The 129,880-nt window shown below is 43.5% G+C and overlaps 1 protein-coding gene across 4 annotated transcripts; it reads right to left on the bottom strand.

The window, feature by feature from the left end:
* Positions 1-19,056: 19,056 nt before the first annotated feature.
* On the bottom strand, positions 19,057-95,061 carry LOC147425872 (golgin candidate 1-like). Of its 4 annotated transcripts, none has more exons than XM_086497895.1 (21): positions 94,639-95,055; positions 33,910-33,981; positions 33,767-33,819; positions 33,132-33,680; positions 32,984-33,046; positions 30,057-30,134; positions 29,767-29,970; positions 29,606-29,662; positions 29,420-29,494; positions 28,759-28,830; positions 28,059-28,121; positions 27,809-27,907; positions 27,017-27,094; positions 26,826-26,894; positions 20,443-20,490; positions 20,274-20,369; positions 20,120-20,202; positions 19,850-19,895; positions 19,678-19,770; positions 19,557-19,601; positions 19,057-19,479 (listed from the first exon to the last, which is right to left on the bottom strand). In XM_086497895.1, exons 1-21 carry the CDS (start codon positions 94,664-94,666, stop codon positions 19,387-19,389), a joined length of 2,064 nt encoding a protein of 687 aa, XP_086354021.1. In that variant the 5' UTR covers positions 94,667-95,055; the 3' UTR covers positions 19,057-19,386. The 4 variants fall into 4 exon arrangements, with proteins under 4 accessions (XP_086354021.1, XP_086354024.1, XP_086354023.1 ...); XM_086497898.1 differs by lacking the exon at positions 94,639-95,055 and adding an exon at positions 34,614-34,722; XM_086497897.1 differs by lacking the exon at positions 19,850-19,895 and having other exon boundaries at positions 94,639-95,061.
* Positions 95,062-129,880: the final 34,819 nt, after the last annotated feature.

The raw sequence follows: 129,880 nt of genomic DNA, 5'->3' as shown, positions 1-129,880 counted from the left end.
TGAAGGTGACTCTATTTTTCCTCTTGAAGGTGATTTGAAGAGTGGCTCTAATTTTCCCTTTGAATGCCATAAAGAAACCCCCCTTTTCTTTCTATACAAATCCACATGGAGCCCTCAAATTTGAAGGGTGACTCTATTTTGAAAGTCTATCATTTTAAATATTTATAACAATACTTAGAAGTGTCAATATGTAAAAACCACCACCTGTACATAAGCCTCATCGAGAAATTACCATTGCCATAAGGAGAAAACACAACTGACCATACCATTTCACAAGGCTATCTACAAGGAAGCGTAACCCATAAGCATGTACATGTATTGGTGCCACCACAAGGCCATCTCATCACATTGAGGAACATTGTGCTCATATGAATACGGACCATGAACCATACAAAGCAAAAGGAGAAGAAGACCTGAGAACGTGTACATTTCATGCTACAACTTCACTAAAAGAGGCAAAGTCAGACGGTCTTGCAGTGATGTAGCACGTGAGGTCTCAAACCAGGCTTGCTAGAAACATTTTTTCGAATCGAACTAATTTGCTAGGCTTGCCAAAAAAATCCTACTGAAAGTAAAGAAGGGCACAATTAAAACTCTTTTGGTTTTTAGGCCAAAATTTGAGAATTTATCACTAAAACTTACAGCTGTTTCCAGTTTTTTTCAATGCAGGCTTGGAATTTACCAAGATTTTCCAATTTTAACTAGTTAAAAATATAGTAAATCTTGGTATTTTGCAAACATTGAAAACATATAAAGGCATAATAAAAGCTCTTTCAATTTTTAGGTCAAAATTTGAAGAATTGAAAATATTAACACTAAAAATTGCAAAATTTTGCCGGTTTTCTTCAAGGAAAGCTTGGAATATAGCCCAAATTTTGTAAATTTATCCAGTTATAAATATAATAAACCTCGGTTTTTGGTGAGCATGGGCCTCAAATAGCCCCAAAATGGAAGGGCATGATGGATATAGAGGAGTTGGAAGCTCCGTACATCCATTGTCACTCTCTCACCACCCTAAGGACAATACGTGACAAAAGGAGGAGTGCACCTGTCAAAAATTTGTTACACCCTCACGTGGGGCACCGACATGAGAGAGAGAGAGAGAGAGAGAGAGAGAGAGAGAGAGAGAGGAGAGAGAGAGAGAGTTTCCCCAACAACTTGGTAGCCAGCCAAAAGCAATGATGTATTGTTTCAAGAAAGAGGGAGTCAATTCTATGATAAGAAATGCTTCATCTACTTATATTATGTTTCCTAATTGTAGTAATTTAACAAATAAGTACACAAATAAAACCCTTCTGGTCTTTAAGTTAAAATTTGAATAATTGTCGATATTTTCACTAAAACTTGCAAACTTTTATTGATATTCTTCAAGGAAAGCTTGGAGTGTAGCCTGGGTCTTACAATTTTAGCAGGTTAAAAATACAATAAACCCTTTTTTTAGTGAACACATGTCTCCAATAGACCCAAAATGGAAGGGCATGAGAGGAATTGAAAACTTAGATGTTTAGTACATCCACCATCACTCTCTCTCCACCTCAAGCACAAGCTATGCATGAAGACAAGACTGCACATGTCAAAAATCTATTAAATTCCCGGATGGAGCACCGACATGAGTGAGAGAGAGAGAGAGAGAGAGAGAGAGAGAGAGAGAGAGAGAGAGAGAGAGATTTTCCAACAACTTGGCAACCCTCCATAAGCAATCACATATTGTTTCAAAAAAAAGGAAGTGAATTCTACGATAAGAAATGCTTCATCTACTTAGATATTTTTCCTAATTGAAGTATATTAAAGGGCACAAATAAAACTCTTCCAATCTTTAGGTTAAAATATGAAGAATTGTCGGTATTTACATTGAAACTCACAACATCTATTGATTTTCCTCAAGGCAATTTGGGAATGTAGCCCGTGTATTACAATTTTAGCCGGTTAAATTTTTTTTGTAGCACAGGTTCTAACAGACCCATGTTTCTAGCAAGCATGGTTTGAGACCTCACGTGCTACATACACACAAGCACGCGCACATACGCATGCACAAAAGGCTCTTGAGAAGAATGTATTGATTGGTCTAGCACAGCTGTCTGAATCAAATGCCGAAAAGAAAGCATGAATTCTGAAAATGAAGGTGCTTATAGCATATTTTCCAAGTTTTGTTTCTTCATTCAATTTACACAGAACAATGTAAATGTTGAATACACTTTTGAAGATTGAATTGTACATTCCTTTTATGCTATACATAAGCAAAATACTAGTATGTGCGCACACACACACACACACACACACACACACACACACACACACACACACACACACACACACACACACACACACACACACACACACACACACACACACACACACACACACACACAAGCATACACATACACAATTGCGTGCACGCACACATAATCGAATACATTTGAATCGGAAATTTCATATACAAATTAATCAGCATTTGTCAATGATTTCGTGACTACACCAAGATGTCGACACCACGGGTCGCTATTATTGTGGGCATGCGGAGAGTGAGGCAAGGGTGAAAGTCCGCCTCCTCTCCACCTAGTTGGGCAATCCACCAAACAACATTGCAAACAGGCCTCCATGATGATCTTGAGGAGTATGTTCCTCTTTCATGGGGATGATGGATGAAGCAATGGCAACTCCTTCAAAATTAAGCGTCAAGGCTAACCTCTCTCAAGTTGAGGATGACCATCCATCCGACTCTATGCTTCAAGACAGTTTACATGCGAGTTTACAGGAGGACATGTCTCTCGAGGACACGACTACACCAATTGGGAATGCTTCCACACCAGTGGGAGACACCCAAGGAACCACAACAACTGCGAAGGGCTCCAAGCAGCCAAGAGAAACCGCTGTCCACTGGGATGATAAGAGTACACACACTCTTTTGCGAGTGTATGAAGAGAGTTGGACACACATCAAGACAGGGAACTTCCGCTCCAAAGCTGGGAGGACCTTACCTTTGCACTTAATAGGGATGTCAACGGCAACTACAATCTAGAGCATGCCCAGAATCGCATTGACATTTTGAAAAAAAAACACGCAAGAAAGATCTTAACAAGAAAAATTCCTTTGGTGCATCGCCTAGTTCTTGGCCGCTCTTCAATATTTGTAATGCGCTATGGGGAAGGACTCCAAAAGCGAATGGGATTGCGGGTGCCTTTGATAGTGACAGTCATGGGGCTACATCAGCTATGCCCATGGACACTCCGATTGATGTTGAGAACCAAGAAGGTGGAGCCTCATCTCAAAATCCGCAAGTGGATCCCTCATTTGCTGAAGTAGATATTCGCAGAGTGTATGGCAAGAAAGCAAAGACGAGCAAGTCTGCCCTTAGGACATTCACAAAGACTGTGGGTACTCAATTGCAAGGGCTCTCATAAGCGTTTACAAGGGCAAAAGCGAATAAGCTGTCCGCATTTTGTGAGATTGAGATGACACGCATGGAGCATGATCTCAAGATGCAACAAAATTATCTAAATATGCAATATGAGATTGCGAAGCTCATCGCCAAGAGGCATGACTAGTAAGTTGATCATTTGTAAAAAGTTATGTTTATGCTTTTAGTTTGTTCATTCATAAGTTTTTAACTTCAGTCACGCTGTGTTTTTTTCAGGGTTTTTGCATTTCTTCTTGTTGGGTCCATTAACGTGGTTGCTCCACTGATAGTTTGGGTGAGCCCCTTGACTCTTCTTGCTGTCTTATTGCCATCAAACTTGTGAGTGTTAATGAATCACGATGTCTATATGCTTATCCAAAAAATGTAGGGTGGAGGATTGAGAAATGATGATGACCATGCTCTCTACCTTGTTCAATGTGGCAGGGCCACATGGTGCACATCTCTCTCAGGAGAGCACTCATTCCATAATATTGATGGTGGTTGCTTATGTGTGTTGTGGAATGTTTGCTACGTTAAAGCCAATTGCATGGCATTATGCATGTAGATATTGGTGGACCTTCCTCCGCCAAATGACCTTTTATGAGCATGTGCATAAAGTCCTTTGGTCACATGCTCGATTGGAGTGCCAACATCACTTCTAGTTTGCTTACAGGATGTCATATGAGTCCTTCCATGCATTGTTAGATGTGGTTGTGTCGCTTCTACCTTCAGAGTGCACTGCATGATATGTCAGACAACCCACAAAGCCTGAGAAAGCTCTTGCTTGCGTTTTATGGCGGCTAGCTCAAGGCCCTAGCTCAAGGACACTCCTCGCGAACCATGGTAGAGCTGTATGGTGTAGGCGAGAGCACAATAAGAAAATATGTGAAAATTATTTGTAGCATTTTGAGTATTGAATCCTTCCTTCCATCAAAGCTATTTGTGTCAATAATGCATATTATTCAAGCAACAATCGTGGCTAATCTATAGATAACAATGTTACCAAGCGGTGTTCTGGTGGAACATTTGGATTTTTCTTTTTGTCTAGCCGTGTTGAGAGGGCTACTCTGTTGGGTATTTTGCAGGTTGCTTGACAGAGGCGATGGTGGCCATCGTACAAATTTACCGTCTAGCAGCTTCCGTCAGACGTGTGGGCTACAATGCACCAATGATGGTGGGATTGCAAGAGATGGGCGAGAGGGAAGGCCATGTGGATGAAAATCCACGCTAGAGAGTTGTGTTTACAGCATTTTAGTCCCTACCAGGTCTCGCATGGCGCTCCACTTCAAAATTTCAACTATGGTACTATTGGGAATTTTCAATAGCATCTCTCTCTATCTCTCTCTCTCTCTCTCTGTCTCTCTCTACAAAGGTGCATTATGAGGAGAAACTGAATTAGGGTGATATCTACACTGGCACTGCCTCAGGATTATTTGACACCACTTGTGTCAGGTGGGATCAATGGTCGCTATGAATTGGGGGCGGCAGGATTGGTTTTGCACCATCCGATGGCAAATTAATCCCCAAGTGATCATCAATCCCAATCGAAGTGAACCCCAAGGAAACTCAACATGAACATCAAGTGATCGCCAAGTGATTGCCGTGTGATTCCCAATTGAGATGTGATCACCCTGTGAACCTACCTATTCCAAAGTGACCACCGTGTGACCCCAACCATTCTAATGTGATCTCCAAATGATCACCGTGTGACCCCAACCATTCCAAAGTGATCTCCAAGTGAACACTTTATGATCAGCACCCCGTCACTTTTGCCATATCATACTATGTTCTCACCCTCTTTTCAAGTGGCACGCGATAGCTTAATAGGAGAGACGACGTCTCTAGTGTGGGAGATGGTGGGTTCAAATCGCTGGGGACATGTCGATCGAAATCTTTTTATTCTTGGGAATAAACGGACAATCCACATCTTTTAGAGATCCTGGAGTGCCAATCCCACCTGACAGGGTGGTGTCAAATAGTCCTGTGGTTGGCACAGGGAGATATTCCATTTGGCCTCTCTCTTCTCTCAGCCTCTCATTTGTGTGCTGGCTGCTTCTTTATTTCTGTCTTGCAAGTGATGGATGCACTGCCATGAAACGAGAGGGTTAATTGATGGTATACCAAATTCGCTTTCACATTAGAAAATGTGCCTGGAGATGTTCAAACTACATGAGGATGCATTAGCTCGCTATTGATGTTACTTGAAGAGATGTTAAAAAGCTCTTCATTGACGTACAATAGCTCTACAACTTAGTTTTGCTTTGGGGGAGGAGGAGAAGAAGAGGTAGAAAAAATCTATATGGGACAGCCAAAGGCTCCCTGGTGAAGTGAGGAGATGCATGTGGCTCAAATGGGGGACCAAGCTTGCCTCAACTGTTTATCTTTCTCTGCCAGTCTATGGCAAAGTATGTAGCTATTCATGATTCACGAGCACTCACCATCTGCACCTCGACCTTTGGTACCTTGGGCTCACCTCAAAGACACTAGCACACTAACTTGGCTATTGGCTCCTCTCTCTCTCTCTCTCTCTCTCTCTCTCTCTCTCTCTCTCTCTCTCTCAGTCTGATAACTTTGAGTTTGTTGTTGTTGTTATATTGCAGGCATCCCATTTCTAGCTTGTGGCTCCCTGCTTCACTCTCGCTTGCTTTGATTACACACTACCTCTCGAGCCGCATGTATGTATAGGTGGGAGGTGTTGATGTAGGCAAGAGGGTTAGTCATGACTGGCTTGGCAAGCGATAGTATTGAGCTAGCCAAGGTAGCGATGAATATTTATGTGTCGAGGAGCTTGGATAGATTTTCCAAGTCACAACTCATGAGGTTGCCAATTGGCAAGAGGATGAGCAAGAGGAGGGCAATAGGCTATGGGCAAAGGATATGTAGTTGGGTGAGGTGCATAGCATAGCGAGTTTGAATGGCTAGTTCGGGAAGTGGCAATATTGAGCTAGCCAAGGCAGTGATATGTGGTCGAGAAGCTTGGATAGTTTTTCCAAGTCATGACACACGAGGTTGCCAACTAGCAAAAGGACGAGCAAGAGGAGGGAAAAAGCCATGGGTAGAGAATAAGTAGGTGGGTCAGGTAGATAGCACAATGAGGTTGGATTCTAGGTGCTTGATGTTGACGCAACAAAGGATGGCTTAGGGTCCAAGGCAAGCAAGGTGCACGGTGGTGGTTGAGGCCCTGGAACACAACACGCAGAATCCAAACAAGGAAGAAAATCATGACAGGTTGGTAAAGTGGTGAGAGAGGCGATCACGGGTAGTGCGATGCCTAGCATGGGAAGCTATGCAAGGCAACAGAGTAGACCAAGGCCTATCAAGCAACATGGGTGGGCTAAAATCCCGCGTGAGCATGATACTTGGAGCACACCACCATCTACACCTTGCTCAAAGACACTAGCACACTAACTTGGCTATCATCTCTCTCTCTCTCTCTCTCTCTCTCTCTCTCGTTCAACTCTCCTTGTTGGCTAGATCTTTAAGGTCTCTTGGGAGTTTCCTACAACATTAAAAATCTCTTCTTCTTTCTTCTTCTTCTTCTTCTCTCTCTCTCTCTCTCTCTCTCTCTCTCTCTCTCTCTCACACACACACACACACACACACACACACACACACACACACACACACACACACACACACACACATGAGCGCACGTGTGGGGTCATGGATCTACCTCTCCTCATGTAGGCATTGAGTAGCATAATCTCTTTTCTCTTTGTAGATATCCTCTGCATCCCCCACGGAATCGAGATCACAAAGAGATAAGATACATTTATCAAAAGGTCCCACTCATGAGTAGAATCTAAATAAGTTGGTATGGAAAACAAATTTGTGATAAATAGCTACAAATTGGGTTGGCACTTTTCCTATCAAATGCAATTGCTTCTTAACATTGACCACATGTTCTTCAAAGCCACAAGAAATTTTCTTACCCATGACTAATGCACTTTCTGCAATATATTAAGTAAATTGCAAGTCCAAGTGACCTTCCACAAACTCATTACCCTACAACTAGTGATGGATCGTGTCATAAAATTTAATATCTAACCAACCCAAATAATTTTCTCATATTAAACTGATCATTTAATGTGGGATAATAAATGGGAACAAGGGTTAGAATATAGACATGTGCTTACGGGCCTATCTCAACACGGGGCCAATGGTAAGGGGTCCAAATGAGAGATGTTTGTCAAAGAGCAATGCTACCTAATGGAGCTTAAAAGACATTAGGTTTAGCTTCATTAAAGACTTCCAAAAGTTAGTGTTAAAAAGTCCTTTGACCTTACGCAAGCTAGGGCTAATCTCGAGATGGGAATCGTACCCAAGCATGAGTTCCTAAGACGCTTAAAGTGGTTGTGGGAACCTTGCTTAAAGCTTGAGGTGATTTTTATGCTTGAGTGACTAAGGTTTTTGAAATGTTAAATTCAAAGATAAGTTCTCAAGAGGCATGAACGTCCAAGCTTGATTGACTAAGGCTTGAAGTATTCAATACAAAACACATGACTTAAGAAACATAAAAGACACATGTTTGCTTGATTGAATAAGTCCTTGAAGTATTCCATTCAAACAAATGACTTAATAAGCATAAAAGACACATGTTCAAACGATCCTCTACATGTGGCCCTCATGATGTACTTAAATGCAAATGGTTAGGTTTTAAAGATGTCCAATGAGAATTTAGATACATAAAACTAAATAATTAAGTTCTTTCTCTCAAAAGAGGAAAAAGAGGGCACATATCCAAAGGAAATAATAAAATAATACGAGAGAGAGAGAGAGAGAGAGAGAGAGAGAGAGAGAGAGAGGTGGACCAAGCATGAGAGGGGGGTTATACTCTCCCACACACACACACACATTCTCTCATTGTGTGGAGTGCAAAATGCAAGAGCTCCATCTCCTTCTCCAAGTTTGTTGAGTGTGGAGAGCCTACACCAACACTCTTGGCTATGGAATGCAAATCCAACCAAGAGCCATGCTTCAATGCTTAAGCTTGCCATCTTCTTCATCTTCATTACTATGCTATTAGGCTATGCTAAGCAAGAAGAGTGATGATAAGTGAGGAACTATTTCTTTCTCCTATGGAATGTTTCTTCTTCCTCTTCCCTACCCTCATTCCCTGCTAGCTCTCTCCACCTTCAAAGGGGTTTGAGGCCTTGGGACTGAGGCTTGGGATAGTTAATTATTTGTAAAGTTTATGTTAAGCTTGTGATGCATGAAGCTTTCCATCTTCATAGCATCACCAAGGTCACAAGGAACACAAGAATTATTTTGTAACAAAGTCTCTCTTGATGGGAGAATCTATAATACAAACGCCTTTTGGAGGGGGGACCGGCTCCAAGTAAATCCATTCCTCATCTATTTTCATGTTCTTTAATACTCTCTCTCTTGCAAAAGTATTGTTTATGCCAATTTAATTAATTACTATGTTTATGTTGCTACCATCAATTAAGTTCACCCTACAAGTTCTCAAAGTGATCTCACAAAAATGCTCACTCTAATTCTCTTAATTCCGCTATTCTCAAAATTCATAGGCCATTTGCATTACAGATCAAATGGCTTTCGATTTAGTGTGTTGAAGTTATTGGCACAAATTAAAAAAATAGGATGTTAGAGAGAGAGAGATAGAGAGAGAGAGAGAGAGCAATCTTGTTTTCACTCCTTATATGCGAGGTTTAATCACAATAATATATACCTCAATGGGCAAAGGTAAGAAAGAGCACTAATACAATTTGATTGTGGACTGTCCCACACTCCCAATTGCATCCCAAACGATGAAGCTCCCAAGTGTCCCTATCTACTCCTGCTACCATATGCTTTGCACACCACTTTCAAGCTTTGCACAACACTTTCTAGCTCTACATAGTCCAACGCCCCATTGCACCATCTCACATCCCGTATTCCACTTCACTCACCTCAACCACCTTGAAGCCCTACCAGTGTCCATGACAAAGAATTATCGCTCTTTCTTTTGCAGCCAAAGAAGAGCAGGGCAGGTCGACTGGTAGGCCGGTCTATAATGCTAGTTAGTAGTGTGTAAAAAAAGTAGAATAGCAAGAGTCACGTGGAGTGATGAGAACACAGAGATTCAAACAAAGCTATTGTTCTAGCTAAGTAAACACTCTAGTGTTGCTGCTATGTGCTCACAATTCACTATTTTTAAAATATACGTAATGGTAAAGACCAGAGATATCTCAAAGGATTGCTTCAGCACCAAGTATTGCATTCATTATGGGAAGAAAAAAGCACACTAGGTCCAAGTTGGACTTTATTTTCTAGGGAACCACTATAATTAAATTTTTGCTTACTTGTCGCCCATTCTAGGCTCTCTTGACTTTAAAGCAAGGACCAAGTTATGAAGGTCCAAATCTTGCGAGGGTGTTGCATATGCAGCAACCAAGACTAGCTCCATGAAAGCAGTCCTTACGGGCCAAAAGATGGTTAGAGGTCATCCATCCTTTGCAACCTCAATAACTCTTCTTTCGGTAAGAGATGTCTAGAGCTCATCCATCCTTTGCAACCTCAATAACTCTTGTTTTTGACAACACCAAGAAGTTACTTTTTGTGAAATCACTTGTTAGGTGGCAAACAAATTACATATTACTTGTTTGCCACTTGTTAGGTGTCAAACAAAACTTCATAACAAGTGGCAAAACATAACACTTCCCTTTGCCGAGTAAACTTTACATACTATTATTAGATGTGAGTGGTAAAGGAATATATACAAGTTCCAAAGGTGAGATTTCAACTACCAAATTATATATTTCACACTATATGAGTGCATGTTTTTGAAAAAATCGCAAGTTTGAGGCATCTTTTGAGATATCATCTCATGCTTTTACCAGAGGAGGCACATGTATTGGCTTTTCTCTCTCAAAGCTTGCTTCTGTCCATTTTATCTCTTAGCCACACTTTTTTTAAAATAGTAATATCAGATTGAATTGCTAATGGGAAACTTCAAAACGATAAAAACCCACAGAAAACATTCCATGCGGTAAATAAAAAACAGTTAAAGTAGAGCTCATAATGAAGGGAGGAGAGCTCATCCAAGTCATGGGCAAATTTAATAGATTGTTGAAGAGAGGTTTTGAAGAGGAATACATAATCCACATGAACCTTCTGAAACTTGAGAAAATTAGGTGCTCCCCAAACTTTCCAAAACACCCAAAATCTAACCCAATAAAAAAAGTATGCATACGATTGAAGTAGCGGTGTACGCACTCCAAAAAGCTAAAAATATTGACCAAAAGGTATCTCAAGGAAATGAGTGTGAAGACATGTTGAGAGGTAATCCACAAACTGCTGTGTATGATAACAAAACCATAATAAATGTTGAATATTCTCAGTGCTGGCACCACAATGAACACATCGCGAGGAAGCCATTCTTTTGAAGGGAAGAATTTTTCTAGTCGGGAGAACCCCAATGATACATCTACACATAAACAATCGCTCTTTCAAGGGAAGTTTAGCTTGCCACACTTTCATGACTTTGTTGCGCCACCATGTAGTACCTTTATTCATATTCCATGCCATATTGCATTGTTCCTCTAGCCAAGAAGATAATTGCAAATGGCATTATATCTTTTCTGCACATAAGAGAGGATAGAAGAACCAGCATAATGCCAATCACAAAGTGGATCCTCAGTAGCGAGTGACGGAATGGGAGATCCAGAATCAACAATATCCTGGATGATCTTCCATGTGTCTTTATAATGCATTCCAAGACCAAAAGTAAGAGTAGCCTGTCGAAATGAAAGTACATGCCCATTGGTGTCGACAACATCTGATATCCAATCAATGCATCTCTGGGAGAGAAATATGCTAGACAAGGGTTTGATAAAAAACCAGACTCCAATGCAAACTCGAGTTTGAACGAATTGCCATGTGTCGTCTAGACCATGCCACAACAACTGCTTTGTGACTTGTTTCCAATCAGTTACAAGACTGGAAACAAGGAGGCAGCCGAAAATGAGTGCGAAGACATGTTGAGATGTAATCCACAAACCGCTGCGTATGAGAACAATACCATAATAAATGTTGAATATTCTTAGTGTTGGCACCACAATGAACACATTGCGAGGAAGCCATTCTTTTGAAGCGAAGAAACTTGCCAGTTGGGAGAACCCCACTGATACATCTACATATAAACAATCGCTCTTTCAAGGGAAGTTTAGCATGCCACACTTACATGACTTTGTTGCGCCACCATGTAGTACCTTTATTCATATTCCATACCATATTGCATTGTTCCTCAAGCCAAGAAGATGATTGCAAATGGCAATATATCTTTTTCACACATAAAGAGAGGATAGAAGAACCAACATAATGTAAATCACAAAATGGATCCTCAATAGGGAGCAACGGAATAGGAGATCCAGAATCAACAATATCCTGGATGATCTTCCATGTGTCTTTATAATGCATTCCAAGACCAAAAGTAAGAGTAGCCTGTCGAAATGAAAGTACATGCCCATTGGTGTTGACAACATCTAATATCTGATCAATGCATCTCTGGGAGAGAAATACGCTAGACAAGGGTTTGATAAAAAACCAGACTCCAATGCAAACTCGAGTTTGAACGAATTGCCACGCGTCATCCAGACCATGCCACGACAACTGCTTTGTGACTTGTTTATAATCAGCTACAAGACTGGAAACAAGGAGGCAGCCGGGAAATGAGTGCGAAGACATGTTGAGATGTAATCCACAAACCGCTGCATATGAGAACAAAACCATAATAAATGTTGAATATTCTCAATGTTGGCACCACAATGAACACATTGCGAGGAAGCCATTCTTTTGAAGCGAAGAAATTTTCCAGTTGGGAGAACCCCAATGATACATCTACATATAAACAATCGCTCTTTCAAGGGAAGTTTAGCATGCCACATTTACATGACTTTGTTGCGCCACCATGTAGTACCTTTATTCATATTCCATACCATATTGCATTGTTCCTCAAGCCAAGAAGATGATTGCAAACGGCAATATACCTTTTTTGCACATAAAGAGAGGATAGAAGAACCAGCATAATGCCAATCACAAAATGGATCCTCAATAGCGAGCAACGGAATGGGAGATCCAGAATCAACCTTGATGATCTTCCATGTGTGTTTATAATGCATTTCAAGACCAAAAGTAAGAGTAGCCTGTCGAAATGAAAATACATGCCCATCAATGTCGACAACATCTAATATCCAATCAATGCCTCTCTGGGAGAGAAATACGCTAGACAAGGGTCTGATAAAAAACTAGACTCCAATGCAAACTCTCGAGTTTGAGCGAATTGCCATGCATCATCCAGACCATGCCACGAAAACTGCTTTGTGTCTTGTTCCAATCAGCTACAAGATTGGAAACAAGGAGGCAACAGGGAATTGTAGCTTCAAATTTTCCAAAAACCACATTCCAATATGAAAGCTGCCAATGACCAAAAGTGGGTGTAGAAACCGCATGAGAACACAAAAAAGCAAACATCAACGCCCAGGGATGTTTTTATTCCACCAGTACCAATAACAACGTGGCCTTCCTTGCAATAATAGGAGAACTCAAATGTAAAATATTTAGACCACCACAATGCTTTGGAGTACAGAATTTATCCATATCCTAGAAGTTGCGGCCCTTTTTTGTGGGAGAAAGTAGATCAAAAATGGTCCAAAATTTAAGACATAAAAGCACAAAGACGATGGAATGGCCAATGAACACTAGTAGAAAAAAAATGCATATATGTCATCAAGATGGAATGCACTATTCTGAGTCGTACATGTAGCGGCCAGGTAGACAATTACCAATACTATAATTTAGATATAATTTTATGCTCAACCCATCAATGCCCATGGATGTTTTTATTCCGCCAGTACCAATAACAACGTGGCCTTCCTTGCAATAATAGGAGAACTCAAATGTAAAATATTTAGACCACCACAATGCTTTGGAGTACACAGTTTATCCATAGCCTAGCAGTTGCGGCCCTTTTTTCTGGGAGAAAGTAGATAAAAAATGGTCCAAAATTTAAGACATAAAAGCACAAAGACGATGGAATGGCCAATGAACACTGGTAGAAAAAAAATGCATATATGTCATCAAGATGGAATTGACTATTCTGAGTCGTACATGTAGCGGCCAGGTAGACAATTACCAATACTATAATTTAGATCTAATTTTATGCTCAACCCAAACCAAACGTTTGGCATTGTTCATCGACCAAGCCAAAGGGTATCCAAGATGCTGCATAAACTAATCTGGCTTCACAGTCTGACTTGGCCATAACATAGAATGTCAATCCATCTGATGCAATGGCGAAAGTTTAGATTTTCGAACATTAACATATAAACCAGCAGCCAACCCATAAATGTGCAATGAGAAGGTACCGTCAAGGAGTTCAAATAAAGCAATAGAGGATGAGTGGCAATAGCATACAGTATGGCACTTAAAGGACATCCTTGCATTGCTTCAACCATATTTTGGAAGGCTTGATGCGAAAGATATGCATTATGCAATAACCGCTTGCCGGGAAGAGGAGAATCATCAGAAGATGCATCAAAATAAACCAACAGCCAAAGAGGAAAATGATCAAAGAGGGTAAAAGAACAATCAACTCGTATATTATCATATTGTTGAGTACCCAGTAAATACCAGCGATCCAACCATGCTCAATACCTTGAGTGAGCATCATGGATAAAAGTATAACCCCTCTCTGTAGAGCCAGTTAGGGCCCAAACATCCAAAATACCTCATTATTGACCATATTATCCCAAGAAGAACGCTCAAAACTCAACAAATGTGAATGACAAGATGCATTGTCAATGTTTGGAGGTGCATTATTAAAATCCCCACACCAAAATGCAGGCGATCGCTAGGGATATTTAGCTAAATCTCGCCGAAGGTGACTTCTTTGGGTCGAAGCTATATAAGCATATATACCAGCAAATTCCAAAATATTTCCTTGAACAAGACAATGAACAACCATCCATCACCCCCCTTAGGTCAATGTGGGCCAATATTGGCTGCAATTCATGTCGCACCATCATTAAAACACTCAAAGAAGTACTTGTGCCAGCATAAGCAATCAAAAATCCCGCAAAGTATGAAGATTGACTAGCGAAGTCACGCTGAATATGCCTCTATAACACTACATTAGCTGCTTTATATGTACATACATAATACCAGGTCGGTTTCCACTTGTCATGGTTGCACAACCCGCGCACATTATATGTGAGACATTTGAGAGGAGAATGCATATGTACAATAATAACCACGTAGAGAACATCAAGAAGTAGTGCCGATTGGCACATTTGCATCGATGCCAACAACCATCAAAAAAGAATCCACATGCATTCCTTGCAAAGAAAGGTGGTGCATAAGCAATGATGTAGATGTGAAACTAAGCAAAGCATCTTTGTAAGAGTGAATCGCTCTATCCCACACTTCAACCGGTGTTTTTCGATCATGAGAGGTAGATGCATAGTACCCACCACTTTTTCCATCTGAAGCAGGCACATTTTTTAATGAAGGCCCAAAATGAGGTTTAGCTGCCTTCTTTCGAGTTTGCCAACCATCATTGGAATCAACAAGTTTGGCTTTGCCTTTGGTGACAGTCTTCGCACTAGACTATACATTGGTCAGAAGCTTATTTTTTATCTTCATCCTATTAAAACTGCATGTTTCTTTTGAAATCCCCCATCTTTGTCTTCATAGACAAAGAAGAGGGAGAAGCAACATGAATTCCGACGGAGAAACAACTGAAGGTAGCGGTTTCAACAAAGACTATGGGCATTCACATTGATATGTCCAAATTTACCACAACCAAACGTGCATCTGCAAATTCCCCCATTTGAGTTTATTTTTTTGCCTACCAAGGTTTATTTGTATTTTGGAATTGGTATCCAAGCTAGGGGGACATATGGAGAATAAACCCTAAGATTATCTACAAGAGGAGAAACGCAACACGAACTACCTGCTGTGTGTGTGTGTGTGTGTGTGTGTGTGTGTGTGTTTTGCTCTCTGACCTAACAGCAGTGCCTCCGCCTCAGTCTTCCTGCAGGTGCAAGGGCGGCCCTGTGAGGGAGGCGTTAGTCTTTAGACCCACCCCTCGGGCTCAAGCCCCTCAAAGAACCCACTCCCCTTACCCGCTCCCCTCACGCTCACGCAAGTTGTCCTTACGCTCATGACAGCGAGTGTCGAGCAAGTGGGCATAAGCAGTTAAAGCTCGTTAATCCCCTCTCGCAATTGATGCCCTGCCCTATTTTTATTTCAAGATGAAAGTATTTGTGACAACGTCCCACAGGTTTGCATAGAGAGCCTCTTCGATTTGGGAAGTCGCAAGGACAAGGTCCCACAAGTCTTCACGCCGCCAAGCTTCAAAGGTTATTTTTACAATCAAGGTTCACACGAGTCATGTCTTCCTTCAACACGCCAACCCCCATTACGCGCAAGAGTTTTCTTGTTGTGGCAGCTGCACCCATGAAGGATCCCGCCGCTCGTTAGGACGCAAGGATCACGGTCCTAGAGACTCAAATCCAAACCGTTGTTTTGGAGAATGCTGCACTTAAAGAATGATTGGGTAAGGTCAAAGATGCGGCAAAGGAGAATGAAACTCTACTTGCAAAAAAACACGAAGTTGAAGCCTCTCTCAATGAGACTGTCAAGGCGGCTCAGCAAGAAGCCAATGCAGCAACGCTTAAGAAGATCGACAGTATCCAAGCATCCTTACAAGAATGCCGCCTACAAGAATCCCTTGGCCTCAAGGTTAGAATTGGAGGACTCTCCTCAGCATGGTGCACTGAGGAGTACACCCTTTAAGAAGCCATCACCAAGCTCAATGACACTCTTCAACCAATCAATCGAACCCAACACTATCTCTTGGATCGACGACACACATACGCGTGTACCACCTGGCCAATGCATCCTCACTTTCAAAAACAAAGAAGAACGAACAAGGATGCTATGCCAATCCTATCGCCTCAAGCGGACAAAGCTTTGGATTGCCGAGGAATTGACTACAAACCAACTCAAGCATAAAGCAAGCGAGCTCAAGAAGATGCATGAAGCTCGTAAACAAGGTAAATGGGTAGTCCACCGTGGTGGTAAAGCCATCATTCAAGAGTTTCGAACTCCCAAGCCAGCTCCCCCTCCACCTGACACCGCTTAGGTTTTGATTTTGATATTGTTTCTACCCTTTTTCCTTCCCCTTTAATGGACTCTCAATCCGTAATTGATATGTATCTAATCCCCCCACCCCTCAAGAACGGATGTAATGTTTTGTTTTGGTCCCATAGGTCATATCTGACCTTCGTGGACGATAATCGAAATCTCTCTCTCTCTCTCACACACACACACACACACACACACACACACACACATAGCAAAGCTTCCATATACACAGCTGCAGACAAGCTCGCAAGGGCTGAATCGCATGTAGCATACACACTACCCATGCGGGTGCACACACACTCGCACCCACCCCCAGTGCAAAACTGTCAAGAGGCTGCTAATTGCCCAACACTATGACGAGGGGGAGAAATGCCGCCGCAAGTAGCACACAGCCGCGAATGCGCAGGGGCAACAAACAATTGTGCAGGAGCAGGCATTTGCGTAGGGCAAACGATTGTTTGCGCGCGCGCATGCATGCTCGAAGAGTTCTCTCCCTCGCTCTCTCTATCTTAGAGTGCAAGCCTTCTTCAGTCCGCATGCCATGTCTCTCTCTCTCTCTCTCTCTCTCTCTCTCTCTCTCTCTCTCACACACACACACACACACAAAGAAATGCAAGGAGCTTGTAGGAGGACGGGCCTTGGTTCTTTTAGCAAGCACAATTCTCTCTTTGTCTCATAGCATGTGTGGAGCTCTCTGTTTCTCTCCATCTCGCAACGTAAGAAGAGCTCGCTTTGCATGCGCGCTGCTGTGGCTTGCTGAGCTATGTGCTCGCGATGATCGTTCGATGGAAGGAGGGGTAGGGAGCACTGAGCAACGGCAATCAAGGACGACAAAGCAGAGGCAACGTTAAGCTAAGTTGTAGACATGGAAAGGGAGGAAGGAGAGAATATTGCAAAGCATCTTGTGAACTTTTTTTATAAGTGAGTGCGTGTAGGGGGTAGGGTACAAGGTATGTTTGTACGATGAAGAAAATGCTTTGTTAAGGGAAATCTTGGGTAGGTGCTCTTCTTTGGAAAGGGAAAACGAAAAGTGGAGAAAAGTAGAGGTGTTGTTCTATGAATGTGTGTACCCACCAAGGCAAGGCTTCTCTCTCTCTCTCTTTCTCTCTCTCTCTCTCTCTCTCTCTCTCTCACACACACACACACACACACACATCTACTAGTATGGATAGATGACATCCCACATGGTTTCGGCATGGACAGTTTGCCTCCGTTTCAGTATTCCTTGGATGCACCCTCCCTATCTCACACAAACAAAGATCACTAGACTCATACGTCAAGATCTGATTCAACTAGATACAGGAGCATATGGAAACAACCAACACAAGAGTTGGGCACAAAGATGGCTTTCCGTAGAGTGCATCTTCTCCAACTAACAGAGGATGGATATGTGATCAAACATGCCTATACAGACTTATTTATCCCACGGGATACGATGTGCTATTGATCAAATGCGCAAATCAATCACATCAGATAGAGATGGCGAGTACCAACAGAGGCCAGGATTTGTTAGTTATGTTATATAGAGCTAGAGACAAGAGTTACATCAAATATGTCATTGTCCAGTATACTATGAGATACAAGCCCACTTTCATTGTCTATTCAATAGGGCTTTGGACCGTTGGCTAGTCATGAGATATCAGGATCAAAGATGCCTTGCGTTGTTTTTGCTAGGGCTACGCAGACAGAGGGAGAGACTCTTGAACAGATCAAGCAGTGGGAGACATTTACAGAGGGAGATCATTGACTTCATTAAAGTAGGGATTCAAATGAGCAAGCTTCAAAACAAAATTCGAATTCCACCTATACCAGAGGTATATTAGTGGACAAAGCCATTGAGCTCGGAAGAGCTAGATGCCCAAGTCTACTAGGGCGACCACGACATTGGTGGAGGCCCCATCAAAGGATTAGGACTATTCTAGCACATGGGAGACGTCCAATACGCCTATTTATAGAGGCGGACATTGACAATGCTCTTCAATGACCGATGCAATACACTACACAATGCCGAATGCTGGGGATCCTCAGACATTGATGATGATGATTTTAGTTCTTTCACTTTAGTTCATTTTTATTTTGTACCTAGATATTGTATTAGATCCACCAAGATTGTTTCATAATGATCTTTTGAAAACGTTTAATATAACATATCGTTTCAACTCTCTCTCTCTCTCTCTCTTTCACACACACACACACACACACACAATTTTCTACTCACTCTTGTGCCACAGCCATGCATATCTTCATTTGGTCTACCAAGTTCTACATATGCAGAGAGTTCCCGCGTTTAAATGTTCTTCATTTAAAAACTAAACGTGATTAGCAATTCTTAACTAACCTGTGCAAGGGGCAAAAAAACTCTTCCTCTTTATCCTTCATTCTGGTTTATCCCAAACAACTCTTGCAGCCTAAAGAATCATTAAAAACCCCGTAACTGTAAAATATATGAATGATAGTCTGCAAGCACCGACTCCATTTGGTGGTTTGCATAATTGAGCAACATATAACTCTGCCATTCTCGAAAACATTTGATTGCACATGATAATTCAAAAGATGGGATTAGACCCTTCCATTAAAAGACCTTTTCATAGCTCTGAAATATCACTGCCCATCAGTCGTGATATTAAATTTGACTACATTCACATCAGCTGAACATGGGCTACTAAAGAATGCAATTGCTCTGGTCATATTCTGAGCGAGCTTTCTATACATGATTGTGTATCTTTCACCAATGCCCCCTTTTATAAGGTCATAAACATTGAGTCAAGTGAAGTAGATGCTAGGCGGATTTGTGAGTACATGAAGAATGTATCATTCCTTGTTTATTTTGTACACGGGCCTCACGGCTTCAGTTGATGCATGCCAAGTTTCATCAGCCCCGCAGCTGATGCTGCATCCAGTTCCTCCTTTGAAAGAGAATCCAGTGCTTGCTCCTACAATACAAGTTGGAGCAAGCAAATAAATAGGCAGCTTATCGCTATTATTAAATCATCAATTAAGAATCACAAACCTGTAACCGGTGCATTAGGTATAAGAGGAATGCATGCACAAACAACTGAAATCAAGAACATTAATGTCAATAAAGGAAAGGGAAACACACTAAAAGTGGAAATCAAAAGCAGGAAAATTACCAGATAAAACAGCACACCAAGCCGTGCCAGAGGGCGTCGCCAAAGGAATCTACCAGCTGTAACAGCTCCAGTATCCAAAAACTTTGCTGCTTTCTGAAGAAGGGGGACACCGCACATACAAACGATTTAGTATACATACTCATGAAAAGAGCCTCCCAACCTGCCACTTTACCTGTATGCTTGTACCGACGAGGCGGCGCTGTTGAAGACCCAGAGATCTTATCCAAGACCCAAAAAACATTGATTAGCTATACAGAATGTGGAATACATGCACCTATGCAGTACGCTAGCACACGGTGGAGCATACATCCACAGTTTTCCTATGTGAGCACAGTTACACAGAGATGCATCCACCCCACTCCTTTCATGCTCACTCGTCCACAAGTGTGAAGTGCACACACAAGGAATCCAAGTGCGCTCACTTATAACCTTCAAAACTCACTCTAAAGTCTTCATCTCGCTTTCATCATCCCAAACAGTGATTGAATTAGATTGCCGCATCCTTCTGCTTCGTTCAGCCTCTGCCTGTACATCTCAAAATGGTTGGCAACAACTCTTACTCTACTAATGTCGTTAATATGGAGATAACAGCTAACCTGAGCTTCTCTAGATCTGCTTAGTTCCTTCTCAAGTTGAATAACCGCAGCAGCCTTTTCACTGGCCATCTCTTCCAACTGTGTTTGCTTTAAGTACTGCGGCATAGTTTTAAGGCTTCAGACTGTGGTTCATTTATAACCAAATTGATAGTTAGGTCGATTATGCTACCAGCACTTCAGTCAGTTCTTGAAAGCGCTTTTCAAGCTCCATTTGTGCCTGAGACAAACATTCAAAAAATCTAGTACTACTCAGACTGTAACAATTGAACTGTAACGACAGACTCAATCAGATCTGATCCAATGCAGCACAGACACTTCCAAGAGTGGGCCACCCCTAAAACATGACATATCTTAAAGGCAAACTGAAATGCTTTCCCACATATAAGACGGACAAGAGAAAGATGTAGAATTCTCCAATGTAATATGCACTCATGCATCAAGTCACATGTGCAGTAATGAGAATATAAACATGCACGGGCAAGGTATGTCACTGCACTCATGCATCAAGTCACATGTGCAGTAATAAGAATATAAAACATGGACGGGCGAGATATGTAACTGCTGCATGGCTCCTATATCAAATGAGAACTGTAGTGACTGTCAAGAGAGAATCTAAAAGTATAAAGGTGGCCATATTGGAGTTATGGAACAGCCAATATCTGACCTAAGCGAACAATCTACCATACCCCTCTAGGTAGCACACCAAAGATCCAAACGAGTTCTAACTTAGGAAAACAGATGAACTGGAAAATAATTTCTCAAACAATGTGAGGTTCTAGCAATGAGTGTTGGAGTTAGAGAGGATAATCAAGAGAATCACGCATGAATAAAAGAGAAAACCGAATTGATTGGCTTGAAATGCGTGTACATCCTCTCCTATAGGCATAAAATTAGGTGACATTATGACATCATGGGGAATTACATCACATATGACAACATTCATCCTAGTTTGGGGAACCGAGGATCAACTGAAGGCATTGACCTTCATACAACAGTTTGATGCAGCTTATGCTGGAGGAAACTTCATAGAGGCTTCAAAGATACCCAAGATTGCCACTTTCTTGGAAGGGAATGCACTTCAATGGTGGACCGCATTGTGAATGGGGGTCAAGCCCCAACAACATGGGTCCAATTCAAACAACTTTCTGCACCTGCATGGCTTACAAACACTTTTGAAGTGGATGTGGCACGAGTTGAATACAGTGCGAATCTGGAAGAGTACAATAAACTATTTTAGGCCACATTGTTGTTAGAGGTTTGTGCCCTTGTCAAAACAGATTGAGAAGTACTGTTGCGGATTGCCCAAGAAAATCAAGGACTACTGCATAAAGACTATTGTCATGAATATGGCGCAGTTGATTGAGAATGCGAGAGTGGCCAGCAATCTGTCGAAGGGAGATTCCGACGGATTATAGCCACAACAAAGGGTCCCAGGGTAAACAATTTTCAGCCAAGGGCAATGCTGCAGCAAAGCCTTCTATACCTCCCACAAAGAAACCCTCCACTAATGAGGTTAACACGTCCAAGCAGCAACCTAGATCTACTTTTGGGCGAGGACAAGGACACAAAAGGCATTTTTCTGAGAAATCTTTTGAAGAAAGGAAAGCTCTAAGAGAGGCCAAGAAATGCTGCATTTGCGTTGAGGGACATTTTGCTAATGAATGCCCACAGAAGAAGTCACAAGACAAGGATGACAAGTCAGAGCATAAAGGAAAGAAGCCAAAGCCCAGTGCAGGACTTGTCCCAGATTTTGTTGGTGACCAGCCAAACATAGATGCTACGAAACTGTGCAGAGTTTGGGGCAAAATTAGAGGCCAGACAGTGCAGGTTTTCTTTGATCCAAGAGACCATGCAAATTTCATATCACCAAAATTGGCATCAAAGTTGGGCATTCGCGTGGAGGAGATGGGTATGACAGGTGAAGCAGGTTTGCCATGCCCAGGTCATTCAGAACCTATTACTCCCATTTTGGGGAAGCTTCGTCTGCATATTCAGAGTTATGTGGATGTGGAAGAATTTCATATTATGCCTCTTAAGGGCTGTGATGTGTTATTCGGTATCCCATGGTGTTACAGGTTGCATGTATGGTGGATACTTACAACAAAAAGATCACCCTTGTACAAAGAGGAAAGACTCATGTCCTTGATGTAAAGCTTAAAGGCGAGTCTATTCCAATTGTTTCTACTTCTACTATTTCATCTGTAATAAAGAATCATCTTTCTGCGTACTTGATCTTTGCAAAAGAAGTATCTGAAGTTGTATCTAGTTTGTCTACCTTAGATAAAGACAGGTCAACTTTTCTGAGTGGTTTCAGTGATTGTTTTTCGGACTCTTTGCCAGGGGAGTTACCTCCTGAAAGACCTGAGAATCATACCATAGATCTTGTGCCAGGTTCTAGTCCACCAAATAGACCACCGTACAAGGTTAGTGCAGCCCAACAGAAAGAGATTATGAGTCAGGTCAACGAGCTTCTAGAGAAGAGGCTGATTCAGCCCAGTTCATCCCCTTTTTGTTCGCCTATACTCCTAGTGCAAAAGAAGGATGGTTCATGGCGCATGTGCATTGACTATCGCGCCTTGAATAAAAATACCATCAAGAACAGGTTCCCCATAGCGAGGATAGATGACATTCTTGATCGGCTTGAGGGAGCGTCATTGTTTACAAGGATAGACCTAAAGAGTGGGTTCCACTAGATACGCATTAGGCTAGAAGATGTCCATAAGATTGCGTTGAGGACAACATTTGGTCTCTATGAGTTTCTTGTCATGCCATTCGGTCTCACAAATGCTCCTGCCATGTTCAATAGAATGATGGACATAATATTTCGACCACATAGAGGATAGTGATGGGCCGCCACTGCCGAATCTCATCCAAGGAGCCACCCTCCTTGTGGAATGAGGTAGATCAAGCCCTCACTCATGCTGACAGCATCTCTCTTGTGTGCAAGATGTACTGAAAAGCGCTGCAAAGGTCTGAGCCAAGCAAGTCCCAGTACTCCAAGAAAAAACTGGGAGTCAAACCATCTTCACCGGGACAACTACCTCGGGGAAGTGCTCTGAGGGCCGCATGGAGCTCCTCTAGCTGAAGGGGCATCTCAAGCCTCTTACGCATCTCCTCAGTCACAAGACAAGGCATCTGTGCCCAAACCTGCTCTCTACGTGCATCCTGTTGATCTGACTGAGGCTCTGCTGACAACACGTGACGGTAAAAGTCAGTAGCAACTACACGCATATCCTTTGGCTCTGAAGCAACTGACCCGTCATGTCTCCTCAACTGGCTGACACTCGTGTGCGCATGACGGGGTTCCACTGCCTCAAAGAACGCCCCAGTCACTCTGTCACTCACCTGGGTCCACTGAGATGCCTGTCGATGCAAAGCAAACTCATGGCGCCTCTCCTCTATGCTGGCAAGCTCCTGGCGAGCCTGCTGCAACTGCTCCTCCAACCAAGGACTCTCTGGATACTGCTCCTCATCCTCTGGAAGGAAGCAACACCCCGCCGGAGACACTGCTCCTCCTCCCTCGCTGCAGCCAGGCGAGCCGTAGACTCCTGTGGAAAGAAACGACTAAGCTGAGCAAGTTCAGAGGCCACTCTGTTAGCAGAAGAGTCCTGTGTGTCCAAGCCCTCTGTCCAAAGAGCCAACACTCGCTCTCCGAGCTCTTAGTCCAACAAGATCCTCTCAGCGGTGCGTAGCATCGTGCTCCCCCTCCTTTGTCTATCTGTCACAGTGAGGATCACTGGTGCATTGTCCGAAAAAGATGTCCCAGCCAGAATGCAGACTGACCCACCCAAAGTCACAGATGTGGTCACTAGAGTAGAAGCGATCTATCCGAGATAGATTCACTCCTCCCACTCTGCGGTCCGAGCGAGAGAAGGCCAAGCTCTCTGGGGGCCTCACAAAGCCAAAGTGCTGCCAAACATCTGGAACCCTCAAAGTCATACATAGCCTCTCCCATGCTGCCAATTCAGCCCCATGCACGGTAGCATGGCTACCTCCAATCCTGACAGAGGGGTCCTGCAGCATGTTGAAGTCACCCCCAATGCACCATTGCTCTGCATGCGGCAGAGACTCTACAATGTGAGACCAAAACACTGCACATGCACTTGCTCATTAGGCGCATACATGTTCAGGAAGCCCAAGAGGCAGCCCTGAATCTGCATAGTAATCCGTTGAGCCCTGCCAAGCACAATAATACCTCTGCCCACAATGGCCTGCTGCTGCCAAGAGTCCGCAATAGTCATACATACCCCTCCTTGGATACCACTAGGTCCAAATGTAGCTGACCAAAATGTCTCATATCGCCCATGCAAAAGCTGACCACATCGTCTAATGCGGCTCTCACAAAGATGGTGCTACTGCAGCATAAGAAGATCAATCTCTACGCCCACAAGGCATCGCTGAAGCTCCTGATGCAATCGACCCTGGCCCCGCTGGCACTGAAACTGGGGCCTACCTATTCCTTGCACGTTCCATGAGACAATCCTCATGGAGAACGAGAAAGAACTGATGTTGCAGCAGCAGCTAACTGCGCTATCTTCGAGGCTAGCTTGAATGGGGAGTAGTCCCCATCCGAGCGTCCCCGAGATAGGCATGACTGCAAAGAAAGTCTAGCCCAGGCCCAAGAAGAGCGTGCGGTACGCAGGGCAACCTCCTTTGTCCAAGAGTCCTCATGTATGTATACATAGCATCGTGGGCTCTGTGTGTCAGCAAAGAAGTGTACCACAATGTGTCTACATCCTGAGTCTGGAGGTGTCACTGAGAACTTGGCCAACGGCCACAAAGTCTATATCAGATCTGTAACCCCCAGGTCTCCCATGTGGTGAGAGAACTCGAGGGCCTGTGCTTGCAGCCACTCCATCACTGAGTCCACAGTCCACTCACACTGGTCCCTGCCACATATGGGAAAAGAGAAGGCCAACCTCTGAGTCCAAGGCCTCTATCCCTCTAGCTGCAAGGAACAGTACATGAACTCTGAAACAAGCTGCTCAGAGTCTGGTGAAGGGTCTCCGAGAAACTGTCTGAAGTCGTAGGCGAAGAAGTCCCACCTACGACGAATATCGAAGCTCATCAGTCCACGAGGAAATGCTGCAAAGGGAGACGTCTGCACCAGAAGGAGGGTTCGCAAGAAAGGTTGTCCCTCTCTCGCCATGCGACTCATGGCAAAGTGCTGCCAAGAGATCTCCTAGCAGCCGAGGAAGGTCCTGTCCCATGGGTCGACTACGGGGTAGGAACGGGAGGAGATGTGGAAGCAGCAGGGCTAGTGGGAGATGGAGGGGTAGGGGGGATAGGAGTGGTAGAAGGAAAGAGGGGAGGCGGGGAGGAGAAAGGAGGCGAAGGGGAGGGCCGGAGGAGAACTCGGGGGGAGGAGGGGTTGTCAAAGGCGAGGCTGAGTCCACGGGTGGAGTTGGGACCTCGTCCTGTTGAAGAGGGTCCAAACGATTCCCTGTGGGAAACCACTACTGCTGCTTGGAGCCTTGCCACCACCCAAAGGGCTAGGCTCATGTGGTGGCCCCTATCAACGCCGACCACGAACCTGCTGCCAGCCCTCTTCTGCCTGAGCCCCAGGCTCAGAGGGTGGATTTGCCTAAGTACCCTGTGACTGTGTCTACTGCTGCTGGCCGCCCTAGGAGGCTGGGGCTGAGCCTGAGGTGAAGGTCGAGGCCTCCTCCGTGGACACGCCTTCGCAAGATGGCCCATCTGTCGACAAATGAAACACTGATTCGGAAGGTCCGAATACTCCACGCTCTGGCGGAGCCAACCACCACTCACCCGAGCTAGTAGAATGACTTTCGGGAGGGTGTGGGTGTTCCGAGCCAGAACACGTATTGTGGGAATGCCAGCTGCCTTAGCAGCTACAGAGGCTGTCGTGAGAGGTGTCTCCAGGACAGTCCCAATCTCTGAGCCTATCCTGGACTGGAGGAGATCACGCACCTCTCCTCTGCTAGGTCGGGTGCCAATGATCTTGCAGATGACGGAGGTAGCTTGGAGGCACTCCACCTCTGCGGCTAGGCTCGCTTGCTTTGTCGGCGGAGAGCAAGTCGGATGGTGGGCTCTGTAGGGTCGGGCGAGAGGGCTTCTGGAGAGTCCCTCTAGGGTGGAGCATGAGCCTCCATCTGTGTCTACTGTTGTAAATGCTGCGGATGAAGAGGACCAGACGACAACAGTTTCCGAGAGAGCTCCGACAATGAAGGTCAAGCCATCAGAGGGGGGGGGGGGGGGGGGGGGGGGGGGGGGGAGCAGCGGGGGGGGCAGGGCTGGAGCGAGGGGGATGGAACGCGAGGGGGCGATGGGGGGCTGGAACGAGGGGGGCTGGAGCGAGGGGGGGGGGGGGGGGGGGTAGCGCAAGGCAACGCAAGAGTGGGTGCGGGACAGCAGCAGCGAGCTCCTGGCTCTCGTTAGCACAATTTTTAGTAACTGTTTGTCAAACAAATGTGTCTCAGTCCTTGCCAACATACAAAACCATTACACCAATGTTATTTTTTCATGAAATTGGTCAAACGAACTTGAAAAACAAATGACCGTACTTAGACAAATTAAAAAATTTCTCTGTACCTGAGAAGAAAATTGTTCAGCCTCTCTTTTCCTTGCAGCTAGCTCCACTCTTAGTTTTTGATTTTCTGCCTGGCCAAAATTGAATGTAAATACATGTGGCCTCGTTTCCCTCTCTACCTGTGGTCTAACCTCAAAAGACAAGTGGAAAGAGTTGTATCAACTGTTTAGTGGTTCCATGTGATACATTGTACCTCCATTGCCAAGTTTCTTCCCTCCAGCTCTCTCACAGACTGGCGGGCTCTGTCAGCATCTTCGCGCCATGCTTGGATCTGTAAAAGGGTAATGAACCAAGGAATGGTTGATGATTGTTAAGGTTGTGCACATTCCAACAGTTCAAAGCCTTTTTATGAATTATTTAAGCAGTGTATTTAAGCAATCACACAGTCCATGGAACAATGGTTTGTAATTCACAAAGCTTATGATTATCAGTGAACTAATGAAGATTACCCACCAAAATCCAAGAGTCTAGACGGTTACGGGCTCTTAACACAACTATGATGAACTGCTAACACTCCATCTCCTCAATTTAACAACCACCAACAGAATCATGCAGTTTAGGACAATCAAAGGAGGTAGAACTTGCACAGAACAAGAGAAAGATTAGCCCTAACAATGTGGCCAGCTTCACAACTAATCCAAGCACGTCTATAATGACCAGCTTGTGAGGGCTTGCTCAAACTGTTTCCTTCAACGTAATTTTCAATTTATGGATTTAACTGAAACCAATTTGAGAGAATACTACTAGCAACAGTTAGTCCAACTAATTTGATAAGAAAAGAGAACACGTTTCAAAAAAGCTGTGGGTTCTTGCCACATAAGGAGCGAAAGAAATTGAGATGAAAAGCAAAAAAAGAGATAAAATCACTAGCTATTCTGACAGCAGAGACATTCTTTGAAAGATCACATCTAGAGATTCGCCAGACTACTGATAAAGTACAAAAAATGTCCCTAAATACAGCAAGCACAAGAATAGTTGCACACACTTGTGAAGTCTGACTAGAATCTTCCAGAAACCTTTTCTGCTCTTTGTGCAACTTTGCCTCTGCATTCTGAAGCTCTTGAGTCAAGCTTGCACAATCCAGCTGAAAAATAAACATTGTCACTAAGAGTAAGACTAAAATTCATGGTCTCAGTATGATGAAAGAACAAGACTTTTGGACAGTGATCATCTTTAACTTTGTCACTGAGCATGCTTGACTTACACATAAAGATAATAAAAATCCAGCAGCTTACTTCCAAAGTTAGCAATTTCTGTTCCAGTTCAGATGCTTTTTGTATTCGCTCATCAACTGTTCGCTGTCATGCACAATCATAGACCATTTCTTGTCAATACAGACAGCAGACTCGCAACTCGCATATTTTCTGTTCAGTTTGTAGTATAAGAATGCAGACTCAAAACTTCAGAACTAATTAAAATAGCACCACTACCGTTGCCAAAAAAGCGAAGTGAGAGCACACTGGTGTAAAATCTTCTATTAATGAACACTATGAGGGGCACATGCCCCAGGGTCATATACAGCCCGTTACAACACAGGCATAACCCCTAAAACTTAAAGAAAAAACAATCCAGATTACAACTTGAACTTCAATCTTTCATATCTCCTAGGCTCAAGGTGTTTTCTAGTGAGGAAAATTGCTCAGCTCATCCCCTGGTACTAGGCATACGATGGATTGAATTTGACCCTCTACATTGCACATATTCCCGCCACGTGTATAGGGAAACAAAACTAGTTGTATTCAAAGCAAACGAAAAATACAATGCAAGGCTTATAATTTTTTTGTTTTCAACACCTACAATGTTTTGAGCCAAATGGATCCAAACAGCGATTGCACATGCAGGGTCAAACATGGCATTGATCGCACACTTAATCTTTTATATAAATGCAAAATATTTAATGCACAAACAGTATGCAGAGGTGTGTCAACAATTTACCTGCATCCTTGTTAAAGATGCTGTCACATCAGCTACACACTGCTCCAATTCTGCCTCTCTTTGTGCAGCAGCCTATCACATTGAAGATAGCACCCAATATTAACAAGAACTTGAAGAGACTAAGATAAGAATTAAATAGTCCATGAGTCACTTTACGCCGGTCCTGGTCAACAATAGTAATATCTTAGGCATGGCTTAGATCTACAAACAAGACGACTTCAACACCTAATACTGGTAAAATAGTTCAAGTGAAATTAACTCAGAAATTGTCCAAAGTGGATTTTGCAAAAATAGAACACACTAATCTACAAACTGCTTTAATTCTGCCTCTCTTCATGCAGCAGCCTATCCACATTAACGGTAAGGCTCAATATTGACAGGAACTCAAACAAACACTAAGAATAAGAATTGATTGACGTTAAACCGATTCTGCCCTGCAATGGTAATGGCTGAGGCATACAAGCAAGCTGACTTCGACGCGTGAACCTGAAACGGTAGTCCAAGACTCCAAGCCAAGTTTCTTATAAAATTGTGCAGATGGAGTTTGCAAAAACAACATACTAAGCAACTGCAAATCATTGGCTTCACTCTGACCAACACGCTAGCATAGTCAATTTCGTTCTTTGTCAATGGTCATGATAAGTGAGCAAACAATAAAAACCTTGCGCATAGCCAAATGTGATGAATGTTCCTCCTCTGCCCTATTCTCAGCAGCCTCCAGAGAATCTTTTAGCATCTGTCAAAGACATATAGCCCATGAGCATCATCAAGGAAAAGGTAAGTTGCTTACTAAACTAGAACACAGTGAAGAACACCTTTAGAGTGTTTCATACAATGTGAGTAAAACCTGAATCATTCCATTCTCAGTCAAGTCTCGGCTTCTTGCCATCACATCCATATCAGCCTGTTGACCTCTCCAATGAACACAAGAGCTAGATTAAGCTTATTTTCATGAACAGAACAAGAAACAAACAGCTTTTACATGATGATAGTAGTGATTTTAAAAACCTGCAAAGCAGCAAGCTTCCCTTCTGAATGAGCCGCTTGCTTCTTGACACCTTCCAAAGAAGCTAGTAAAGCTTCTATTTCTGAGTTTTTGGATGCAAATGCAGAGGACATCTCTGATTCGACTGTAGTTACTGCTGCCCTGGCAGAGATGAGTTCTAGCTGTACTTCCTTGATCTTGATTCTCAAACTATTGTTCTCCTCTCTCTGAATTGTGAGGAAAAGGTTTTCAAGAACCAAAGAGACTTCTCGACACTCAATCCAAAAAATCTGTTTAATGGGAGAGGTTTTACCTCTTTAAGGAGCAGCACTTCCAGTTGCGCATTCTCAGATTTGTATTCTTGTAGACGGGAGGAAAGATTGGTGCATACCTGCATGCGATGGTTGCAATATTGAATAGTTAGGCATGATTTCAGACAAATGTAATCCTTGCTGTGAGGGAAGAAACAAATCAATGCAGGTCGCAACAAGGTGAACGCTCGCTGCTGCTGCTTCGTGCAACCCCCCTGCTTTGCTTCGCCATCCCCCCCCCCCCCCCCCCCCCCCCTTTCCCGCCTTGCTGCACTTACCCCTCCCCCTGGCCTCGCTGCCCTTCCCTCTCTAGAGCTCTCTGCCTGCTGGCCTCCCCCCTTGCTGCCCGCAGCCTTGCCCACCCCCCGCTGCCCCATCCCGCATCCTCTCCCCCTCCCCCGCATCGCAAAGCCTCCCCCCCCCCCTCTTTTTTTCTTCCTTTGTAGAGGCGAGGTGCATGACCACCTTCAGGCCCGTCTCCTAGCAGAGGTGATAAAGAACATCGACATACATCTCCTCGGGCGAGGATACTACTAGATTGAGTTTGAGACTCCCGAGATGGCTGCCAAGGTCATCTCAATGAGCCCCCTGGTCATACGAGCGGTCGGGGCTCATTTTCGACAGTGGCACCATGGTATTGACCCAGTTTCAGATGTTCTAGCCGAGGAAGCAGATCTGCCCATTTCGGTCTACGTCCCCGGCCTGAGGAGAGAATACCTCGCCCTTCTTTCCAGGATAGGTTCCGAGATCGGGATAACTTGGAGACCTTGTGCACGACAGCTTCAGTGGCTGCCAAGGCTGCAGGTATTCCCACAGTTCGCGTTCTGGTGTGAGACACTCATACCCTCCCGAAGGTAGTCCTTCTACCTAGGGTGAGTGGTGGGTGGCTACGCCAGAGGGTGGAGTATTCTCGACTCCCGAGCCAGTGCTTCATTTGTAGACAGATGGGCCACTTAGCGAAGGCCTGTCCTCGTAGGAGATCTCGACCTGTCCTAACAGGAGATCTCGACACGCATTGCATGCTCAGCCCCCCAAGGCTGAACATGCCCAGCAGATACGTACCCACGATACACAGGTTGTCACTTCGACAGAAACCAGCGACCAGCCAACTGAGGGCTGGCAGCAGGTCATCTGGATGAGCCCGCTCGTCATCCGAGCGGTCAGGGCTCATTTTCAACAGTGGCACCATGGTTTTGACCCAATTTCAGATGTTCTAGCCGAGGAACACCATGGTTTCGACCCAGTTTCAAATGTTCTAGCCGAGGAAGCAAATCTGCCCATTTCGGTCTGCGTCCATGGCCGAAGGAGAGAATACCTCACCCTTCTTTCCAAGATAGGTTCTGAGATCGGGACTAACTTGGAGACCCCGTGCACGGAAGCTTCAGTGGCTGCCAAGGCTGCATGTATTCCCAAAGTTCGCGTTCTGGTGTGAGACACTCATACCCTCCCGAAGGTAGTCCTTCTCCTAGGGTAAGTGGTGGGTGGCTACCCCAGAGGGTGGAGCATTTTGAACTCCCGAACCGGTGCTACATTTGCAGATAGATGGGCCACTTAGCGAAGGCATGTCCTCGTAGGAGATCTCGACCTGTCCTAACAAGAGAACTCGACCCACATCGCATGCTCAGCCGACGTGGCATCGCCAATTGAACACACTCCGGACAAAGGGAGGTCCAAACCCTAGTGAAAGATGTAGATAAACGTATAACAACTTGCAAAACCAATTCCGAAAGGCCAAAAAGGAAAGATTCAATTTTAAAAATTGTTGCAACTTATAGGGTCCAGTGCAATGGGGCCCAAGGGACACTAGAACCATGAAATAAAGCAAGGATCCCAGATTTGCGTCGAACTGCTGACGCAATGTTCTACGGAAGCCCCGTGATTCGCGCTGACTGCTAATGTGGCACTTGTACAGATTTTCGCTATTTGTGCTAGCAGCTTTTGATGCAAGGCTTTGGGACCAAATGCTTTTAGACTTGAAGCTTTTCATGTACATTGCTTTTGGAAGGCCCAGGGCCTATAAATAAAGTGTCAGGGCCTCTCTCTCTTGCCAGTTGTACGTTGTGGTGCGCGACATAGACGAACACACTCAGACGTTGTACTTTGTGAAGCATCAATAATAAAGAAATACCGAAAGAGGCGTCAGTCTTTGGGGCCAATCTCTCAGAGTGCGGAACTTCGCCGTGCCGTGTCGTCTCTCTCTCAGTTTTCAGTTTGTTAAGTTGTTTTCAGTTTCTCTCATGTGTGTTGCATCAGATTCTCGGCTTGGGGCGCCCAATTCTATTACACTTTTCAAGCTTGAAACAGGCCTTTGACAACAAGAATGATACAGAAATAAGTCTACTTGTTAAGAATTTCTCTTGTCACTATCTCTCTGTCTCCCTCCTTGCATGTTATGATTGTACTCCCTTATGCATATACTTCCACACCATTAGAGTTAGGGCTCCATTCCCCTCACCCCTCATATACATATACGCACACCCCCATGTCAGTCTAGTATGTTTTGTAGCATGTTTATTTTCAGCAGTTTTGTCCTTTTTGTTGGATACCCAAAGGACACGCACATGTACGCCGTTTTGTCTCATAGGCCGAATTCGGTCTCTAGAAGACATTAATTAAGCTTCCTTTCTTGATTTCTTTCTTCGAATGCCGCACAAGGTTGGTACAAATAGACTTGCAACCTGATAGACTGTGCTATTATGATAGCTTCAAGAGGCATAAACTGCTGAAATCTCCTTCTGATTGAGACATGTGAATGTGGACTGATCATTCGCACAATAATCATAAAGCTTTGTTATACTGATTCCTCACAAAATTACTAACAGTAGAATTATAACTAAAATTATATGGGATTACAATCACGCACTGCTGAAATTTCCCTTTTCTTTAGACATATTTGAACTGGAATGATCGTGCGCAATATGATAGTTACCCGTGCTAATCTAGCTTCTTTGGACTGACCAGAAGAAGAAGCAACTTTATGTAATTGCTGGGCCTGCAAAATCACAATGAAAATTCTTCAAACGATGAGAAGCAAGCAATGAACTGATTGAATATATACCAGCTAGAACATTGATAACCTCATCAAGCTGTTCATCCAGTTTAGGCTTAAATTTTGTATTTTGGTCCTCAAATAAGCTACACTCTGCAGAACTCCCTGTAAAGCCCTCTGTGGGTTTCTCTGCAGGTTCCATGATGTCCGCACCAGAAGCATTCACCTGTTGTCCTGACTCATTTGCATGGTTGTGAAACGGCTTGGCAATCAGCTCAACACTGACTCTCCCATCGTCGGACAGCAATTTGCATTCAACGGGCTCTGTCTCTGGTTCCTGTACTACAAGTTTACCAGCATAATCATTCAAGGCCTGCTTAGACCACACATTCTCTTTGCTTGCTTCTTCGTGACCATTGGCCGGCCCTGTACTATCAGCAGGAGCTGAGAAAGATGTCTCATTTTGAGATTTTAGTTCTGAAATTTCCTGGTGATCCAGTGGGTTTTCATCCAAGGATGGATTCCTGTTGTGAATTGCCACATTGGGTGTATCTGTCATGTTGGAACCAACATTGGCATCACTGCCATTTGATGCCAAAGAAGAGTCTGCTAATGCCTTCCCAGAACCACCTTGCCCCTGTTTGATAAAACAACTTCATACTCAATCTAATCTCCCTAAAAAACTTCACTACGTGTTTAAAGTTAAAAAGTTGGTTAACCCACCTTTGTTAAGGGGCTAGTCACAAGCACCTTCTTAAAAACACCCCGATCTGCAGCTGAGAGAAAAAGGATACCCAAGAAGATCAAGAACAAAGGAACTTGGAGCCAGCAAAATCTTGAAAGAAACTTGTCGCAAAGAGCAATACCAGAATTCTGTCCTCCTATCAAAAGATCATCTGTAACCTGTTTAGCTCTTCGATCAACCACTTCAAAGAGCTCTGTAAACATCAGCAATTGAAGCCATGAAAAGTAAACTCTTCCATGAAAAGGCATGATATTTATTACGTAATAACTTGGGGACAATTCCCAAAATATAAAGTCCTTTACTGAAACATGCTGACAAATTCTGAACACCATACAGTTGCATATACATAGGGAAACATTGGGATGCCAAGAGAACCCCTTGATGGAAAGTGTACCCATAAAGAACAGAGCATTGTTCAGAAAAGACTACACTTGGAGTGATTGCATCTCCACATTATCATGCTAATTAAGGCAAACAGATTGGAGGACATTATATTTACAGTACTACCTCCTAGCAACCTTTGTCGACTTATCATGAGGACTTGTGTTTTTTATCACAACTAAGATACCAAGCTAACAATACTCTACGTAAGGGACTCCTATGTATGTACAATTATGAAGTGTTGCAACTATGTAAACTATTCAAATTTTTAGCCATAACAGAATTTTCCGATTGACTGAGTTTGAGGGATAAATGTTTGTAGCACTGCATCTTTGAGTGACTAGTGTAAACAGGCTTGGACACTCCAAGCGAGAAATCAATAGCAACACATGAATAGAAATTTCAAAATCACTGAACTTTAATAGAGAGAGAGCCGACACGGACCGGCGTAGTTCCGTGCCTAGAGGTATTGGTCGCAAATCTGGCGCCCCTTTCGGTATTTCTTTATCATTAATCATTGCAAAGTACAACTCCTGAGGGACCTCTGCTCTCAGACTCTGCATCCAAATGCTCTCCAAAGTGAGGCCCCAAGGGCTCTTATAAACAGTACAAGGGATGCCCAAAAGCAGAGCCCCAAAAGCAGTACAATGAAAAACTTCAGGTCCAAAAGCATCTCAGGCCAAAAGCTAGCACTCTGGAACCCAGCATAATTCACGAAAATCTGTACACTGCCACGTCAACAGTCAGCACAATTCGCGGGCTGTCCGTACAGCACTTGCCACGTCAGCATCTTCGCAATCTTTCTTTTTTTTCTCTCTCTGTGTGTCCCCAAGGGCCCCATCGACTGGGTTCCCTATAAGTTGGAACAACTTTTGTCAGTTTCCAGGTGGACATACCACCTCATCTTGAAAGAATTGTAATCGACCTCGATTACGCCTGCAAAAAGACAGAAGCCAGAAACTAGTTCAATAGACATTGACTCTAGTACCGACGCACTAGACGACACAAATCCAGCACTTGGACAAAGACGAAGATTCACATCACATTCCAATCATATCACATAAAAATCAAATCCACATCAGACCTCACTGATGTCGGATTAACTAATCCTTATTGTGATCATGTCCATAGAATCTCAAGACCGAAAATGCTGCAGTCATTTCGTCTTTCAATCCTACACTCGAACACAATCACATGAGTGAGCACACAAAAATCAAATTCATTTTCGGAAATTCCCATGTCGAAGTACTTCTTTCATAAAGTCATATAGCAGAATATTGTCAGCCCATCACTATCCTTGAAATCCGAAGGAAAATCAGTGATTGGCAACTTTAGTCTGAAGGATACATCATTTATCTTCTCTTGAATCTGGAAAGGGCCATAATATCGCATAAAAAGCCGCTCCTTTCTCTTTCGTCTCCTCAGGCAAGCCTTCTCAAATTGTAAGAGCACCCAATCATCTTCCTTTAACTGCAAGTCGCGTCGATGTCTATCAGTGGTCTTCTTATGTCGTGCTTGAGACTGTTGAAGAGCCTTGCGAACCCTGACAAAAGCAGTGTCCAAATCTCTCGTACACTGATCCGCTTCAAAAATCTTATCCTGGGTCTAGGAAATTCTCTGATCTACCAGCTGATTTCCTTTTCCTTTCTATCCTTGTTCCTAGGACGTATGGGTAACTTCGCTAGCTTCCCCTATCCATTGGCACGTCAGTCTCAATCATCGGAACCTTGAGACACACTATCATCTGATCCCCTTTCGCCAGAATCCTCTGATGAGCTTGCATTTGGTTCCCTTAGTTCGTTGGAACCTTCGGATGTGCTACCATCTGATTTTTCCAGAATCCGGTGATGAGTTGTCATCCGGTTCCACTGATTCATTCTCTTCAATCTAGCGGACTCTTGCCTTATTGAGGTGGATACTATCCTGTCCATAAGATAAGTCAATGAGCCCCATGCATTCCAAATCGTTGCTAAGCATGTGCCATAACTCTCTGAATGGAGCCAGACTTCTGGTTCAGACAATAGTCTCGAATCTCTTTTGGCAAACCACAGCAAAACCGCTCAATCTAGTCTCTCTGGTAAATAAGTATCCCAAAACCTCTGGCAGTAGTCATCCAATGTATCTTTCTTAGTCATTCTCAATTACCTCAAATGGCGCCTTCTCCGTCAAAGAATTAACTGTGTTGTTGTAGGCAAACTCTACCAAGGGCAAATACTTTTCCCATTGAGTCTTCTGATCCGAAATATAAGACTTCAACAAATCCAAAACCACTGAATTGGCTATCTCAAATTGCCCATCTGTTTGCGGGTGGAACGAGGACGAGAACTGCAACCGCGTGCCAATGTTCTCCCATATCGCCCTCCAAAACAACTAGTACACCAGGGAACTCTGTCCGAAACAATGGACACACGCATGCCATATATTCAAAAAATCTGTGAGGCAAACAGTTTTGCCAAATGATTGGGCTTGATTGTCCTCTTTACTAAAATGAAGTGGGCCTATTTACTGAATCTGTTGATGACGATCAAAATGCTATCTTACCCACTTTGAGTCTTGGAAAGATCAAAAGTAAAATCCATGGCAATGCTTTCCAAGGGATAGGAGGGTGTGGGTGAAGGCTGTAGAAGTCCTAGTGCCTTATGCCTGTCAAACTTGACCTTTTGACATACTAAACAGCTGGAACAAACTCGTCCACGTCCTTTTTGAGCCTCTGCTAGCAAAAGTAACGCTCAACACCCTTCAAAGTGGTGTCTATGTCGCGGTGGCCGGAAAAAGGATGTAAATTCATAGGCACAAGAAGAGTGTAGCTCGTGTCAAACCACCTGAGCACCCCCGAGCTATCTCACTCACAGGGCATGAGAGGGGTGCAGAGCATGTGCCAGGACATCTCAGAGGCAGTTCCAGCTGAGTGGCTCACACCTCTCGAGCCAGTAGCACCCAGGTGGATGGGAGCCTTCACATGACTGGAGGTTCTCATCTCAGTCCGGGCTTGCTTAGAGACTATTCCATCCCTTTTCTTCGAGCTACAAGGTGAGGGACGCTTACAACAAGTTGCAGTAGAGGCCCCAAAGGTGACAAAGTGCTGTTTTCAGAGGATCCGAGTGGTGGGCATCTGTGGGAGGACTTGTGTCATAGATCCTGACCCAACAGCTCTTGAGACTAGACACTGGAGACTGTGGGCTTGGGAGTGCTGTCCATTGGCACGAGTACAGTGGGATCCTAGGGAGTGGCTTTGGAGGGACCCTTTCTCTTCTGCAGACCACCCAGGTATCCCGTTCTTTCAGTACACTGTTCGATTGGGACGTCACATACTAGCAGCACAGAGAGAGGCCCGCCCCGCTGCAACACCTCATTGGCAGGAGGAGGGTCTCACAGCTGAGTTCTTGGCAGCCTTCTGAGAGAGGTTGTGGGACTCCAGACAGCCGAGGCGAGTCACCTTGTTTCAGTGGCTGGTCGCACACACAGCTACAACAGTTGGGAGCTGGCTAGTGCATAGTGGTCTCTTGGCCGCATGTGAGCTTGTGACCATCTTGTGGAGAGTCAGCGTCACTGTCTTTGGGATTGTCTGTCCTTTGGCACAGCAGGTGTGGCTTAGAGTTCTTCGGCTGATGCATGCTCTTTCCACGGCTCGACAGTACACTTGGGGAGCAGCGGCTTGGTCCACCCTCACGGGCCCGGCACTTCAGTTTGAGTTATCTTCCACCAGCAGGATGATAGTGATGCAGGAGGGGCGACCTACACTCCAGCCTGCCACAGAGCTTACTCCACAGGAGTGGTGCAGCGAGAGAGGAGTGTTGGGAGCTCATCAGTGGCCTGACACTCTGGTTCATGTGGCGGGCCCGTTGCTTCCGCATCTTTGAGGCTCGCCCTGTGCCACCAGCAGAGACTGTTCACGATCTTTGGCTAGAGCTGATCCACACTCTCAGAGGACAGATCGAGAGACTAAAGGGCAGCTCCGACCGCATGCGGGAGCGCAGAGAGGCTTTCCTTCGACTATGGCATCCTGGGCCTTTCTACACCATGGTCCAAGGTGTACTCCGATGGCACTACTGACCACCTGTGTGGCTTTTCCCTCCCCCCATTTCTTGATTTAGCTCCATTGTACATATGTTGGTTTTTCATTGGGAGAGTCTCCCCATCATGGTTGTTATAGCCCTCTCTTGAAGAGGTGGTTGTAGCCCTATGGGCAATTTCATTAACTAATAGAAGGATCTTTTTCTCGGAAAAAAAAAACTAGTCGGGCCAATTAGCACTGAATTCTAATGAGAATTGAAGCTTCCGTGCGCCAAAATGGAATTTGGACCACTCGGCAAGTCACAACTTTATAAGTTGGTGGGTGCTAGGAAATTAATTTAAAGAAACAAACTGGACACATGGCAATAGGAGAGCAACCTGCAAGCCAACAGACACTCCAGAAGGGGGAAGGGGGGGGGGGGGGGAGGCCAAATATGAGAGAGGAGGCTGTTTTTCAGTTTTGTGAGTGGATTTTCAAGTTTGAAGCTTTAATGGAGAGCTTGCCTTTTTCCCTTGTCTCATGTAGCACGATGATTTGCTCTCGTGCATCTCTCTGCCCTTTGCATATATGGTAATGCCCCTTTGCATATATGTGTACAGTTCTATGGCTTTTATGCACCTTTGCCAAGGCAAGCGCCTTCTGAACACGAACCGGATTAGCTAATTGCTAATCCTCCACACGTACGCATAGTTCCATCGCGAAAGATTGCAAATTTGGAAAGTTTTCTCGTGTGAAAACTCGTACAAATCACATGGGTATTGTCCCATTGCGTGCGGGAGCTCCTAGGACACGCATAGATATGTTCGCTCCACTCAAAACGATCCAAAACAGAAAATTACAGCCTGCTGTGTTTCTCTACAGGTTTAAAATTAACACCAGGGAAGCCTCGGGGAAGCCTTGGGGTGTCCATACAAGAGTTTGGGCACCTGTCAATGGCCAAACAGTAAATTACACCATGCTGGATTTCAACTACAGATCATCGAAAAGCTTCAAAAATGCAAGGAAATTTGTCTTGGAGGTGTACTTTTGACCTACAGGGTTTTGGCGCCGTTATGCTACCGAAATCAGGTCGGAAACCTACGATTTCAGCCCTTGATAGGTTTGGGCAGCTTGGTGAGAGTTTGATTCAAGTATTCGGATCGTGTATTTTCAATCGAATAAAGAAATACCAAAAGGGGCCCCAAAGATGTTGTCGGTCTTCGTGTGCACAGTGACAATCTAGTCGTTGGACGCATCTGTGCTCTCTTTTCTTCTCAATGCTTTGTGTAAAGTTAACACGTAATTGAATTAGTACCACCCTCTACTGTGTACTGGCCGGTTAGAGAACTTGTTCCAGAAGAATTGCGCAGAGCATATGGAAAGATAAGTGGCTCTAAGGCACCTATCTTCTTCGACCCATGAGCCACCGAGAACATCCATCCAAAGTTCCTCAAGGAGATGATATGATCAGTTTGTTGGAGAACTGGAGGCCGAGTTAGCCACACGGCAAACAATTAAAGTTGTGCCTCTTATTGATGCTCTTCTGGTCACCATCCAAGGGTACCATGGCAAGGCAGACTTCCACATCATGAAGTTAGGGCATTGCGACACTCTTTTGGGCATGCCTTGGCACGACAAGAAACAACGCTACCATTCGGATTCGGCACCGAACCACCACTTTGGTGCGGAATGCAAAGCCAATCGTCCTTTGAGTTCGACTGACCGAGACAAACACAGAGTGATTTTATTATTGCTATTTAGAGACTTTGTAAACTTTGTTTGAGAATACTCGTTGTAATTTATTTGAAATAGAATTTATCTCTTTTGAACTTGTCTTGGTGCTGATTGAGTTTGTTTGATTTTGGTTTGATGTTGATTTCAATGATATTTGGAAAACCTCTGGTTGATGCAGGCCGCGAGCTGGGGAGCATCTACTTGAATAGGCCTCTAAACGGCATAGGTTGCGGTCTGGGAAGCATTTAGTTGTAAAGGGAAACCTCTAAGCGATGCAGACTACGGTCTGGTTGTATATCTGGCCTCTGAATATCTCATGGCCCAGACTTCAGTTGTAGGGGGGGTATACATGATGGAGTTCATGTCTCTATGTCCTGTGATTGCATCTATGATCATCCATGTTGCATCGTGATTTGCGAAGCATATGAATCTAGTGCATCAATACTTCCAAGTTGGGTGAGATTGCCTAGGTATGTAATCTTAGTGCATGGAGAGACACTTTTAACGATCAGTACGGTCTGGGTGTGAATGGCTAACTTTGCTATGTCAGAATATCAAGGACTCCGATGCGAGATATGATGACCAGATGTAGCAAGCTACAGCCACTTTCACAGGACACTTAGTTAGTACAGTTGGTTCAGTCTGGTTCACACTGGACGGACTCTCTGGGCTGGGCAGTGACACGTGGCAGGATACGGACGGTGGTCTAGTGGACATCGTGGCCAGGTCACCACCACCACTCACTTTGGAGATTGGCTTAGGTGGCTGACATTTATGGGCCGTTGGTGGATCATGTTCTGGATATATGGTCCAGTGTCGTCGTTTGGAGCATAGAGTCTAGACACACAGCACTTCTTCACTCTCCCTGCACATCTGAGCCTCGACACCCCAATTGTACCTGAGAGTCCTGGGCTAGAGCTGAGTGTGTTGCCACGCCAGAGTCTGTATCAGTGCTTTGAGATAGTTGAGTCATTTGTGTGGTCTATTGTTGCTGTTGTTGTTGTGTCTGTGAGCGTGGTTGTCTATTGTTTCCTGTTTCCAGTCTGTTTTGAGTGAGATTGTCATGCACATTGCACTGAGGAGCACCCCTGTAGAGAGCACTACACACTATCTGCGCTACAGGTGCTCTCATTTTGGCGATCACGGTGGAACCTCAACTAAAATCTCACTCTCTGAGGTGCAAATCTTGAAGCTAGTTGGGTCTATCCAACTTCGCCTACTTTGCCTAGCTTCACCGACCTTGCCTTGCACTGTTCTCCTCTCGCCTGGTCCAACTGGTCTAGTCCTCTCTGGCCCTAGTCATCTCTCGCCCTGGTCCAACCTGCCCTCCTCGTCCCTGGTCCAACCTGCCCTCGTCTCTGGTCTAGACCTCCTCGACCCTGGTCTAGTCCTCCTCGTCCCTGGGCCAGCCTAGTCTAGTCACTTGCTTGGTCTAGACCTTGGTCTAGTCCTCCTCGTCCTTGGTCCAGCCCGGTCTAGTCACCTGCCTGGTCTAGTAGAGTCTAGACCAGTCTTCAGCTAGTTCAAGGTTTTCTTGCCCAAAGCTTGGTTGGTTTGGTGGTCGCTGCATGACCCATACAAGGCGGTCAGTCGAGCGTCAAAGCGCACTCTTGAGTCCTCTGAAGTACTACAACAGAAGACGACCCTTGGAACTTGTTAGAAGTCCATCAACCTCATCACCCATACCTCCACATACGGCATCACCCATTCCTCCCTCCGGTTCCACATCTTCCAGATCACCTTCTCCAGTGAAGCTCTCTCCTATTCTGCTACAGCAGGCTATCGAGCAACAGGCTCAGCAAGGGGCCATGGAGCCATTGGCTAGCGTTTTGGCTAAGGTAAACATCAAGTTCCCTACATTCAAAGGTCTCTCTAGAAGATGCTGACGACCATGCAAGGAGGTTTGTATCTCTTTGTAGGGGTCGTGGTCTTAACAGAGAAGATATACCTTCATAAGTTCAGAATAGTCTAAGTTCAGAATAGTCTGAACTCACGAATTATAAGAGGGAATAAAGCACTCATAAAACTATAAAAGCAAGGGACACATGAAAAGAAAAGAAAAACAAAAACAAAAAAAACAAACAAACAAACTAACTAAATCACTTTGTTTGCTACGAAACAAAACTAGATAAAACAAAACATTATTAACTTAAAAATGTTTTTTAGAAAAGGCACGTGTAAAATAAGTTGACGCGACTTACTTGGCTTAAAACAAGTACTCAACTTTAAGCAAAAAAAGGATAAGACATCTTAAAAACTTAATCCTAGAAATCAAACTTCACACAACAACTTATAACGGAACACATTCTTAAGTCCTCAGGTAAGCTAAATATGAAATCGAAAAATGAATACTACTACAAACCTACGAAGAGCAAAGAACCAAACTTGACAATATGTGATCTCAACTTGACAATATGTGATCTTAACAGGGAAGATGCTTATTTGGTACTCTTTCCATCCACCTTGGATGGCTTGGCAGACAAATGGTACAGTCAGTTTGCAGAGAACCATTTTGCAACTTGGGCAGTCTTAAGGCAACAATTTTGTGCAGCTTTCAGGCCCGGTGACTACCAGGAGAAGGTGTTGGATGAGTTAGCCAACATGGTGCTCCAGCCAGAGGAGACTTTTGCAGAACTTATGACGAAAACCAAGTCTCTGGTTGCCAAGCTTCCCCAGCAACCAGGTGAATTTATGGTTAAGAAGTGGGTAGAGAAGGCACTTCCCAAAAGTTCTCAGCAAAAACTACGAGAGTCTCCGACCCGACGCCACTCTGGAGGAGTTCAGCGTAGCTGCTACGAGGATAGAGGGGGCTAGGAAGCTGTTCACCAACCCCCCTCACATAGAGACCCCCTCTGTGTTTTTGGAAAGTCTTTCTGATCCTTTAACTTCTTTACGCAGGGAACTGGAAGCCCTAAAGTTACAGCGAGCTCTTCAAGAGGAGAGGTCCTTCTCTCTTAGTCTAGAGAAGCCTCCACATCATGAGGCATTGGAACAAATTAAACGCGAGCTAGAAGAGCTCAAGTGTCAGCAAGAGACTAAGGCTACGGTTTGGTGTAGCTCATGCCGCTCTCCAGGGCACCCTCCACAAGAGTGCCCCCTTCGGGTTTACTGCCACTTCTGTGAAAAATCTGGACATGAGGACAAGGATTGTTCCTACCTCAAAGGATTGCGACAAATACAACAAAGTCTTGGTCCTTCTCTTCAGCAAGGGCCAACACCTGCATCCAACATGGTTTCTCCCTGAGGCCATCCACACCATATGCCACCTTTGCTGACAGGCCCTCCTATGCAAGGTATGCAGAGCACTTTTCCCTCCCAGAGCTTTTATCATACCCATGCTCCCTCACCACCTCACAGCTTCTATGCCTCCACCTCCAACTCCATGGAGCAAGGACCACCTCGTCCTTCGACTCGTCCAGTGAATCGGCCCATTTTGTGCTACAGATGCAGGGAATATGGTCATTACCAAAGCAAATGCCCTCTGCCCGAAGGGTCTCCTCCCTGCCGTCATTGCCCTGATATGAAGGATCACTACAATAAGGATCGCCCTAAAATTCGTGCATCCACGGCTTCGAACCCAAGTCAAAGCCAGACTGAGGTTGCCTTTCCCAAGCTCAATTTGATAGCAGTTAGCACTGTTTCTCAGCCGCCCCCTTCTACCCACGTGGTTACCCCTCAAAATAAGCCGCCGCAGTTGGCAGAGGAGCCACCGGGCGTCCTCACCCGGGCCCAGAGAGCCACTCTTGGTCTTAGCATTCCATCAAGTTCAACTCCCCCACACATTCTCGCACCAATGAATACCATGCCTGCAACTGTTAACAAGCAATCCCCCAGTGCCATGAAAGAATCCAAATCTTTGCTCTCCGATATTGATGAAGCTTTCTTGGAAGCAGTTTTCGATCTGCAGAAGATCAAGATACGAAAGGAACAACAGGTAGAAAAAGAGAAGCTTACAACAGAGACAGTCTTGAAGAACACTTTCCAACAAGTGTCCCTTTATGACATGTTGCGGCTAGATGCAAATTTTAGAAGTGACTCCCTTGCTGTTATTCAGTCACTTTATCCTGGAGCAGGTCCTAGTGGCCGGCACCTCCCAGTGCGATCATCAGAGTCCTATATGATATCTAATCCTGCTGCTCCACTCACTGATTATAGAAGCCCTCGCCTTACAGTGTCCGTTTTAGGTCGGCAATTCTCAGGAGTGATAGTGGATGGTGGATCTGGCATCAACCTGATGCCCGAGTTCACTATGTTAGCTCTAGGTCTACAGCCTACTCGCCCTGCTCCCATCACAGTTACGTTGGCCGACCAGCGGACAGTCTACCCAGTGGGCATAGTAGACAATGTGCCTCTGCAGGTACAAGACTTTACTTTTAACTTGGATTTTGTTGTGGTTCGTCTTTCCCAGGTTGAGGGCGGATTTCCTTTGCTCATTGGAAGACCATGGCTGCGACACACTAAAGCACTTCATGATTGGGGGAACGACGCAATATGGATACATACTTCTGGCTCCTCGATGCAACCCATTCTCTTAGAAGGTGGTATGGATCCCGTGGTGCAGCAAGTTTCTTTGTCAATGGAAACCAAACTTGAACAAGAACAACCTACTACACCTGAAGGGTCAGATGATGATCTGCTCGAGTGGTTGGAGGCTACCAAATCTATGCCTTGTTATGGAGTCTCTATTCACTCTTGGCCTAAAGATACATCCTCTTCAAATGTTTCCACAGTCACTAAACCTAATGTGCCAGCTAAAGTGTTGAAGGTCACAGAAGATACTCATGATGCGCTCTCGATGAAAGCCCTCTTGATGAAAGCCGTTGAATTTGAAAAGCCTATGAAAAAGTATATAAACGAGAAGAAATCTCCACTACAGGAGTTCACCACCCCTCAAACATCAACCCCAACCTCTGTGGTGTCTGCTTCTCCGACCAGAACAAAGCTCTCCTCTGCGTCGTCTAGCAAACTTCCTTCAGAGAGCCCGTCCTGCAGGATGAATTCCAAGATCATGATAGCTGTCTTGCATGTGATGCTCATTATAGCTATAGCTGAGTGCTCTTTATTTGCCCCTATCTACCCTTCCCCTCTCCCCCTAGCCCTCGACCTACCCTCCCCTCGCCCTCGCCCTACCCTCCCCCTCGCACTCGCCCTAGTTCACCCCCTCGCCCTCGCCCTATCTTCCCCCTCTTCCCCTCGCCCTTGCCCTTCCCTCCCCATCACCCCCTTGTCCTCGCCCTATCCTCCCCCTCGTCCTAGTCCACCCCCTCGCCCTCCCCTCAACCCTACCCTACCCTCACCCTCCCCAACTCGTCCCCCTTCCCCTCCCCAACTCGCCCAACAATTCCAAACTCGCCCCTTCCCCTCCCAAACTAGTCCCTCCCCCTCCCCAATTCGTCCCCCTTTTCCCCTCCCCAACTCGCCTCCCCTCCCAATTCGTCCACTTACTCCCTCTTCCTATTCGGCCTTTTCACCAAATTCGGCCCTCTGCCCAATTAGTCCCTTCCCAATTCAACCCCCTCCCCAATTCGTCCCCCTTTTCCTCTCCCCAACTCGCCCCCCCTCCCAATTCGTCCACCCACTCCCTCTTCCTATTCGGCCTTTTCACCAAATCAGCCCCCTCCCAATTAGTCCCTTCCCAATTCAGCCCCCTCCCAATTAGTCCCCTTGCCAATTCAGCCCCCTCCTAATTAGTCCCTTCCCAATTCGGCCCTCTGCCCAATTAGTCCCTTCCCAATTCAGCCCCCTCCCAATTAGTCCCTTCCCAATTCGGCCCTCTGCACAATTAGTCCCTTCCCAATTCAGCCCCCTCCCAAATAGTCCCTTCCCAATTCAGCCCCTCCCAATTAGTCCCTTCCCAATTCGGCCCTTTGCCTAATTAGTCCCTTCCCAATTCAGCCCCCCTCCCAATTCGTCCCCCTCTTTCCCTCCCAATCCAGTCCTCTCCCAAATTCGCCCCTCCCAACCCCAATTGGCCCTCTGCCCAATTAGTCCCTTCCCAATTCAACCCCCTCCCAAATTTGACCCACCCTCCCAATTCATTCCCCTCTTTCCCTCCCAATTCAGCCTTGAACTGTCATCATCTTTGCATAAGAATCCGCCATCCTGTGTTCGAGCAAAGAAACCTCCTTCTCCAAGTGTTGAATTCTCTTGCCAGCAACAATCATTTCTTGCATGGTTGGGCCTAGCACCTGCTTCAAAAAAGATGTACTATGTGGTACCTAGTGGTTTCATTTCCTAGTTTTTCAGTATTTCCTCTCACCGAGACGGTGAGCGGTCTTGTGGCGGGCAACCTGTAGCAGGCTACAGTGTCACTTTCACAGGACACTCAGTTAGTACAGTTGGTTCAGTCTGGTTCACACTGGACGGACTCTCTAGGCTGGGCAGTGACACGTGGCAGGATACGGACGGTGGTCTAGTGGACATCGTGGCCAGGTCACCACCACCACTCACTTTGGAGATTGGCTTAGGTGGCTGACATTTATGGGCAGTTGGTGGATCATCTTCTGGATATATGGTCCAGCGTCGTCGTTTGGAGCATAGAGTCTAGACACACAACACTTCTTCACTCTCCCTGCACATCTGAGCCTCGACACCCCGATTGTACCTGAGAGTCCTGGGCTGGAGTTGAGTGTGTTGCCACGCCAGAGTCTGTATTAGTACTTTGAGATAGTCGAGTCATTTGTGTGGTCTACTGTTGCTGTTGTTGTTGTGTCTGTGAGCGTGGTTGTCTATTGTTTCTTGTTTCCAGTCTGTTTTGAGTGAGATTGTAACGCACATTGCACTGAGGAGCACCCATTGTAGAGAGCACGACACACTATCTGCGCTACACCAGATGATCCTTGAATTGAGAAACTAAAGAATTGGATTAAGTTTTGCAAGCCTAATCACGAAAACTTATATACCTTCATAAGTTCAGAAAAGTCTGAACTCACGAATTATAAGAGGGAATAAAGCACTCATAGAACTATAAAAGCAAGGGACACAAGAAAAGAAAAGAAAAACAAAAACAAACAAACAAACTCACTAAATCACTTTGTTTGCTATGAAACAAAACTAAATAAAACAAAACATTATTAACTTTAAAATGTTTTTAGAAAAGGCATGTGTAAAATAAGTTGACGCAACTTACTTGGCTTAAAACAAGTACTCAACTTTAAGCAAAAAAGAATAAGACATCTTAAAAACTTGATCCTAGAAATCAAACTTCACACAACTTCTTATGGAACACATTCTTAAGTCCTCACGTAAGCTAAATATGAAATCGAAAAATGAATACTACTACAAACCTACGAAGAGCAAAGAACCAAACTTGACAATATGTGATCTCAACTTCGCTGCTTGTCCAAAAAGGAAGAATAAGATTATCACCTTTATCATGCATAGCTTGGACAACAACTATGGCATCCCTACTCACGTCGTCAGTGCCCAAGAGTAGGTGCAGGTTTATATAGAGGTCATTCATGCTTTGAACGTACTCTACAAAACCAACGAGCTGAGTTTCTATCACCCTCCGGAGGTGATGGGCATACTCAGCCATGATAAAGGCTAGCATTTGTCAAGCTATAGTAAAAATACTAGAAGCGCTAAAGATCAAAACGACAACATAAGGTGTTATTAAGTCAAACAATAAGTGGACTTTTTAGCTCCCCACTTCTATTGAATTTACTACTGATTATCTTGAACATTCCAAAGGAAGAAACATTAAAAAGAAACTTACTACGATGCAAAAATGAACGAACGTTTTTCATGATTCTTTTGAATGAGTATCCTTTGTCACAAGTTGGCAACATGTCAACGCCCAAAGTACAAGGGGGTTAGGGTTTTTAACCCTAAACCCACAACAACTTGAAGGACATGGCCGAGGAACCGAAAGGAATTCACCAACTTACAGATTATAGCAAAGAGGCCTAAAACCTAAAGAAGAACCCTAGAAATTGCAAAAACATGCTGACATGGCAATTGCCCATGATTTACAAAAATTGCTAACGTGACACTCCTATACGAACAGGTCCCGTGTTTTGTGCTGCTAGCTTTAGGGATTTGGAATGCACGCCGGCACTCTTATCGTATCCTTCGGACAAGCCATTGTCCGCCGCAACAAGACAAGACTTTTTGAATGAAAACAAAAAAACGGCAAGCAACCAAAGAAGAAATCCATAGGCCCAAAGTTATCCGTAATGAAACTACAAAGAGGGCAAATGTTACGGTTGTGGGGAGCAAGGGCACATTCTTGCAAGTGTCCTAACAAAGCACCAAAGGAGTAGTGTAAGGACAAACCTAAGAATTATAAAGCAGCAGATGAGAAAGCAAAGAAAGGAAAGACGTAGGCAGGACTGGTTCCAGATTTGGGGGGCGAACCAAGAACAGATAGATGAGAGTATGGAGCATGGGGCAAAGTACATTATTATGAATTCCTTATCTTCTTCAATGGCGGAGTGTCACAAAATGGTGACGTGGCAGCCCGTGTACGGAAAAACGCTGATGTGACACTGGCTGTACGGATCCGCAAATTCCGGTGCGTTTTGCGGCAACTAGCGCAGCTTTTTGACTTGCTTTTCTCCACACAAATTGCAAGAGAGAGAGAGAGAGAGAGAGAGAGAGAGAGCTTTATTTTGTGAAGGCTTTTAATGGCCAGCTTTGTGGGCTCTGCTTTTAGCATCCCTTGTAAACCTTTATAATAGTAGCCTGGGCTCCCACTTCTTAGAGCATTTGGATGCAGAGTCTGAGAGTGAGACCCAACCACTCAGTATACTTTGTGTAACAGATTAATACAAAAAGAAATACCGAAAGGGGCGCCAGTCTTTGGGGCCAATATCTCTAGGCACGGAACTCCGCCAGGCCGTGTCGAATCAATTGTGAACTGTGAACTGTTTTGAAGTGAATTCCTATCGTGTTGCGGTAGAATCTTGACTTGGAGTGTCCAAGTCTATTACAGTGGTATCAGAGCGCGGCCGATTTCTCTTCTACCGGGAAATCCGATCCTTTTTACGCGGTATTTATGGATTCAGGCAGAGATCACTCGACTTCCTCTGCATCCGGACATGCGGGAAGAGATCATGAAGAAGATTCACGCGAGGAGTACGGCCCGCCTCGGCCTACTCAAGCGGAGCTTGAAGAGATGGAGCGTCGACGATTGATTGACGATGCAACAAAGATGATGCTAAATTTTGCGAAGGACCCGAAATTTGCAAAATTTATGACTCAAACCTCCTTCAACGAGGTGCATTCACAGTGGCGGCAAACCACAGAACCACCCCTCAAACCAGCACTCAAGAAACCTCCTTCTCCAAGGATGTTTACAGAGCAAGAATTAGAAGAGGTGGTTGATACACGAATTTCTCAGCTTTTTGACGCGCAGAACAAGGCCAAAAAGCAGGACAAAAAGCAAAAGAAAGGCATCGACTTCCCGGGTTATTTGGGTCGTCAGTCTACTTTTGCCTCGGCAAGAAAGCAGAAGAAGCATGTGCAATTCGAAGAAGTACCGAATTCCTCTTCTTCTTCTTCTTCTTCTTCTGACAGTTCTTCTAGCTCCTCTAACTCGAGCGAAGAAGACAGGAAAGGGAAAAAGCAAAGCTTCGGAAAGGGCAAGAAAAAGGCAAAGAAGTCTAAATCTCGCCCAGTTGTTAACAGTTATACAGAGGACTCGTCTTCGGATAGTTCGAACTCTGACGACAGCAGCTTTTATGCAAAGAAGAAGAATTTTTGTAAAGCCAACCAGTATGACTTTCTAGAGGATAAAAGCAAGAAAGTTCGAGAGTTTAAAGAAGGTGGACAGTCAATTGAATTTGACACGTTTTCAGGATATCGAGATGCTTCGAAGGCTTTGGCCTTCATACAGCAGTTTGATATAGCTTTCTCTGAAGGGCGTTACTCACAGCACTCCAAGATTCGGAGGGCTACCTCTTACTTCAAGGGAAATGCTCGAACTTGGTGGTCCACGTGTCTATTGAACAAAACAGCGCCAGTTGAATGGCTGAAATTTAAAAGGCTTTTTATTTCTTCTTGGTTGACTCGGGAGTACGAGTGCAACATATAAACTGCTTGGAACCATCTCCGGATGACCAAGAAGGATACTTTGGACGCATATTGTGAGAAATTCTGGAGCTCTTTTCTACCAGCCTCTTCATTTAAGAAGATCTCATTCAAAGAACAGATTGAGCGGTTTACCTTGGGACTTCCTACAGAGATCCGAGATCACTGCTTAGAGCAAAAGTCAGATTCCATTCAGAAATTGATGAGTCATGCGAAACGGGGTTTTACCATTCATTCACGCAGTTTGACCTACCCCATAGATAAAATCATGACGCAAAGGACCGAACACACTTCGAACAATGAAAGTAGAAAGAGGAAGAGCACCCCAGAAAAGAAAGAAAAGGATACACGACCCAAATTCACTCCTCAAGAGGGGTAGTGCTTTGGATGTGGGAAAACTGGGCATATCTCCGCAAAGTGCCTAAGAAGGCACCGAAACAACAAACCGACAAGGATAAAGACAGGCCAGAGGGTTCGAAAGCAGCTGAGGAACGTGGATGAAAAGGCAAGATGAAAGCAAAACTAGTTCCAGATTGGATGGGTACTGACCCAAGCACGATTGATCAGAATAAAGAACTTTGTCGAGCTTGGGGCAAAGTGAAAGACCAAGAAGCCCTGATCTTCTTTGATGGAGGAGCCAAGGACAACTTCATTTCACCTAAATTGGCAACACGGCTGGAGATCACACCCGATCGGATGGGACCACTAGCAGAGGCACTTCTAGCGGCACCCGGCAGGGACGTAGCCACACCTGTCATTGGCAAACTTCGATTACATTGTCAGGGGTATTTGGGGGGCTTGGAAGGTTGTGATGTTCTCCTGGGAATTCCCTGGTACCATAAGAACAACGTCATGGTCGACTATCGGGCGAGAAAAGCAACTTTAACTACAGAGAAGGACCGAACCATTGTACTAGATGTAAAACTTAAGGGCGAGTCTGTCCCTATTGTATCGGCTTCAGCCGTTTCAAAATTAATGAAATCCAGTTTGTTTGTTTACTCCATCTTTTTGAGAGAGATGAATAATGAGAATAGGACAAATATGTCTGAACTTGATAAAGAACGCCAAGATTTTCTCCACACTCATGCCGATTGCTTTTCAGAGGGACTGCCAGGCGAGTTACCACCCGCTCGTCCTACGGATTATACTATTGATCTGATACCTGGAAGCACCACTCAACCAGCCACCTTACCGTGTGGGCCGAGCCCAGAACGAAGAAATTATGAACCAAGTAAAAGACCTCTTGAAAAAGGGTCTTGTCCAGCCTAGTACTTCACCGTACTGCTCTCTAGTGTTGTTGGTTTTGAAGAAAGACGGATCTTGGAGAATGTGCATCGATGATAGAGCTCTCAACAAAATCACCATCCAGAACAGATTTTCGATTCCCACGATCGATGATATTCTCAACCGACTATAGGGATCCTCGTGTTATAGCAGGATCGATTTAAAGAATGGATATCATCAGATCCGAATCGCGCCGGGAGATGTCTACAAGACAGCTTTTCGGACGACTTTTGGGTTTTTCGAGAGTACAAACTATTTGTTGGCACTTTCTTTGACGACATCATTGTTTTCTCTAAGGATGAGGCAGAGCATAGAGAACATCTGGTTCAGGTCTTTCAGGCATTACGAGATCACAAGTTGGTGATTAATGCGAAGAAAAGTGAATTTTTCCTACCCGAGATACACTTTTTGGGACACATTGTCTCAGCAGAGCAGGAGTGCAGATGGACCCGGCCAACATAGAGACAATCCGTGACTGGCCTGATTTGAAGAATGTCCATGAAGTTAGAAGCTTCTTGGGCTTGTGTTCATACTAGAGGCGGTTCATTAGAAAGTTTGCAGAGGTTGCTTCCCCTTTGCATATCTTGACACAGAAAGGAGTCCCTTTTTCGTGGGGACCCACACAGGTGATTGCCTTTTAGACACTAAAAGAGAAATTGACTACAGGACCAGTTTTGACTTTGCCAGATTTGCAGAAGTCATTTGAAGTATATTGTGATGCTTGTGGTCGTAGTCTGGGTGCGGTCTTAATGCAAGAAGGCCATGTCATTGCCTATGAGAGCCGACTGTTCTCAAGGCCAGAATTGACAACACACATTTATGAGAAAGAGCTTTTGGCGATTATCCATGCTCTTACTCAGTGGCGAGATTACCTACTCGAAGCGGATTTTACTGTCTTCACAGACCATCAGAGTTTATGTTACTTCTTGTCACAAAAACAGCTATCGGAGAAGCAAATGCAGTGAGAGAACATCTTGTCACAGTTTCACTTCCAGATTGTCCATGTGCAGGGACAGAAGAATTTGGTGGCGGATGCTTTGTCCCGAAAGCCGTTGGTTCTGGCTATTTACGTGATACATCATAGAAGCTTCGAGGATATGGTCGATCAGTATGCCACAGATACAGATTTTGCAAACATTTTCACTCCGATACGGAATGGGGAGATAGTAGCGGGATATTCCATTCGGGACGGCTACTTGATGAGGAAACCATGTTGTGCGTTACACAACCGTTGAGGGAAAAGGTTATGACCGAATGCCATTATCCACCTTTTACGAGTGACCGCGGCATTGCTACCACCTTGAAAGGGGTAGAGAGATACTTCTTTTGGCCGAGACTCAAGAAGGATGTGGACGATTTTGTACGAAGTTGCTTGGTATGCCAAAAGGTCAAGTTTGACAGGCATAAAGCACAAGGATTGTTACAACCTTTACCCATACCCACCCGCCCCTAGGAAAGTATTGCAATGGATTTTTGCGCTTTTCTCTTGCATGAAGAAGTGGCGCTGAATTTGTAGCTGGGAGGGCTTATTTTTCAGCTTTTGTCACAGGTTCAGAGCTATGGAGTGCTTTCTTTCCACTCTATGTACAGTGTGGTGCTAGGAGTGATGACCTGCACACTACACACTGCTCTCTCTCTCTGTCCCCTACGTGCAGTTATGTGATGCCCCACAAGAGGGCTCTTCATTTGACTGATGTACAGCTGTGTGGTTTCATGCTTTCGTGTTGAGGCAAGAGCCTCCTTGAGCAGGAACAGGAGTAGCTAACTGCTACTCCAAAAGCAGGCACCGGTGAGGGTCATAACCTCACCAAACAGGTGCGTTTTCAGCGTTGTGTATGCGCTGTAATTTGATTGTTTTTCAGCCATACGGACGCCAGAACCATTGGGAACAGTGTCCCACTGACAGAGGACAGTTCGAGGACTGTTTAGGGCTGAAAACAGGGCAAAAACCAGTAAATACAGCGTGCTGAATTTACTGTTTTCGGGCAGGAATCAGAGGGTTTATGCCAGTGGAAGTGAGTTCCAACGGGGGAATTGGTTTCGCCCAAGTTTTGGGGCTGTTATGCTGCCAAAATTTGGCCAAAACAGGTGGTATCTAGCTGGATACAGGTAAAGAATTCCCAGGACTCTACTTTGTAATTTACCCTCTCAAAGTATAAAGAAATACCGAAAGGGACGCCAATTTTGGGGCCTGCAGGTTGTCGACGTCTGCTTGGGGCATTCTAGCTTCCGAGCAGTGTGTGTACTTAAGTGTTAATTCCTGTTGCAGGTTCCTTTTGCAAAGTACTCTCTCTCTCTCTCTCTCTCTCTCTCTCTCTCTCTCTCTCTAAAGTAAAGTAAAGCATTTCGGGTGAAAGCCAAAGCCTACCGCCCTACAGGCCGGTTTCAAGGTTCCGTTGCGAGAACATCAATCACTTTTTCCTCAAAGAGTGAGCCTTGATTGTTTTGGGTAAAGACAGAGAGTATAAGAACGCGGAATTACACTATGGCCGACATAGATAAGGGCATTATGGAAGAGGGTTCCTCTTCGAAGGACAGGCAGGAAACTCCTATGGTCTTCGAGATAGACAAGAGTTCACGGCCACATCAGACTGTACCTCCTATTGATGTGAATGTCCCTCCAGTAGTACACGGCTTTATGACTGGGCAACTTGAGGATGATGCGTTCAGGACTCAGTTAGTTGCCGCGGTGAATGTGTTTTCACAACTGGTGTTGAACCCAAGGTTTATGGAGTTCTTGCAAGCGCCACGAGTGCCACAACAAAATAGGCAACCTACACCGCGAACAGAGCTTGTTGAAGCTCAGGCCCAAGTACTTCATGCGCCCCAATAGAATAGGGAGCACTCGCATGTTGCAGAGTGGGGGGCTCCAAAGTAGGTTCCTCCCGCCCTTGAACAGGTGGTTAGAACGCCTGTTTTACAGGCTATGCCACTTTAACCTGCCACCTTTCAGAGCCTGCATGCTGTCTTGAATGGACAGGGAACAGGTTACCAGGCAATGCACCCAGTTTCTCCACCACCCACAATACATCCTGTGTATTTCAGGGGTGGATCTGTGTTCAAGAGTATGGCTGGTTATGCGCCTAGAAGTCAGCCGTACATGCCCGGACCAGTGTTTGGGGGTATGCAAGGCATGATGCCAAACCCCATGTATGGTAGCATCGGCATATAGCAAGGTTTTCAATGCAACCAAGGCCAATTAGAGGTGCCACGGGTCATTTTGGCATAGCTGGTTTTTCTGGACAGCAGCCAGATATAGCACCTCTAACGCAAAATATTAATGGCCAAGATGTGTCGATGATGCCTACTACAATGCCCATGTTATAGGCCATTCCTTACGACAACTTGGGGGCACTGGAAAAGCTGAAAGCTTACAAAGAAGGTGGTGCAACTGTAAAGTTCGTGGCTTCGAAGATAAGGCAAAGGCTCTCACTTTCCTCTAACAGTTTGATACAGCTTATGCAGGAGGGAATTTTACACAGGCCTCTAAGGTCAGGAAAGCTGCCACTTTCTTAAAGGACAATGCGCTTACATGGTGGACAACATTGTTAATGCAAGGACGGGCACCCGCCACTTGGGTCTACTTCGAGCAAATGTTTGCATCTGCTTGGCTGTCAAATGAATTTGAAGCCGACGTCATGACAGATTGGCACCAGCTTACTTCGGCTACATGCAAGAGCTTTGTGGAGTACAATCGAAGGTTTTGTAAAGCGTTACTCTCAATGACCTCCTACATATTTGTGCCATTCACAGAGTAGATAGAGAAGTATTATTGTGGGCTGCCTAAAGGGCTTCAGGACTACTGTACCAAGAACAGAGTGGCTACCATCACTCAGCTTATCGAAGTTGCTAACATTGGTCTTGCCTTGTTGAAAGGAGAGGACAATGGGTTTCCGAGCAACGAGAAAGGAGGGCAGCAAAAGAAAAGTTCAGCGAAGAAGCCCTTCGTGAAAGCGGCTCCTAAAGCGTCACAAGGGTCAGAAAAGGCCACCAAAGATAAGAATTCAATCGGGACTTCTGGAGCGAAGGAAAAGAAACAGAAAAGGAAGCCTTTTGTGCGTAAGTCGCTCGAGGAAAAGAAGGTCCTAATGGCTGAAAACCAATGCTTTATATGCGAGCAGCCTGGTCACTTTGCTACCAATTGTCCACAAAGGAAAAGACCAGCCGACTTAGATGATAAAGAGGACAAGAAAGGCAAGAAGCCTAAACCCACGGCAGGATTGGTGCCAGATATGGTGGGTGACAGGCCTAGTACAAATGCTAGTGAGTTATGCAAAGCATTGGGTAAAGTTAGAGATCAGACGGCACTCATCTTGTTTGATCCACGTGCCAAAGCAAACTTTATCTCAAAAAGTTAGCTATGAAGCTGGGCATCAGAGCTGAAGAGATAGGGTACACAACAAAGGCAGGGTTGGCATGTCCTGGCCACTCAGAGTGTGTTACTCCCATTATTGGAAAGCTACCTCTGCATATTCGGTCGTATGTGGACACAAAAGAGTTCTATATCATGCCATTGGTAGGGTGTGATGCGCTACTTGGAATTCTGTGGATGTTCAGAGTGCATGGCGGATTGGATGCCTTCGGCAAGACGATCACCCTTCAACATAGGGGCAAAACTCATGTTTTGGATGTAAAGCTCAAAGGGGAGTCTGTCCCTATTGTATCTACTTCGGTATCACTTCTGTAATAAAGAATCATCTTTCTATGTACTTCGTTTTTGCACGTGATGTCTCAGATAATTGTCAGTCAAATTTATCTATGTTAAATAAGAAAGGTCGGCATTTTTGCGAGAGTTTAGTGATTGTTTTTCTGATTCATAGAGAGACCTGAGGACCATCAAATAGATTTGGTGCCAGGGTGTAGCCCACCAAATAGACCTCCCTACAGGGTTAGCGCAGCGCATTAGAAAGAGATTATGGGCCAGGTTGAGGAGTTATTAGAGAAGGGGCTGATCCAGCCTAGTTCTTCACCCTTTTGCTCCCCAGTGCTCCTAGTACAAAAAAAGGATGGCTCATGGCGCATGTGTATTGATTACCGTGCGTTGAATAATAATACCATCAAGAATAGGTTTCCTATTCCAAGAATTGATGATATTCTCGATCGTTTAGAGGGTGCTGCAATTTTCAACAAGATAGAACTTAAAAGTAGGTACCATCAAATTCGTATGAGGCCAAAGGATGTGCACAAGACTACGTTCAGAACGACATTTGGTCTTTATGAGTTCCTAGTGATGTTGTTTGGTCTAACAAATGCTCCTACCACGTTCAATAGGATGATGGACCGGATTTTCCGCTCACATCAACAGTTTGTTGGGACATATTTCGATGACATGATAGTCTATTCGAAGAATGAAGAGGAGCATAAGCGTCACTTGACCATTGTGTTCATGGAGCTGCGCAGTCACAGGTTACTTGTCAATCCTAAGAAAAGTGAATTCTTCCTGGAAGAGATCCACTTTCTTAACCACATAGTCTCAAAGGATGGTGTCAGAATGGATCCTGCAAAGTCGAAGCTATCAAAACATGGTCAAATGTGAAGATTGTGCATGATGCTCAAAAGCTTCTTGGGATTATGTTCCTACTATAGAAGGTTTATCAGGAACTTTGCAGAGATAGCATCACCTCTTCACGCTTTGCAAAAGAAAGAGGTCACTTTCAGATGGACCCAAAAAGAGATTTCAGCTTTTAGTCTCTTAAAGAAAAAGTTGACTTCAGATCCAGTAATTGTTTTACCAGATCTCATGAAGTCATTTGTGGTCAAGTGTGATGCGTGTGGCAGTAGCATCAGACCAATGCTAATGCAAGAGGGACGGGTAGTAGCTACAGCCTACCTATGCCCCAACCCAACGTGTGCAAAGGAGGGGTAATGATAGAGCTAGCACATCAAATGTACATATGAATTCAGTGTGATGGATGGAAATGACAAAAGTATGAAGGTCTCATTAAGTCATTTGTATCTAGGTGTTACGACCTTTCTTGCGGATACATGCGATAATAAAAGAGTGCTAACAACACAAGATAATCAGTGGCATGTATTTATGGTATGCAATCGAGGACATTTGCGATTTCAAGAGGGGGGTATGTCACGAGGACGTGGCAACTGTTAACTATGTCACGAAGACGTGGCAACTACTAACTTTAGTGGTTGGTTTCATTCCAATGATTTTTGTTTTATTTTTGAGACCCTCTTTGTAAAGTTGCAATTGGTCGGACATTGTATGGCCAATGTGAACGGTAGTTTCATTCGCAGACGGCAGGAAATGGGTCGGCATTGGAATTCGTATAGTAAGAGGATGTCTAGGCTCACTTCAAGATCATGTAGGTCCCTCCGTCGCACTTAGCAAGTTGGTGGATACTAGGAAGTGAACTCAATAAAGGCATAAAGTCAAGGAGGGATTACCAACAGAAAGTATCCAACAATTGGGCCACATTGCACTTTTGGATGCGGTCCCAATGAGGATAGATGGTTAGATGACCAGTGGAAGCCCGACAGAAGCATCTCCTAAAAATTAGGGAATTGCTATTTTGGGCCGTGAAATGTGTTTGCGTCATTACCTTCGGAATGACAAGGGGAACGTTTTATAACTCTGCCGCGAAGTCAACTGGGCAATCAATCGGTAGATTTTTAGGCGGCAACCCCGAAACGGGAAAATGCTTGTAATCGCGCCAAGTGGCACATTTTTGTGCACTTTCCTCTTGCATGAAGAAGTGGTGCTGAATTTGTAGCTGGGAGGGCTTATTTTTCAGCTTTTGTCACAGGTTAAGAGCTATGGAGTGATTTCTTTCCACTCTATGTACAGCGTGGTGCTAGGAGTGATGACCTGCACACTACACACTGCTCTCTCTCTCCCCTGCAGTTATCTGTCACAAACGGGAGCGCATAACAATATAAAATACATTCGGATAAATAGACTTTATCACTTATTACTGAAGCCAAAGAATATAGAGAGAAGTAGATAGAGAGAGAGAGTGAGAAGATCGACACAGTACTGTGGACCAAAAGATGGGCTGGTCCCCCCTCGTAATAGTATCTTTATTACTGAGGAGAAGTCTATACAAGCACTTGAACCGAACGTATTACCACGTTCGTTCTAGAATAAGACTTGATGGTTCCTGGAAGCCTCGGCTTCCAATTCCTAGGGCAAAACCCTATTCCAAGGAACTTCCGTTCCTTGTTCCAAATCCTTGAGAACCAAGGTTCTCGCCTCTGGATCTCACCTTCCAGACTCAGGGCATGACATCCCTGCAACTCTCTTTTCCAACTCTGTTTCCAGAGTCCTCTTCCCGTAGAACAACTCTACTTTCCCGGACACGAAGTCCTTACTTGGGAATCCCAACTTCCGGATCACAACTCAAGAGAGTATCATTCTCGGATCCGTGGATCTACTTCCCAAACTCGGGTACGAAACCCTTGGGCTGATCTGGCTCTAGTTCCTCAGAGCGCTTTCTCCTGCAAAGGCTCATGCCTTCCTCTGCTCCTACTCCCTCACTAAGAGGAAGTACACCTGCAAACAAATACTTAGAGATCATAACATGAAAATCGTTACCTTCAAAGTCTCAACGCTCAAAACGCAACTCGGTTCTCGAAAAAGCAATTCCCCAGAAGAGATCTCTACATAGAAAATCCTCTCTTCCAATCTTAAACATAGAAGAGGTGTGTTCTCGGGTTCGTTCTCATAAATCAGCCCCGTCTACGACATTTATGGGCTGAAAACAAAGAAAAACGACAACTTGTCACGATGGACACACGCTCCATAGGCACTTCTTCGCGACGGAACTTGCGCACTAGGTCTTGTCGATATCGAGTACACTTGGGACAGTCATGGGCATCACCGGCAAACGTCTTCTTTGCGGGTGAACTCTGCAGCAGCATCTCCGTCTTGCAAAAACTGATCCTCCCCTCTGAGTGAGGGCATGTGATGCTTTTATAGCTCCTAGCCACGGGCACAAATAGCTGCTCGCATAGAGATCGCGGCCGTTTTTTTTTTTCTTTTTTTTTTAAATCCCTTTTTTTTCCGTTGTTCTGCCAGAAAAAGAGAGAGAGAAAACGCTAACTGATCTGTGGCCTTATTTATCAGATGGTTACCCACTTATTAAACGGGCGGCCGGCGTATTTTAAAAATAGTATGAATCTGCCCAAAAACTCAATAAAACCTTATAAGTTAAAAACAAATGCTTTCACAGCACTTCCCAAGCGTCCCTGGATGCAATCACACGCACAATTGCAATGCAGACATAGACTTCCTCGCAGAAAAGCATCTGCTTTCTCGAAAAGCAATCCCGCTTTCTCGAAAAGCATCTGTTTTTCCTCAAAAGTTTCCTCTGAACCTATCTTCATTCAAGTGCTTCCTTTTCCTTATGCATAATTCTAACACAGTTCGGAATTTCCTCCTGACTATGGATATTCCCTTTCCGATGCACCCGTCACCCACCCTGTGACGCATCAAGAATACCCATCATGTCACAAGACGGGCACCACGTGCCAATAGAAAAGAACAGAGTGAACAGACTTTTAGCACTTCAATAACAACTATTCAATAACAACTGAACTGAGAGAGAGAGAGAGAGAGAGAGAGACGACACGCGACACGGAGTGGCGGAATTCCACCCCAGAGAGTATTGGCCCCAAACCTTGGCACTCCTTTCGGTATTTCTTTATATTACTGCTGATTCGCAAAGTACAATAGTCGGGGAGCACCTGCTCTGCAATCTGCGCGCTAAAGAGTGCCAGAGAGGGCCCCCAAGGCTCATATTTAAAGGCCCAAAGCCTAAAAGCATCAAATATGAAAAGCTGACCCCAAAAATTCACTTCCCTAAAATTTCGGGATTTCCCTAAAAATCCGTCGCGAATTCTAGAACGTCCGTACAGGTGCCACATCATCATACTTTGATGTGCAAAGTCTTTTGAGCGTATTCTGCTTTATTTTTAATGCCTTTATGTCACTTGGGGCCCCATCGAACGAGGTCCCCATAAGTTGGTAGGACTTCTTCTTCTGTTACTTGTTCTTCTTAGGGTTTCTAGAATTAGTAGGACTTCTTCTTCTGTTACTTGTTCTTCTTAGGGTTTCTAGAATTAGGGTTTGCAGGTTTTAGGGTTAGGGTTTTCAGAATTAGGGTTTGCAGGTTTTAGGGTTAGGGTTTCCAAAATTAGGGTTTGCAGGTTTTAGGGTTAGGGTTTCCAAAATTAGGGTTTCAGCAGTTAGGGTTTTTGGCAAAAATTAGGGTTAGGGTTTCTGCTCTCGGGCAACCACGTCATCACTTTGTGACACTTCTTCTGTTACTCGTTCTTCTTAGGGTTTAGGCCCCTCGGCCGATAGCTCCGTTCTTCAGTAGGTCGACACATCAGCAGTTTGTTACATCTCCCCTTCTTGAAAGAGATAATCGTCCTCGATTACAGCATATCTGCAAACCTCAAAAATTTCCGAGGGACAATCAGTTTGCTCTTTTTATTAAGGAGTTAGCTTCTCCTTTCTGCTCTTTTGATCAAGGAGTTAGCTTCTCCTTTCGGCTATTTTGATCAAGGAGTTAGCTTCTCCTTTCGTCCAGATCGGAACTCTTGATATTCCGGCGTAGTAAAAGTAGCCATCACACCCAGACAGTACTGATCTTCCACGGGTGTTTTGATGCACTAAAATTACATACCCATGCAATCTCATCCAATTAGGAATATTCAGTAGTTGGCACATCACAATGCAACACAAATGCTCACATATGCATGTCACAAGACATAGAAACATAAAGCCGCCGATGAACACTCCTCCCGCATAACCTAACAAGGTCCGGGCCGGGAGATATTCAACAACTCCCTCATCACTCCTCCCGCATAACCTAAAAAGGTCCGGGCCGAGAGATATAGAGGCCTTTTACAACCAAACGCCCCCCAAACCGCAGCCTGCGTCGTTTAGATGTGCTGAGAGTAACCAATGCTCAGACTTCTTAATACTCCTCCCGCATAACCATCCAGGTCCGGGCCGAGAGTCACAACAACAATTATTTTACAAGCATACAACCAAACGCTCCCCAGGCATCGGCCTCCATCGTTCAGAGGTTTTCAAACATACAACGAAACGCTCCCCAGGCATCGGCCTGCGTCGTTCCGAGGTTCAAACAATACCAAAACAGTATTTCTCGATTCTCCACCTGGGAGTAAAATCACCAATCATTGAAACCAGTATCAAACCAGAGTCAAACAATTCAAATCGGCACCAAAACAGGTTCAAAACAGATACCATCCATTTCAAACAAATTCCAAACAGGATCACCAAACAAGATCAAACAGAATCAAACTTTAAAAGCAATCTTGACATCAATCGAGCTCGAAAAGTCGACCGACTTTCCATCTTGAAACCAGCACCAAAAATTAGGGTTAGGTTCCTTCCATAAGGTCGTAGCCGAGCACAGCATGGTCCGTTAGCTCTTGGACAAACAGTGTTTCTTTGGCGGCGATGGTAGTCTTAAGATAGCAATCGCACTAAACCTCCAAGGTTATCAACTCGAGAAGAGACATCTACTGAGAGGTGTCGAGAAATTTCAAGATATAATCTGCTAGGGTTTCCATGGCAAGCATTTCAGGATACCCCACTCTGCCAGAAGTTGCACTCCGATAGGAAGATGTCAGAAACCATATAACTTCAGGCAAATTTTTTTCTTGAAAGCTTACCAAGTACTTGGAGTATGTTGCTTGGTAGCTGTAGACATCAACATCTGCATGGCATTGCTTCTGAGAAAAACAGTGACTTGAAACAAATCTGGATCGTTCTCTTGCAAGTGATCTTAATTGGCTTACGCCCTGTAAGACGAGCGGTGAAGACAGCAGTGCGTCCGATGCGCGATGAAGTAAGGGTGGGAGTGGCTAATAAGGCCGAGATGGAGGGCCAAGATACCTCGAATAAAATTCCAATAGCTCTGTCTGCTCTTTTGTAGGACCGGTATGCTTTCAGAAAAGCACACGTCTGATGCTCTGATACCACTGTCACAAGACGGGCACCACGTGCCAATAGAAAAGAACAGACTGAACAGACTTTTAGCACTTCAATAGCAACTATTCAATAACAACTGAACTGAGAGAGAGAGAGAGAGAGAGAGAGACGACACGCGACACGAAGTGGTAGAATTCCACCCCAGAGAGTATTGGGCCCAAACCTTGACCCCCCTTTCGGTTATATTACTGTTGATTCGCCAAGTACAACAGTTACCTACTCTGCAATCTGCACGCTAAAGAGTGCTAGAGAGGGCCCCCAAGGCTCATATTTAAAGGCCCAAAGCCTAAAAGCATCAAATATGAAAAGCTGACCCCAAATAATCACTTTCCTAAAATTTCGAGAATTCCCTAAAAATCCGCCGCGAATTCCGGAACGTCCGTACAGGTGCCACATCATCATATTTTGATGTACATAGTCTTTTGAGCGTGTTCTGCTTTATTTTTAATGCCTTTATGTCACTTGGGGCCCCATCAAATGGAGTCCCCATAAGTTGGTAGGACTTCTTCTTCTGTTACTTGTTCTTCTTAGGGTTTCTAGAATTAGGGTTTGCAGGTTTTAGGGTTAGGGTTTCCAGAATTAGGGTTTCTGGCAAAAATTAGGGTTAGGGTTCTGCTCGCGGGCAACCACATCATCACTTTGTGACACTTCTTCTGTTACTTGTTCTTCTTAGGGTTTAGGCCCCTTGGCCAATAGCTCCGTTCTTCAGTAGGTCGACACGGAAACAGTTAGTTACACATCACCTAGTCCTTTCCTACTTAACTTATTGTACAATCTCCTTCACGATGCTCTGTCACCCATCCTATGACACATCAGAGATGTCCGTTCCCGGATGGTCGGATACTTCTTTCCGATGCTCCCTGTCACCCATCCGATGTGACGCATCAGAAGTACCCGTTCCTGGTGGCCTTACAGATATTCCCGTTCTCAATGCTCCCGTCATTACTTTGAATCACGCACTAGGAATACTCTATACTCGGATGTCTCCAGTGAGAAAAACCCTCTCACTTAAAATTCCAATAATTCATTTAAAATTATTCTTCATGTTGTTCCAAGCGAGAAAACCCTCTCACTTATAAAATCCAATAATTCATTTAGAATTATTTTTCTGTCAGATAAAGCCAATTTAGCAACATGTGATGCCCCACAAGAGGGTTGTAACAAACTATTGACATGTCAACCTACTGAAGAACGGAGCTACCGGCCGAGGGGCCTAAACCCTAAGAAGAACAAGTAACAGAAGAAGTGTCACAAAGTGATGACGTGGTTGCCCGAGAGTAAAAACCATAACCCTAAATTCTGCCCGAAACCCTAATTCTACTGAAACCCAAACCCTAAATCAAAAACCCTTATTATGCCCGAAACCCTAATTCTGTTGAAACCCTAACCCTAAAATCAGAAACCCTAATTCTGTCCAAAACCCTAACCCTAAAATCAAAAACCCTACGAAGAAGCAGCAGAAGAAGAAGAAGAAGTTTTACACACTTACAAAGTCTTGACGAGTGGCCTATTTTTAAAGAAGAGTTCCCACCAACTTATGGGACCCCGTCCGATGGGGCCCAAGTGACATAAAGGCATTAAAAATAAAGCAGAACACACTCAAAAGACTTTGCACATCAAAATATAATGATGTGGCACCTGTACGGACGTTCCGGAATTCACGGCAGATTTTTAGGGAAATTCCGAAATTTTAGGAAAGTGATTTTTGGGGTCGGCTTTTCATATTTGATGCTTTTAGGCTTTGGGCCTTTAAATATGAGCCTTGGGGACCCTCTCTCGCACTCTTCAACGCGCAGATTGCAGAGGAGGTGCTCCCGAACTGTTGTACTTTGCGAATTAGCAGTAATATAAAGAAATACCGAAAGGGACGCCAAGGTTTGGGGCCAATACCTCTGGGGTGGAATTCCGCCACTCCCTGTCGCATGTGGTCTCTCTCTCTCTCTCTCAGTTCACTTGTTATTGAACAGTTGTTATTGAAGTGCTAAAAGTCTGTTCAGTCTGTTCTTTTCTATTGGCATGTAACCGGCCTGTTAACTTCAAAAAGGGCAGTAGACTTTACTTCAAACCTTGATTTAGCTTTCACCCATTATTAGTCGTCTATTCTACCTGTGCTATAATGACACAAGAGAGGGGAATGGGATACAGATGCTAGAATGCATCTGTATGCGAGTCAGACACCAGATTGGCCCCTAAATAGGCGCCCCTTTCGGTATTTCTTTATTCTTTAAAAGAGGGAATAAAAGCTGTGGTTCCCTACAAGCTGCCCCGCACAACCTTGGCTGAATTTCAACTGTTCTGGACCGATTTCAGTAGCATAACTATACTAGGACCCTTCACAGTCAGTATCCCCACGCATTAGATGACTTTCCCGACGCATACGGACACTTTGCAAAACCTGGCGAGAATCTGCAGCACGCTGAATTCTCTGTTTTCTGCCCTGAAAATGCGCCAAATCACCTGTACAGCGGTCCCCTTGCGTCCCCGAACCTCCTGGGGGTATTAGGGTCCGTTTAGGGCCAAAACCCTAAACCTGCAAAAATACACAGCAGGCTGTAATTCCCTGTTTTGGGCTCTGTTTCGCGTGTCGGTCGCATCTGTAGCAAGACCTCGAGCTCCCGCACCTGTAGGGCTACTTGCCCTTTGAATCGGACAAGATTTCGGGCATGAAACCTCTCCGAATTCACCTGTACCTGCGGGGGATTAGCCGCTAGCTAATCCAGTACCTGTGCAACAGGCTCTTGCCTCGGCAATCGCGCATGAACCCACATAACTGTACATTGGTCAAATGAAAAGCCCACTAGAGGGGCATAACCATAAAGAATAGGGGAGAGAGAGAGCAGTGAGAGGTGCGCAGGTCATGACATCCTGCACCTCACTCTACATAGAGGGTAAGCCAGCACTCCATTGAAGCTCTCCCACCTGTGACAGCACTCAAAAACAAGCTCACAGCTGAAAATCACGTTTTTGCCTTCTCTTTAAGTAGTAAACTGACCTCAGAGTGCCAAGTGTCACTCATTTGTGCATTTTCCCGCTTTAGACCCTCGGGTCTAAAAATATCTCACCTGTAACCTCTGTTGACTTGGCCACAGAGTAACCAAATGATCCCCATGTCAAACTGCACGTAATGACGCGAAGACATTTTGCCGTCCAAAAATAGCAGTCCCTAAAATTTAGGAGTTTCTGCCATTACATTCTTCTAGGTCATCTGACCCTCTTTGTACACTGCAGCCACACCCAGAACTGAAATGTAGCCTATGTAGCAAAGGATTCCGCTTTGGCTGGCCAATGACCCCACTTTGGCTAACCATAGTCCTTGTCCAACCTTAGTGCTCTTTAGCCCTCAGGCCTGGACTCTCTCTAAACAGTTCCACACTGGCTATGCAATGCAGGGCAGTTAGATTTCCAAAGGGGTGTTTCCAAAAGGTAAAACAAACGAAATTCCCCAAAGAAAGAGAAAATAAACAAAAATGGAATTGCCACTGGCTGGTGACAGTGAGGGCCTCACTTCTCAGAGCATCTGGACGCAGAGTCTGAGAGTGAAACTCTAGCCACTCTCTTGTACTTTGATTTGATTAATATAAAAAGAAATACCGAAAGGGGCGCCAGTCTTTGGGGCCAATATCTCTAGGCACGGAACTCCGCCGAGCCAGTGCAAATCTATTGTGATCTGTGAATTGTTTTGAAGTGGTTATTTGGTGCTGTCGCGATTGATTCTTGACTTGGAGTGTCCAAGTCTGTTACAGTGGTATCAGAGCACGGCCGATTCCTCTTCTACGGGAAATCCGATCCCCGAATTTTTTTTCCGCTGCACCTATGGCTTCAGGCAATGATCAGTCGACTCCCTCTGCATACGGAGATGCGAGCAGGGATCACAATGAAGATTCTTGCAAAGAGTATGGCCCGCCTTGGCCTACTTAGGCGGAGCGGCGAGAGATGGAGCGTCGCCAGTTGATCGGCGATGCAACAAAGATGATGCTCAATTTTGCCAAGGACCCGAAGATGGCAAAATATATGAACCAGACCTCTTTGGAAGAGGTACAGATGGAGTGGTAGAGAACCACAACACCACTCCCGAAACCCGCTCTCAAGAAACATTCTGCCTCCAAGAAAACATACGGAGAAGGAACTGGAGAACGTGGTTGATGCACGGATTGCTCAGCTTTTTGGCGCGCAAAAGAAAGGCAAAAAGCACGGCAAAAAGTAGAAGAAAGGCATTGCCTTCCCGGGATATTTGGGTCTTCGGTCGATATTTGACAAGGCAAAGAAATTGAAGAAGCACGTCAAGTTTGAAGACCTACCCAGTCCTTCTTCTTCTTCTTCTGACACTTCTTCTAGCTCTTCAGACTCGAGCGAAGAAGACAGGAAAAGCAAAAAGCGAAGCAAGAAACAACGCTTCGGAAAGGGCAAGAAAAAGGCAAAGAAGGCTACATCTCGCCCAAAGACTGACAGTTCTACTGAGGACTCGTCTACAAATAGCTCAGATTCCGATGACGGAAAGTTTTATGCAAACAAGAAGAATTTTTACAAAGCCAACCAGTATGACTTTCTCGAAGATAAAAGCAAGAAAGTCCGAGAGTTTAAGGAAGGTGGCCACTCGATCAAGTTTGATAATTTTTCAGGATACTCAAATGCTTCGAAGGCTTTGTCTTTTATACAACAGTTTGACATCGCTTTCGCAGGAGGACGCTATTCAGAGCACTCCAAGATTCGGAGAGCTACCTCTTACCTTAATGGGGAATGCTCATACTTGGTGGTCCACCCTTCTTTTAAACAAGATTGCGCTAGTTAAATGGATGAAATTTAAGAAGCTTTTTATTTCTTCTTGGTTGACGCAAGAATATCAACGAGATATACGAGCTGCTTGGAACCATCTTCGGATGACCAAGAAAGATACAATCAATGCTTATTGTGAAAGATTCTGGAGCTCTTTTCTACCCGCCTCTTCATTCAAGAAGATCTCGTTCAAAGAACAGATTGAGCGGTTTACCTTGGGTCTACCTACAGAGATCCGAGATCACTGCTTGGAACAGAAGTCAGCTTCTATTCAAGAGTTGATGAGTCATGCGAAGCGGGGCTTTGCCATTCACTCTGGCAGTCTGACCTACCCCACAGATGAGGCTATGACACAACGAGCCGAACAGAATTATGGAAATGAAAGTAGAAAGAAAAAGAGCAACCCAGAGAAAAATGATGCACGACCCAAGCTTACTCCTGAGGAGAGAGCTCACTTCATCAGAGAGGGGAAGTGCTTTGGATGCGGGGAACCGGGACATATCTCCGCAAAGTGCCCTAATACGGCACAGAAAGAACAGAATGATAAAGACGATGTCAGGTCTGAGAGTTCGAGAGCAGCTGAGGAATGTGGCAGAAAAGGCAGATAGAAAAGCAGAACTGGTACCACATGGCGTGGGACCTGCACCGAACTAATGAATGGAAGTACAAACTTTGCTACGTTTGGGGCAAAGTGAAGGATCAGGAAGCTCTTTTGAAGGATCCAAGGCCAACTTCTTTTCACTTGGAATTGGCGGCTCGATTTGGAATTACGCCCGACAGACTGACGCCATAGGCGGAGGTAGTTCAACTGGCACCCGGATGGGATGTTGCCATTACACCGAGCATTGGCAAACTTTGTTTGCAATGACAGGGGTGTTTAGGGCACGCGAGTGACGTTCTACTCAAGATCCCTTGGTACCACAAGAACTACGCCGTGGTTGACTACTGGGCCGAGAAAGCGACTTCGATAAATGAAGGGCTTAGAGATTGTACTTGATGAACTTCAGTTTCTTACTCATTCTTTTGGGAGAGAACTGAACGCTGGATAAAGTTTGAATATGTTTTGACCTGATCAAAAGAACGCCAAGATTTTTCTCCACACTCATGCCGATTGCTTTTCAGAGGGCCTGAAGATCAAACCATTGATCTGATACCTGGAAGCACGCCACCGAATCGGCCACCTTACCGTGTGAGCCGAGTACAGAATGAAAAGATTATGAGCCCAGTGAAAGACCTCTTGGAAAAGGGTCTTGTCCAGCCTAGTACTTCACCGTATTGCTCTCCAGTGTTGTTGGTTTTGAAGAAAGACGGATCTTGGAGAATGTGCATCGATTATAGCACTCTCAACGAAATCACCATCAAGAACAGATTTCCGATTCCAAGGATCGATGATATACTCGACGGCTTACAGGGATCCTCGTGCTTTAGCAAGATTGACTTGAAGAGTGGATATCATCAGATCAGGATAGCACCGAGAGATGTCTACAAGACAGCTTTTCGGACGACTTTTGGGTTATTTGAGTTTTTCGTGATGCCTTTTGGCTTAACCAATGCTCCTGTGACATTTAACCGGATGATGGACAGGATTTTTCGAGAGTACAGGGTATTTGTTGGCACTTTCTTTGACGACATCATTGTTTTCTCCAAGAATGAGGCAGAACACAGAGATCATCTGCTTCAAGTCTTTCAGGCATTACCATATCACACGTTAATGATTAATGCAAAGAAAAGTGAATTTTTCCTACCAAAGATACACTTTTTGGGACACATTGTGTCAGCACAGCAGGAGTGCAAATGGACCCGGCCAAGATAGAGACTATCCGTGATTGGCCCGATTTGAGGAATGTCCATGAAGTTAGAAGCTTCTTGGGACTATGTTCGTACTACAGGCGGTTCATACGAAAGTTTGCAGAGGTTGCTTCCCCTTTGTATACCTTGACACAGAAAGGAGTATCTTTTTCGTGGGGACCCACAAAGGTGACTGCCTTTCGGACATTGAAAGAGAAATTGACTACGGGACCTATTTTGACTTTGCCGGACTTGCAGAAGTCATTTGAAGTATATTGTGATGCTTGTGGTCCTAGTCTGGGTGTCTTGATGCAAGAAGGCCATGTCATAGCTTACGAGAGCCGTTTGTTCTCTAGGCCGGAGATGACAGCACAGATCTATGAGAAAGAGCTTTAGGCGGTTATCCATGCTCTTAATCAGTGGCGGCATTACCTACTCGGAGCAGATTTTACTATCTTTACAGACCATCAGAGTTTGCACTACTTCTTGTCACAGAAGCAGCTTTTGGAAAAGAAGATGCGGTGGGCGAACATCTTGTCACAGTTCCACTTCCAGATTGTCCATGTGCAGGGACAGAAGAATGTGGTGGCAGATGCTTTGTCTCGGAAACCGTTGGTTTTGGCTGTTTCCGCGATACATCATAGGAGCTTCGAGGATATGGTCGATCAATATGCCACAGATACAAATTTTGCAGATATTTTCACACGGATACGAGATGGGGAGATAGTAGCTGGATATTCCCCTCGGAAAGGCTACTTGATGAAAAAGACTATGTTGTGCGTTACACAGCCGTTGAGGGAAAAGGTTATGACTGAATGCCACTGTCCACCTTTTACGGGTCACCGCGGCATTGCTACCACCATGAAAGGGGTAGAGAGATACTTCTTTGGGTCGAGACTCAAAAAGGATGTGGAAGAGTTTGTGCGCAGTATGCCAGAAGGTCAAGTTTGACAGGCATAAGACACAAGGATTGTTAAAGCCTTTACCCATACCCACCCGCCCTTGGAAAAGTATTGAAATGGATTTCATTTTTTATCTCCCGAGAACACAGAATGATCACGATGATTTCCGATTACATGGCACGTCTGAGACGATTATCTCCGACAGAGACCCCAGATTTATGAGTTTGTTTTGGAAGGTAATTTGGGAGAACATTGGCACGCAGTTGCAATTCTCGTCATCGTTCCACTTGCAAACTAACGCAATCTGAGATTGCCAATTCAGTGGTTTTAGATTTATTGAAGTCTTGTATCTCGGATCAGAAGACTCAATGGGAAAAGAACTTACCTTTCCTACAATAACACGATACACTCGACAGGGAAGATGCCATGTGAGATTGTTGAAAGTGCTGCGACGGTTCCATCCTTCCTGAGCACGAAAGATTAGATATTTGAAGCGGATGGATAGTCGCGAGATTTGGATACGGCTTTTGCCAAGGTTCGCGAGACTTTGCAGGAGTCTCAAGAACGACAGAAAAAGGTAGCGGATCGCCATCGTCGCGACTTGAAATTGAAGGAGGATGATTGGGTGCTCTTACGTTTTGAGAAGGCACGCCTACGAAAGAAAAAGGGAAAGGAGAGGCTTTTTCCAAAGCTTAGTATGCGATACTACGGACCTTTCCAGATCACTCACAAGATAAATGATGTCTCCTTCCGATTGAAACTCCCAGATACTTGAGGATTCACAATGCATTGCATGTGAGTCTCTTGAAACCTGTTAAGGGTGACGTGTCTGATGATGGGGAGCCTGATGAGCAACCCGAAGTGGAAGAAAACAAGGAGATCCTTGTTCCTGAACAGATTTTGGCACATAACGATACGAAGAAAGGTAAAGTCCAAAGGCGGTTCTTGGTTAAGTTCAAGAACTTTCCTGCATTTGATGCGAAGTGGATGGAGGAGGTGGACCTAGTAGATACTCCTCGGATTGTGAAACTTTACCTCGATGTTTTGGTTTAGCATAGTCTACTCCAAACGGAACCCAGAATTCAGCTTGGCCGGAGATCTGGTGCAGTGGGATGCACAAGAAAGGAGTCACTCCGTTCCCTTGTCAACAGATGCCTCGATTTTGATACTAAAGTCATTGATGTCTCTTTGAGCTTCAAGGATACTGAGAGCTGACAGTATTCTACTGGATGACTTTATGAAATGGAATTCCTAATAATGATACTGATTTGTTCTTGACTTCTTGTGAGTGCAGGAACTGATAGACGAAATGACTGCAGCATTTTGGTCTGATTGATCTCGAATAGACATGGTTGCAATAGGGGTTAGTCAATCGGACATCGATGAGGTCCCGATTGGACCTAGATGTGATTGCTAGCTACATTGCCGATAAATCATGGTCTAAGATCCAAATGAATGTTGAATGTCATGTGATGTCCTGTGATGTCTGGTGATGTCCTGTGATGTCGTGTGATGTGATTGTCGATTTTGTACATGTGCTAGATGTGTGTTCCTAGTACGTAGGTACTAACAATCAGTGTCTGCTAAGACGGTTTATGGCTTTTGTCGGTTTTGCAGGCGTAATCGCGGTCGATTACAATGCTTTCCAGAGGGGGGTATGTCACAAAGTGATGATGTGGCGGACAGCTGAAACCCTAATTTCTGCCAAAAACCCTAAAATTCCTGCAAACCCTAATTTCTGCCAGAAACCCTAATTTTCGGAAATCGCGAAGGCTGAGAAAAAAAATTTTGGAAAATGATGAGCGACGCGAATTTTGCTTTTTTTTATAAAAAAAGAGAAAAGACTCTCTAAGAGAGAGAGAGAACTGATGCTTTTTATTTTAAAAGCTTTTGGGGCTCTGCTTTTGGGCATCCCTTGTACCTTTAAATTAGTGGTGAGAACCTCACTTCTCAGAGCATCTTGACGCAGAGTCTGAGAGTGAAACCCTAGCCACTCTCTTGTACTTTGATTTGATTAATATAAAAAGAAATACCGAAAGGGGCGCCAGTCTTTGGGGCCAATATCTCTAGGCACGGAACTCCGTCGGGCTAGTGCAAATCTATTGTGATCTGTGAATTGTTTTGAAGTGGTTATTTGGTGCTGTCCCGATTGATTCTTGACTTGGAGTGTCCAAGTCTGTTACACATCCTTGAGCAGGAACAGGAGTAGCTAACTGCTACTCCAAAAGCAGGGGTCATAACCTCACCAAACAGGTGCATTTTCAGCGCTGTGTATGCGCTGTAATTTGACTGTTTTTCAGCCATACCGACACCAGAACCATTGGGAACAATGCCCCACTGACAGAGGACAGTTCAGGGACTGTTTAGGACTGAAAACAGGGCAAAACCAGTAAATACAGCGTGCTGAATTTACTGTTTTTGGGAAGGAATCAGAGGGTTTATGCCAACGGAAGTGAGTTCCAGCGGGGGAATTGGTTTCACGCAAGTTTTGGGGTTGTTATGCTGCCAAAATTTGGCCAAAACAGGTGGTATCTAGCTGGATACAGGTAAAGAATTCCCAGGACTCTACTTTGTAATTTACCCTCTCAAAGTATAAAGAAATACCGAAAGGGGCGCCAATTTTGGGGCCTACAAGTTGTCGGCGTCTGCTCGGGGCATTCTAGCTTCCGAGCCGTGTGTGTACTAGTGTTAAGTCCCATCCCAGGTTCCTTTTGCAAAGTACTCTCTCTCTCTCTCTCTCTCTCTCTCTCTCTCTCTCTCTCTCTCTCTCTCTCGCTCTCTCTGTGTGTGTGTGTGTGTGTGTGTGTGTGTGTGTGTGTGTGTGTGTGTGTGTGTGTGTGTGTGTGTGTCTAAAGTAAAGTAAAGAATTTTCGGTGAAAGCCAAAGCCTATCGCCCTACGGGCCGGTTTCAAGGACTTAGCAAATACTCCTCGGATACTAGAGCTTTACCTTGAGGCTTTTGTTTTAGTTCCAACTATTCCAGAAGTTACTAATGAGTCAGCAAGGTGAATCTAGTGCAGTGCGGACTGCACAAGAGGGGAGCTATTTCACTCCTTTGTCACAGATTACCTTGATGGGAATAAAGTCACAGATTTCTTTTGAGATTTCAGGGATATTGACATGATGACAGTATTCTGTTGAATGAATTCATGAAAAAATGTACATTTGAAATCTGAATTCCTAAAATACATTTGTTTCATGTGCTCTCTCATGAGTGTATTGTTTGCGTACGTGTTGGAAAGATGAAATAATTGCAGCATTTGTTCTAGTCACCTAAAGGTGATGTGAACATGATAGTAACGAGATTTAATAGATCAAAATATTCGTGAAAAGATCAGCACGGTCGATGTGATTGCTAAATTGGCCTACCGTAATGTGCAAGGTCCACTTTCAATGAGTGGAAAGAGGAACGAGGGGAGGTTGAACAAACCCTTCTTTTTTGGGTTGCTTATTACTCTTCACAAACACAGATTAGAGAGATCGACACACCCAAGTGTGGACTAGGGTTACGTGCAATCTCGAACAAGCAAAAAAAAACATTACGTGCTTCCTTTATGGCTTAATGGCCCCTAAGACAAAGCGATGATTACGGGAGTGTGCCCGATGTGCGATGGACTAAGGGTGGAAGTGGCTAGTAAGTTCGGGACAAGGACACGAGATTCTTTATAAAAAATCTTGGAGAGGTTCTTTTCTTAAGTGGTGATACCAAACACTGCCAAAGAGCTCTGATACCAATGTAATGCGCAACGGAAGTGATTGATGGTGAATGCTCAGGATGAGTGCTCAATGCGTACTCCAGGTTCCTTTTACTTCATGAGAGAGTTCCATTTACTTCATGAGAGATGTGCAAAAGAGTAGAGAGAAGAAAATGATAATGTGAATGAAGGTTCTCTGAGAGAGAGAGAGAGAGAGAGAGAGAGAGAGAGAGAGAGAGAGAGAGAGAGAGAGAGAGAGAGAGAGAGGACTAACACCAGATGGGGTCCCAAACCCCCCTCCAAGGGCCCCTCTCTCTATTGCTAGAGAGGTATTTGCTCTAGATTGCACAAATGTTGATACAATGGTCCTAGATACTGAGATGCTTATGGGACCTTGCTACTAATGCTTGGATCTGAGAGGCTGCTGAAAATGCAAAACGCTAGGGATGATCTTGTCAAAGTCGACGATGCGGAAGCGTAGAGACCAAGGAGAGTGAGCAAGAGAGAGAGAAGAGAGAGAGAGAGAGAGAGAGAGAGAGTCTCCTGAACCATTCAACCTTGACAATGAATAACTGAATGTATATACAATGGAGGCAAGGGGTTGCTTATATAGCAATCCTAGTAAATTGCCCTACCCAAGACTTTGACAAAGAAGTAAAATAAATACCTAAAAGCCAAACTAAATAATGGAATCACATTGGGCAGTTCACTTCAGATGTCTAAACTTTTAACACCCTCTCTGCAGCTCATAGTGGACATCAATAGTGAGACCAAGTCGATGAAGAAGCTACCATGGACACCCCAATAGAAGTCCTTGAACTACTGGATACACCTCGGTGTTGCTCTCCTCAACTTTGTACCTGAAAGTAATGCCATCTTGAGCATCGGTTGCCTATGTAGAAACTTTGAATTGTAGACCATACTACATCCAATAATCCCCATTCGTGAACTGTGAACATCACGTCCAAAATATAACACTCCAAGATAATGAACTGTTGGAACACATCCTGTCCATGATCCGACCAACAACAACGAATTGGATAGCCCATCCATAGTGTTTAAGACGTCTAATGGGTTCCCTGCCAGATGCATGTGCATTGAACTCCGAACTACGGGTCCAAACACCAATAACTTGAACTCCAACACAAGGGTCCAAATTAATTATAGGGAGCAGTACTTGCCCCTCTGTGAGTGGAGTACTTGCCCCTCTCTGCCACTCACAAGCCTCTCCTGGCTGAAGCTAGTGGTGACACCACTAGAAGGCGGGAGTTTGTGCCAATGTAGTCACCACCACACCAGCAGCCTCCTTGTTGTCCTTCCCTGAGTCACTATCACTGCTTTACTCCTGTTGCTTGCTTTTACCTTTGTCCTTTGTAGAATCTCTGTCTTTGCCTTTGGATTTGCAATCCTTGGCCAAATGACCACACTTTCCACATTTGTAACAACGGTACTTTGTCCTCTTTCTGGAATCCGAAGCAGCAAGTGCTTCACCATGTGCTTCCACTGTCTCAGAAATCTGAATTTTTCCTTGAGTTACCAACACGGCTTCTTCCTCAATGAGAAAAGAGCTAAGATCATCAAATTCCAGCTTTTCCTTCGTGACTTGTAGCCGTAGTGTCCTAGCCACTGTTTCATACCCTTGAGGCAACTTCGTGAGAACCAAAGCAGCTAACTAGGTACTCATCAGTGCACTCTTCATAGCGATAGTTGATCATCAATAACTTTAGTCTTCATAAGACATGATTGCCGGAACTTCCTCAAAGAAAGTGGACGGCAAATAGTTGTCCAAGAAGAGTGACTGCTCGCATCGTAGAGTCACGATCAAACATACCTACGAGCTTGAACCACATTTCGTTGGCATTCTTCAAGGTCTGAATAGCTGAGGAAAGGTCCTTTGTAAGAAACTCTGCAATGGCCAACATTGCCTTCGCATTAGCTGCATCCCAATCGACACATGATTCATCTTGTACCTGGTGTGGGAATCCCGTGTGGGACGAGGCTCTGAGCCGTCAACGACATCCCATAAACCTTTTCGTGAGAACCAGAGTCGCATAATCAAATTCCAATGAGCGTAGTTATTTCCATTCAATTTGTCGTTGGAGCTTGAGCAAGGCGCGGTCATGGTGAAGTTGCGAGATCTAGAACTCCGGGAACCTTCTCGCACTCCATAGTGTGGCCGCACGAACCAAGCCGCAAGATCTTCAATATCCTCGCCTCTGTCAAGCCTCTCCGCACCCTATGCTATCCCTCTCTGGAACTCGAAATAGCTCGAAAATCCCACCAATTGGCCACTCAAAGCCTAGCACTCTGCACTCCTCCAAGCCGCGTGATAAATCTCTCCACCAAGCTCCTCCGAAGGCTCGCCCTAGAAGCCCCTTGGAGACTCCAAATATCCCCAAGAGTTGTTGACTTCATGCCCACCAAGGCCAAGCCAAACCGGCTCCCTCGCTGCAACCCAAGGCGTGCTCACCTTGTAGCTCACGACGTTTCAAAACGCTCTATGCAGCTGGGAAGACCGCCAAGACACTTTGTCGGGCAATGTTTCGAAACGCAAATTGAGAGGGTGGGTTGGGCACTGCTTACAACAGCGTTTCAATACGCTCGGGACTAGGGGAGCGGGACAGGGTATCGCAGGTGGCGTTTCAAAACGCACAGAGGAGGAGAGGCACCGCCGGGCGCAGCATTTTAAAACGCTGTCGAGAGGGGAGGTGGAAGCGAGCAACGCTATCAATGTTTCGAAACGCACAATGTGCCACTGCACGGGGGGAGTATAGAGGGCCACCTGCTGGGCTGCGTTTTAAAACGCTACAGCAGAGATTGGAACGTTGTAGGCCGGCGACCAGTGGGTTCTTCTTCTCAACTTCAAGACCGCTCCTCCATGCCAAGGGCTTCGTTCACCGAGCTACATCAAGCTCTGATACCATGTCAAAGTCGACGATGCGGAAGCGTAGAGACCAAGGGGAGTGAGCACGAGAGAGAGAGAGAGAGAGAGAGAGAGAGAGAGAGAGAGTCTCCTCAACCAATCAACCTTGGCAATGAATAATTAAATGTATATACAATGGAGGCAAGGGGTTACTTATATAGCAAGCCTCGTAAATTGCCCTACCCAAGACTTTGACAAATAAGTAAAATAAATAGCTAAAAGCCAAACTAAATAATGGGATCACATTGGGCAGTTCACTTCAGATGCCTAAACTTTAACAGATCTGGCGTGGGACTGCGATCTGACGATAAGACTGGGACTGAAATCTGAAAACACTAGCTGATCTACTATCCCTGGCTGAAAACTAAAAATGTTGCAACTGACGATTGGATCTGCGTGAGGTTATGGCTGAAAAAAGACAGCAACCAATTCTATTATGTACCCGAGGATTGGTTCAATAGAGTCTATGGACCCATTCTCAAGTACAACCCTCACAATGTTACCATTACCTTTGATGACTACGAGAAACCAAGGTGCATTAGTGACTTTGCTCGAGCACAACCAATAGCAGTGAACTCGAGTAGATATGTCTACAGAAATGATGTAAATGAACGACATGTCCATGTTGGTGTTGATGGCGTTATCTGGTGCAAAAACACTGAGGTACTGTGGGTACTTGGTGCTGGTACTGAGGGTCCTAACTTATGCTTGAGAAGTGACCCCTAGGGGTCGCTTATAGATGGGATTAAAGCTAGTTCAGGCAATGCCAATAAAAATCCCACGATTTCTAAAAATGTCACTTATTAACGGGTTGATAAACTCACTTATAAGAGGTGCTTCACATGCAGATAAATACCTAGGCTGGCTACTAATGCAACTGTATGGGATCACTCCCCAATGCCTACCCATAGCACACATTGGCTATGCTCGTGTGCAATCAAAGGGTATGCAACTAATTTAAAGTGCCTAGACATGCAGGTCCTACGCACACGCTCCCAAGGGTGCCAAAACACTTCCTAGGATTGTAAACCCTAGAAATAAATGTTACCTTGTCAACATGCGCATAAGGTTAGATGTGCACATGACACCTAGGGGGGCATATGTTGCTTTGTCCGTGCCTAAGTATAGCGATTGGCTCTTTCCAATTGGTTCTGTTACACGGCCTAAATCTTGTCAAGCATTGATTTGCCTTTTCACTCACTAGGCAGCCAACATAGCTTGGACCAAAAAAACACCTATTGACTGGAAGTCAGCTTTGGAGTCTCTTTAAAAAAGTTTTGTGATTGTTACTTTGTTGTTTTAAATAGGACATAACTTTTTATCTTTAAAAAGGTGTAAAGTTCTAATAGAGGAGCCTAAATGAATGCAAAGTTATTGCAAACTAAGAAGCCAATTGGATGCTAGTAGGACCAACATAAATCTCATAATAAGAAGCAAGTAAAACATCTTGAGTCCCAATGACCTCTTTCAACCAATCGCACCTTCCTAAATCTAGATAGGCAAGCCACTCTTGAAGCTTCACCTACACTTCCATTCAAGTTATCAAAGAAAGAGCCCAAAAATCCTCGCCAGGTTCAACATTTACCTTCAAAGAGAAAATTATGGAAATTGTTTTCTTGGAATTTTCAGCTTGAGCTGTCACAAACAGGTGACGTGGCGTGCCCACAGTACACACACGACACACATTCCCTGGATGGCGGCAGAGCCCGAAAAACGCAGGGAAAATGCTGACGTGGCATGCCGTACGGACCCTCCGCGAATTGCAGCGCCAAAAGCACTGGGCAGTGTACGAAAAAAGCCTATGCAGGCTGAGCTGAGAAAAAGCTAGGCAAGTCTTGCTTTATGTTGAGAGAGAGAGAGAGAGAGAGAGAGAGAGAGAGAGAGAGAGAGAGAGCATTTAATTTTTAAAGCTTTGCTTTATTCCTACCAAGCAAGTGAGAAGAATCACTTGCTTTTAATGGGCAGCTTTTGGGGCTCTGCTTTTGGCATCCCTTGTAATCTCTTTATAAGTGTCGTTGGCCTCTCACTTCTCAGAGCATCTGGACGCAAAGTCTGAGAGTGAGGCCCAACCACTCTATTGTACTTTGGCAACAGATTAATACAAAAAGAAATACCAAAAGGGGCGCCAATCTTTGGGGCCAATATCTCTAGGCACGAACTCCACCGGGCCAGTGTCGAATCAATTGTGAACTATGAACTGTTTTGAAGTGAATTCTTGTCGTGTCACGGTAGAATCTTGACTTGGAGTGTCCAAGTCTGTTACAGTGGTATCAGAGCGCGGCCGATTTCTCTTCTACCGGGAAATCAGATCCTTTTTACACGGCAGTTATGGATTCAAGCAAAGGGTAGTCAACTTTCTCTACATCCGACAATGCGGAAAGAGATCACGAAGAAGATTCACACGAGTATGGCCCGCCTCGGCCTACTTAGGCGGAGCTCGAAGAGATGGAGCGTCGATGATGCAACAAAGATGATGCTAAATTTTGCGAAGGACCAGAAATTTGCAAAATTTATGAGCCAGACCTCCTTCAACGAGGTGCACTCACAGTGGCAGCAAACCACAGAACCACCCCTCAAACCGGTAGAATCTCTAAGGATGTATACTGAGCAAGAATTAGAAAAGGTGGTGGATGCACGAATTTCTCAGCTTTTTAACGCGCAGAACAGAGCAGAAAAGCACGACAAAAAGCAGAAGAAAGGAACTGAGTTGCCGGGTTATTTGGGTCGCCAATCTACATTTGCATCGGCAAGAAAGTAGAAGAAGCCTGTTCGATTTGAAGGAGTACCCAGTTCTTCTTCCTCTTCTTCTTCTGAGAGTTCTTCTAGCTCCTCTAACTCGAGCGAAGAAGACAGAAAAGGGAAAAAGCAAAGCTTCGGAAAGGGCAAGAAAAAAGAAAAGAAGTCTAAATCTCACCCAATGTTGACAGTTCTACAGAGGACTCGTCTTCGGATAGTTCGGACTCTAACAACAGCAGCTTTTACGCAAAGAAGAAGAATTTTTATAAGGCCAACCAGTATGACTTTCTAGCAGATAAAAGCAAGAAAGTCCGAGAGTTTAAGGAAGGTGGACAATCAATTAAAATTGACACATTTTCTAGTTATAGAGATGCTTCAAAGGCTTTGGCTTTCATACATCAATTTGACATAGCTTTCTCTGGCGGGCATTACTCAGAGCACTCCAAGATTCGGAGGGCTACCTCTTACTTCAAGGGAAATGCTCGAACTTGGTGGTCCACGCTTCTATTGAAAAAGACGGCGCCAGTTAAATGGCTGAAATTTAAAAGGATTTTTATTTCTTCTTGGCTGACTCGAGAGTACGAACGCGACATACGAACCATCTTCGGATGACCAAGAAGGACACATATTGCGAGAGATTCTGGAGCTCTTTTGTACGAGCCTCTTCATTTAAAAAGATCTCGTTCAAAGAACAGATTGAGCGGTTTACCTTGGGACTTCCTACAAAGATTCGAGATCACTGCTTAGAGCAAAAGTCAGATTCCATTTAGGAACTGCTAAGTCATACGAAACGGGGTTTTGCCATTCATTCAGGTAGTTTGACCTACCCCACAGATGAATCATGACGCAAAGGACCGAACACACTTCGATCAATGAAAGTAGAAAGAGGAAGAGCACCCCAGAAAAGAAAGAAAAGGATGCACGACCCAAACTCATTCCTCGAGAGAATCTCTCTACATCAAAGAGGGGAAGTGTCACTAGCGTGTGACTACTATCTATTCTTTTTGTTGATTTCTTTCTTATTATCTATTTACTTTCACTTTTTGGAAACACCCCTCCGGAAATCTAACTGCCTTGCATTGCATAGATGGTGTGGAACTGTCCAGAGGGAGTCCAGGCCTGAGGGCAAGAGAGCAATAAAGTTGGACAAGGACTATGGCTAGCCAAGCGGGTTCATTGACTAGCCAAACTGGAATCCTTTGTTACGGAGGCTACATTTCAGTTCTGGGTGTGGCTGCAGTGTACAAAGAGGGTCAGATGACCTAGAAAGATACAATGGCAGCATCTCCTAAAATTTAGGGAACTGCTATTTTGGGACTTGAAAATGTGTTTACGTCATTACCTCCGGAATGACAAGGAGAACATTTTCTTACTCTGCCATGAAGTCAATGGGGCAACCGGTTGGGAGATTTTTAGGCGGCAACCCCAAAACGGGAAAATGCTTGTAAATGTGCCAAGTGGCACCTTCTGGTGCACTTTCCTCATGCAACAAGAAGTGGCGCTGAATTTGAAGCTGGGAGAGGCTCATTTTCAGTCTGTCAGGTTAAGAGCTATGGAGTGCTTGCTTTCCCTCCTATGTACAGTGCGGTGCCATGAGTGATGCCCTGCACGCTACGCACTGCCCTCTCTCTCCTCTATGGCAGTATGTTATGCCCCTCTAGTGGGCTTTTCATTTGACCAATGTACAGTTGTGTGGGTTCATGCGCGATTGCCGAGGCAAGAGCCTCTTGCACAGGTACTGGATTAGCTAGCGGCTAATCCTCAACAGGTACAAGTGAATTCGGAGAGGTTTCATGCCAGAAATCTCATCCGATTCAAAGGGCAAGTAGCCCTACAGGTGCGGGAGCTCGAGGACTTGCTACGGATGCGACCGGCACGCGAAACAGTAAATTACAGCCTGCTGTGTATTTTTGCAGGTTTAGGGTTTTGGCCCTAAACGGTCCCTAATACCCCCAGGACGTTCGGGGACGCGAGGGGACCGCTGTACAGGTGATTTGGCGCATTTTCGGGGCTGAAAACAGAGAATTCAGCGTGCTGCAGATTCTCGCCAGGTTTTGCAAAGTGCCCATATGCGTCGGGAAAGTCAGTCAATGCGTGGGAATACTGATTGTGAAGGGTCCTAGTACAGTTATGCTGCCGAAATCGGGCCGGAACAGTTGAAATTCAGCCAAGTTTGTGCGGGGCAGGTTGTAGGGAACCACAACGTTTATTCCCTCTTTTGAACAATAATGAAATATCGAAAGGGGCGCCTAAGTTAGGGGCCAATCTGGTGTCGGTCTTCTCATACAGGTGCAATCTAGCAGCATGTATCCCTTTCCCCTTTGTTGTGTCTTGAAAGTACAGGTAGAATAGATGACTAATAATGGGTGAAGCTAAATCAAGGTTTGAAGTAAAGTCTACCGCCCTTTTTAAAAGTACAAGCCGGTTGCATGGTTCCATCCTCGGGATTAAATCACTTTTTCCCATAGAAGTGAGCCTTGGTCAGTTTGGGCTTGAAGACACAGGGGATCATAGACCAGACACAAGGAATTGCAATTATGGCTGACAAACCAGATGATGTGACTAAAGAGGTTTCCTCTTCACAGGGTCAACAGACACATGAAGTGGGTGAGTCCTCAAGACCACCTCAGTCAGATGATGATATATTCAAGACCCAGTTGGCTACTGCTGTGGCTATGTTCACACAAGTAATGCAGAATCAGAGGTTTTTAGCCTTTCTACAACCTCCTGTTCCGTCTCAGCAAGTTGGGTCACTGGATCATATTCAAAACCTGTTAAGGCTCGAGCACAGGTGATTCATACTGCAAAGTCAATGGAAACACCTGTATACTTAACGGAGAACATGCAATCTCCAATACCTGTGCCTAAGGTGCAAGAACAGGTGGCTGAGATGCCAGTCTTTCAAGCTGTATCAGTTCAGCCCGCCACTTTTCAGCAGCCTATAGCTGGTTCTAATGGGCAGGGAAGCAACCTACAGGCTATGCAACAGGTCTTCCCACCACCTTCAGTACACCCTAGCTATTTTGGAGGTGGATCGGTATTCCAGAGCATGGCTGGTCATGCACCTGGAAATCAGTTTTACATGCCAGGAACAGTGTTCGGGGGTGCTCAAACGATGATGCCTAACTCCATGTATAGTGTCACGGGCATGCTACCAGGGTTTCAAAGCACTCAGGGCCAATTTGGGATGCCACAGGCAAATTTTGGTATGGCTGGAATTACAAATCAGCAGCCAAATATGGCATTTCCAGGTCAACTTAATTGCGGTCAGGGAACACAAATGAACCCTAACAGTGTTCCCATGTTTCAGTCACTTCCATATGACAATTTGACGCCGCGGGAGAGGCCAACTCTGTACAAAGAAGGTGGCAAAGGTGTGACATTCACGACCTTTACAGGGTTTGATGACAAGAAGAAGGCTCTCTCATTCCTCCAACAGTTTGACAAGGCCTATGCAGGGGGAAACTTTACAGAGGCTTCAAAGGTCCGCAAGGCAGCTACTTTCTTGACAGGGAATGCGGGACAATGGTGGACAACTTTATTGCTCCAAGGGCAAGCTCCGTCCACATGGATTTATTTCAAGCAGATTTTTGCAGCAGCATGGTTATCTGATGATTTCGAAGCAGATGTCATGACAGAATGGCACCAGCTTAATGCTGCTACTTGCAAGAATCTGGATGATTACAATCGGAAGTTTTGGAAAGCTCTACTTCCAGTAACTTCCTATAGGTTTGTGCCATTGACAGAACAGATTGAAAAATACTGTTGTGGCCTACCCAAAGGATTGAGAAAATACTGCACGAAGACCAAAGTCACTACTTTGACGCAGATCATCGAGGTACCAAACACTGGCAATGGTTTGCTCAAGGGAGAAGACTGTGAATTCAATACTGGCGTCAAGGAAGGATCAGCCAAGAAAAATTCAGCGAAGAGTATGTTCCCAAGGAGGCTCCAAAAGGGACTCAAGAGCCAGCCAACGCAGGGAAAGACAAAGCTACGGCTAAATCAGAAAAGGGACCAGCGAAGAAATGGAAAAGACGTTTTCCTCGCAAGTCGGAAGAGCAAAAGAAGGTCCTGAGGTCAGAGAACAAATGCTTTATCTGTGAGCAGCCTGGCCACATTGCTTACAACTATCCTACAAAGAAAAGGCCAGTTGATTCTGAAGACAAGGAGGATAGGAAAGGAAAGAAGCCCATGGCTGGTCTAGTGCCAGATATGGTGGACGACAAGCCAAAGCCAAATGCAAGTGAGCTTTGCAGAGCATGGGGAAAGGTCAGGGATCAAACAGTGCTTATCTTCTTTGATCCAGGTGCCAAAGCCAACTTCATTTCCCCAGAATTGGCTTCAAAGTTGGGAATCAGACCTAAAGAGATGGGGTATACAGCAGAGGCAGGTTTGGCATGTCCTGGCCATACAAAGGCTCTAACACCCATCATTGGAAAGTTGCGTCTACATATCCAGTCCTATGTAGATGCTGAAGAATTTTACATCATGCCACTAGACGGATGTGATGTGTTCCTTGGTTGTTTCGTGTAAAGGGAATCATGGATGCCTACAACAAAAAGATCACTGTACAAAGCAGGGGAAAGACTCACATTCTGGATGTAAAGCTTAAAGGGGAGTCCATTCCCACTGTATCAGCTTCTGCTATTACTTCTCTAATGAAAAAGCATCTTTCTGCGTACTTGGTTTTTGCACGTGAAGTGTCAGATTGTGATGAATCAAATTTATATGTGCTAGATAAAGAAAGGTCAATGTTTTTACAGCAGTATAGTGACTGTTTTTCCGATTCATTACCGTCTCAATTACCGCAAGAGAGACCCGAGGACCATGCGATAGATTTGGTGCCAGGCAGTAGCCCACCAAATAAGCCTCCGTACAGGGTTAGTGCTGCTCAGCAGAAAGAGATAATGGGCCAAGTACAGGAGCTGTTAGAAAAGGGGCTGATTCAGCCCAGTTCATCTCCATTCTGTTCTCCGGTGTTGTTGGTGTAGAAAAAGGATGGCTCATGGCGTATGTGCATCGACTACCGTGCACTGAACAAGAATACCATCAAGAATAGGTTCCCTATACCTAGAATTGATGACATTCTGGACAAACTAGAAGGAGCAGCTATGTTTAGCAGGATAGATCTAAAGAGTGGGTACCATCAGATCCGCATTAGGTCAGAGGATGTGCACAAGACTGCTTTTAGAGCAACGTTTGGCCTTTACGAATTTTTAGTGATGCCCTTTGGTCTCACAAATGCTCCCGCTACGTTCAATAGGATGATGGACAGAATTTTCCGTCCACACCAGCAGTTTGTTGGTACATTCTTTGATGACATGATAGTCTACTCAAAGAATGAAGAGGAGCATAGGCATCACTTGGACATAGTGTTCGAAGAGCTACGCAGTCATAGGTTGCTCATCAATGCAAAGAAAAGTGAGTTTTTTCTCGAAGAGATTCACTTTCTGGGACACATTGTCTCAAAGGATGGTGTCAGAATGGATCCTGCAAAAGTTGAAGCGATCAAGTCATGGCCAGATTTGAAGACGGTGCATGATGTCCGAAGCTTCTTGGGACTATGCTCCTATTACAGAAGGTTTATCCGAAATTTCGCTGAGATTGCTTCACCTTTACATGCTCTTCAAAAGAAGGCAATCACCTTTAGATGGACACAGAAAGAGATTTCAGCTTTTAATCTCTTAAAGGAAAAGATGACTTCGGATCCGGTCATTGTGTTGCCAGATCTTAGGAAGTCATTTGTGGTCCAGTGTGACGCCTGTGGTAGTAGCATTGGTGCAGTGCTAATGCAAGATGGCAGGGTAGTAACCTATGAGAGCAGAATTTTGCAAGGGCCAGAGATTACCATGCAGGTCTATGAGAAAGAGTTACTGGCTGTGATTCATGCGCTCTTAAGTTGGAAACACTACCTGCTAGGTGCAGATTTCGTTGTCCAAACAGACCATCAGACCTTGCGATACTTCTTGACACAGACAAAGTTATCTGAGAAGCATATGCGATGGGCAAATATTTTGTCCATGTTCCATTTTCAGATTGTGCATGTGGAAGGCAAGAAGAACGTTGTGGCTGATGCCTTGTCAAGGAAGCCACAAATTTCAGCCGTGTCAATTCCTTATCATCATGAACTTGATGATATGAGGGAGCAGTATGAAAATGATGAAGATTTTGCAAGGGTCTTCGAGCAGCTAATGGATGGACAACGTCATGAACACTATCTTCTTAAAGACGGGTTCATGATGATGCATGGCAGATTGTGTCACAAAGCCATTGCGACGCAAAGTTATAGAAGAGAGTCATGTCCCACCGTATGCAGGGCATCGTGGTATCGATGCTACAGTTAAAGCGGTTGAGACATTCTTCTATTAGCCTACATTGAGAAGAGATGTGGATGCCTTTGTGCGAGAATGCCTAATTTGCCAGAAGGTCAAGTTTGACAGGCAAAAGGCACCAGGGTTATTGCAACCACTACCTATTCCAGACAAACCATGGGAAAGTATTGCTATGGATTTTATCTTTGATCTTCCGAGAACGCAGACAGGAAACAATGATATTTGGACTATTATTTGCAGATTCAACAAGCAGGCTCATTTTATTCCTGTCAGGAAGACGATAAAGCCAGATCAGATGGCACGCTTGTTTATGAGCAATATTTTCAAGTATCATGGCATGCCACAGTCGATTGTTAGCGACCGTGATCCACGCATGACAAGTTTGTTCTGGAGAGGCTTGTTTGAGAATATGGGCACAACGCTCAAATTCTCTTCGTCATTTCATCCTCAAACAGATGGGCAGTCAGAAGAGGCAAATTCTACTGTCCTAGATCTACTGAAGTGTTATGTGTCAGAGCATAAAGGAAAGTGGGAGCAGTATTTGCCATTGGTGGAGTATGCATACAATAATACAGTGCATTCATCAACTGGCAAGGCACCTTTTGAGATAGTTGAAGGTGGCAAGAAAGTTCCTCCCATACTGCATACAAAGAACAAGATATTTGAAGCAGATAAGTATGTTCAGGACATGGATGAAATGTACAAGAAGGTCAAAGTGGCCTTAGAAACAGGCAAAGCAAAAGAAAGCAGCTGATCGTCACCGTCGTGAAGTGGTATATTCACTTGGTGATTGGGTGCTTTTACGCTTTGAAAAGGCAAGGTTAAAAAAGATGAAGGGCAAGGAAAGACTGTTTCCAAAGCTCAGCATGCGTTACTATGGGCCTTTTCAAGTGTGCGACATAATCAGTGATGTTGCATATAGGCTAAAATTGCCTGACAGTTGGAAGATTCACAATGTGTTTCATGTGAGTCTTCTCAAACCCTATGTGGGCGATGTGCCAGAACATATGCCAGCTGAAGATCAGCCGGAAGTCGAGGAACTTGACGAGATCTTGGTCCCCGAACAGATTTTGGCACACAAAGAAAGAAAAGTGAAAGGCAAGGTTGCTAGGCATTACTTGGGTAAAGTTCAGAAACTATCCACCAATGGATGCTAAGTGGATGGAAGAAGGTGAACTTGCAGAGTCACCAACTGTGTTATCACTTTACCTTGAAGCCTTCGATTTGCAACCTACCTTGACCCCTTGAGTTTCAAAGCTACATGGATTGTCAGTGTGACAATGGCTTCTGAAAGAAATGATGTACATGGTATTTAAAGTGAGCTCAAATGAAATACCTGTTACATGAATGTTAGAGCTGTACAGATTGTCAGTTTGGCAATTGCTCTTATGGAATGTCCAAAAGTATGGTTAGTGCTATAGAAGTGAGTATTTCTTGTCAGTTTGTCAAGGATACAATAATTACTTCTATTAAAGGGTACATGTGTAACTGCATTCTTAAATTGTCAATTTGAGTATGCTCGAAAGTGTTACTGGGCCCAACGTGTACTATAAGACAGTGGCAAAATGCGTAGCTACCATTTTGTCATTGGAAAGTTAGTGACTCAAAGAAAGGCAGAGTGCGAAGCTACCACTATGTCATTGGGACAGGGTTCACACGCAGGCAATACATGTGTCGACGAGGTGTTAAATACACCAGGGTTGACAATGAGCATGTATGTGTCGTACATGTGTCGACACGTGTTGCATACATCAATGTTGATTGTAAGCATGTACGACATAGATGCAAAAGAGGACGTTTGAGATTTCAAGAGGGGGGTATGTCACCACCGTGTGACTACTATCTATTCTTTTTGTTGATTTCTTTCTTATTATCTATTTACTTTCACTTTTTGGAAACACCCCTCGGGAAATCTAACTGCACTGCATTGCATAGCTAGTGTGGAACTGTCCAGAGGGAGTCTAGGCCTGAGGGCAAGAGAGCACTAAAGTTGGACAAGGACTATGGTTAGCCAAGCGGGTCATTGACTAGCCAAACTGGAATCCTTTGTTACAGAGGCTACATTTCAGTTCTGAGTGTGGCTGCAGTGTACAAAGAGGGTCATATGACCTAGAAAGATACAATGGCAGCATCTCCTAAAATTTAGGGAACTGCTATTTTGGGACTTGAAAATGTGTTTCCGTCATTACCTCCAGAATGACAAGGAGACCATTTTCTTACTCTGTCGTGAAGTCAACTGGGCAACCGGTTGGGAGATTTTTAGGCGGCAACCCCAAAACGGGAAAATGCTTGTAAATGTGCCAAGTGGCACCTTCTGGTGCACTTTCCTCATGAACAAGAAGTGGCGCTGAATTTGAAGCTGGGAGAGGCTCATTTTTAGTCTGTCACAGGTTAAGAGCTATGGAGTGCTTGCTTTCCCTCCTATGTACAGTGCGGTGCCAGGAGTGATGCCCTGCACGCTACGCACTGCCCTCTCTCTCCTCTATGGGAGTATGTTATGCCCCTCTAGTGGGCTTTTCATTTGACCAATGTACAGTTGTGTGGGTTCATGCGCGATTGCCGAGGCAAGAGCCTCTTGCACAGGTACTGGATTAGCTAGCGGCTAATCCCCCGCAGGTACAGGTGAATTCGGAGAGGTTTCACGCCAGAAATCTCGTCCGATTCAAAGGGCAAGTAGCCCTACCGGTGCGGGAGCTCGAGGACTTGCTACGGATGCGACCGGCACGCGAAACAGTAAATTACAGCCCGCTGTGTATTTTTGCAGGTTTAGGGTTTTGGCCCTAAACGGTCCCTAATACCCCCAGGAGGTTCGGGGATGCAAGGGGACCGCTGTAAAGGTGATCTGGCACATTTTCGGGGCTGAAAACAGAGAATTCAGCGTGCTGCAGATTCTCGTCAGGTTTTGCAAAGTGCCCGTATGCGTCGGCAAAGTCAGTCAATGCGTGGGAATACTGACTGTGAAGGGTCCTAGTACAGTTATGCTGCCGAAATCGGGCCGGAACAGTTGAAATTCAGCCAAGTTTGTGCGGGGCAGCTTGTAGGGAACCACAGCGTTTATTCCCTCTTTTGAACAATAAAGAAATACCGAAAGGGGCGCCTAAGTTAGGGGCCAATCTGGTGTCGGTCTTCTCATACAGGTGCAATCTAGCAGCCTGTATCCCTTTCCCCTTTGTTGTGTCTTGAAAGTACAGGTAGAATAGATGACTAATAATGGGTGAAAGCTAAATCAAGGTTTGAAGTAAAGTCTACCGCCCTTTTTGAAAGTACAGGCCGGTTGCAGGAAGTGCTTTGGATGCGGGGAAACTGAGCATATCTCCGCAAAGTGCCCTAATAAGGCACCGAAAGAACAGAGCGATAAGAATGAAGATAGGCCAGAGGGTTTGAAAGCAGCTGAGGAACGTGGACGAAAAGGCAAGGTGAAAGCAGGACTGGTTCCAGATTGCATGGGTACTGACCCAAGCACGATTGATGAGAGTAAAGAACTTTGCCGAGCTTGGGGCAAAGTGAAAGACCAAGAAGCCCTGATCTTCTTTGATGGAGGAGCCAAGGCCAACTTCATTTCACCTGAATTGGCGGCACGGCTCGAGATCACACCCAATCGGATGGGACCACTAGCAGAGGCACTTCTAGCGGCACCCGGCAGGGACGTAGCCATTACACCTGTTATTGGCAAACTTCAGTTGCATTGTCAGGGGTATTTGGGGCATGAGGGGCTTCTACATAATGCCTTGTGATGTCCTCTTGGGAATTCCCTGGTACCATAAGAACAACGCCGTGGTCGACCATCGGGCGAGAAAAGCGACCTTAACTACAGAGAAGGGCCGAACCATTGTACTAGATGTAAAACTTAAGGGCGAGTCTGTCCCTGTTGTATCGGCTTCGACCGTTTCAAAATTAATGGAATCCAGTCTGTTTGTTTACTCGATCTTTTTGAGAGAGATGAATAATGAGAATAGGACAAATATGTATGAACTTGATAAAGAACGCCAAGATTTTCTCCACACTCATGCCGATTGCTTTTCAGAGGGCCTGCCAGGCGAGTTACCACCCGCTCATCCTGAGGATCATACTATTGATCTGATACCTGGAAGCACACCACCAAATCGGCCACCTTACCATGTGAGCCGAGCCCAGAACGAAGAAATTATGAATCAAGTGAAAGACCTCTTGGAAAAGGGTCTTGTCCAACCTAGTACTTCACCGTACTCCTCTCCAGTGTTGTTGGTTTTGAAGAAAGACGGATCTTGGAGAATGTGCATCGATTATAGAGCTCTCAACAAAATCACCATCAAGAACAAATTTTCCGATTCCTAGGATCGATGATATACTTGACCCACTATAGGGATCCTCGTGCTTTAGCAGGATCGACTTGAAGAGCAGATATCATCATATCCGAATTGCGGGGGGAGATGTCTATAAGACAGCCTTTCGGACGACTTTTGGGTTATTTGAGGTTTTGATGATGCCTTTTGGCCTAACCAATGCTCCTGCGACATTTAACCGGATGATGGACAGGAATTTTCCAGAGTACAGACTATTTGTTGGCACTTTCTTTGACGACATCAAAGAAAGTGATTGTTTTCTCCAAGGATGAGCCAAAACATAGAGAACATCTGCTTCAGGTCTTTCAGGCATTACGAGATCACAAGTTGGTGATTAATGCGAAAAAAAGTGAATTTTTCCTACCAGAGATACACTTTTTGGGACATTGTCTCAGCAGCAAGAGTGCAGATAGACCCTGCCAAGATAGAGACTATCCGTGATTGGCCCGATTTGAAGAATGTCCATGAAGTTACAAGCTTCTTGGACTTGTGTTCGTACTACAGACGGTTCATTTCGAAAGTTTGCAGAGGTTGCTTCCCCTTTGCATATCTTGACACAGAAAGGTGTCCCTTTCTCGTGGGGACCCACAGAGGTGACTACCTTTCAGACATTGAAAGAGAAATTGACTACACGACCAGTTTTGACTTTGCCGGACTTACAGAAGTCATTTGAGGTATATTGTGATGCTTGTGGTCGTAGTCTAGGTGCGGTCTTAATGCAAGAAGGCCATGTCATTGCCTACGAGAGCTGATTGTTCTCAAAGCCGGAATTGAGAGCACAGATTTATGAGAAAGAGCTCTTGGTGGTTATCCATGCTGTTACTCATTGGCGACATTACATACTCGCAGCAGATTTTATTGTCTTCACAGACCATCAAAGTTTACGTTATTTCTTGTCACAAAAGCAGCTATCGAAAAAGCAAATGCGGTGGGCGAACATCTTGTCACATTTTCACTTCCAGATTATCCATGTGCCCCTGGGACAAAAGAAATTTGGTGGTAGATGCTTTGTCCCGGAAGCCGTTGAATCTGGCTATTTTCGCGATTCATCATAGGAGCTTCGAGGATATGGTAGATCAGTATGCCACAGATACAGATTTTGCAGACATTTTCACTCGGATACGGAATGGGGAGATAGTAGCGGGATATTCCATTAGGCATGGCTACTTGATGAGGAAAACCATGTTGTGCGTTACACAGCCGCTGAGGGAAAAGATTATGACCGAGTGGGATATTCCATTAGGCATGGCTACTTGATGAGGAAAACCATGTTGTGCGTTACACAGCCGTTGAGGGAAAAGATTATGACCGAGTGCCACTGTCCACATTTTACGGGTCACCGTGGCATTGCTACCACCTTGAGAGGGGTAGAGAGATACTTCTTTTGGCCGAGACTCGAGAAGGATGTGGACGAGTTTGTGCACAGGTGCTTGGTATGCCAGAAGGTAAAGTACAGGGATTGTTACAGCCTTTGCCCATACCAACCCACCCCTAGTAAAGTATTGTAATGAATTTCATTTTTGATCTCCCGAGAACACAGAGTGATCACGATGGTAATTAGACTGTTATTGACAGATTTAGCAAGCAAGCTCATTTCTTTCAAGTGAAGAAAACAGTCAAGCCGGATCACTTAGCGAGACTATTTGTGGCCCAGATCTTCAGAGACCATGGCATGCCCGAGACGATTGTCTCCGACAAGGACCCCATATTCACGAGTTTGTTTTGGAAGGCTATTTGGGAGAACATTGGCAAGTGGTTGCAGTTCTCGTCATCTCTCCACCCGCAGACTGACGGGCAATCCGAGATTGCCAATTCAATTCAATGGTACTAGATTTATTGAAGTCTTACATCTCGGATCAGAAGACTCAATGGGAAAAGTATTTACCTTCGGTGGAATTTGCCTACAACAACACGATTATTGAAGGTGCTACGAAGGTTCAACCCTTCCTAAGCACGAAAGATAAGATTTTTTAAGCCGATCAGTACACGCGTGACTTGGACATGACTTTTGCCAAGGCTCGCGAGGCTTTGCAAAAATCTCAAGAAAGACAAAAAAAGGCAGCAGATCGCCATCGTCACGATTTGAAATTGAAGGAGAACAATTGGGTGCTCTTACGTTTTGAGAAGGCACGCCTAAGAAAGAAAAAGGGAAAGGTTAAGCTTTTTCCGAAGCTTAGTATGAAATACTACGAACCTTTCCAGATCTTCAAAAAGATAAATGATGTCTCCTTCCGACTGAACTTGCCCGCTACTTGGAGAATTCACAATGCTTTTCATGTGAGTCTCTTGAAGCCTTTTAAAGGCGATGTGCCAGAAGATGGGGAGCCTGATGAGCAACCCGAAGTGGAAGAAAACAAGATCCTTGTTCCAGAACAGATATTGGCACATAAAGACAGAAAGATTAAGGGTAAAGTGATAAGGCGGTTCTTGGTTAAATTCAAGAACTATCCTGCATTGGATGCGAAGTGGATGGAGGAGAAGGACCTAGCAGATACTCCTCAGATTGTGAATCTTTACCTTGAAGCATTTGGATTAGCATAGTCTATTCTAAATGGAACCCCGAACTGAGCTTGGGCGGAATATGGTGCAGTGGGTATGCACAAGAGGGGAGTTGCTCCACTCCTTTGTCAACAGATGCCTCGATTTTTGATACTAGAGTCACTGATGTCTCTTTGAGCTTCAAGGATATTGAGAACTGACAGTATTCTTCTGTAATGACTTTATGAAGTGGAATTCCCGATAGTATGATATTGATTTGTTCTTCACTTGTTTAAGTGCAGGAACTGATAGACGAAATGACTGCAGCATTTTGGTCTCAATGATCTCGATAGACATGGTTGCGATAGGGATTAGTCAATCGGGCATCTACGACGTTCTCACTGGATCTAGATGCGATTGCTAATTGCGTTGCCGATAAATCATGGTCTGAGATCCGAATGAATGTTGCATGTGATTTGTCATGTGATGTCAAGTGATGTCATGTGCTGTGACTGTCGATTGGTATATGTGCTAGATGTGTGTCCTAGTGCGTCGGTACTAACAGTCAGTGTCTGCTAAGACAATTTATGGCTTCTGTCTGTTTTGCAAGCGTAATCGAGGGTGATTACAATGCTTTCAAGAGGGGGGTATGTCACAAACAGGTGACATAGCGTGCCCACAGTACACACAACACACATTCCCTGGCTCGCGGCAGAGCCCGAAAAGCGCGGGGAAAATGCTAACGTGGCATGCCGTACGGACCCTCCGCGAATTGTGGCGCCAAAAGCGCTGGGCAGTGTACAGAAAAAGCCTACGCAGGCTGGGCTGGGAAAAAGCTACGCAAGTCTTGCTTTATTTTACGCAAAAGAGAGAGAGAGAGAGAGAGAGAGAGAGAGAGAGAGAGCTTTTAATTTTTAAAGCTTTGCTTTATTCCTACCAAGCAAGTGAGAGGAATCACTTGCTTTTAATGGGCAGCTTTTGGGACAGCTTTTGGGGCTCTCCTATTGGCATCCCTTGTAATCTCTTTATAAGTATAGTTGGCCTCTCACTTCTCAGAGCATCTGGACATAGAGTCTGAGAGTGAGACCCACCCACTCTATTGTACTTTGGCAACAGACTAATACAAAAAGAAATACCGAAAGGGACACCAATCTTTGGGGCCAATATCTCTCGGCACGGAACTCCATCGGGCCAGTGTCGAATCAATTGTGAACTGTGAACTGTGAACTGTTTTGAAGTGAATTCTTGTCGTGTCGAGGTAGAATCTTGACTTGGAGTGTCCAAGTCTGTTACATGTGCTATAAATTTGCATCCTCTTTGTATGTCCGGAAGTGCCTTCGCCCCCACTTGATGCCTTGTTTAAGTAACTTGACAAAAGATCACACGAGTCAACCATCTATATTCCATGGAAGGCAAGCCAGAGTGACACCATCATTTATGTCAATCAATCAATTTTATTGCCAAAGGCTGGATCAACGTCATCAAAGTGACGAGAAAGTTAGGAAGAAGAACAGTCTTGTCCTCAACTCCAAGATTAGGCAAACAATATTTTGGCGAATCGTGTTTAACATGAATAACAAGATTTCCAACCATATACATCCTGAATGGGTTGTTAACGTTTCTAAGTAGATTGCAGAGCTAAAGCACGCAACAAGAACCCAGACCCTGACGCACCTCCGCCATCCGAAGTACTAAAGTGAGTCGCGAAGAGAAGAGGTCTTGTGATGATGCGAAGATCCATGTAGTGACATTTCTCAATCCCATCTACAAGTGGAAACAAGACTCGATTAACGAGGCCAATGATATGCTACTCTCCTATGACATATTCCACGAGCATATTGAAAAGGTAGCTGACCAGTACAAGAAAATGGTGGCCAGTGCAAAGGCTGATCCTAAGTAGTTGGATGCGCCTCCCTTTTTTTTTTACTTTTGTAATGAAAAAGCTTGTATCAATGGTCCCCTTTCATCTTGGTTAACCTCTCTCGATGTCATGAAAGCCTCCTCCACAGAATTGTCAATCTCCCTTTGCGAATACACTGTAATGAAAGCCCTTCCTCTGTGGTGTCAATCCCCCCTATGCAGTTTACTATTAACTGCTGGCTGTGCCCGTTTCCTTAGTGCTTGGTTCTAATTTGTGCTCTTTCTACTAAAACAATTCCTGTGTTTACTGACAAAAAAAAGTTTTGGCACACTTTCCGGTTCACAGCAACTGTTTCGTATCCAACTAATTTCTCCTAGATTACACAATGAAATCCAATTAATATCTCCTTGAAGACTAGATTGCACAATGAATATGCCCGTGAGTAGCTCCACAATTTTGGTATGCAGCATGGTGCAAAGCACAGTCAGTCAGCTGGTTGCAAAATCAACTTCAAGCCAGCAAGAAGCATCGGTTGTTTCTCGCAAAATGCACATAAGCTGCGTGGAGCTGGGATGATACTAGCCTGAACAAAAACCCGCCACAAACAGTACGGTATCAAGGAGCAGACAAGTACCTTCGGCTGCGCGAAACCAAGATGCCATGGCAAAGTTTTGGATCGAGCAGGGTACATGTGAAAGACGCGCGGACTTCTAATTTAATACCCCGGGACTCGCCAGGGCCTCCACACTATCTGACGCGGACAGCTTCAAATGGGATATGCACATTTGTAAATTCGAGTAGGAGATTGTCCACCCACACAGTGTCTTGCACTCTGCACACGCACACGTGCACCCACCCGCACTGCTTCGCACTAGCGTGCTTTACGACCACTCGCACGTGCATTGGTCTCAGACATGATTAAGGCTTGGAGCCTTAGTAGAGAGAGAAAATTGGAGATATTCACAATTGAAAAGCTGCGGATCAGTATACGGCAGGTAGCTTGGGCGTTTTGCAAGCCTTGGTGAAGAGCATCTGGAAGAAGATTTGGAGAATAAGGGCATCCAAGGCATAGGAGTGTTTAATTCTACAGTTAAAGCATCTAGGCAGCACTGAGGAGCTTTGGGTGTAGTAGCGTTGAAGGCTTCAATTTACAAGCAAGGGGGGCACCTTAAGAAATAAAACGCATGGGCACACGTATAGCGTAAATCTGAAAGGGGTAGCATAGCATGGGATTCTTTGAACACATGTGAGGAGCTTGCAATTGCACAACACAAGGAAAGCAAAGCAAGAGAAGGTTGAAGTCCTTGAGGGTTTGTGTGTAAAACAGACACACACGCACGCGCACGCACACATCACATCTACCAATTCGACATTGAGCGCTCTTCTCAGCATCGGCATAGCACTTTGGCTCTCCTTCGACATGTCTTTGACATTGACACCATAGTGGCGTAGGGGGAGCATCCAATGCTCCACTTGACATCCCCTTGGTTTTCTCCCTCTAATGGTCCCTTGCTTCGAGCTAGAAAGAGGCTTGCTTTATGCATTGTTTTGTATGTCAATTGATTGATTGAGGTTTTATTTGAATATTTGCTCAAATTATAGAGAACACTCCCAAGTTCTTGCCATACTTTACTGGTATCTGCTCCTTTACTCTATGATGTTATAGTGATTGAGTTGGACTCCCACATCGATTTTGGACACGGTTTTATGTTCATGTATCCAATCTTGTAGGAGTGAGATTCTTGTAAGCTCATTGTGGCTACAGGTTGCAGGTAGTCATAGGTTACAGGTTCAACAAATTTGCAAGTATAGGTTTAGACAATTATCAAATTTTGCAACACTATCTATGGGATGCATAATTAGCATCGTGTTTGCTATCTACTTATGCATGTGGTCATGTGTTCTTGTAAGCTCATTGTGGCTACAGGTTGCAGGTAGTCATAGGTTACACGTTCAACAAATTTGCATGTATAGGTTTAGACAATTATCAAATTTTGCAACACTATCTATGGGATGCATAATTAGCATCGTGTTTGCTATCTACTTATGCATGTGGTCATGTGTTTTATGCTCAATTGAGAGCTATTTTATCTCAGGCTTGAGTCTTTGCTACTCATTGTGCTTGTGTTATCACTCGGTGCTTAATTATGCATGGTTTTTTCCTTGACTTAGCAGAGGTTGGGGACACTACTTCTATTATCTTTTGGTCGAGCCATACATTGAGCTACACGTTGCATATGTGAGCATTGGATTGATGCGTTGATCATGTTTATGGTTGTGTAGTGGTCGAGGTGATCTTCCATTTTGGCATCTTTGATGTGGTTTATGGTTGAGATTTTTCTCAGTTTATATGAAAGACTCTGGTGAATTTTTCCCAAGATGTCTCATCATAGTTTTGATTTTATTGTCACACTTTGATGCATACACCTATTCGCTGATTTGACATCATGTGTGACAAGTCGACAATGATGACTCATGAGAGATGGCGGTCTTGTTCTTGCCGATTTTTACGATGTTGGCATTGTGGTCACACAGTGCACATTAGGCATCAATACTTCCGACGTATGAGATAGCGGCAGCGCTGTATACGAGATGTAGATATGGTTTTGAGACATGCTAGAGAGGTGGTTTCATATGCAAGTGATATTGATGTCACATTTTACCTCAAGCGTTCCTTTTGCTTATATCTCTAGCATAGGTGACATTTCTTCCCGTAGATGAGGATGTAGTCTTCCACATCACACCCTGTCATGAGTGGTTTAACACTTTCTCCAGTGGGATTCTTGGTCGAGTGCACTTGGCCGATGGTTCAACATTTGACATTGCAAAAGCAAGAAATGTATGTATGTCATTGCCTAGTGGTGCATCATATACACTTCAACATGTACGTTAAGTTCCTTAGCTAAGATAGAGCTTGATCTCACTAAGATGTTGGACACACAGTGGATGTTAGATACTGCTTAGAAAGCAATCATTCCGTATGTAGGTGGGTTCCCTAGTGATTGCGCGAGGAGCTGGGAGCTACATTGTCTACCCATTGGATGTTTCTCAAAGACAAGACGACATAGTCTCGATTGTGTTACTGACATGTGAGGAGCAAGAGACGAGATGCCTCTCATTCAAAAGTGAGCTCCAATATGCTCAGGAGACAAAGATTCAGATGTGCAAGATATGTCAGTTCACTCCGAAGAGAGAGACAGATCGAAAGTGCTCTAGTGACACACATAGGTGTTATCAAAGCCTGTGCAGACACAGGTAGGGCGGTTTCTCCCTACTACAGACTTAGGTAGAGATGACAACAGACATGGATTTCTTTGATATGCTCATCCTAGAGGTAAATAACATGATGTCAAGACATATAGTTCCACAAATGGATGACAGGGACATATCCATCCTAGTGTCGCCAATGACACATCCATATGTGATGAGTAGTTTTGATGATGTAGTGTATGCAGATAACACTAGGGTGGTTAGTATATCTAGGATTGCGTAGATTTTGTTAGTGTTGAGACGTCTCATGTGTGACCTACTAATGTCGAGGTCCGACTTAGTAGCTGCAATGGGTTGTGTGTTGCTTAGATCATTGTCGCTTTTTTGCTTTGTTAGTCTTTGGATGCACATGACATCCTATGATTATGGAGTTCATAGCCATAAATATCTCTACAATTGTGGAACCCTTGCCCATCCAAAGACTTTTGCGTAAATAGCAATCATGTTGACATGTCGCATTGTACTACTTAGCTTTTGAGCCATTTGCACTTCTCTTCACTTTTGCTTTTATGCTAGAACTAGTGCTTTGGGCACTACAACTTGCCTTGAATTTTGTTCTCGGTCCCTAAGTGATGTTTTGGTTGATACATCTTTGATTTCCAGTTTGAGTGAGATGAATAATTTCTTTTTGCTATCAAGAAGCATGAGGTGTACTTTCTTTTCCAAGTGTAGAGATGCTTTTGGGATTATTCAATGTAGATGCACATGGGATCTCAAGGTTGGAGCCATTGGGTATCTATGCAACCATAGTAGTATAGTGTTCACATTAACTAACTAAATAAATCAATCTGACAAGCTAACCCTAACTTAGAGCACAGGAGCTATCTAAACACACCACCACTACATTGATGCTCTTAAAAGGTGAATGCATTGCAAGCTCTACCATTCCTACTCATTGACCTACTCATTTTGAACTCAATGCTTGTTATTTTCTACTCGTGCAATGCTCATTAACACAAATGCCTAATGGATTCTCACTCAATGAAACCTAAAGTGATGTAGCTACTCCATGTGCGCACCTAAAAGACAATGTGTGTGCAAGAATGATGTCATAAAATCTAGTATCTAACCAATCCAAATGATTTTCTCATATTAAACTGATTATTTAGTGTGGGAGAATAAACGAGAACAAGGGTTAGAATATAGACATGTGCTTATGGATCTGTCTCAACACGTGGCCAAGGTTAAAGGAGTCCAAATGAGAGATGGTATGTTAAAGAGCAATGCTACCTAATGGAGATTAAAGACCTTAGGGTTAGCTTCATTAAAGACCACCAAAAGTTAGTGTTAAAAAGTCCTTTGACCTTAGGCAAGCTAGGACTGACCTTCAGGTGGGAATCCTACCCAAGCATGCGGTGCTTGTGTGCTTGTTAACTAAAGTGCTTAAAGTGTTTGTGGGAACCTTGCCCAAGCTTGAGGTGCTTCTCATACTTCAATGACTAAGGTTCTTGAAGTGTTAAATTCAACATAACCTCTCCAGAGGCATAAATGGTTTACATGCTTATATGACTAGGTGCTCGAAGTGTTCAATCCAAACATGATAACTTAAGAAGCATAAAAGACACATGTCAAGATCCTCCCCATGTGGCCCTCATGATGTGTTTCAATCCTATTGGATAAGCTTTAAAGGGGTCCAATGAGATGCATAAAAATAAATAATTAAGTTCTTTCTTTCAAAGAGGAAAAAGAGGACACATGTCCAAATGATATAATTAAATATTTTATATATATATATATATATAGAGAGAGAGAGAGAGAGAGGTGGGGACCAAGCATGAAAGGGGTATACTCTCAAACACACACACACACACACACTCTCTCTCTCTCTCTCTCTCTCTCTCTCTCTCTCTCTCTCTCATTGTGTGAAGTGCAAAGTGCAAGAGCTCCATCTCCTTCTCCAAGCTTGTTGAGAACTTGAGAGCTTACACCAACACTCTTGGCTATGGAATGCAAATCCAACCAAGAGCTATGCTTCAATGCTTAAGCTTGCCATCTTCTTGACCTTCATTACTATGCTATTATGCTATGCTAAGTAAGAATAGTGATGATAAGTGAGGAACTATTTCTTTTTCCTATGGATGATTCTATTCCTCTTCCCTACCATCATTCCACGCTAGCTCTCTCCACCTTGGAAGGTGTTTGAGGACTTGGGACTTAGGCTTGGGATAGTTTATGCTTTTTGCAAAGTTTATGTTATGCTCTCATGATGCATGAAGCTTTCTATCTTTATTGCATCACCTAGGTCACAAGGAACACAAAGATTGTCATGTTCTCTAATACTCTCTCTTGCAAAAGTATTGTTCATGCCAAGTTAATTAAGTACTATGTTCATGTTGCTACTATCAATTAACTTCACCCTCTATGTTCTCAATGTAATCTTACAAAAATGCTCACTCTAATTCTCGAAATACCACTATTCCCAAAGTTCATACTCCAATTCCATTACATTGGTATCAGAGCATTTGGTTTCCCTTTTCTTGCTTCAGAAGAGAGGTCCTTAAGTAGCATATTAATGGTTAATTTTGTTAATTATATTAGAATAAGTGGGATTGTCTATTATCGGTTTTGTTGAGCCCACTATGTGGGATATGGTGCACACCTAGGGAGCTTTGATCTTAATAATGAGGTCTTTTTAGACTCGCCTATGGCTTTACCATTATTGAGCCATAAGTCTGAAAGGAGCTATCCCTCGGCAATTTTGCTATGTTAGACCCACTTCACTACTCTCTATAATTAACCAATTCGAGCCGTGGGTGTAGATACTTAAGTATTGATTTTCAAAGGCTAAGAGGAGTAGCAAAAAGGTTTTGAATTGCCAAAAAATACACTAAGTAAACACATAAGTATCATTAGCATGGTTGACAATAACCAAGAGAGTAGAATGAACATTGATAACTTTGATTTTACACATGAAGCTGCTAATGATGATGCCCCCATGTTTATCAATTATCTTGTTACTAGGTTGCAGCAAGCTGTGGGCAACCCTGCTTTGCAAGCCGAAGTTACTCAACAACTTAGTGCTTATGGGATTTCCCTTCCTCTCCAAGAGGAGAGAGAGCTTAGGAGGCCTCTTGATGAGACCCCCAAAAAGAAGACTCTCTCCCATACAAGAGGAGGAATCCAAAGAACAAGAAATTAATGATTCCCTAAGTTCCTATGAAGATGTGGCTCCACAAAGATGGAAGTCTAAACGATCGCCAACTCCTCCCAAGAGGAAACGGTCAACACACGGTCCTTCTCCTCGTCACTCCGAAAGGGAAGAGAGGAAACAAAGGAAGAAAAGGTCACCCTCTTCTCCTTCTTCTTCACCTTCCTCCTCTTCTGACGAAACCTATAGCTATTCTCCTAGAGAATACAAGAGGGGAGGACATTGCAAATCATACCCTGCTTGGCAAAGGTCACAAAAGCTCAAGAAGTTCAAAGAGGGAGGAAAGAGTATCTCTTTTCTCACCTATGATGGCACCTTTGGTGCCACCGATAAAGTATTGGCCTTCATCCAGCAATTTGATGCGGCCTTTGGAGACGAGGGCTTCACGGAGTCCTCCAAGCTACACCATGTAGCTATGCACTTCCAAAAATTGGCTCGTCAATGGTGGGCTAGACTTCGTGGCAACGATGAAGCCTCAAAGACATGGAAAACTCTACGAGTTTCCATCATGAAGCAATTCCTTTGCAAGCGATGCAAAGGACAAAGTACTTACCGAATGGCGCAGTTTGAAGCTTCTCTCCCATGAGTCTATTCACAAATATGTGGAAAAGTTTTGGGATTTACATCTCAAGGCTACTGTATTCCAAAAGATAGAATTCGTTGAGCAAAAGCAACAATTTTGTGCGGGATTACCTGAAGAAATGGCCGAGTATGTCAACTCCCAATGACCTGGTTCTATCACCGAAGTAATCCACCATACCATGGTTGCTTCCCACATCAATTTCCGACAAGGGGCTAGACAGAATGTCAAGCCCTTGGAAAACAAAGACAAAAGTGATGCAAAGGGGAAACCCAATGCCCAAAATTATTTCCAAGGCAATTCCAATAATAACAACAACAACAATTGGTCCAAGGAGAAGGGAGTTTACAAAGGTAAAGACAACTCTCTCCTGAAGAGCTTGAAGCTTTTCACAGGACCATAAGTGTTTTAAGTGTGGGGAGCAAGGACATGGCTATCGTTCTTACCCCAAGAGAAATGTCCGCAATGAGACTCCTAGAGCTTCCACCATCGAAGCTCCAAAAGAGGATGCTTATTGCAAAGGATTATCTTTCTCCTATGCTTGAAGAAAGATAAGGGAACATGATGCTTTCATCTTGTTTGACCTTGGCTCTACTCACAACTTCATATCAATGGAGTTGGCCATCAAGTTGGGCATTCAAGCTTTTGAGATGGGAGATACTGTAACTGTTGACACAACTTTCAAGGGACAACAAGCCTCCATTACTCCCTTGATTGGGAAGTTGAGGCTTCATGTCCAAAGCTATGTCGACAAAGAATTTTTCATCTCTCCTCTCCACCATGAGGATGCCATCCTAGGGGCACCATGGTTCAACCGCATGGCTGCCACCATGAAGTTTCTTGAAAGAATCTACTTCATCTACAAGGGAAAGAGCGTGTATATAGATGTTAATGAGTATGGTCGTACTATACCACTTGTAAATTCATCAGCTTTTGATAAGTCAATGAAAAGCTCAGTTTTTTCGTACATGATTTTTGTCAAAGAATTCACTAATGACGCTAATGATTTATCAAACGAAAATGGTAGGAATCAAGAAGAGTTAGACTTGTCTACTTTTCTAAATGGATTCCAAGGTGTTTTTTCCGATGATATCCCTATGGAATTACCTCCTGAACGAGGGGATGATGACCATCGAATTGAGATCCTACCAGGAAGCTCACTGCCTAACAAGCCTCCTTATTGAGTTTCCCAAGCTCAACAAGAGGAGATCATGAGGCAAGTACAAGATTTGGTAGACAAAGGGATGGTGAGGGGTAGCTCCTCTCCCTTTTGTTCTCCACTCCTTTTAGTGCAAAAGAGAGATGGTACATATTATATGTGTGTGGACTATCGAGCATTAAACCATACCACTATCAAAACAGATTTTCCGTGCCTCGAGTAGAAGATCTGTTTGATAAGCTACAAGGTTCTACCTACTTTAGTAGGATTGACCTTAAAAGTGGCCATCATCAAATAATGATAGTGGATGAAGAATCCTCAAGACCGTGTTTCGTACACCGTTTGGTCTTTATGAATATCTAGTCATGCCTTTTGGCTTGGCCAATGCACCAGCCACATTCAATTGGTTGATGGAGAAAATATTTAGACCCTACCGCAAGTTCATTGGAGTGTTCTTTGATGATATCATCGTCTACTCCAAGTCCTTGGAGGAACACAAGCAACATCTCCAAGTGATTTTTCAAGCTTTGAGGGAGAACAAGCTTTTCCTCAACCAAAAGAAAATAGAATTTTTCCTTCAAGAGATTCAACACTTAGGTCATATTATCTCTCAAGATGGTATCTGTATGGATCCATCAAAAGTTAGAGGTAATAAAAGCATGGCCTAATCCAAGGAATCTACATGAGCTAAGAAGATTTATTGGTACGTGTGCATACTATAGATGCTTCATAGCAAAATTTTCTCAAATAGCAGGACCATTACATGACTCAACAAAGAAGAACGTTAAGTATTCATGGACTACTAAGGAGCAAAATGCTTTTGAAAAGCTCAAAGAGAAGCTTACCTCTCAACCAGTCCTCATGCTTTCGGATCTCTCAAAGCCATTTGAGATCTGATGTGATGCTTGTGGTGATTGCCTTGGAGCAGTCTTGCTTCAAGAACCACCAAAATCTCAAGTAATTCATGACGCAAACCAAGCTTTCTAACACACAAATAAGGTGGGCAAATTTTCTTTCACAATTTTATTTTCATATTGCTCACGTTGGTGGTAAGCACAATCAAGTGGCCGATGCACTTTCATGATGACCAAAAGTTAATACGGTGCCTATAGCAACTCACAATGATCTATCTTCTATGATGGATGAGTATGCTACTGACCCTGACTTTAAAGATGTAATGTCAGTCGTTGCTTTGGGGAAGAAAGAGGAACTATTCACCTTGCAAGATGGTTATCTTCTCCTTGGCAATAGGCTATGTGTTACCCACTCCCTTCGTAATAAGAAAGCCATGTATGAATCCCATGCTCCTCCCTATGCGAGGCATAAAGGCATTCAACCTACTCTTCGAGTTGTAGAAACGTACTTCTATTGGCCTACCATGAAAGTGGACATACAAGAGTATGTTTCAAAATGTGTGGTATGCCAAAAGACTAAGTATGATAGAGGGAAGAAACCTGGATTACTCCAGCCATTGCCAATCCCTAATTCACCATGGGAGAGTATATCCATGGATTTTATCTTTGGATTACCCAAGTCTATCCATGGGAATATGGACAATAGTCGATAGGTTTAGCAAGCAAGCACACTTTATTCCTGTCAAAAAGACTACAAAGGCACACCAAATGGCAACCTTCTTCGTATCTCAGATTTTCAAACACCATGGATTACCAACACCCATCGTGTCAGATAGAGATCCTAGAATGACCAATAATTTCTAGAAAGATGTCTTTGAAAATCTAGGTACAAGATTGAATTTCTCTTTGGCCTATTACCCACAAACGGATGGCCAAAGTGAGATAGCTAATCTTAGAATTTTCGATCTACTAAAGACATATGTTACAGAAGTAGATCAACGCTCACAATGGGAGAAGTACTTACCCCTAATGAGTATAGCCGTGACCTACAAGAATCTTTTCAAAAGGTTAAGGAGGCTATATCCATCTCTCAACAAAGGCAAAAAGTTGTTGCTCACAAGCATAGAAGGGCCTTAACGTTCAAAGAAAATAATTGGGTCTTACTTAAGTTTTCCAAGGCTCGATTGAGGCAAAGGATGGGCAAAAATACTACGGGCCATCAAAAGTATTATGCTAAACTAGCAAAAAGATACTATGGTCCTTCTCAAATCTTGAAGCCAATCAATGACACGGCTTATCAACTCAAGTTGCCCAACCATTTTCTCATACACAATGCTTTTCATGTGAGCCTACTTAAGCCCTACAAAGGAGAGCCACCAAGAGAACCAATTATTGAAGCCCCTCCAGAAATCGAAGACCAAGAAGAGGTGCTACAGCGCGTACTCCAACATGGTAAGATTATCCAACAATATCTTATTAAGTTCAAAAATTATCCTTTTGAAGATGCTAGATGGATGCAAGGAATAAAGCTTAAGGATAGTATGAACCTTGCCAATGCTTTCAATGCTACAATAGAGTAAGCAAATGTAAATGCTTTCTAAATGAACAATGTTTTTGTCGTATAAAACTAATCCTCTTTTGTGCACAAATTTAAATGAATAGTATGCATGCTTAGAATTATGCCCGGGGAGATCACCTAATAAAAATGTAACCTATCATGTGAGTTCAACAAGAGGGTATTTAAAGTTCTTGAAACTTATAGAAATATATATACAAAAGGGTATTATTTTTTCAAATTTGAAAAAAACTTACAGATTTTAAAAGAAAAGGGTACATTATATTTTTAACAAAATTCACAGATAAGGCGTTTTACAAACATATCTTGAACCCACGTGATATGGTAGTTTTACACAAAGTGAACCCCCCGAGGAATTATGTTTGTGATGTCACTCAAACACCAAGTAGAATTTATCACTCTACTCTGGGAGTATGATATAGACTAAAGAGTAGACATGCTTGCGGCAACGACGTCTCCCAAGCACCAAATGGACTAGTCATCCATTTGGAATGATGTCGTAGGGTGAAAAGGGATCCTCCACCCGCTAAGAAACGTAGACTAATGACTAAGACTTTATCTCTTCTACCTCATAGTCGAGGATGATTATGATTTCAAGAGAGAGGTAATGTCATAAAATCTAATATCTAACCAACCCAAACGATTTTATCATATTAAACTGATCATTTAATGTGGGAGAATAAACGAGAACAAGGGTTAGAATATAGACATGTGCTTATGGATCTGTCTCAAAACGGGGCCAAGGTTAAAGGGGTCCAAATGAGAGATGGTCTGTTAAAGAGCAATGCTACCTAATGGAGCTTAAAGACCTTAGGGTTAGCTTCATTAAAGACCTCCAAAAGTTAGTGTTAAACTTTCTCTGACCTTAGGCAAGTTAGGACTGACCTTGAGGTGGAAATCCTACCCAAGCAAGAGGTGCTTGTCGTGCTTGCTAACTAAAGTGCCTAAAGTGTTTGTGGGAACCTTGTCCAATATTGAGGTGTTTCTCATGGTTAAATGACTAAGGTTCTTGAAGTATTCAATTCAACCATAACCTCTCAAGAGGCATAAAAGGTTTACATGCTTAAATGACTAGGTGCTTGAAGTGTTCAATTCAAACATGATAAGTTAGGAAGCATAAAAGACACATGTCAAGATCCTCCCCATGTGGCCCTCATGATGTGCTTCAATTCTATTGGATAGGCTTTAAAGGGGTCCAATGAGAATTCAGATGCATACAAATAAATAATTAAGTTCTTTCTTTCAAAGAGGAAAAAGAGGACACATGTCCAAATGATATAATTAAATAATACAAAGAGAGAGAGAGAGAGAGAGAGAGAGAGAGAGAGAGAGAGAAGGGGGGGGGGGGGTGGACATAGCATGAAAGGGGGTATACTCTCCCCCCCCCCCCCCCCCCCCCCCCCCCACACACACACACACACACACACACACACACACACAGTCATTGTGTGAAGTGCAAAGTGCAAGAGCTCCATCTCCTTCTCCAAACTTGTTGAGAAGTTGAGAGCTTACACCAACACTCTTAGCTATGGAATGCAAATCCAACCAAGAGCCATGCTTCAATGCTTAAACTTTTTATCGTCTTCACGTTCATTACTATGCTATTATGCTCTGCTAAGCAAGAAGAGTTATGATAAGTGAGAAACTATTTCTTTCTCCTATGAATGATTCTTCTTCCTCTTCCCTACCCTCATTCCCCACTAGCTCTCTCCACCTTCGAAGGTGTTTGAGGCCTTGGGACTTAGGCTTGGGATCGTTAATGCTTTTTGCAAAGTTTATGTTATGCTCTTATGATGCATGAAGCTATGATGCATGAAGCTTTCCATCTTCACTGCATCACCTAAGTCACAAGGAACACAAAGATTGTATTGTATCAAGTCTCTCTTGATGGGAGAATCTATAATACAAACCCCTTTTGAAAGGGGGACCGGCTCCAAGTAAATTCGTTCGTCATCTATTGTCATGTTCTCTAATACTCTCTCTTGAAAAAGTATTGTTCATACCAAGTTAATTAAGTACTATGTTCATGTTGCTACCATCAATTAAGTTCACCCTCTATGTTCTAAAAGAAATCTCACAAAAATGCTCACTCTAATTCTCTTAATTTCGCTATTCTCAAAGTTCATACGCCATTTCCATTACGAATGAGCAACCACACATGCTACCTACTCTACACCTACTTTAATGCACAACGTAATCGATTAATCAAAGAGACAATACAAGGATTAAATAGCAAGCATGCTTGGTAGGCAACTTAGAATACTAATTCACATGAAAAATGGACAAAACATTGGTTCTATTCATGAGCTTAACCACCACGCATGAAGGAGCATGAGGGAAGAGAAGCACATAAGTAAATAAATCCTTAGAGAGGATATGAAAGCTATGGAGGTCCTTCTCAAAGCTTACAAGCTTTGTGGATGTGATGAGCTCCTCAACTTTGGAACCCTCAAAATGAGCTAAAAGTGGCTGTTTAAAAACTAAGGTTTGCACTTGACTGGCCAAAACCAATTGATTTTAGTCCTTACACCTAGTTTTGAGCTTTGTGAGCATCACGTAATCACAAAAAAAATCATCAAGCTTTTTGATCATCTCTTACGTCCATCTACAAAAAAAAAAAAGAGATTGCATATTTGGAATGACATGGGATATCAATAACTAGAGGTGATTTTAGTACAACCACACAGTGGCTTATAGGAAATATGATACAAAATTGGCTCCATCTTTCTTCCACTCAAGGTAGAGTGGTCTTCCTAGCAAGGCTTGTTGTAAACATTCTAGACGATGCATGGGCTTAGCATCTCTATTGAGACATTGTTATTCAAATATTGGAAAAGACTTGATTGCACCATTTCTACAATTGCCAAGAGATGATGGCTAGGAAAGAATTATGATTTTGCAAAAAACCCTTGCACTATGCGCTCTTCCACAAATAGATCATTTAGCTCAAAGATTGTGTTCTAATCCTATACACTAAGCTTCTACATCATTGGGTCATCTAGTGAGCACCCAGAGGAACTTTATGATTAGTTCTCGACCATCTTCAATGGGTCATCTAGTGAGCACCCAGAGGAACTTTATGATTAGTTGTATTGTAAATTCAAGCATTGAGCTATACATAGAGCTGAGGTTGGAGCGAGCATTGGAGTGAGTTTTTTTAGAATTTTCTCAACTACCAAAATCTAGACAAAAAGCTTGCACTAAAAAGAGTTTTCGAAGCAAGCTTTTTTTGCCTCTCCCTCTCCTCTTCTCTCTCTCCTCCCCTTCTACCTCTCCCTATCTCTATTTCTCTCTATCTCCCACTTCTTCAATCTCTCTCTCTCTCTCTCTCTCTCTCTCTCTCTCTCTCTCCCTCTATCCCCTCCCCCTTTGTATATACCTCTCTCTCTCTCTCTCTCTCTCTCTCTCTCTCTCTCTCTCTCTCTCTCTCTCTCTCTCTCTCTCTCTCTCTCTCTCTCTCTCTCCGTGCTCTCTCCTTTAAAAGAAAAAATTTGGAAACCTATACTGCTAACTTTGGCATAACTACAAGCAAACCATAAACACATGGATCCAAAATCCGCTTTACAAATCGTGTACTATTGTGTGCAACGCCGAGGGACTAATCCATGGTCCTGTTTGGTCCAAGCAAGCCATGAATCACCACGTATGGTTGATTACCATAAGATACTCAGCCGTAGCAATGGATGGGGTTGTTGCAACCTTTCTTAGTTGATTGTTTAAAGCCAAAGTGCCCCCCTTTCGCCAAATATTGCTGGTGGTATTCTTCAGTCCTATAATTTTTTTGGCAGGTAAGTTTCTGTGACAATCTTTCTATTCAACTTATGTCGATGTTTCTCCATGGACTTAGCCGCTGGATTTCTAATGTGTGCCCACATCATATCCCTTCCGCTTCAGGGTAGTCAGCTCATGGCGAGCCCAAAAGCAAGAAAGTAGATCATCATAGGAGCATTGTTTTGGAGAAAATTGAACACGAACAACTTCAGAATGGTCTGAGACACCAGTGCAGACATCATTGTAAGAGGGATTATGATTATGAAGATGACCTTGTGTATAGCCAACTTTTGTCCTTGTTACCCCAGGTACTCTTTGGAAGGCAAGCTCAACACCCCAAAAATGGCCAGAGCAAACTGTGAACACATCGACAACCTCGTGGACATCGCCTACTCCTTCATCAACGTTCTAGAGATCGACGAGTTGACTTCGACGATAAGTGGGCATGCATCAACAATCCCTTGGTGGAGGACGGCGTCGACCCCCAGAACGGCTGGTAGCCGGAGCCGATTGTCAAGGACCTGGGCATCTTCGGCCAGTTCAAGAAGCTGCTCACGCACCAGGGCAAGAAGTTCAACCTCATGCTGGCTCTGGGCAAGTACCACCACTACTCATACTGTCCTTAGAGAGGAAAAGATATTACAAGACGATGGAGATTATTGTAATTGTTTTGAACAATTTCTGTTATATTCCTCCAAATAATATAAATGATACAATCCCAAACACAAACTAGATCACAATCTATACGAAGAAAACATCCAATTCAAATGTAAATTGGATACTCTAGAAGTACAGTCCACGCTGTGTTGATTATTCAAAAGTCTCATTAACTTCTCAAAATATGTCCATAAGCTTGGACCACAAGCATCAAGTTATAACTTTATTAAATCAAAATACTTACATCTTCCATATTATGTTGGAATACACGGTCAAAATATTAATGTGGAGGTGTATTTAAAACCTAGATTTCTTCAAAGTTTTCAACAAGCTTAGTTGATCTTCTTTTGTGGTACAAGTATAACAATCGGGTAAGAGTTTTGAATGAGTCAAAGCTCTCAAACATGGTTGTGAGAGTATGTTTGTTTATCTAGAAATAGATATCACCATTTACTTGAGTAAATGGTAACCCTTGGGTAAGAGTTTCTAATGAGTCAAAGCTCTCAAACCATAGTTGTCGAGAGTAAGTTTGTTTATCTAGAAATAGATATAAGTGTTACCATTTACTTGAGTACATTTAATGTAAGTAAAGTTCATCCAGATAAGTGAGAAATTTTAATAGAAATGCTTAAAATAAAATTAGTGGAAGTATATTAAATTAAAACATCTACATCATTTATATACATATGACCCCCAATGTACCATATATAGTTTCATACACCTTAATTAATTCTAGTTGTATCCAAATGCATTGAGTTGCATCATATTATAATATATAGATCCTTTTAGACTAACCTATCAGGCTTTACTACACACAATTATAGCTACTTAGGGTTTATTGTACAAAACCAATTGAAGTAGATCTAATGCCACTTAGTAAATTGACTCCTCTAAACTTAATTTTTCTTGGTCAAACTCATTTCAATAGAATGAAACTCGATTTCACACTATAGGTCCACTCATTTTCAATGACAGTCACAAATGAGTGAAATCATACATACATCTGATCAAAACATCAAGGTTATGCACCCATGTTTTGTCAATTGTTACTTGAACTTATTACACTTTATTGCACTCAATTTAACTCGTTTACGATTAAAATTCTCTATGTCGGATGCGTTTGACATTCAATCAACATGACATTTAATTCAAATAATCTCAATCCCACTCATTTGATGCCTCTAGACCCCTAGTTGTAATGTGCTCAATTTGGGTCGGGCATGTTAATAGTGCATCTTGGTTTTCAATTTAAAAAAATAAGGCTACATGCTCGTGTAGTTTTGGCACACTATGTGGTTTTGAATGAAGAAGGGAAACCTTTAAACAAATGCAAAGGATCCTCTAAAGGTGATTTACATCCAGAGCAAATATTTATCTTTGTTGAGCTCGGTCATTTTAGAGCTCGGTAAGGTAGCTTATGAATGAGAGACATACATTAGAGGCACTAGATCCATGGCTTTTGAAACCAGATCATGGAGACAAGCAATGTGAAATCTTATAGTTCTGGTTGATGACCATCTTGCCAAGGAAAAGTTTAGAGCTCTCTTTTCTACCTCATTGGTAAAAGATATGTGCTTTTAGCGCCTACCCATGTTGTCCTCATGTTGTGCCTAAAACCTATTGGATGGCCTTTAGGGAGGTCCAATGAGAATTTATATGCATTTACTTAATTAACTAATCTCTCTCTCTCAAAAGGGGAAACAAGGACACTTGTCCAAATGCTATCTTTATTGCTTATGGATCTACCTCAACACGGGGCCAAGGTTAAAGAGGTCCAAATGAGAGATGGTCTGTCAAAGAGCAAGGTAGTCTATGTTCTCAAGCTAGTCTCATGAAAATGCTCACTCTAATCCTCTTAAGGGTGAGTGGGAAGAGGATAGCCAATTTGTTAAGAAACCCAAAAACCTTGGCGCTAGTGAGAAACCTGATTAGTTTGCAATAGTGACTCCATGAGCCAGGAGTGCCATGAGCCTCTTTCCTCAAGCGTCGAGTGCCCCACAAGATGCGTAGGGTAGGATGTCTTGATGGAGGATTCACATGTTACTTCTGAATATTAGCTATGAAACATAGTCGGGAAGGTGGCGCACTATCGGCAAGAAACACCACACGTAGACATCACCATTGCTACCTAATTGATGCACCACATGTATTGGAAAAAGCGGAGAGATCTCATAGCAACAAGCTAGGAACCTCCTCCTCGGGTGACCCACCCTAGGACTCGAGTGTTCAAGGGTAAGAGCCCTAGCAAAATGAGCACCAAGTGAGCACAAGGTACCTGTCCCTCTAGCGGGGACCCAACCAAGCATAACTAGCTGCCCAATATAGTCAAAGATGAGGAATAGTCATCTTGTTGAAAATTTACCTTTGTTAAATGTATCCTTGTCGTTGCCAGGCAATAGCTGTAAACATTTGGGATTGAGAGGGGGCTCTGTATCAAATGCTTCTGATCGCTTCGAATTCATCACCATCATCAAAGAATGCAAAATCAACATCATTCTCTATATTGTTAGTACTAAATGTAATATGGGAGCTTGATAAATTACATGGAGTCTACAAATTCATATAACCAGTAGTAGCCATAGTCATAGTCTGTTGATGGAGGTGCCTATAATTAATCCACTAAGTACACTAATATACCCCACCTTAATTTAAAATCCGAGAAAAATCCTTTATTTCAAAACATACATAAGTCCGTTAGAGCCATTTACATTATTTTCATGCAAAATCCAAGTAAATTTTTTCCTTATCACTATCCTCTCAACCCACTGTCTTGAATTTCTAACCGGCTCAAAGCTATGTTGAGACACACTTTTCCCGAACACTATCAATGCTGAGTTAAGTATACACATAAGTTTTTATGGAGAATCATACTCGGGACAACATGCCTCAAATTAAAATGTACGTGCACTTGATATTCCCACGGGTTCTCGGACTTTACCTTAGCTTTTCCAAGCAATAAATCCTATCATGCATATGAAAACCTAGAACCTCCTTAATCTTTGCATGCATGTGAGAATTTTACCTTACTCATCCATAATCTTTTTCCGTATCTTTACTTTGCATGTATGTGAAAATTTTCCCTTACTCATCCATATCTTTTATGTCAATCTCATGTCAATCTCTATTCTTTGCATCCTATTAGCAATTGAAAGTCATTTACCTTTTCTTTGAGCCCACTTATACCAGAGGTACATTAGTTGATTGAGCCATTGAGCTCAGGACGACTATTTGCATCGACGGACTTTGACCCGATGCCGGTGTCCTCGGGCATTGATGATGATGATGATTTTAGTCTTTCAATTTAGGTCATTTTTTTGTATACTCAGGCATTGGATTAGATCCATCAGTATTAAAAAAAGTAAAAATTACCAAAATACCCCTGTAATTTGAGGAAATTCCCAAAATACCCCTCAGCATTTCAAAAATTCCAAAATACCTTTTGAAGAGCGCCCAGCTAGCTGTATTCATGAAATTTTATTTCATTTCATTCTCTCTCTCTCTCTCTCTCTCTCTCTCTCTCTCTCTCTCTCTCTCTCTCTCTCTCTCTCTAAAAACGCAGCCGTATTTTGACCTAGTAGACAGCAGTCCACTCTTTTGATCATAACTTCTTCATCCGAACTCCGATTTGGGTGATCTATAGCCTCAATCGAAGAGCACGAAGTCCTCTACGCATTGATGTAAAGATAGAAATTTTCAGAGTTATGGAAGGCGTTTCTATAGCAGCATTTTCGAAGTGAACAGGTTCAAGAAAATTGATTCTCATCTCCTATTTTACATACAATGTCTTCCGGCACTCGCAAGGGTTATTCTTCTTCAACAAGGTCCACAACCATGTGGAAAATGATCCAAAATCTCCTAAGTGTGGAGATAGCAACACAACCACCCAACCAACGACATCGGAAACCATGATCATGGCGTACTTGGTATCATTGCAAGAGACCGTAAACAAACAAGGCGAAGACTTACGAGCACTTGCAATGGAGAATGGCACACTAATGGTACTTGTGGTTGAGAATGAGAATCTCAAGAGGACACTTGAGATGCAAACAACACGTTTGATGCAACTTGAAGAGGAAGTCAAGGAATGTAAACGCTCTCTTGTGGACTTGAATGCTTTGAAGGAGCGGATGAGCAAAGTAGAGCATGACCATGTATTGAAAGAGGAGAAATTTGACACTATGAGCCGGGATGTATGCGACATGAAAAATCTTATGCACAAACAAGTCTTGGGCTGATGTATGTGGTAGCAATGTGGTTTCTAATTCCTCACTCATGCAAGCTATGGTTCAAACAAAGAATTTTGAGAATGTGGATATGGAGGAGTTGAAGGAACGGGAGCGACGTTCCAAGAATATTGTTATTCGTAGAATTCCCGAAGAGAAGTTAGAGACACCTCCTTCTCTTGCCATTGTTATTGAAGATTTCTTCAAAACCCACTTTGGCATGTCCGGAGTTATGGTCTATGGAGCACATAGAGTGGGGAAGCAAGGAGCTCCTCGCTCGGGAGAACGGCCAATTGTATGCACCATGCTGGATGAGACCAAACGAAAGGAGCTCCTCGCTCGGGAGAACGGCCAATTGTATGCACCATGCTGGATGAGGCCAAGCGAAAGATTATCTTTGATAATAGTTGGATCTATTTGAGGGATACAAAATGTTTTGTATGTGAAGATCGCACTATTAAGCAACAAAATATGCATCGCAAGGCATATGAGGAAAAGAATAATAAAAACAAGGAGATCTCTCATGAAGAAAATGTGCCCAAGGAGGAGGCAAGTCTCTCAAGCAAATAGGGATGCGTGACCTATGAGACTGAGTTACAATTGAAAATATGCTTTTGGAATTGTAATGGATACCCATGGAATGCGGGGGTTGGCATTGATGAACTAACAAGCAAAGCCGATGTTGTACTTCTTGTTGAAACTTGGGAGCATGATACACAAAGGATTAACGGCTTGGAGGATTACAATGTACATTCATTGATGTGGTCAAAGAATCTCAAGCAACGAAGAGGACAAGAAGGGTTAGCATGTATGGTTAAGAAAGGATTGGAAGATTTTGTATCAATTGTGAAAGATGACAAGTACAAACGTTATGTATGGCTGAAAATTATGACACCAAAAAGAGCACCCATTTTTGTAGCCGGTTGCTACATTCCTCATCATGATTCTCCCTTTTATGTTTGCATGGATAGAGATCAACCATTTTCTGATTTGGAAGAGGACATTGCTTATTTCAAAGGTGAAGGTGATGTTATTGTATTTGGGGATATGAATGCTCGCACAAAAACATTGCAACATGATACTCAACAATTTGATATGCCATACATTTCAAGGGAGTTGGAGGAAGTTCACTTGTATGATCGTACTTCAATGGATGAGAAAGAGCCGGATCACTATGGAAAGTTACTTTTACACATGTGTAATAGCACGGGTATGCTCATTGCCAATGGTGTATCTTTGTGGAGTGGAACCAATGGATTTACATGTAGAAGACATAATGGGGATAGTGTGATTGACTATATGCTACTCTCTGAAGCCATCATGTATCGCATAAAGAGTTTTATGTTTGGTCAATGGACCCCGGAATCCGACCATCGCACCTTATGTATTGACCTTTCATGTGAAGAAGCAACTAAGCATGATAATCTCAGCCAAAGGAAAGAGAAGTTATCACTATGTATGGATTTCAAACGGGCACCAAAGTACATTGAAATGGTTGAGCAAAAATTATGGATGACAAAGCTTCAATGTGATGCACCATTGGAAACTAAATGGGAAGCTTTCAAGAAATCTATTTGTTCTTGTGCAGAAGAATGCTTTGCCATAAAGCATCTCCATGGTATCAACAAAGATAGATCATGCAAAAGGTGGTTTGATAAAGAATGTCAATATGCTCGAAAGTCCTTGATAAAGCTTGATGCAACTATGGACAAAGACAACTATCAAAGTCATTTGCATACATACAAGGCATTGATTCAAAAGAAGAGAAGAAGATGGGAAGTAAAGCAACAAGAATTTCAAGTCCAAGAAAAGGCACATGCATGTGGAAGATTTTGGAGAAACTTGAGAGGCAAGCGGGTTGAGAATTTTGGTAACTTGAGTCTAGTGGATATGTACACACATTGTAGGCAATTATATGAGCAAGAAAATACTGAAAAAATGCCATTTTATGGTTCACTCCCATGTATGCCGTCTTTTTTTACTATTGAGGATGTATGCGGTGGGCTTGAAAAGTTGGCCACTCGCAAAGCGGGAGATCTTCAAGGTATCAAGCCGGAGATGATCAAATGGACGGGAGATTTTACCCATGAGTGGATGTGTGATATGTTCAACCTTGCACTTCAACATGGTATGCCTTATGATTGGAGTACTAATTGGGTTAAGCCTTTGCATAAAGGAGGGGATGTAAAGAATGTAAGCAACTACCGGACTATAATGATTGGGTCTCTTATGGCAAAGTTGTTTGGGTGCATAATGGAGATGAAATTGAGTGATTGGGATGAAGAGAATGACAAGCGTGCAAAGGGACAAGCGGTTTCGTCGATGCCATAGCACCATTGATCATCTTGTCACTCTTCGTGTTCTCATGGAGGAAAGTCGGTTGAAAGGCAAGCGATTGTATTGTTGTTTTGTGGACTTTAAGAAAGCCTTTGATATGATTCCATGTAACAATTTTTGGAGAAGGATGGAAGAACTCCAAGTTCCAAGTGAGTTTATGCTTGCGGTTTCTCGAATCTATGAGAAGGTGATTTGTCAATTGCGCATGGGAAGAGAAATTTCAGAAATTTTTGTAAGCACTATTGGGGTTAAACAAGGATGTCCATTGTCACCAACTCTCTTTGGTCTATGCATCGATCAATTGGAACAAATGGTACTTGACTTTATGCAAGAAGAAGGCATTGAAGAGGTCACTATTTGCAATGCGGTAATCATGCTTTTGTTGTATGGGGATGATGTAGTGCTTCTAGCACACACTTTAGAAGATGCACAAAAGCTTATGGTTGTCCTTGAGAACTTTTGCTTGCATAGTGGGCTGATTGTAAATGAATCCAAAACAAAGGTTATGCTTGTGAAAACCAACCATAAGGAGAAGCCATGCATTGTGTACAACAACGAGACACTTGAAGTTGTTGAGAGCTTTAAGTACCTTGGCCTTGAGGTTCCATCCAATCACAAGTGGCATGAATGTGCTATGCGTCGTTTGGAAGCGGGAAAGAGAGCATATTATGCATTTGAGAACATGTGTAATGCGGGAAACATCAAGTGTTGGGTTCTTAAGAAGTATCTTTTTGATGCATTGGTGACACCGGTTCTTCTTTATGGAGTTGAAGTGTGGGGCGGGAGCATCTCAAAGTCTACTTGGAAAGAGTTTGAGAATGTCCAAAAGCGTTTTCTTACAAACTTTCTCCAAGTTAAGACACAAACACCATATATGCTCCTACTTCTTGAGTCGGGATCTCTTCCAATTGAGGTTATGGGCATGGAAAGGGTTGTGGAGTACATGATAAAGATGCGTCAAAACCCCTCACATCGACTTCCTACAATTGCATGGGAAGCAAGCAAAAAAGTTCAAAAGACGCATAAAAGCAAGATCTTGAGCACGGGATGGATGCAAGACATAAAGAAGTGGTTTGGGAGATGGGATGCATTACACTTGCTACATGATGCTTCAATTGACTCTCAAGTGAATGAAGCTTTTCTACAACGCCAATGTATTACGGCTTGGGAGAAATCCGGTGGGTCACGCTTCATACATTACACCACCTATATTGCCCCCAACTACAAAACCATGTTCTTCGCTGAGAGAGGAAATTGTACTCACACTTACATGATTGAGACTATTCCCTTGTCCGCGATACACACTATTGCAGCAATTCGGCTTAGCTCCCATTTCCTTCGATGCGAGATAGGGCGTTGGGGCAATGGAGAAGAGTCAAATCGATTGTGCACATTATGCTCACTGCAAGTTCGAGAGTCTGAGTACCACACACTACTAGAGTGTTCAGCTTTTGATCACATCCGAACTTGCTTCTCTCACATTTTCAGCCATAACTTAGACCTACACACTTTCCTCTCCCAGCCAAAGTGTGGGCTCTCCATTGCGACTCTCATCACTACAATTTTGGAGCATCGAGAGTCACTCATCAGCCATACACATACTACATCACATGTAACTTTGGTCCCATAGGTCATATTTGACCTCCGAGGACGATAATAAAATCTCTCTCTCTCTCTCTCTCTCTCTCTCTCTCTCTCTCTCTCTCTCTCTCTCTCTCTCTCTCTCTCTCTCTCTCTCTACCCTATCGCCAGCACATCCTCCGGGCGGGAACCCTCACCGCTTTGCTAATTAATATTGTTCCTTGCCGCGAAGCGAAGCTGAAGCTACAACATCCATGGCGCCTTGCATTTTATAGTAGTCGAGCTGCATCGCACCAAGCAGGTAGCCGTGCGAGCTACTAAAGTTTGCTAAGCTATATCCCTCCAGGCCTCCTGATTCGCTGACCTCCCAGCCGACCACGAGCTGCAGCAGGGCGGCCTCTACTTGCTTCTGCCCAAGCTCCACTGCAAGCGCGCCTCCATCCCTGCAGGACCTCTCCTTCTTGGCTCGCCTAGCTGCCACCGCTCTTGGAAGCCCACTCTCCACACCGTACGTCCATCTCGAGGGCCCCCATTTCGCAGGTCAGGTACTGCTGCTGTACATGGAGTAGGGCCCCTCCTTCTTCTTATAACGACGGTCTTAGCTCGTCGAAATAGTTGTATTCATAGTTTGTCGTGTTAGTTATAATGGACAAACCCAACCATCGGCATTAGCTAGGTCCTTTGCCGAGGATTACTACCTGCAGCAGCCAATTCATGACACCTTTAATAAGGGAGAAACCCAACCATATTCAGCTAGCTCCTTTGCCGATAATTACTACCTGCAGCAGCCAACTTTTCATGCCGAAGCAAACAACAGTGCAACTAGTTGTACTATTGTAGGTGCTGTATTAATAAGCTGCTACCTTTTAATATTCACTTGCTAGCTTTTGAGCTCCATTCTTCTGCACTAAGTTATCTTGCCTCTACAAGGTTTTATATTGAAAATAACTTTAATGCAAGCAAGGACAGAGGGGGGTTCTCAAGGAATAAACTGTCTGTCACAAACTTGGGCGTACACACTTAAAGGGGCCATAGAAATTGGATGCAATCTCAAAGGTGTATGTGTTGAAATGTTTGCATGCTAGCAACCATGTATGGAAGTGATTGTTATGCAAAAAAATTGACTTTGAATTGCTCTTTGAACTCGTTGATCTATTGTTGCAGCCGATTAATTATTCTCGTGACGTCAAATCAAAGAAGGCCGTACTCGTCACCTAGTCCGTGCGAAGCTGCAGCAACCGAACGTTTCCTCCTGCGAGCCCTCGGACGTGTGCGTCCTCGGTTATTTGTGTGGCGCAATTGGTGGCGGACCGACTTGGAAGCTAAGCATCGTCTCTGCATTAGTGCCGCCTTAACAAGTTTCCATTAACTGCAAGGTATTTATTCCCAATTTTTCACGAGTGCTCGAAAAAAACATTTTTCAAAAACTTGCCAAACCTACATATGTGAAACAAAAGAGGTAAATTGACAAAATTTGAAGGTTTAACACCCAATTACACTAAATTTTTCCAAATTTTGTAGGTTTTCTCACCTTCAAATATAAAATTTAGAGGTAAATTTCAAAATTGGTAGGTAGGATTCACACTAAACCTAGGTTTTTTTCGAGCTCTATCAAAATTTCAGCATCAAATCATGCCGGTTTTCAGGTCAAAAACGTGAAGCGTTTATCGCAATATTCTACAAAATGTGCATTTTTCATTTGCATTTACGATTGTATGAGGGAATGTAAATGCTGTTGGTATTGAAATTAGAATTGGAATGTAAATGCTATTGGTATTGAAAGTTCATTTGGAATGGTTGTTGATGCCATAGTTGGGAATGGTATAAATTTATCAATTCAATTTAGCATTGCACTTTAGGGTCTTCGTTTGTACTCTTGTTTGTAGTGCGAGACCCTAAAGCTTCTTTTTTGTAGATTTGTAGGAGTATTCATGTCTAGCTGTATTTAGCTTACATTAGGTGTTGAGAATATAGCATATGAAGGTATGTCACATTAATATTTATTGAAAACACTTTATCTTGGGTGATTACTCAATGTGAATTGTAAATTGAGATGGGTGAGATTAGGCTTTCAAGTTGAAAGAGGTGTCACTCTGACTAGCGAGTGTTGCTTGTGGTATTCACTATACAGATGGCTGGTCAAAGTGAGCAAACACTATGTGATGACATTGATAGTGAAAGGATAAGTGAAGTGCGAGAATATCCTATAGAGAAACACAGAGAATTTGTAGACTTCCAGTCACAAATCTTATTTCATGAGTTTGGGCAGGATAGTGCTTGGCCAGAAGACCAATATCTATTATTTGGAAGGTCTGGGAGAAAATGGAACATTTTAACCATTTTCATTGACGATGTAATGTCATGGGATGTAAATGTAAAGCTTTTGACTCTCAAGAGGAAGCTAGGACTTGTTGATCGCTACAAGGTAGTATACCGCTCAAATGGGGAGACCATGTCAATGGTCACCTTGATGGAGAGAGCGAAAGTGATAGGACATATTATTCCTAGAAGAAAAATTATTTTGTATCGGCTGCCTCCACCATATCCCACTGCACAACCACCTTATTAAGTCTACTATGTACTCTTCTTGCAAAATGGATGACTATTTCAACATCTCTTAGGAGTAGTGTATGATAATAATATTTGATCACTAATGTTATCATTTAAAGGTGTTTATGTTGTACGTTCTTTGATTGGTACAAAAGTTCACACATATATTTATATTTGGTGTGCAGTCATGAGCACAATAACTTCTTGGAAGTGCGCGTGCAATTATAAGTGTTCGCACTCTATTAACGGTTGGGAGTTGGTGTCAAAACGGACCTTTTATTTTCATAAAAAACAAGACTCATTAGGAAAGTTACATCCTTCCGTGACCAAGCGTAGAAGGGTACAAAGTGACATTGATTTCAATGTCACACATAACATCACAAAACGAACAAAAGATCAGCATGTAGAAAGAAATGAAGAGTCCAATAGTGATGGAAGGAAGGCTTTCTGCAACTGTTCTTTCTATTGCTATGGCGGGTGGTTTGTGCATACTTCAACCCTCTATCGACACCAAATTCTCTCAGAGAGATTTGGGAGCTTGAAGCTCCATTTTGGTTTAGACGTGCCACATGTAGCACCTTCCTTGAGTGAAGGTCTCAATGTGGAGGAAGAGCAAATGGAAGATTCAAATGGCGGTGACTATCATGCAGATGGTGATGACCATTTACAGACTGATGCTAGCATGCAAGATAGCGGGGAGGAAAATGAGGAAGGGACATCTATTGTTCTCTTTGAACTAATAGAGAGAATAGTAGAACTTCAAAGTTTATGGGATGAACATAAAATGCCGATAGGTGTTCAAGATCAAATGCTACGTCTTCTATTTGGTGACCTTGGTGGAGCTAGGGTAAAGAACTACTCTTCAAAAAGAAGCCTAGCTAAATTATTGGTTCAGTTGCCAAAGACATGGGAAGGTGAGCTTGGAGGGGTTCAAGTACTCGCGTGTTGGGATCAGTTACAAACAATGCTGAAAGGTTTGGGGATGGTGACCGCCTCTCATTATCGGATATGTACAGGAAGTAATGGAGAAAAGCATGCACCCGAACTTCTTTATCCAAGCACTGAGGACAACTTTGTAGGAGAGGTTCAAAGGTGTGCTTGTTCAGGTGCTTCAAACTCCAAAAAGCTTAAACGTGACTGTATTACTTGTTGTGAGAAGTGCAGAGTATGCACAAAGCCAAGAAAGGCAATGCTTGCTTTTGATTATATTCCAATAGGATCTCAACTAAAGCTTCTTACAAGGAGTAGAACTTTTTGTCATGAGCTATTGAGTTTGTGGCGCCATAAAAATCAATGGCGTCAGGGAGATGCTTTAACTGCGGGAGGCACATTAAGGAATTTTGGGATGGAACAAAATTCCAAGAAGTGAAGAACTTTTGGGACCCATTGTCAACATATGAGCTGCCAGTTGTTTGCTCTACACCTGGATGTAAGAAGTCCTACACGACTTTTCCCTATGATAAGCGCTCTCAAAAACTTGAAGATGCATGGGATGCTGAGCGAGCAGTGTACACTTTTATCTGCTCCGAATGCAAGGAAGGAATTGAATGTGAGAAAAGGGTGTGCAAGGTAACTATGTCTATCTTCCTCTTTTCTTAGTGTCATGTACATTGGATGTCCTTAATTACTCTGATTGTTTGTGTGCATAATCAGGGTGACCCTAGAAATTTAGCTCTTTTGTTGCATTGGGACGGGTTTCAAACATCCAGAACCACACAAAAAAGTTGTGGGGTTGTGGAGATTATGGTGCTCAATGCTGGAAAACAAAACTCTATGGATATCATGCCGGTCTTATTTATTCCACAAAGCTGCAAAAAGATTATTAAGTCTTCCGGTGATGTCTTCGGATCATTTCTGAAACCATTAGTGGATGAGCTAGAAAGACTCTATATTGATGGAGTGGATGTATTGTATGAGTATCCACTGGAAAATATCTTTGATGATACGACGGTGGAATCTAAATTCTGTAAGATTCGAATTATGGTTATGATGGTTACCGGAGACCATCCAGCCCAGTGCAAGATAGGCTTGTTCAAAAGTGGGGGACAGGAGTTCTGCAGGAGAGATAAGCCACAAGCATCACTAGCAAGGGATAGGCCAGGACTGGAAGGGAGGTATATTTACAATGAAAATCGCTTACAAGTCAGACATCCACCAGTGGCAAGAACAACGAATGAGATGGTTCATGCTATAGCAGAGGCAAAGAGGTGTTGTACTTTTGCCGAGAAGGATGAGATTTGGAAGAAGGCTGGTTTATCAGGCAAGTCAATACTCTGGAGACTCTATGACTTATATGGGTTCGACCTCTCTCTTGACTTGGTTTTTGATGTAATGCACACCTTGTCTCTAAATGTTTTCAAGAAGTATATTGCACACTTATTCCAGAATGCAGATGCTTCATTGAAGAAAAATATTGATGAAGCTGCTATGACTGTCACAAAATTGGCACCACCATCTATTCGCTATGGTCAGTGGCCAAACTCACCAAGTGTCTATTATGAATCCTTCAAGGCGGAAGAGAATCAAAAGTTTATGCAGTGGTGTCTACCATATATTATGAGAGTCGTAAATGGTATTCCGCAAGAGATGCAAACTTTAGGAATCTTGTTGGTGGACATAGCACATAGCTTTTATGGCTACAGTCGAGAACATGGAATGTCCGCTTCTGACATTCAGGTTATCAAATCCTTGCTGCAATCTTGGAGAATCCGAAAGGAGGAATACTCAGGAGCAAACTCATCACCCTTGGAGCATGTAGCTGGAAGTGGGGAACTACTTGAGGATATTTTGCGGCATGGACTACATGACATATATTGGTGCTATATGTTTGAACGTTTAGTGAAAGCGTACAGTGCTATCAAAACAAATAGCATAAATGATGAAGCTTCATTTGTACAATTCTATCTGAGAATGTTTTTCACAAAAGTATTCCAAGCAATCCAACATGATAAAGATGCCCTGCTACCATGTGATAGAGTCCTACAACAATTGAATAGTGTATTGGGTTAGACTATTGCAGCTGATTGTGGAATCGTGGCCTCCCTTGAGTGTTGCTCTTCACATCTTGATGGACTATTCAACGTTACTTCTGTTGGAAAGGCAAGATCGTTGTGGAACGACATCTTAAAGTATGGCAAGAGAGCATCTTGTACTAATAACATTCTTATGAAGGGTATTGCAATATCAAAGAGGAGGGGTAATTACAGGGTTCCAACATCTGAGGAGATTACCTACTTAAGGAGCTTTTGGAACATTGATGATGAAAGCTTTTCATTTGGTGATGTGCAAACATATGACAAAGTCTTCTATAAAGGAGAACTTTTCAAGATTGGCAATGATGTAGTTGTAAAGGTGGATGCGTCAGACACCTTGTTTGAGGAGCGAGGTCATTGGAAAGCTCGCATAACCTCTTTCTTCTCCATGCAGCTTGATGGAAAAGCAATGATGTTTTTTGGTGCAACTTACTACAAACAATGTATTACAGGAGACAATTATTCAGAAGAATTAGTCATAGATACAATGACTGGAATGAGCATTCTTGAGAAAACACCACTTCCATTTACTTGGGATTGTGTGCGGCCTATCTATCTTTGCTTCATAAATTTATCCCATTGCCATTACCGAGGAGCCAAAGATTGATTGCATATGAAGTTAAGGACCTAAAGCAGAGGGCTAAGCTACTGATGGAAGGCAATTGTGGGAATGTACCATTGTGGTTGGAGCATGATGACATTGTCAAAGTCCGTTTAGAAAACAATGGTACAATACAATTCAAGCATGCTGTTGTAAGATGTGTACAATGTGACAGCAAAATCACAAAGCTTGCTATTTTGAAATCTGATGCAAGTGATCCTCATATATGGAAAGTTTATGAGGAGGAAAGCACATGGAGAGATTGGGATTCTTGTGTTCTTTTAATCAAAGATTGGATTGTACTAAAACGTAAAAAATTTAGAAATCTTGGAGAAAGTGATCGATGGATCCCTATTTTGTGGAGATGTCCATAAGTCAAGGACATGAGAAAAAGACATTTATAAAGTACTTGATCACATTAGGCTTTTGCTATTAGAGAATTAAATGATTTTGTGGTTTAAATTTTATTATATGGTTGAGCATTGTCCTCTCTGCGATTTATTTTCATCTTAACTTTTTGTATTGTTCGAGTTATATCTCAAGTGCCACAAATTAAAACTTTTTGGAGTCTATCTTATCTGCATGTGTCGACTACTCTTGTAGGGCTCGCATGGATCTTCCACAATCAATTTTTCAGCAATTAGTTTCACTTCCTCACGAGGAGACTGTGAAACTACTCGACGCTTGGAGGGAACATCACTCTTTGGGTAACAAAAGGGTTGTTGGTAACTCAACTAGTTCTCTTCCATATGATCCGATCATATATGATCAAGTCTTTAGAGCTCCTCCACCTAAACATAGAGAGCACAATAAGTTGTATGGTAGAGAATTTCTTAAAAAAGAGGATCATGGCCAGTATAGAGTGTTGTGTGCAAATTATGGGATGGTGCGAGGGTGGTTTGCAAAGGTAGGGCCAATTGCAGATTTGAGACATAATAGCAAGGGTAAAGATATGGTTTTGAGATCATCCGAGAGAAGATGGGTCAGCTAAAGCCAGTGAAAGTATATGGTGTGGACTATTTGTGGAAAGAGTCCGACATTTACAATTGGTGTCTAAAGTCATTGGCGTCCAAAAGAAAGTGGACCAAACAAAAGGCTGGCAAAGGCGCTATAATGGTATAAGTTTTTGTGTTAACTTTTTGTTTTGCTTTCAAATCATATGCTATGTAGATGTTTATCTTATTCTCGAATTATGTTACATTTTTAAGGATACTCATGATGTTCGAGAGCTTGACAATGATGGTGTAGAGAAAGAGACAGAATTATCATCAAAGGTAATAGTATAACATGATTTTTAAGAGTTTTGATATTAAGTTTCTTATTGAGTAATTTTTATTAGGACGACGATGCTTCCAAGCAAAGTTATGATGAGAACTTTGTAGATGTGGTAGAGGGCGATAAAGACATCTCAGAATCCAGAACGGTAATTGATGTATACTATTCTTTATACAAGTGTAATGCCGATCTTTTAAGATTTTTTAAAGTTTTGTGTATGTCTTATGTATTCAGAAAGAACCTGATGTATACATTCCATAAATATCTTGGGACAATGATGAAAATCATATGGCTGCATATGAGGTATATGAAGATCATGCTACTTTTTTTGCTCTCTCTCCTTTCATATCTACATGATGATTTATTTATGTGAAAATGTTGGCTTAGGAGTATCAAAATTTTATGAAAGAAAATATCTTTTCTAGTGCACTAGGAGATGCGGATTCAATGTCTTTGTCTGCTGGTGATAAGTCTCATGAAACTTCAATCGAGAAGCCGGTGAGATTTTGTTCATGTTTTTTTCCCCATTGTGTAACATTTTTAGAGATGTAAAAAATATCAAGTTGTGTTTTTTGTGTTGGTAGATATCGGATAAGTTAAATAAAGTTGAAAAAATTGCATCTAAAGGGTGAGATGAAGAGCATTATAGAAAGAGTACTCGAAAACGGAAGGTATTCAAATTATACTATTAAACTAATGCTAATTGTAAACTTGTTAGATAAATGTCATTAAAGTAAGCTTGGGTTATGTTTTAGGCTACAACTAAGCTTGCTGAACTCCTTCAAAAAAAAGAAGGGTCAAAAGCTAAGAGGATTCAAAAGTCAAAGGTAGTTGTTTTGTTTTTTCTTGATGGCTCTAAACACTTATACTATGGTAATAAAAATAAAGTAATGTGTCTTGTCTCTCTTTTTAGGATGTTGAGAAAGATGTTTTTGTTTCTAATGAGAAGGCTACCTTGGAAGTGCAGGTTTGTTTTCAATCTTACAAATATATCTTATGCTTACTCTTGAAAAGATTACAACCATATTCTCTAATTTAACTCTTTATCTCTTTTTATTGTGTAGGCACGCAAACTCACTAGACAAGATCAAGAAACCATTCTGATGAAATGTTTTGGGGTTAGAAGAGTGGAAGAAGTGTATCCACTTGTGAAGCCTACTTACATGGCTTAAGAAAATCGAACTCCTTTTTTTGTAGAAAAACGTGTGAAACTAGCTCTTCTACTATGTGTGAAGATTTGGTAGCTTGGCTTTTATTAGAAGGCATGATGATTGTAAGACTTGAAAAGATTGGCTCTCTTTCTTTGAAGGATGTAGAATTAGTAGCCAATGATAAAGACTAATGGTTGTATGATGGACTTTGTAAGAATTATTGAGAGACATCTATATGAAAGTGATCATTTTTAGTTTTCTATTTAACCTTTATCTCTTTTAGTCAAAAAGTATGTGCTATTTTGTATATGTTATGTTAAATTGATTATTTATGTGGATTATTACAATACAACTACTTGGATAGCATTTTGTGGCTACAACTATGTAGATGAAAGAAGAATTTCTTACTACATGGTTAGTTAAAACTCCCATATAGCTATAATATTATGGCTACAGCCATTTAGGAGAATCCAAGTCAAACTAGTAAGAAATCTTGCTATATGGTTACTTAAAACTCCCATATAGCTATAATATCATGGTTACAACCATATAGGAGTATTCTCATTATTACTAGTTTGTACTCTTACTAGATATGTGTATTCAATCTAGTAAGTTGCCTAGTAATTATATATTTTTTGCTATATAGAAATGCGTCCAAAGTTCCTTGTGCCTCACTTGCGACCAAATCACCTCCTCCTCGTCCGAGCTGTTGCCTCAACGCAGATACCATAGAGAATGTATTTGCTGCAAGTACCATTTTCTCTCCCCGTCCAAATCACCTCCTCCTCGTCCGAGCTGTTGCCTCAACGCAGGATACCATAGAGAATGTATTTGTTACCAAGGTGAGCAAGTACCATTTTCTGGTGGCAAATGCAAAGTTAGCTCATGAGAGAGACTCGACAGATTTCCCCATGCCACCGCAAAGTTAGCTCATGAGAGAGAGAGATGCGGCTCTTTAGAGATTTCCCCTTGCAAGCCGACAAATACCCATATAATTATTATGGTCTTTGAATCATAAAAAAATATCCTTCCTTTGCTCTTGCAATTGGTGAAGGTTTCACGTTTTCCACCTTGAAATTTTTATTGTGGCCATTTGTTGGAATGTCCAACTTCCATGATTCGTATTTGGCTCCATGGTATCCATCAAAACTCTCATGCTAGTGCATGTGATTGACCTCATCACCCTGGAGATCATAGACAAGGTTCTCCCTTGAGCTAGTTAGGCAGACAGAGCTCCGTGTACTCACTACCAGTGTTCGAGAAGCACAACGTGCTCAAGGTGACGTGTCTCCCCGTATTTCTTCTCTTGTTTCTGAACACCAGGATCAACCAATGCCGAGCCCACCACCATCACCAGTTAGAACCACAACAAGTGAACCAACAAAAAGATGCAGAAGCTAAACAGGAAAAAACAGCTGAAGCTACACAAGAATCTGACAGCAAGAAGCATCGAAAACATCACAACAAGCAGCTGTCTAATCAAGACAAGCAAATAGCAAGAGAGCAAGAGACAGAAAAGGAAGCCAGTCCTCCACCACAACAGGACTCCGCAAAATTTGAGCAAACAAGAGAACAAGAGGCCGAGGAAACACCCTCTGCCTCAACACAACAAGATAAGGATGTTATACAACTCTCTACCTCAAAAGGAAAAGATCAGCTGACACAAGGGCAACAACAACAACCATGACGTAGCCAGAGGTAAAAGAATCTGCAGAAACATCAAGGCAATTAACACAAAGAAAAGACTGGCAATCCAATGATGAAGTCATCCTACAAGTGAACAAATATGCTAAGCAAATGCAGGAGATGACAGAAAGACTTCGCTCAACAGCACTTGGCCATAGCACACGGCCAAAGTTTAGTGATGGTGATAGACACACTCCAAGGGGAGTTAGACGACAGACTTAATGTCATCACCGATCTCCAGAGGCAAGTGCAAGAGTTAAGAGCGGAAGCTGAACAACATCAGCTCGCAAGAGACAAGCAACATAAAGAAATGGAAGAACTGGGTGAGCTGCTTACCAAACTGTCAGTTGCATGCAAAGCCAAGGATGATCAGCTAATGGAAGTGACAAATGAACTTCTAACTACCACTCTATCAGCTCAAAAGATCCAGGTACAGTTAGATGTGGCCAATGCTTCTCTACAGTACTCAGAACAAAGAATCAATGATCATGCGATATTCTTGCGGCAAATACGAGAAAATCCAGTCGTCGCCTCGATCAAGAGAATAGACGAGGTCTACAAGGCGTTAATAAAGAAAAATAAAGACCTCAAGCTGGAGCTGAAATTTGAGCAGTCTTAGCGCCGAGACTTGGCCTTGATGCGGGTCCTGAGAGAAGACGAGTTGCTAAAGGAGATAGTTGAACTCAAACGAGTCAATCGGCTACTAAGAGAGGGAAGATAGAAATGCAAGAAGAGGCAGGCACTTTGGAGCAACCTCATATAGAAATCCCCTCAGTATCATTTGCTAACATGGAGACACAGTCAACAGCAGAGCTGAGCGGTGAGGAAGAATTTCAAGTGCCAATTACTGAAGCAGACACAATGCCCATGGTCTAGCTCTCAAAGGCTGAAGAAGATGCACTAAAGGAAAAAGTTACACAAGAGGTAGATGAGCAGTGGAAGGCAGCAATGGATTGGGAGATGAGAGTACTTCATTCCGTCAATGTCACACAACTCACTCCCAATCAAATTTTGGGCAATGGCACCGAAAGTCCCTGCCCTACCCTCTAATTAAAGTTGAGTTGCTACAAGTAAAAGGAAGACTTTGCATAGACATGCAAGTCGAGGGTGCAGATAATGACCACCCGAAGTGGAGGTTGAGCTGGCTGAACAAGAACCCAAGGTACTTGATTTTGGAGAGCATTTGCGGCCCTGCAAAAGGATCCCACCTTCTGTCCTGTACCAAGAGTAAGGACATGGCTAGCACATGAGGCACTACTAAAGAAGCGGCCAACTTGGCTGAATTATCCCTGATTGCCTGCTCCAGAAAAGGGACCAGCGATTGAAGAATACATGGTGAAAATCCTAAAGGGAGCCATGTCATTCTTTAAAAGTCTACCAGATTTGTCATGTGCTATGCTATACAAAATCTGCCAAATGCTGCTCACATGCATCGAAGTGTTCAATGAGCCAGACCAACCAGGCGTCCCTTGGATGTCATTCCTCGAGGGTAACAAAGGTTTGTGCTATGATCTCAGTGGCCAACCTTTCGAAGAAGTCCTCTATGGCTTCTATGCCAGATGCATGTTTCTACTTTCTCATAATATGCTGGCGTTCGAGGAAGCGTTCTGCACGGGATTCTTCACTTGGCGAACAAAGATATTTGTGCCAGTGATCAGCAATCTGATCTTAAGGTTTGTAGGCTACTCAGCAGTGGAGTTGTAAAACAGAGTAACTATGCAGTTCTTGTAAGTGCCAGATAAGGAACGGAAAATCAGATATCAAAAGGCTCTAACAACGCTTAAAGACCGCCTCCACAGCAAGCTTAAAGACTACTTCAGCTCATAAAGTTGTGTCAAGGGACGACACATGCGAGGAGGGAGGGAATTTTAGCAGCAAGCTAGCACAGATACCACGGATACCATTTTTTGGAGTTCTCATTGTAAAAACACTTATTATTTTGATAAATCAAGAATATTGTAACTCCTATTTTTTTTTTGGATAAACCTTGTAATTGATGAGCCGAGGCTACAAGCTTCTAGATTGTATCAACTTGTCATTACCTATCTTTGGTAGAACTCCCAGATTATTTGTTTTGACCACCAAAAACCTTGGCTAAGGTATAAAAGCCAAATTTTGTAATTTATTATTGAGTTTTTGGATAATGAAATACACAGCGTGAGCTAATAGCACTCACCTCTCTCCTTCTCGTGCTTCCTACTCCCTCTCTGGTTGTTACATTGCAGTCGTGTTTGTTGCATTGCAATGTCAGGTAAGAGCTCTACGCATTGACGTAACCACTTCACAGTATTTCGTAGCTTTTGGCGTCGCTGACCCGCGGCCTAATTTCATCATAACTAAGAATTTACACTTTCAAATAAAAAACTAAGCATAGGCGGGGTATTGGGGCATCATTGCTAAGCATTTAGATGCATTCTGGGTCGAA

This window comes from Adiantum capillus-veneris, chromosome 24 (assembly GCF_014529385.1).
Source record: "Adiantum capillus-veneris isolate H3 chromosome 24, ASM1452938v2, whole genome shotgun sequence".
Lineage (NCBI taxonomy): Eukaryota > Viridiplantae > Streptophyta > Polypodiopsida > Polypodiales > Pteridaceae > Adiantum > Adiantum capillus-veneris.
This window is presented reverse-complemented; position numbering and strand designations above follow the sequence as displayed.

Excerpts from the sequence above, each read along its gene's own strand:
- LOC147425872 (XM_086497895.1), bottom strand. The coding sequence starts at position 94,666 with ATGGCATCTTGGTTTCGCGCAGCCGAAG. Across the intron at positions 33,047-33,131 it reads TGGATGAACAGCTTGATGAG|GCCCAGCAATTACATAAAGT; the intron begins GTTATCAATGTT and ends GTGATTTTGCAG. Across the intron at positions 19,896-20,119 it reads AGCGAGATGAAGACTTTAGA|ATCTCTGGGTCTTCAACAGC; the intron begins GTGAGTTTTGAA and ends GTCTTGGATAAG.